We start from the raw sequence: 144,179 nt of genomic DNA, 5'->3' as shown, positions 1-144,179 counted from the left end.
GGTACCAAAGAGGCTAGCAAAATATGGATGGTGGAAGTGCCAACAATCGAATACGTGCATTAGTCCGAAGAACTCATACACTTATTATCGGTAACTCTCTATCTAGTTAGGAGATTCACAAAGAGACAAGTACCCCGAGGAGGAGTGTTTGGGGGTTTGGTTATCCTTGCGCATCCTCGACCCATGGTAACGTGAGGGTACTCTATATATTCCAACCCCTCCAGAGATTAGCGATCTGTCTAGCAGCTAGAGTTCTCAACTAATTTTTTAGTTTTTGTAAAAAACACGGATTTCCCAAAATACGAAACCTATCACTAATAGGCTCAACCTCTTCGCACCAATAGTCCAAACATTACTCAAATCAATACCTGAAAACTATTGCAAGTTACTACTATACTTAAATAGCAACCTTAATTACCTACTCATGCAAGACACACAACTCAGTGCAGCAAGCCAACTCTCTAAACAAGATAAGCAGGATAACTCAAGAGAGTTTGAAAAGCAAGCTAAATAAAATCTCTGAAAAAGATAAAGCATGAAAACTAAGAGCTAAGCATGACAGCAGCTGCGAAAAGATAAAAAACACACACAAAGATGAGCATGTATAGCTATGTTGTGTTCTAGAGTTGAATGGAGCATGTTTCTCTCCCAAACAAGGAAGGCTAGGTTACGACTTGTTATGAACAGCAAGTAAAACTAAAACAAACTAAAAAGTAAAGAGCGGGACGCTCCAAGCATAACACATAACCTATGAAGTGATAAAAATATAGCATGGAGATGGAATAACTGATTATTGATGATAGAGAAGGGGATGCACGGGGGCATCCCCAAGCTTATACGCTTGAGTCTCCTTGAATATTTATTGGGGTTGCATGGGGGCATCCCCAAGCTTGAGCGCTTGAGACTCTTGGAATCTTCTTTCATCATCTTCCATCGCATACTTGAACACTCCCTTCATACGAAACTCATCATAAGCTGATTAGAGTGGTTAGTGCCCGTGATAAAATAATTCATTACCTACTGGAAATAAATATTTTCATGAAAAGCTATTGTTTCTCATGATTGACAAAAGTTTTTTTCAAAGGAAAATCAAGCTTAAGAGTTGCAAAATGATGAAAACGCAAAACGTGGCAGAATCTGTGAAAAACATAACATCAGGTAGTAAATAATTTTTTCAGGGAACTTCTGTAACTCAAATAAAAAAACTCAGAACAGATGCTAGAAAGAAAATTATATATAGCATACTGTATAAAATATTCAGATCAAAAATATGATCTGGTGATTTGTGGCGATGTTTTTCGTCAAACAGACAAAATCTGTTTTTGGACAGCATTTTACAACTTTTGAACTTTCTTGCAATCGGAGGCTAAAACTTGGCACAAACCTTAAAAATAAATATACAATAATGTTGAGACAGTACTAACACACATCAAGACCACTAAAAAATGGAAAGTAAAAACTGAAAGTAAAGATAACAAGGGTTGTCTCCCTAGAGGTCTTTCTTTATAGCCATAAAGATAGGCTTAAGATTTTAATGATGCTCTCGTGGGAATAAGAGTTGTAGAACAAAAGAGAGCATCAAGAAGCAAATACCAAACATATTTAAGTCTAACATGCTCCCTATGCATTGGAATATTGCAATAGAATACTTCATTGAATCACAAAGCAATAAGCATAGGAAGGCAAAACAAGTGCAGCTTCAAAACCTTCAACATAAAGAGAGGGGACATAATATTATCGAAATATCTATAAGCATATGTTCCCTTCTCATAATAATTTTAGTGGGATAATGAATAAACTCAACAATATAAGTATCACATAAAGCATTGTTACGATGATCCACATGCAACAAGGTACTCTTACTCTCCATATAAGCATAATCTTTGGGGAGCCCATGGTTAGGACATTTTAGCATTAAAGCTTTCAGTCTCCCCAAGCTTGAGATATGCTCTCTCCGTCACAAGGATAGAAATTATAAAAATAATTCCTATTCTCATGGACTTCATGAAGAGGATAAAACTTGGAGCAAAAGAGAGGCATAAGATCTTGACAAATTAGCAAATGAGAGTTATAAAGAAGCCTATACCAATCCAAAGCCTTATCTTTTAATGATAGAGAGAATAGATTTCTCATAACAAAATCCATCGATATACATGCAAGCTTAAATAAGGAGCATAGTTGTGAAAGATATAGAAAGTGTTCGCCCGGATGTCTATCTCCTGCATATCGAATAGCCAAGACACAATCAATAATATCGGTTGGTATTTCAAAGGGCGCAATTTCCGTAGGTGGGGGAGGCTTCTCCACCACTACAGCGGTGGGGAGGTTCCCCACAAGCAACAAACCAAGAGCAGAGTTTTCCATCAGCCTAACTAGTGAAAATAAAAACAAGAAATTAAAAGATTTAATTGCAAGAGCTAAAGATATACCTTCAAGCACACACCTCCCCGGCAAAGGCGCCAGGAATAGCTTGATTTCTACGCACGCTTCTATTCTTCTAGACTATGTTGGGCCTCCAAGCGTAGAGGTTTGTAGGACACCAGCAATTTCCCTCAAGTGGATGACCTAAGGTTTATCAAACTCAGGGAAGTAGAGGTTGAAGATGGTCTCTCTCAAGTAACCCTGCAAATAAGCTACACGTAGTCTCTTGTGTCCCCAACACACCTAATACAATTGTCAGTTGTATAGGTGCACTAGTTCGGCGAAGAGATGTTAAAAGGCAAGTAATATGGATGGTAAAACAAGGTATTGTAAATCCAAAATAAAAATGGCATCAAGGTACCAAGTGACAAAAGTGAGCATAAACGGTGTAACAATGGTGATAAACAAGGCCTAGTCTTCATACTTTCACTAGTGGCAACCCCCAACAACATTAACATACTCTAATCACATGATATTCCCACTAAAACATGCAATGGAGACATACTCGGAGGTCATTCCTTTGTGATCAAGAGAGCACAAGAATTATGTAGGGCTACAAAAGCACACCTTAGAGTTCGTAGTTCTCATCTATGGATTTCCCAATGTCACCGCGGCCATCCAAAGAGAGGACCACAATCACCAAAACATATCTCAAGGATAGTCAAAGACAAGCATGAATGGACTCTCAATCTTCAATCAATTCACAAAAGAGGAAATCACTCATGAAAATATACTTCTAATCCATGTCCAATAGACCGCTGTCACCATGGTCTTGGGGATTATACTACAAAAGATCAAGTAAGTACAACGATCCAATACATAGAAGAAGGGGACACATCATGAGATCACCCTAGATTAACATAGCCTATGATCACAATCAAGATCACATCATGGGAAAAAGAATTAAACACATAGCTACTGTAGAAGACCTCAACCCCGAGGAGGAACTACACCCGCTTCATGGAGGGAGGAAGCATCGTCGATGGAGATGAATCTCGGGGAAATTCCCCGTCCCGACAGGGTGCCGACACATGAATTCTGGTCCCCCGAAACTTGTTGGCGATGGCGGTGGAGATCGGAATTGTTTCTAGAGAAAAGGGTTCCAGAATTAGGGTTTCCTCCACGGGGGGTAAATATAGGCCAAAGGAGGGCGCCAGAGGGCGTGGGCCCCACCCAGCCGACCTGTGGGCGCGACCAGGGGCCAGGCTGCGCAGGGAGGCCGCCTGGGCGACGCCTGGCTCCCCTCTGGCCCACCTTTAGTGCTCTGGAAGCTCCCATCATGCTGATTTTTATATATTTTTCTCGGGATTTTTGGGGCTATGGAAATTTGGGTAAAAGTCCCTGCAAAAAAGACATCAACAGACAGAAACTGGCACTAGGTGCATTGAGTTAGTAGGTTAGTCAAAATATGTGTAAAAAGGTATTAAAGTGTAGCAAAACATATAACAATGTCACCCAAAATATCATTGAACGAACATAAATTATAGATACGTTTGGGACGTATCACTCAGTGTTGGTGCACTAAAGACCGGGGTCCCTAGTGCCCCAGACTTGTGCACGGGCGCGAAGAGCCCGTGCCAACAGAGCATGGCAGGACCTAGACAAGATACAACCCCCAAGAATATCAAGGCCTCGGCAAGCCTGCCTTGCCGGGAAGATAACCAAGGCCACGCCCATTTGGTGGGAGTGATGAACTCACCAAGTACAAGACCTCGGCAAGCCTCCCTTGCCGGGATGATGACCGAAGCCCCCGGCAAGCTCCTTGTGGGGACGAAGACCCAAGGCCCCGGCAAGCTCCCTTGCTGGGATGACGGGCTAGGCACTGGAGGGCAACCGCCCTTGCCACAGTGCCACCGCACCCAAGTTCCAGCGCATTCCGCATGCGCCAGCGCAGCGTCCAGGTGTCGAAACACCTGGATACATGTCTTCACCAGCACATCGCTGACAAGGACAAAATGTGCATTTAATGCACCTAACAACGGTAGATGGATAAGCACCGCTCTAGGTTCACTATAACTCCTGGTGAACCTACCGCCAAGCACTGTAGGTGACCCCTATGCCTATAAAAGGAGGCCCTTAGCTCATTCATAAGGGGTTAGATTCTTTGGACATTGGCTCATACGATGATCATCAATAGTCACTGTAAGAGTCAACAACAAAAACGCTTAATACAACCAGACAAACAGGACATAGGGTTTTACGCATAAGCGGCCCGAACCTAGGTAAAAAGGCTTGTCAGGTGCTCATCGTTAGCTCTCTTGACATCACCTCTCCCCGCCCTATGATCACAAGGGTTTCACGTTGATTCCCATAGGTGTCGACCTCGCACCACTGACATCTTTGGCGCACCAGGTAGGGGGTGCGGAGTTGTGCGTGAATCAGAGCAAGCTTAGCAAAAGATTCTTGGAAGTTTGGGCGCCACGCCGCGTTCCCCTGGAAACGGGGTACCCGGCGGACACTCTGTTCTGCTAAGGCTTCCCAAGGCCTGCACGAGCGGGTTGCTACGCAAGCGCGGGGCAGGGAGGCGGAGGCTACAAAGGCGGCGCCGTCAGACCGATGCGTCGCTTGGGGCCAACGCGCAGCTATCGATGGCGTGCCTGGGAGCTTCACAGAGGCCACGGTGCATACTCCAGCGGACGTACCTATGCGGAGCGATGCATAGTCGTTGAGGATGCTCCACTCGGTCCGGAAGCCCCGGTGTGCACTCCAGCATAAGTGTTGTGCCCCTGAGAGCGTCGTATCATGGCCCAAAATGCGCTCGGGGACTCCGCCAGCATAGCCTAGCAAGAGAGAAGTAAAGGGGTTACACCCTGGCTGGCCTTTTGTCCAAATGACAGTCGCAGACTGTCGGCAAGAAGTCTTTGCCGCAGAAAAAGCCGCTGGGAGCAGTAATTTCCTGCTTGCCGGTGACTCCGACGACCCGACTAAAAATTCAAGCGGCATGCAACCACGGCGTGAGCAGATAGGTTTTAAGTTTAAGATTCAGATCTGAAGTAGATAGATTCTCGGCTTCCCCTTTGGAAGTTTCCAATCTTTGTGTGTGGAGTTTGCGCATAGTGGGACCTTTCCAAAGATTAGTGCACCTTGTCTTTGTTTCGAACTTGTTCAAACAACCTGAACGGCCACAGAGCGCCTTCAAACTGTTGCGAACCTGATCAACAGAGCAAGCGGCTACGTAGCACCCTATTTCGTCTCAAGCTGCGCTTGGCGATTTCTATGGTTGCACTGAATGCGGCAAGGAGCCTTGCCGGTAGTTGCCGGCAAGCTCCCACATTATGCAAAGGCGAATCATACAAAGAATAGAACCAGAAAATGGGAAAACAGTATTTTCATTCATTTGTTTGGAATATTCTCAAACATATTACATGGATGATATGATCTACTCTAACCTAAGGCTTTTGTCTTTGGCGAGGAACTACGCTCACCGGAGCGAAGTTCAAAAACACAAAAAGCGGGCCGACCCACTTCGCAACCCAGGTTGGCCCCTCCTGGACCAGCATTGCACAGTGAAGAGCAGCGCTAGAGGAGATGAAGGGGTCAGAGCCAATGGTCACACCGCCTCGAAGGCGAGGCGTCGATGCGGGCTCCGGCAAGGAGGGGGAGAGGCGTGAGTGGGCGTCGGCGACAGGGCCAGCAGTCAGTCAGAGCTTGGGGAATCGTACTCCGACTTGACCCATCGGGCTCCCAACCTGCTAAGAACGCCACTTCTGCCAACGTCCCCCTCGTCGCCGTGGCTCGAAGCGCAACACTTAATGTCGCTCGAGCCCTCTTCGTAGCAGCCGAAAAGCACACATAGGCGCCCCTAAAGCAACATGGTGGACCGCCTCAGGGGCAAGCCTCGGGGAAGGCGGAGGCGATGGAGTAGCGCTCCGCCTCCCCCGGCCTCGACCTCCACGACGACCGTGGCCCCTCGCGCTTCCTCCGCCACGGGCGCTGTGGCCGTCTTCCGCCGCGGCGCCCCCAGAAGCTGTGGCATGATCCGAACGAGATCCTCTCGCCGCCTTGGCGGCCGACGGTGGCCGACCCCTCCCCCTAACCATGGTTAGGGGCGAGCGCCACCTGCAGACAAAAGAAGATTCTAAAGACTAAGGTTGGGGAGTTGGTGGATTCAGGAGGAGTTGGGTGAGAAAAACCCCTCGCAAACCCTCCCAATTTATAGGACGGGGTGCGGGGCCTAGCCTACCTTGCTTAGAAGCCACCACACCTCTCGCCCAATCGCTCGAGCTCACGGGCGAACAGAGAACCACCCTACTGCACCAATGCATGCACGGGCGGGCCCAGCCACTACTGTGCCTTTTGAGGCCACGTCTGCCACCTATTCATCCATAACTATGCACGCCACGCGCGTGGCAGAGGCGTTTCAGGAGGCGGAAGGGCCACTCCGCGCATGACCTCCCACTTCGCGCATCTGATGCGCGACGTGGGGAAAAGCAACCGCGAGCAAGATCCAGCCATGAAGACCCATGCACCTCTTTGGGCTTGGCCTAACAACGCTTCGCATGCGTGTGTGGCCCAGGCTCGGGGGCTCCTGCCGGTGCACGGGCGTGAAGAGCCCCTGCCGGCAGGGCATGGTAGAACCCAGACAAGATACAACGCTGAACATTATCAAGGCCTTGGCAAGCCTACCTTGTCGGGAAGATGACCAAGGCCACGCCCATTTGGTGGGTGTGATGAACTCACCAAGTACAAGACCTCGGCAAGCCTCCCTTACGAGGATGAGAACCGAAGCCCCCGGCATGCTCCCATGCTGGGACGAAGACCCAAGGCCCCGACAACGGAGGCTAGGCACTAGAGGGCAACCGCCCTTGCCACAGTGCCACCACCCCCCAAGTTCCAACGCATTCCGCATGCGCCAGCGCAGTGCCCAGGTGTCGAAACACCTGGATATGTGTCTTCACCAGCAGATCGCTGACAAGGACAAGATGTGCATTTAATGCACCTGACAACGGTAGATGGATAAGCACAGCTCTAGGTTCACTGTAACTCCTCGTGAACCTACCACCGAGAACTGTAGGTGCCCCCTTTGCCTATAAAAGGAGGCCCTTAGCTCATTCATAAGGGGTTAGACTCTTTGGACATTGGCTAATAAGACGATCATCAACAATCACTGTAACAATCAACTACAAAAACACTTAATATAACCAGACAAGCAGGAAGTAGGGTTTTACGCGTACGCGGCCCGAACCTGGCTAAAAAAGCTTGCCGGGTGCTGATCGTTAGCTCTGCTCTTGACGTCACCTCTCCCCGCTCTACATTCACAAGTGTTTCACGTTGATTCCCATAGGTGTCGACCTCGCACCACCAACACTCACTGAGAGGGAGAGAGAGCGAGGAGCGTGGGTGCTGCGTGGCCGCGTTCTTCTGGTTGGATCTGGCATGAGCGGGCACGCTTCGCTCTCGTCAAGAAAGAGGGGGAGGAGGGGCCCTGAGGCTGCCCTGATGCAGGTGGGGTGTCAGGGACGTGGAGAGGCATCGAGGGGAGGCTTGAACCAGCCGGGGCTAGAAACCTTTGTCTCGGGTGCGCCCTGTAGCACGCCGAGAGCATAGTTTTGGCATGCCACAACATCCCGGCATGCTCTGGGGTGCTTTGGCCGTGTCTGCTGTGTCGGGGGTGGGTTAGATGATCCCTAGCCGTTTGAGAGCTGAGAGACTCACTATGGGTCAAAGGGAGTGATTAAAGATATGATGTCAGACTTGAGCCACGATCTAAAATGGGGATTTTGGCTCTTTTGCTTGGAACCTGAGAGGGGCCACTCGTCTGCAGTTGAGGAGTGGTGCTGGCTTCTTAGACTATGAGTTTGGAGGAAAGTGTATGGGTGTAGAGTGAGTTAAGAGCTGATTTACCAAGATGGCAAAAGGTGTTCGACATATGTTTGGGGTAGCTACACTTTACCACTGGTGATGAACGTTAACATGATTGGGTTTGATGCAAAAATAGCATGCTCCACCAAATTTCAGCTCCATTGGACATGTTTGGCAATGCTAACTTGAAATCGCCCCCAAATGGGCAGTACTGGCCCTTCAAAAGGGAATGTGGGTAAATCAATTCCCACAAATCCAATTTTTTGCAGGAACTCCTCCATTGGAGTGCTCAGCACTCCTGCATAGTTTCAAGCCATTTGTACAAACTTTTCTATGTAGAGTTGGTTCAACTTGATTCTGTACACATAGTGTTTTGGGATTATTTGGTGAACCAAATCACCATGGAGTGAGGTGAAACTTGGCATGAACACCAAATATAACTTGGGAAGCATTCTGGAATTTTCGAAGAAATAATTGGTCAAAAGGTCAAAATAGTCAGAATAGGTTTTCAAGGCTTTGCTCAATTATTTTGAACATACATCGGGGTTGAAAATCTATGTATGGAAAATATATGTTCTGTGAGTATCTCCAAATTTTCCCAGATTTTTCTAAGGCAGCAAAGTAATTTTTCATAGAGAAATATCATTTCTGGCCTCAGAAAAGGACATGCAAATAAAATAGGAAAATATTTTATAAAATAATTATTTTATGATTTTGGAGAGTAAAAATAGTGCTAGAACGAGAATACAATCTTCGGGTGAAGGCATTCCCTTGAAATCAGGGACCTGTGGTGCAAACCCAAAGCAAGGTTTTGGAATAGTAAAAAATGAGGAAAAAGGATCGTTTTGAAAATATCATGTTATAAAATATGGTTTTCGGATCCACTCATTCAAGCATACATACAAACAATAGCATTCATGGCACTCATAGCACTTGCTTAAAAAGTTTTAATAAACTCAGATTTCGAAAAGGCTATAGTTGAAGTGAGGTAAAACAGGGTGGGACACGTCGGTGGCCTCGTCGGGCCGCGTTTAGCAGTAGCACTTTTTGCATATCAAGTGCTACTACTACGTCCATTATCATTAGAGCGTGGCAGAGCCAGCGCTACTACTAAGTGGCAACAACGGGTGATATTTTCCAGCGCTACTACCAAGCTCTTACCTATAAGGTTTTTCCTACTAGTGCATGTTTAAACAACATTTAATATTGTCGTGTACCTAAACTGGAGTGAACTAAATTAATAGTATGTGGAGTTTCGCCAATATGCAACTCGTTGCATATTGAGCTTCACTAATGTGTAGTGTTTGATTGTTGTGAATTGCCATTCCATGCCTTGCATCGTTAAAATGGACATGCATCACACTAGGTTGTGCATCATATCGTGTGTGTGCCGTGCTGAATATTGCATGTTGATTCTTGTTTCTGGTTTGCTTCTGCTCGATAGAGTTCCACAATCATGTCGGAATGTGAGGATCCGTTTGACTACATCAGTTCGTCTTCTTCACGGATTTGTTCTTCTTCCAAGTGGGATCTCAGGCAAGATGACCATTTCCCTAGATACCATTACTATCAATGTCATGCTAGTTGTCTTGTTTCTTTCGTTATGTCTCGCTGCCTACCACCTGCTAAATGTCAGCCTCTTAACATTGCCATGAAAACCTTCAACCTTTCTACAACCTAGCAAACCATTCATTGACTATGTTACCGTTTGCTTAACCATTGGATAAGTTGCTAGTTGTAGGTGTACTTGCTTCCATGTGACAACATGGGTTCCTTGTTATATCACCATATTAATGCTATTTAAGTTAATGCACCTATATACTTGGTAAAATGTAGAAGGCTCGACCTTTCTAGCCTGGTGTTTTGTTCTATTTTTGTCGCCCTAGTTTCGGCTACCGGTGTTATATTCCATAATTTAGCACTCCTAACATGCTCGGGGTTGGTATGGGGACCCCTTGATAATTCGTTTTAGTTTAAAACCGGTCTAGCAAGGCTCAACTTTGGTACTACATTTTCCTAATAACTAATAAAAATCATAGGGACCCGCTCACACCCGCGGATAATTAATCCACCCCCGGTCCAGTGCTCCTCATGAGTGTTGGTCCAAAAATGGCAGACTACGGGGCCACCACGGGGCAACTCGAGGTTTTGTTTTACTCATAGTGTGACTGGTAGAACAATTGCTCCCTAGGGTGGTTTTGATAATTGATCACAACATATGCATCATTGGACTACTGTGTTTTCCAAGTACATTTCAAAAAAGTTCAAAAGATGCTATGTCTTAAGGTTTTTGTGGAGATGCCCCTTGATGCAAGAAAGGAATAATATTGGCTCAAGCTTCAAGCTAGAAGACTCTTCATTTTATATTTGTGAGAAATCACTTTTGAGTCCATAGGAAATCCAATACTATTAAAAGGGGGTGAGGTAGTAAAATGAACTGATTACTCAAATGCTCAAAGTTTGCTACAAAAATACCAAGTCATTTTCCCACATATCCACTCTGTCAAGTTCCACATTCACAAATTCGGTATCACCAAAATTTCCACTTCGGACCCACCGAGTTTGAACCTCAGACAGAACCGCAGCCATTCCCACCAAATCGGTGCAACCGAAACTGCATCGGTGCTACCGAGTTTGGGTGACCAACATTGTGTTGCCAAGATACACAAAATCAGAATTTCCGAGTTTGAGTATCGCCACCAAGTTTGGCCATCTGACCACTAGTCACGTTTTTGGTGCCACTGAGTTGTATATATCGGTCTCACCGAGATTCAAAAGTTCTCACCTTTAGTACTAGTCGGTACCACCGAGTTTCCAACTTTGGTGTCACCGAGTTTGCTCTTTTGTGTGTAATGGTAGGATTTTGGCTGCTGCCTATATATACCCCTTCACCCACCTCTCATTCGCGGGAGAAGCACTCAAAACACACACTTCTTTTCCAGATCTATTTTCTGAGAGATAACCACCTATTCATGTGTTGAAACTAAGATATTTCAATCCAATCATTTGAAACTTGATCTCTAGCCTCCCCAAACTGCTTTCCACCAAATCAACCTTTCCTACCCATGCATATTCTATGAGAGAGTGATTTGTGTTGAGGAGACTATCTTTAGAAGCACAAGAGCAAGGAGTTCATTGATCTACCCCATAAATTACCTTTTGGAGGGTGGTGCCTCCTAGATTGGTTAGGTGTCACTTGGGAGCCTCCTACTTCGTGTTGTGGAATTGAACCAAGATGTTTGTAAGGGCAAGGAGATCGCCTACTTCGTGAATATCTACCATGAGTAAGGCTAGTCCTAGGAGAGTATGCCATCGAGTGAGGGAAATTATCATCGTAGAGGTCCTTACTTCGATGGCACTAATTTTCCTAGTTGGAAGCATAAAATGAAAATGCATATACTTGGCTTTGATCCTCACGTTTGGGTTGTTATTCGTGTTCGTCTGCAAGGTAACTTCTTTGGAGAAGGACATGAACCAAATCGTGATGCGAAAGCCGATGAACTGAAGATGTTGCAACTTAATGCTCAAGCCTGCGATATCATCTTCAACTGCCTTTGCCCCAAAGAATTCAACAAAATCAGTCGTCTTGAGAATGCAAAAGAAATTTGGGATAGTTTGGTTGATATGCACGAAGGTACTGATTCTGTGAGAGAATCTAAGTTGGATGTGCTTCAAAGTAAGCTTAACAAGTTCAAGATGAAGGATGGTGAAGGAGTCGCTAAAATTTACTCTAGGCTAGCTCTCATAACCAATGAGATTGCCGGCTTAGGAAGCGAAGAGATGACCGGCAAATTCATCATCAAAAAGATACTTAGAGCACTTGATGGCAAGTATGACACAGTGTGCACATTGATCCAAATGATGCCAAATTACAAAGATCTCAAGCCAATTGAAGTCATTGGTAGGATTGTTGCTCATGAGATGTCACTCAAGGATAAAGATGAGTTGCACAACAATTCAAGCGTGGTTATAAAGTTTCATGTGATGCTCCTGCTGTTTCAAAAGACAATCTTATCACTGATGAAGAGATAAGCCTCATGGTCAGAAAATTCAACAAGTTCTACAAGAGCAGAGGAAAAGATAGAAGCTCAAGTTCAAGACATGATGAGAAGCGTTTGTCCAGTCGTGACCGAAACTGCTACAATTGTGGGAAGCCTGGACACTACTCAAAAGAGTGCTCGGCTCCCTACAAAATAAGATAAGAGTCACCTCGAAGACGAAGCTCAAGAGATGAGTCACCACGTACAGAGAGAAGTAGTAGAGAAGATCACTATGAACGAAGACACTCATGGAGAGGCAAGGAATCGGAGAAGAAGGAGAAATACACCAAGAGCAGTTCAAGAAGAAGACATCAAGCTCATGTTGGTGAATGGGTCTTGGGCTCTGAGTCTGATCAACACTCTGAGAGAAGCTATCACTCCAACTCCGACTATAGTAAAGATGAAGGTGTTGCCGAGATTGCGCTTGTTTCCACCAACTCCTACGACTTATTTGATTGACCAAATGAGGGAGTCGGAAACTGCTTCATGGCTAAAGGCCCCAAGGTATCACATCCTGAGTATATTGATTTCAATAGTGATGAGGATGACTTGTTAGGAGAAGATGACTTTCTTCTAGATAAAACTAGTGAATGCACTGAAAATGAACTTGCTATTTATCATGCTAGTCAAGAGAAATCGAATGAGGATGATAAGAAAGAAATTTAACGACTAACTCAAGAATTAAAAAAAACTCTTAAGTTAGCTCATGAGACTACTCTAGAAGATCATAGAGATATTGAAAGAACCCTTGAGAAGCTATGCTTCGAGAAGCTCAACTTGGAGCAAGGGCATGAGTTCTTAAAATCAATCAATGATGATCTTTGGAAGAAGAGTTCTTCTTATCTAGCCAAACGATTACACTTGTCTAACTTTGTTCCATAAGTTAAACCTAGGAACACTAGTAACAATGGCAAGAAGGTTTCTTCATGTAGTAACAACAATGCTAAAGCTAAATCCAATAATGTTGTTGCTAGTAACTCTATTTATTCCACTAACGATTCTATTAGACAAGTTACACTTGCGCAAGAAAATGATCTATTGAAAGGGATTATAGAGAGAGGTGTCTTCAAGAGTCTTGCCAAAAGTAAGCAATTTGAGGAAATTGTGCGTAAGCAAGGAGGACATCGGAAGAAACAAGGTGTTAGCTACTTTAATGTCAATGGAGATATTTGGGAAGAAGGTCCATATCCCACTCCCAAGTTTGTTCCCCGAGAAGAGAAGTGTGATTCCACTCCTTCCGAACGGACGAGCTCACAAGATGTCCTTCTATACCACAAGACCAACAAGGCAAGGGAAGGCTTCAATATGACATTGACCTATTTGAAGAACAACCCCAGTCCAAGGTAAAGTGGATTCCCAAGGATACTACTAGCTCTACTTCAACAAGTGCTACCACAACTCCAAGGAATCCCATCAATTTGGTGTGGATTTCCAAGAGGAAGAACTAGAAGTTCTTGAGAGGTGACTTTGCCAATCAAATTCACTCTTATTCATTTTGGCAAGAACTATATGCAATCAACCTCAACCATATGCATTAGTTCAAGGAGTCACACATTCCCTCAAAGGTAAGCAAGGAAAAAGGTAATTAATGCATCTTTGGACATTATCCCATGTGTGCTTCACTCCATGTCCATAGATATTCTTGCATATGTTCCGTTTGCTTTGGGACTAACCCATGTAGGTGAAAGGAGTATGAAAACAACAATGGTTGCTCCCAACTCAAGATGATCTTCATCAACATTGAGCATCCACCACTACTTCACCTACTTGAAGTCTTCTACGACAAAACCCAAGGTTAGTTGGTCCCTGTTAGTGGGGATATCATATCAAGGGGGAGCTTTACTCTAAGACTTGAGGATACAAATGTCCTAAGGATGTGAACACATTAATGCTTATGTAAAAGTGGTAATCCCACTTATGCTTAACGATGAGTATGACCTATGATCAAGTATTCTTACTTGGCTCCTATGTGAATATACTCATATATAGATGACCTTGTCATAACCCAAGTGCTTGATAGCTACTAGGATGTTTGTGCATGTTCACCATGTTTTATTCATCATTCTTATTGAGTGAGCATGTTGGTCTGCATGTGTTTGAGCATTTGAGGATATTCAATTGTTGTTATTTGGCTTTTGATTTATCTTTTTCCAATTGGATGGACAAGAATGCCTAGGACCATTCTCTAGCTATCTATGCTATCTCATCTCAAGTTCTATTCATGCTTCATCACACAACTTGAACAAGCACTCGTCGATCCCTCCATGTGAAGGTGGTCTCGGTGTTCCATATCATCAAAGGCTGCCTTCCAAAACCTCTTTGAAAAACTCGGTGTGACCAATTCCACAAACTCGGAGCCACCGATTTTTCAAAGTTGATCAGGTTTTCGTATCTCGGTACCACCGAAATCCGCAAATCGGTTACACCGAGTTTCCCTCTCTACTGACAGTTGAGGAACTCGGTGACACTGATTTTGCCATCTCTGTGACACCGACAACGCACGTGTATATATATCCGCGGACCGAATTATTTGACTTCACTTCGTCAAAACCATTCATTCACCAAACCCTCGCTGCCCCCAAGACCCCAGGTCATCGCCTTTGTCTCCCCGAGCGCCGCCGCCACTGGGATTTGCCAACATCGATGTAATCTAATCCACCGTCATCACCGTAGCCGAACCGCCACCGAGCTAGGGTATGGTTCGATCTCCTTTGCGTTTCCCCGTCTGATTCTCACGCACTGGAAGCTTTATTATTCATACCACCGTGTGCAAACCTCCTATCCACCAAATGAATCCTTAGATTAGTAGAAGTAGGAAATTTTGGATCTGATCTGCCGCAGTATGCAACTCGGTAAGACCGAGTTTGTAAAATCGGTTCCACCAATTCTTGTTTTAGGGTTCCTGAGAAGCAACTCGGTGAGACCGAGCAACTCTTTTCGGTGCCACCGAAAATGACTGCCAAGTTTCTGTTAAGCAAGTAAGATTTTGCGATGACTCAAAAGATGCCAACTTGGTGCAACCGATTTACATCCTGCAGTAGATCATACCCTAAGTTTCAGACTTCAAATTTTCAAAAATATATGAATTTTCTGATGCTCACCCATTCTGTCTTTCCTATATCCACTTCACAGGTTCTGTTGTTTGCTACTGAGCGTGTGTGTTAGTATGTCAGGTTCAGATGATAGTCCGAATGACTTCAAAAAGCAGAGTGTTGAGATGGACTCAGGCACTAGTCCAGAGAAGACTTCTTAAGACCCAAGTTCTCTCAACTCCCATGGCTTTCCCAAGGCAGCCACCAGGCATAGGAAGAAGCTAGTTTCTGATGAACACGACTCAGATTTCATGCCAGACGAAACTTCAGCTCCTTCAAAGGCTCCAAGGAAAGTTGTCAGGAAAGTAACCGCTACCCGTGGCTAATCTGAGAGCACATGAATATGCGAGGAAGATCACAACACTTTCCAAGGATGCACCTGCCAAGAAGGCTGGTGTGAAGAGGCCCATGAAGAGAAGTGTACATCTTATTGGGAGAAAGACTTCAATGTATGAAGACCCAGAAGATGCTGAGAAAGAAGTGCTTGAGGAGATCTAGTTCCTCCCAAGAAGAAGTAATTTATGGCTGATGCAATGAAGTCTGCTCCTAAGCCTGTTGCTAAAGCAAAGAAGGCTCCAGCTTCCAGGAAGACCACCAAAGACATACCTGCAGCTGCCAAGAGCAAAGGTCCTGCATCCAATGTGCATGCTGCACATGAAGAAGAAGATGAGAATGCACCAATTCTCAGGAAGCTCAGACCAACCCTTCCAATTAACAATGTTGCTCATCCAATAGGAGAAGATATGAAGAAGAGGAAGGATGCCGAACTAAGAAAGTGGAGAGCTAATGATCCATATGCTATCAGAAGACAAATTGTTGTTGATCCAAGGTTTCACACCAAGGAAGAACAAGATTTTTATGAGACTGTCTTGTATGACAAGAGTCCTGCTATGAGTGATACGAGGTATGTCGACTGGGCATATATCAAGGAAAATGAGAATTTCTTTCCCCATGTCCAAGAGAACTTCATGCTACTTGACATAGAAGAGTTTGTTGACAAAGATAACCCCATGGAATGACGAGATGATCATGCAATTCTATGCAACTATTCATTTCTATGATGACTCTTTAGTTTGGATGACTCATGGTCACATGTATGAAGCCACAATTGCTGAATGGGCTGCTATCATTGGTGCCCCCATGCAGGAAGAATCAGATGTAGATGTGTATGCAGAAGCTAAGAAGAATCAAAAATCCATGGCCAATATGTAAAAGACCATTCCACATTAGTACTTGGCCAATCACAAGTTTGGTTCAGTGTATTTTCTTCAAGCTGACATTCCCATGACGAACACTATACTGCGATACACCCTCATGCCTAAGTCAGGTGATGAGAAGATGATCAGAGGATATTCTATCAACCTGCTGCACCTGCTAGACACACATACCAGATTTAGAGTGATGGATTTGATAGTTGAGACTATGCGGAGAACTCCTGTGGATCAGAAGAGATCATGTGGATATGCTCCTTACATTCAGATGCTCATCAATGCCAAGCTAGGAAAGCATGCGTATCTACTTGATCGTCCCCATCTACCTCTTCAGCCTGGATTTGAAGATAATGAGGTTGTGATGGATGACAATGATCCCAACTCAGCTGCAGCAAGAATGGCAGCAGAGGCTGAAGGTGCTAGAAATAGGCCACCTCCAGTTTCACAGCTCAGAACTCAAGTTGAGAAAATGGCATTTCTAGTGAGCACTGTCCAAGGCATGGAGAAGAACATCCAAGAGATAATGCAAACTCAGAAGAGTCTTGAGAGAGTTGTGGAGACAAAATTCCACAACATGGATGTGAAGGTAATTGAGTTGACCACTATTGTCACACAACTTCAACATGAAGTTGACTCTCTGGACATTCCACGCTAAGAAGATGAAGATGAAGATGATGATGATGAGGATGAGTCTCCTCCTCCCACTACTACTAGGTTCAGCACCAAGCCTCGGTCAACTGTTGTTCCAGCTCAGGAGATAGGTCAGACATCTTCAGCACAAGCTTCAACATCTTCAGCACCATCTCCAGCTCAAGCACCTCTAGTAACAACTCCTCCAGCTCCTAGGACATCAGCAGATGACTTTGCAGAAGATTTTCAATCGACTCCATCTTCAACTGCCCACAGAGACGAGTAGTTCTATTCTTTTGAACTTTTTGGTATCTTGTTGCCAAAGGGGGAGAAATGTATAGATCATAGACTTTGTGTGATAGAGGGCGTTTGACTTTATTTGCTCTCCTTTGGTTTTAAAAACTTTGATTGTTGGATGACTTTATCCTGTATGTGTGATTGATCATACACTTTATCCAGTGTGATACGATGATATCATCTCTTAGTTATCCTTGTGGTGATCACTCACTTATCTTGTTGGTGTCATGTGCACTGCTATTACTTTTACGCACCACTAAGATGTATGTGACATGGAAGAGTAACCCATGATCCTAGTCGATTGTGCATTTGCATTCAAACGCAAATTTTAAATAATGCACAAATTTAGGAGGAGCTGTTGCTTTTCACATAGTTCTCAAAGCGTCGATGCTAATCATTGACTATATCTTTTGTCGAAGCTTTGATCTATATGTTGTCATCAATTACCAAAAAGGGGGAGATTGAAAGCACAATTTCTCCCTAGGGTAGTTTTGATAATTGATCACAACATATGCATCATTGGACTAATGTGTTTTCCAAGTACATTTCAGAAAAGTTCAAAAGATGCCATGGCTTAAGGTTTTTGTGGAGATGCCCCTTGATGCAAGAAAGGAATAATATTGGCTCAAGCTTCAAGCTAGAAGACTCTTCATTTTTATTTGTGAGAAATCACTTTTGAGTCCATAGGAAAGCCAATACTATTAAAAGGGGGTGAGGTAGTAAAATGAACTGATTGCTCAAATGTTCAAAGTTAGCCACCAAAACAATCAATCATTTTTCCCACATATCCACTCTGCCAAGTTCCACATTCACAAATTCGGTGTCACCAAAATTTCACTTTGGACCCACCGGGTTTGAACCTCACACAAAACCCCAGCCACCCCCACCAAATCGGCGCAACCGAAACTGCATTGGTGCTACCGAGTTTGGGTGACCAACATTCTGTTGCAACATACAAAAAATTGGAATTTTCGAGTTTGACTATCGGTGCCATCGAGTTTGGCCATCTGACCGTTAGTCACCTTTTCTGTGCCACCGAGTTATATATATTGGTCTCACCGAGATTCAAAAGTTCACACCTTTAGTACTAGTCGGTACCACCGAGTTTCCAACTTTGGTGTCACCTAGTTTGCTCTTTTCTGTGTAACGGTTGGATTTTGGTTGTTTCCTATATATACCCCTTCACCCACCTCTCATTCATCGGAGAAGCACTCAGAACACACACTTCATTTCCAGATCCATTTTCTGAGAAAGAACCACCTACTCATGTGTTGAGACCAAGATATTCCAATCCAATCATTTGAAACTTGATCTCTAGCCTCCCCAAACTGCTTTCCACCAAATCAACCTCTCCTACCCATGCATATTATATGAGAGAGTATGTTGAGGAGACTATCTTTAGAAACAAAAGAGCAAGGAGTTCATTCATCTACCCCATCTATTACCTTTTGGAGGGTGGTGCCTTCTAGATTGGTTAGGTGTCGCTTGGGAGCCTCCTACTTCGTGTTGTAGAGTTGAACCAAGATGTTTGTAAGGGTAAGGAGATCCCCTACGCCGTGAAGATCTACCATGAGTAAGGCTAGTCCTCTATGGACGGAAGCCGTGGTGGGATAGACAAGGCCACTTCTTTGTGGACCCTCCGTAGGTGGAGCCCTCCGTGGACTCTCGCATCCGTTACCCTTTGTGGGTTGAAGTCTCCACTAACATGGACGTACGATAGCGCCACCTATTGAAACCATGCCAAAAATAGTCGTGTCAACCTGATGCATTTCATCTCCCTACCTTACTCCTCTACATTACACTTGCATGTTTGACTTTACGCTACTATACTATTAGAAATGCATGTGTATGGTGTACTTGACTTGTTATAACTGTCGTAGCTGCCTCTCAAGTAAAATTGGGAAAGGCAAAAAAATTATCTTGTCAAGTAGTCTAATCACCTCCCTCTAGACATACTTCCGATCCTAGAGTGACCCATCCGGTCATGTCCTAAGAACGAGATACGCGGCTCCTATCGGGTTCTTCGACACGTAAGGCGGCCTTGCTTGACTTGTTTTACCTTTTATGAAATATCTTGTGCATCGAGATTCCGGTGATGCTTTGGGCTATCTCAGAGTTGAGGATATCTACTAAAGAATCCGAGGAGGTCACGAGTTTCGAGATCGAGGCTTTCTATGCGGCTTGTGGTAATTTGTGATGGATTAGTTGGAGCACCCCTGCAGGGTTAAATCTTTCGGAAAGCCGTGCCCGCGGTTATGTGGAAAACTTGGAAACTTTTTTTAACATCCGGTTCTAGATAACTTGAAGTAAACTTAACTAAAACTTGCAAAATATGTGTGCAACTATGACGATCTCTTCTCGTGAGTTCTGTATCCGGAAGAGGACTCGATGGGATTATGTCTGACGTAAGTAGGTGTTCAGGATCATTCATTTGATCATCATTAGTTCACGTTCATTGTGCGTATTACATCCCCCTTTAATCTTATACTCACTACAAGAAAAAGGCCTATAGCTTATATGGACATTAATGGGGCACCATGCATGTGGTGCGCCATTAATGTCCATATTACTAATGGCGCACCTTGTGTCTGGTGCGCCATTACTATCTTTGTCCTGGCCCCACACCCTTTGCTACAATTATCAGTGGCGTACCATGGAGAGTGAGCCATTACTAGTTTTAACTAGTAATGGCGCACCACATCCACGGTGCGCCACTACTAACATTTTTTTTCAGTTTTTTTAACTACTAATGGCGCATTCTTACCAGGTGCGCCATTGGTAACCCTGGTTACTAATGGCACATTCTTTCTAGGTGCGCAATTGGTAACCTGGAGGAGTAGATATTTTTGACAGCCCACTTCACACTCACTTTCCCCCCACTTCATTCTCTCCACCACTTCACACTCACTAGTCTCGGCTGCCTACTCCTCCTCACCTCATCTGCACCATATATTCACCCAAATTAAGTGGTTAAATTTCCTTTTTTTGATATGTAAGTAAGGGGAAAGCTTTCTTTATGTTCTAGATCTACTTTTTCTCCCTCCAGCACGTGTACACACTTTTTATGGCCTAGATCTACGTATGTTTGTGGTGTTGCATATGTTTGTGTTTGTAGGTACCGGTATTTGAAATGTGATAGTTGCCAATATTTTGCCGGAATGTTAGTTCATTTCCGTTTTGGCAAGAATTTGGCACTATGCATTCTTTTTTGTCTTATTTTTAGGTAAATTCATGCCAAACTTTTTTTTGGTTCTAACATACCGTTTTGCTCTACCCCGCACGCGACCATGGTCCACACGATGACTGAAGGCATCGTGAATAGGTTTTTGAGCTCTGCGAAGGCCGAGATGCTTCAAAAGAACAAGATGGAGATAAGATGTCCGTGTCGAAGATGCAAGCTGAAGAGCCTTATGGACCCGGATTCCTGACAGGTGCGGGACCACCTGCTCGTGCGTGGTTTCATGGATGGCTATCGATGGCAAGGTGATGAAGATGATTATGAAGTCGTCCATGGGGGCCGGGCAAGAAAAAAGGAAGGGCTGCAAGACAATAGCGGCGAGGGCGGGCGAGAACATGAAGAATCTCCAGGACATGATCACGAAGTAGATGCAGGACACAGTCATCATGTAGAAGATGCCGGACATGATGATGAGGAAGATCAAGACAAAGGGCATGATCATGAAGATGAAGATGCCGGAGCAGACGATGATGGACCATCAATGGGCTGGCTACATGACCCTCATATTCAAGAGCTGCTTCTCAAGCAGACGGGTAACGCAAGAGCTGCCGCCCGAGAGAAAGCCAAGCTGGATCAAATGGAGATAGACGCGGTTACTCCTTTGTATGAAGGATGCAGGCCCGAGGATACCCGCCTGAAAGTAACGCTCATGGCTCTAGAGATGAAGGTAAAACACAAAATGACCAACACATGCTTCGACGAGAACATGTCATTCTGGCACGAACGTCTTCCCATGGGGAAGAACTGCCCGAACAGTTTCAAGGAGGTGAAGAAAATCGTGTGTCCTCTGGATTTACCGCACGTGAAATATCATGTGTGCATGAACGATTGCATCATTTATCTGGACAAGCACGCGGAGTCTAACATATGTCCGGTGTGCGGCGTCACTCGATACAAGAAGAGGAAGAAAGCTCCTCGAAAAGTGGTGTGGTACTTTCCGATCACTCCTCGTCTGCAGCGGTATTTCGCGGACCCTAAGCAAGCAGAGCTCCTGCGTTGGCACGCTGATAGGGAGGATAAGAAGCGAGAAGATGACGGAAATGATCAGGAGATAAATAAAAAAGACAAGATGCTGAGTCACCCTAAGGATGCGAGCGAGTGGCAAGCGTTGAACTTCGAACAACCAGAATTTGGGGACGATCCAACGAACATCATGCTGGGCGCGAGAACCGATGGACTCTGCCCATTTGGCAGCCAAAGAAGCACACATAGCACCTGGCCTGTGTTTATGTGGATGTACAACCTTCCCCCCGGATGTGCATGAAGAGGAAGTACATTCACATGACTATGCTAATTGAAGGGTCGAAACAACCAGGGAACGACATCAATCTGTATATGGGGCTGCTGAAAGAGGAGCTAGACATGCTGTGGAAAACGCCAGCCAATACGTGGGACGCCGCAGCGAAAAAATATTTCCCTATGAGAGCCGCAGTGCTCACGACGGTGCACGACTATCTCGGTTACGGATATGTCGCAGGTAGGTGGTCCACGGATTTTGTGCATGCGTCAGGTGCATGGATGACACGACGTATTGATGACCCACAAGTATAGGGGATCAATCGTAGTCCTTTCGATAAGTAAGAGTGTCAAACCCAACGAGGAGAAGAAGGCTCTCATAAACGGTTTTCAGCAAGGTAATAACTTCAAGCACTGAAAGTAGTGGTAACAAGTGATGGTGTAGTGAGGTGAAACGTAGCAAGGGAAAAGTAACAAGTAACAAGTAGTAGCAACGGTGCAGCAAAGTGGCCCAATCCCTTTTGTAGCAAGGGACAAGCCTGAGCAAAGTCTTATAAGAGGAAAAACGCTCCCGAGGACACACGGGAATTTCTGTCATGCTAGTTTCATCATGTTCATATGATTCACGTTTGTTACTTTGATAATTTGGTATGTGGGTGGACCGGCGCTTGGGTACTCCCTTACTTGGACAAGCATCCCACTTATGATTAACTATTCTCGCAAGCATCCGCAACTATGAAAGAAGAATTAAGACAACGTCTAACCATAGCATTAAACTAGTGGATCCAAATCAGCCCCTTACGAAGCAACGCATAGATTGGGGTTTAAGCATCTGTCACTCTAGTAACCCATCATCTACTTACTACTCCCCAATGCCTTCCTCTAGGCCCAAATATGGTGAAGTGTTATGTAGTCGACGTTCACATAACACCACTAGAGGAGAAACAACACATCATATCAAAATACCGAACGAATACCAAATTCACATGACTATTATTAGCATGACTTATCCCATGTCCTCAGGAACAAAAGTAACTACTCACAAAGCATAATCATAATCATGATCAGAGGTGTAATGAGTAGCATCAAGGATCTGAACATAAACTCTTCCACCAAGTAATCCTACTAGCATCAACTGCAAAGAGTAATCAACACTACTAGCTACCTTACAAGTACCAATCGGAGTCGCGAGACGGAGATTGGTTACAAGAGATGAACTAGGGTTTGGAGAGGAGATGGTGCTGATGAAGATGACTCCCCTCCGACGAGAGGAGTGTTGGTGATGACGAAGGCGACGATTTCCCCCTCGAGAGGGAAGTTTCCCCGGCAGGATCGTCCTGCCGGAGCCCTAGATTGGTTCTGCTCAAGTTCCGCCTCGTCGCGGCGGCGAATCCACGAAAAAGCTCCACCCTGATTTTTTCTCGGACGAAACCCTTCATATAGCAAAAGAGGGGGGCCACTGGGCCACCAGGGTGCCCACAAGCCCTGTTGCCGTGGCCAGGGGGGTAGGCCGCGACAACCAGGCTTGTGGGCCCCTGGCTGCTCCCCTTTGACACTTCTTTCGCCCAGTATTTTTTATATATTCCCAAAAAATCGACGTTGATTTTTAGGGCATTTGGAGGACTCAGACTTGCTCCTTTTCCAGTCCAGAATTCCAGCTGCCGGTGTTGTCCCTCTTCAAATAAACCTTGCAAAATAAGAGAGAAAAGGCATAAGTATGGTTCCACAAAGTATAATAAGAGTCCATAAAGCGATAAATATCAACACGAAAGCATGATGCAAAAATGGACGTATCAACTCCCCCAAGCTTAGACCTCACTTGTCCTCAAGCGAAAACCAAGACCCAAAACATGTCCACATGTTTAGGGATGAAGGTGTTGATAAAACATAATACGGACATGAGGGCATCATGATCACACAAGGAACAACAATACATCATAGAGATTCTTATGGGGAAGTAACAATTCCTTCACAAAGCAAAGTATGAAGCAAAAAAAAACCTTACCGAGAAGTAGCCAACAACAATCCATAGTCATTGAAGCAATTTGCAATTTATCATAACATCACAAAGAGTCAAATAAGAGCTTGTAAGGCAAATCGACATACTCAATCATCTCTTTTGTTTTCCACAATTGTTACAACTCACGTGGTACTCATGGTATCAAAGTTTCAGTTGGACACAGGGAAAGATAGGGGCTTATAATTTTGCCTCCCAACCATTGACCTCAAGGGTAAAGTCAACAATAATAAAGCATAAGTACTCAGCTCCAAGTTGATATATGAATATAGATCTTTCCCAAGCATATGACGTTCACCAAGAAAAAGGCTAAATAAGGAATTGGTGAAGATCACCATGATAGGCCCTTCGCAGAGGGAAGCAGAGGTTGTCATGCGCTTTTGAGGTTTGGATGCATGTCCTCTTAGTGCGGAGGAACGTCACTTTATATTGCCTCCTGTGATAAAGAACTTTATTATGCAGTCTGTCGCTTTTATGTCTTCCTCATCACAGGTTCGTACAAAGCTTATTTTCCACACACTAATAGATCATACATATTAAAGAGAAACTTTTATTGCTTGCACCGATGACAACTTACTTGAGGGATCTTATTCAATCCATAGGTAGGTATGGTGGACACTCATGGCAAAACTGGGTTGAAGGTTTATGGATGCACAAGTAGTATCTCTACTTGGTGCGGGGGTTTAGGCTAATATGAGGTGGAAGCAATCGTCACATGCTAAGGGATCTCTAATCATATAACATTGCTTGGAACCAAGCAAACACAATTCATTATGTTGCCTTCCTTGTCCAACATCTACTTCTAAGCATGTAATAGTTTGGTGAGTGCTCATAATTATAGAAGGTGTCTAAGATGATATATTTATATGTGAACCTCTCTTTCCTTATTACTTCTTATGGATTGCAACAATTACTGAGGTCTATGTTGGTCTACTCTCAACAAGTTTCAATCATCATACTTGTTATAAGTGAAGCTATCACTTTCCATAAGATCATCTCATTATCTTTCATGCTATCGTTCTTTTCATACTTTTGATCACGGCACAAAACAAAGCCCTTTACTAAGATACTCTTTATTATATAGCTCGCAAGCTCGAATACATCGGGGGAGACACAAGGAAAAAGAGTCAAACTAAAACACTAAAGACTTATTCCACTAAGACAAGAAATAAAAACTAAAAAGGAAAGAACTAAAACAAAGGTAAAAGCAAAAGATATAAAGGTGATACGATACCAGGGCAACTCCCCCAAGCTTGGCATCAGCCAAGGAAGTTTCCCATACCAATGCTTAGTTGTCTTCCTTTGGTGGTGATGGTGGTGGAGTTGTTGAAGCAGTCTTGAGCTTGTCTAATTTCCACTTGAGCATAAAGTTCTGCTCCCTCAGATCATCATTTTCCTCCTCGAGCTTCAACACTCTATGGCAAAGTTCCTGCTTACTCTCCTGCAAGAAACGAGAAGGGATAAACTAGGTCTTAGGCTTCTTCCTTTGGTCAGGGAGGCTTGACTTCTTGAACTCCACATGAGTGCGTCCATGTTGAGGTAGAGGAGCCTCCTCTTCGTCGGAACTTGTTTGTTCCTTCCCCTTGGGCTCATAGTCCTCTTCCTCGTCAGTGGTCCAGCCATATGGTTCCAAGTCCCCATAGACCTTGGGGTTACCAAGGTAATCAGCCACATAGCTCTCCCCCTCTGAATCTTGAGAAGACATCTTGACCTAGATCTGCGGCGGAAAACAGGCTTGAAACGAAAACAGAGGAAAACTGCGCGATACGGAGGTCAAAACCCTCGGGCGTATATATAATGATTTTTTCTGGACTAGAAGGAGTGCTCCACAAGAAAACGGAGTCCGGGGGGGCACACGAGGTGCCCACAAGCCCTGTTGCCGCGGCCAGGGGGGAGGCCGCGACAACCAAGCTTGTGGCCGCCTCTTGCGCTCTCCGGACTGCTTTTATTTTTCTAATTTTCCATAAATTCCAAACGGAGAAAGTTTCCTATTGCAAAAGTTACTGAGTCCAATTACTTACCGAAACACATACCTCTTCGTTTTCAGGGTCTGAAAAGAGGCTGATAAACATCCCTTATGTACTCCTCTGGAGTTATGATATTGATGATATTGGCCTCAACATTTATGGGAGTACCAGAGATATAATGCTTGATTCTTTGCCCATTTACCACTCTAGGAAAATTACCTTCCGTGTTATTGATTTTCATGGCACCAGAACGATATACTTCCTCGACAACGTAGGGACCTTCCCATTTAGAGAGAAGCTTGCCCGCGAAGAATCTTAAACGAGAATTGTATAGCAGGACATAATCACCTTCATTGAACTCTCGTTTTTGTATTCTTTTATCGTGCCATCTGTTAACCTTTTCCTTGAACAACTTGGCATTCTCATATGCATGGGCCCTCCATTCATCTAATGAGCTGATATCAAACAACCGCTTCTCACCGACAAGTTTGAAATCGAAGTTGAGCTCTTTGATTGCCCAATAAGCTTTGTGTTCCAGCCCAAGAGGTAAATGACAGGCCCTACCGTAAACCATTTTATATGGCGACATGCCCATGGGATTCTTATAAGCAGTTCTATAAGCCCATAGTGCATCGTCAAGTTTGCTAGACCAATTCTTTCGAGATCTATTGACGGTCTTTTGTAAGATCAATTTGATCTCCCTATTACTCAACTCCACTTGACCACTAGACTGAGGATGATAAGGAGATGCAACTCGATGGTTGACATCATGCTTAGCGAGCATCTTGCGGAAAACACCATGAATGAAGTGTGAACCGCCATCAGTCATCAGATATCTGGGGACTCCAAATCTTGGGAAAATGACTTCTTTAAGAATCTTAATAGAGGTGTGGTGATCAGCATTTCTAGTGGGGATAGCTTCTACCCACTTAGTGACACAATCGACAACAACTAAGATGTGAGTATACCCATTGGAACTCGGGAAAGGTCCCATATAATCAAAGCCCCATACATCAAATGGTTCAATGACAAGTGAATAGTTCATAGGCATTTCCTGACGCTTACTGATATTCCCTATTCTTTGGCATTCGTCACACGACAAGACAAACTTACGGGCATCCTTGAAGAGAGTGGGCCAATAGAAACCTGATTGCAATACCTTATGAGCAGTTCTGTCTCCAGCATGGTGTCCTCCGTAGGCTTCGAAATGACACTTCTGCAAGATCTGTACCTGTTCATGTTCAGGCACACAACGTCTAATAACACCATCTACTCCTTCCTTATAAAGGTGAGGATCATCCCAAAAGTAGTGTCTCAAATCAAAGAAAAATTTCTTCTTTTGCTGGTAGGTGAAACTGGGTGGTATGTATTTGGCTATGATATAGTTTGCGTAATCAACATACCACGGTGCACTATGTGAAGTGCGGATGACACTCAATTGCTCATCAGGAAAGCTGTCATCAATAGGTCGTGGGTCATCAAGGACATTCTATAGCCTAGAAAAGTTATCTGCTACAGGGTTATCAGCACCCTTTCAGTGAACAACGTGCAAATCAAATTCCTGTAGCAGGAGAACCCATCTGATTAGCCTAGGCTTAGCATCCTTCTTCTCCATAAGGTACTTAATAGAAGCACGATCAGAGTGAATAGTGACTTTGGAGTCAACTATATAAGATCTGAAATTTTCACATGCAAACACGACTGCTAAAAACTCCTTCTCCGTAGTGGCATAGTTTCTTTGGGCACTGTGTAGAGTTTTACTAGCGTAGTGAATGACATTCAACTTCTTGTCAACTCTTTGTCCTAGAACAGCACCAACAACATAATCACTAGCATTGCACATGATTTCAAAGGGCAAGTTCCAATCAGGTTGTTGAACAATAGGCGCGGTTATCAAGGCTTTCTTAAGTATTTCGAAAGCTTCCTCACAATCCTCATCGAAAACAAAAGGAACATCCTTCTGCAAGAGGTTGGTAAGAGGCCTAGAAATCTTAGAGAAGTCTTTAATGAACCTTCTATAGAAACCAGCATGACCTAGGAAACTTCGTATACCTCTGATATCTGTGGGGCAAGTCATTTTCTCAATTGCATCTACCTTAGCCTTATCAACTTCAATGCCTTTCTCAGAGATTTTGTGTCCTAAGTCGATGCCTTCATTAACCATGAAGTGGCACTTCTCCCAGTTCAAGACGAGGTTGGTATCTTTGCATCTCTATAAGACTCGATCAAGGTTGCCGAGGCAATCGTCAAAGGAAGAACCGTAAATGGAGAAATCAGCCATGAAAACCTCAACAATCTTTTCACAAAAGTCAGAGAATATAGCCATCATACATCTTTGAAAGGTGGCAGGTGCATTGCACAAGCCAAAAGGCATACGTCTATAAGCAAACATACCAAAGGGGCATGTGAAAGTGGTTTTCTCCTGATCAGATTGTGCAACAGGTATCTGCGAGAAACCTGAATAACCGTCTAGAAAGCAGAAGTGTGTGTGTTTAGATAGCCTTTCTAGCATCTGGTCGATAAACGGCAAAGGGTAATGGTCTTTCCTAGTTGCCTTGTTCAGTTTCCAGAAGTCTATCACCATCCTATAGCTAGTAATAATCCTCTGTGGGATTAGTTCATTCTTATCATTAGGAACAACGGTGATGCCTCCCTTCTTAGGTACACAATGTACTGGACTTACCCAATCACTATGAACAACAGGATAAATGATTCCTGCTTCCAGAAGCTTTAATATTTCTTTTCTCACAACCTCTTTCATCCTCGGATTTAATCTCCATTGATTATCAGCAACTGGCTTAGAATCAGGATCCTTTTTAATCTTGTGCTGACATAGAGTGGGACTAATACCCTTAAGATCATCAAGAGTATATCCAATAGAAGCACGGTGCTTCCTCAAAGTTTTTAATAACTTCTTATCTTCGTGATTTGAGAGGTGGGCACTAGTAATAACCGGATATATCTCCTTCTCATCAAGGTAGGCATACTTAAGAGTATCTGGTAACTATTTTAGCTCAAACACAGGATCACCCTTTGGTGGGGGAGGATCCCCAAGCAGTTCAACAGGCAAATTATTCTTGAGAATAGGATATTGTTCTAAAACAATTTTATCTATCTCATCTCTTTCATCCATATGCATATCATTTTCATGCTCAAGCAGATATTGCTCTAAAGGATCCGTAGGAGGTACGGCAATAGAGGCAAGAGCAATGATTTCATCCCTACCAGATGACTCTTTTTCATGGGGTTGTCTTCCAAACTTGGAGAAGTTAAATTCATGAGACACACCCTCAAAACTAACAGTGACAGTCTGTTTAATGCAATCAATGTGAGCATTGACAGTGTTGAGAAAGGGTCTACCAAATATGATGGGACAAAAGCTATCTTGTGCAGTAGCAAGGATGAGGAAATCAGTAGGATACTTCGTCTTACCGCACTGGACTTCTACGTCTCTCACAATTCCCAGAGGGCAGATAGTGTGTCTATTAGCTAGCGTAATAGTGACATCAATGGGTTCTAACTCAGCAGGTGCAATCTCATCTTTCATTTCATCATATAGGGACTGGCGTATTGCACTAACACTAGCACCCATATCACATAAAACCATGATAACAGTGATCTCCTATCTTGACAGAAACAACGGGCAGACCAACTACATGTCCGTATTTCTCTTTCGCATGAGGTATAGCAATTCTAGCGGAGTCCTCACAGAATTTGATAACATGCCCGTCTATGTCTTCGGCTAAGAGATCTTAGATAATAGCAGCACTAGGTTCAACTCTAATTTCCTCAGGGGGTGCAAGTGGTATAATGTCACCCCTACATATCACAGTTGGAGCTTTAGAATAATCCTTTTTCCTAGCAGGGTAAGGTGGTTTCTCAGTGTAGGCACAAGGAACAATAGGATCACTAAAGGCAATGACTTTCTCTTCAACTAGATTGGGTTTAACTATGTTGACTTCTACAGGAGGATGATACTTAAACCACTTCTCTTTGGGAAGATCAACATGAGCAGCAAGAGATTCACATAGAGAAGCTACTATCTCAGAGTCAAGTCCATATTTAGCGCTAAAATCTCTAGAAGTGTTTGTTTCAACAAAAGATTTAACACAATCAAACTGGAAATTCATACCTGACTCCTTACCTTCTTCAAGCTCCCAATCTTCAGAGTTACATTTGATTCTTTCCAATAAATTCCACTTGTGGTCAATATCCTTCTTCATAAAAGAACCAGTACAAGAAGTGTCAAGCATGGTACGATCTTCATGAGAAAGCCGAGCATAAACGTTTTGAGTGATAATTTCTCTCGAGAGCTCATGATTGGGGCATAAATATAGCATTGATTTAAGCCTCCCCCACCCTTGATCTATGCTTTCCCTGTCACGAGGACAAAAGTTATAAATATAATTCCGATCACGATGTACTAAATGCATAGGATAAAACTTTTGATGAAATTCCAATTTCAACCGATTGTAGTCCCATGATCCAGTATCATCACATAGCCTATACCATGTCAACGCCTTATCCTTTAAAGATAAAGGAAAGACTTTCTTCTTTACCTCATCCTTGGGCAAACCTGCAAGCTTAAATAAACCACAAACTTCATCTACATAGATTACATGCAAGTCTGGATGTGAAGATCCATCTCCTGTAAAAGGATTAGCCAGTAGTTTCTCAAGCATACCCGAAGGAATTTCATAAAAGATATTTTCTGTAGGTACCTCACGTTGAGGAACAACTCCTCGTGCTTCCTTTCGTGGTGAAGATACCCCGAAAAAATTCCTCAAAGGAACAATTTCCATAGTGACAAGTGACTATAAATTTCAGCATAGTATATAAATGTTTCCTTACCAAATTCCACTTACCAAAGGCGCTTCACTCCCCGGCAACGGCGCCAGAGAAGAGTCTTGATGACCCACAAGTTAGGGGATCAATCGTAGTCCTTTCGATAAGTAAGAGTGTCGAACCCAACAAGGAGAAGAAGGCTCTGATAAACGGTTTTCAGCAAGGTAATAACTCTAAGCACTGAAAGTAGCGGTAACAAGTGATGGTGTAGTGAGGTGAAACGTAGCAAGCGAAAAGTAACAAGTAACAAGTAGTAGCAACGGTGCAGCAAAGTGGCCCAATCCCTTTTGTAGCAAGGGTCAAGCCTGAGCAAAGTCTTATAAGAGGAAAAACGCTCCCGAGGACACACGAGAATTTCTGTCATGCTAGTTTCATCATGTTCATATGATTCACGTTCGTTACTTTGATAGTTTGGTATGTGGGTGGACCGGTGGTTGGGTACTGACCTTACTTGGACAAGCATCCCACTTATGACTAACCCCTCTCGCAAGCATCCACAACTACGAAAGAAGAATTAAGACAACGTCTAACCATAGCATTAAACTAGTGGATCCAAATCAGCCCCTTACGAAGCAACGCATAGACTGGGGTTTAAGCTTCTGTCACTCTAGCAACCCATCATCTACTTACTACTCCCCAATGCCTTCCTCTAGGCCCAAATATGGTGAAGTGTTATGTAGTCGACATTCACATAACACCACTAGAGGAAAAACAACACACAACATATCAAAATACCGAACGAATACCAAATTCACATGACTATTATTAGCATGACTTATCCCATGTCCTCAGGAACAAAAGTAACTACTCACAAAGCATAATCATAATCATGATCAGAGGTGTAATGAGTAGCATCAAGGATCTGAACATAAACTCTTCCACCAAGTAATCCAACTAGCATCAACTACAAAGAGTAATCAACACTACTAGCAACCTTACAAGTATCAATCGGAGTCGCGAGATGGAGATTGGTTACAAGAGATGAACTAGGGTTTGGAGAGGATATGGTGCTGATGAAGATGTTGATGGAGATGACTCCCCTCCGACGAGAGGAGTGTTGGTGATGACGAAGGCAACGATTTCCCCCTCCGGGAGGGAAGTTACCCCAGCAGGATCATCCTGCCGAAGCCCTAGATTGGTTCTGCTCAAGTTCCGTCTCGTGGCGGCGGCGAATCCACGAAAAAGCTGCACCCTGATTTTTCTCGGACGAAACCCTTCATATAGCAAAAGAGGGGGGCCGGTGGGCCACCAGGGTGCCCACAAGCCCTGTTGTCGCGACCAGGGCGTAGGCCGCGACAACCAGGCTTGTGGGCCCCTGGCTGCTCCCCTCTGACACTTTTTTCGCCCAGTATTTTTTTATATATTCCCAAAAAAATCCATGTTGATTTTCAGGGCATTTGGAGTTGCGTAGAATAGAGGACTCAGACTTGCTCCTTTTCCAGTCCAGAATTCCAGCTGCCGGTATTCTCCCTCTTCAAATAAACCTTGCAAAATAAGAGAGAAAATGCATAAGTACGGTTCCACAAAGTATAATAAGAGTCCATAAAGCGATAAGTATCAACATGAAAGCATGATGCAAAATGGACGTATCACGTATCGCCAGCTAGATAGAGAACTCGGGTATTCGAAAACCGTGTTCATGGGACATCGAAGGTGGCTTCGCGACGATGACGCATGGAGAAAATGCAAGGATCTGTTTGATGGTGAAACCGAACCCCGAAGACCCCCATGTACGAGGAGCGGCAAGGAAATAAACGAGCTGTTGAAAAATTGGAAAGAGTGCCCACCGCCGGGAAAGAAGCGAAAGGCGCCAGAGCCGCTTCTGAAGGTATGGAAAACGAGGTCTGTTTTCTGGGACTTGCCGTATTGGAAGATCCTCCGTGTGCCTCATAGCCTTGTTGTCATGCATATCTCGAGGAACATGTGCTAGAGTCTGCTTGGTACCCTTCTCAACATGCCAGAGAGGACCAAAGATGGGCCGAAAGCAAGGGCAGACTTGCAATCTATGGGCATCAGGGAGGAGCTTCACGCAAAACGCCCTAATGATGATGATGACGATGATGATGATGAGGCGAAGGACATGGAAAGTCGTCGCAAAGGCAAAAAGGCCAAGAAGATTGAATATGACTGCCCCCCCCCCCCCCCCCCCCCCCGCGTGCTTCACTCTAAGTCAGAAGGAGATCGATCAGTTTTTCACCTGCCTCGTAGGAGTAAAACTTCCTTATGGTTACGCGGGGAAGATAAGCAGATAACTAGACTCAGCGAAGCAGAAGTTCAGCGGGATGAAGTCTCACGACTGTCACGTGCTGATGATGTAGATACTTCCAGTTGCAATCCGTGGGATCATGGACGCGCACGTCCGTGAAATGCTATTTGGCCTATGCAACTTTTTCGACGTCATCTCTCGGAAGTCGGTTGGCGTGAGGCAACTCAGGAGGCTACATGAAGAGATCGTGGTGATACTATGCGAGCTGGAGATGTACTTCCCGCCCGCATTCTTCGACGTTATGGTGCATCTGCTGGTCCATATCGTGGAAGATATCATCCAACTCGGGCCGACGTTCCTGCACAGCATGATGCCGTTCGAAAGGATGAATGGTGTCATCAAAGGATACGTTCACAACAAGGCACGTCCAGATGGAAGCATATCCCAAGGCTTTCTGACCGAAGAGTGCATCTCCTTCTGCATGAATTATCTAGGAATCGAGAACCCCGTTGGTCTTCCCGTCAACAGGCACCTCGGCAGGCTTGCTACATGGGGTTACCGCGAGGGTCACCGCGAAATGCATGTCGACTTCAAGGGTCCACTCACCGACTTTGAAAGAGCAAACCTAGTCGCGCTACAACACATAGACATGGTCGATGCTTGGGTGGTAGAGCACAAAACCTTTAATGAGAAGACGTACAATGACCGAGGCCAATAGAGGATGGACGAAGATATAATCAAAGAGCACAACTCATATTTCACGCGTTGGTTCAAGGACAAGCTTCTGTCGTACCCTTTACACGAGGATTCTTCCACGGAAGAAAAACTCATATTCGCCTTGTCATAAGGCGCCGAGCACAACCTGATGACCTATGAGACGTACGATATCAACGAGTACACATTCTACACCGAGGAAAAGGACATGAAGAATGATTATCAGAACTCCGGGGTAACGATGTAATCCTACACCGGTAACGACAAGGACAGATATTACGGAAGGATCGAGGAGATCTGGGAGCTGAGCTACGCTGGAGAGAAGGTTCCGATCTTCCGTGTCAGATGGGCCAAGAGCGTCCTAAAATAAGACCGGTATTTCACCACCATGGTTATACATGAAGCCAAATCGAAGACCGCGGGCGCAAAAGTCACCGCAAAAAATGAGCCATCGGTACTGGCTTGCCAAGTGGACCAATGCTTCTTCATTACCGACCCGTCAAAGCCCAGTCGTGTTGTCGTGAGGAGAGGCAAAAGGAACATAATCGGAATGGATGGAGTCACCAACGAGCAAGACTTCCACAAGTACGGCGACCCGAAGACGGAAGATGACGACGACGATGAAGTAGCACACAACACAAGAAGAAGCAGGACCACCCTACCTAAAGGACGTCCGTTCAAGAGAAGAATTCAAGGGCTTCCGGGGCTAAATTATTCAACCGCAAGAAAGAAGGGCAAGAAGATCATTGTGAAAAGATAGCTAATTAAGATCGAATCACGACGTGTCGGTCGCGTGTGTGTGTCAGTGGCAAGCTCAATCTTTGATGACTGTTATTTCACGTCAGTTGATTTCAACCATGTCATGTAATTCTAAATCTTTGCACAATGTGATATTACCTCATAACATGATTTTTTGTAAGTGTCTCTCTCCGTGAGCTTTATGGATGGGTTAGGTGTAAAACATGCTTTCCTCGGGCTACTCATAAAACACATTAGCTCGTTTGGCTAAACAAGTGGAAATGAGTGATTTGCTATTTTCATAGTTCTTAGTAAGAAAATAGATGAAGTAAATACAAAGTATACTAGATAGGCGGCGAAACTATTACATGCATGCAACTAAAAATAAAAAAAAGTTAGTAATGGCGCACGAGGGGATGGTGCGCCATTGCTATCACCTTAGTTATGGCGCACCACTAGAAGGTGCGCCATTGCTATCACCTTACTTATGGCGCACCACTAGAAGGTGCGCCATTGCTATCCCTCCCCACTTATGGCACACCACTGATAGGCCACTTATGGCGCACCCCTAAATGGTGCGCCATTGCAAACCCTCCCCCGTACTATCCCCTTCTTCCCCCCCCCACTCGCCTCTCCCCCGCATATCCACTCCAACCACAACCCTCCCTCCCTCCCATCTCCCCTCGTCAGCCACCGCCGCGGCCCCCTCGTCACTTCCTCAGGCCCCAGGCCCCGGCCACTGCCGCGGGCCCCCTCGTCAGCCACGGCCGCCGCCCTCCAAGCCTCTACTCCACCACCAGTCTCCCGCCCATCCCAGACTCCCCGCGGACCCGCGCGCGCTCCCCGGCCATCCGTTGCACCGCCCGCATCGTCGCACTCCCGCCGTCACCCCTCGGTTACCTCCGGAGCCCCGTTGCGCCTGGTCGTTGTGCCGACCTGCCGCTGCTAACTCCCGTGCCCGCGGCCCACTGCTCGATCTCCTCGACCTGCATCTGCTAATCAACACCGATCCGTGCTCCTCCATCCGTAACCCGGTAAGAAACTAGATCAATGTCCTATGTCCTAATGAATAGAAGATGTTCAGCAGTGGAATTGCACTTCAGATGGGATTCTGTGTCTCGGTCGTACAAGTTTGAGTTGATGCTTAGGCACTGATTTAGGTTGACCAACGCTGCAATTATGAGCTTGTATCTGTGATGTCCGATCACTTTGGTAATACTCGCTATCAAAATATTTTTGTTACTTAGATGATAGCTCTCAGTGGTCCAAGACTCATAGCTTTATTTATCATCTGCGTAGGCGCTCCTGGCATCTATTACGATTTATTTCAACACACACAAAATTACAATCGTGTCTTGATTTTAATGCCGTTCGATTCACTCAGTATCACTTTGAAGCAAATTCTGGCAATCGTCAATGTACTGTTGTTGGTGGTGCTGAAAGTACGTTGTTCTTTCAACCAATTAATTTCTTAGCATTACCAACAACTGCCATTCCTGTAAGGAAATCTATTACTGAATACAAATTGTCATATCCTTTTGGCTATTTAGTTCTTTCATGACTTTGTGTCTCTCCAGCACATTTCAACATATGAGTGGTACACAATTTATAGCTCTATATCATCTACGTAGGTGTTATGTGCACCTCTACTCTTCAAGTGGCACACAGAGTACAGTCGTGACTTTTGAGTCCTATTTTCTACCACATGCAACATGCCCTCGATCATGGTTCTCCATAGGTGTATTTGGTTAGCTTATTTCTTGGTGAAATAATGATATTACTTGGACAATGAGCTTATCTGAAATCTGAAACACATTTACTTACTTACTTACTTACTTACGACGGAGAATGAATTATTACTTGGACAATGAATTTTTTATGTTGATCAGTGATTTATGGCTTGGTTGTCTGATGTCCGATCTAGTCCTTCACCGTTAGTTGAACAAGTCTTTACCATTTGGCTTCTTGGGGTTGATCTTTCTCAAAGTGGCCCAGTCATGGAGGCAGAGTGATTACTTTGTTTTACCGAATCAAAATGTTCATTAGTTCTGACCTTATATTTGTGCTCCGAGTGCCTCTCAGCTTTGTCATCTTGAGACTGTCTTTCTCAAAGTCTAGTGCACATAGAGCTAACTGTTTATGCTTCTAAAGTCTCAATTTTTTGTTTATCTGAGAACTTCTATGCTCATTGCCTTTTGATTGTAGTGGTTATGTTAAATTTATTTCTGAAGTATTTAAATCTTCCAACTTACTATTTTTTGGCATCCTTCTTGTGCAGTAAGGTTGTAATGACTCCTATTTGTTACCCCTTGCTCCTGAAACGTAGATTAATTTCCGTTTCGGTTGAGAACTGGGCACTCCTAGGTCAAGAAAATTAGCAAAGGTCATGCCCAATTTTCTTGACCTAGAAGGTGCCCGATTCTCAAACGAAACAAAATCCTTATCCTTTCTTGAAAACAGAGCTTATTCATTTTTAATTCTTATGTTTATTTTTTATGTGAGTGAAATGGGTCCAAAATGATCTATTCAAATGTTAGATTACATGACATTATCAATACTACCACACTATTGGATTGGTGTTATCTTGTTATACTAGCACATTATTTTTGTTTTCTTTTTCTTCACTAAAAGGGCCCTAAAAATGAAACACTAACTATTACTACTTTTTGGTATGGATACGTTGGAACTTCTGCGTCTCACATTTTGTGATCCTATGGAGTAAAAGAAAAGTAAAATTGGATACGGTGGAATTATAGTTGGTGATAATTCAACCCCATGCAATAACTCTAGTAGCCTTTTTTTCCTATTTAGAGCGAACATGTCCAACAACGACGAGGCCGGCGGTTCGGGCAAGCCATGCTGGGAGCTGTCCCAGGAGCTGGAGGAAGAACCTCACCGCTATGAGGACACCGCGGAAGACACCGATCACGACTACACAACCCCTAGTGGCGTCGGGGATGCCACCACTGATGATGGCAGTGAATGCACAAATGGCACCCAACCAAAGAAGCAATGGAAGGACCGGCGCCCAAACGTGCTTGGCACCGTCAGGGAGGAATTTATTGAAGTGTCCTCTACTGGGTATCCAATGGCGCCCAAAGAATTAGTCGGTGGGTACGCAGGACAACTCGGGTGCATTCTCCGGAGCACCGTCTCGATCAACACCGAGAACCTAAGGCATCAAGGCCAAGCGAATTTGGGCAACCTCCTCTTCACGAAGCTGCACGAATGATACAAGTTCCCCAGTAACGTCGCAAACACATGCCTCGCAAGAAATAAAGTGAACAGTGCCGCCCTCACGAAGATGAGCACGGCCCCGGCTTCTTGGAGAGCCTCGGTGAAGACAAGGATTATAAGAGGTGATAGTTATGAGAAAATCAAGCTGACTACCAGGGGTTCAAGATCAAGTGCGAGAGCAACGCATCCGCGGAATCAAGTCAGTGGGGGAAAGATATGCGGGACTTGAACCTAGGGGTCCACAAACTCGGTCCCGATAGTTACAGAGTGGCGGAACCTAAATGGGACAAGGAGGACGCGGAGCGTGCCGAGCAAGGCCTACCGCCCCTCTTCGATAAATAGCCTGAAAAGCAGACCAGGAACTATGTCAGGGCCCGGTACAAGGTGGACCCGGTAACAAAGGAGCTTACCACGGATCTGAAGGTGAAGGAGCTTGAGCGTGTTTTGGTAAGGAATACACCCCCGCGTAATTTGCTCCATATGGTTGCATTCTAATTAATGAAGCCAAATTTCTAAATGGTTCACGTTCCTTCCACAGGAAAGTGAAAGCAGTAGCGCGAGGTCTCCGAGCTCCCTGTTTGCCCCTTGGGACAACACTTTAAATAGGGCATTGAACGTAATGAAACACAAGGATAAGCTCAGTAAGCCGTCGTTAGCTGGTCGTGTGGCCAGAGAAGGCTTGTCCACGAAATGGTCGGAATACTATAAGGCTCGGCGAAAGGACAAAAAGACCATCTCAGAAAGCGAGGAGCGTGAGGTTGAAGAACTCAAGGCACAAGTGGCGCGGATTTCGGAGATAGTCCAAGAGCAAGTGCGAGACCAACTTGGAGCGACGATCACCGCCATTATGCCTTCCTTGCATGAGGGGCTGCGGGGGTGGATTGCGAGCGGCCAACAGGGCCGCCCCCGACTCCCAGCTTCATGGGCAGCAACTCGCACAACGTGCCGGCATCGGTGTCTCCGGCGGAGGTGGCATTGCAGGTGCCTCCAGCGTCGGCGCCGGTATTGGAGGTTAATGCACCCGTGTGTGGGAATAATATGTCGGCCGGCACCTCGGCATCAAGCGGCCCCTCCGTCACATGTACGCCCGCCGTTGGCGGTGCCTCGACATTAGCCGAGCTCGACGCCATCACGGTAACTATAAGCCTTGGCCGATGACTTCAAATCCTTGCCTTTTTGACTGGGCATCCTTGACGCCCTACATGTTTTCGCAGGGCACCGCCAACGTTCCATGCATTCTCCTGCACTTCGTGGACGGCGAGTTGATCGATGTCGCCAAGGTCAAAATCGTTGAACCGGGCAACCGCCTGTTCCGAGATAATACGATGGCACCCACCGTGTATAGGGTTCAACTGGTTCGGGTGCTGCGGGGCTGCGATGATTTGTTACCTCCGTATCGACCCGCTAGGGCCGACGAAGATGATGTGATGACCCTCAGCGCCTGCTTAAACTGGTCCATGCTTTGGCCGAAGAGCTAGATTCGTTTGGGGGCGGGGGACACCACCCCACAGACAACACCGCCAGTCGTGCCGGCGCCAAGCCTTGGCAAGACCGTCGCAACGCTACCGCCGTCAGCTGATCCGGACTTGCATATGGCACAGGATCCAGACGACGACGACGATACAATTTCCAACATCGATAAATACATCAACGAACATGGGTACGGTGACGATGACGACTTGTTCGGGCCTCCTTCTCAAGAACCAAACCCTGCAAAAGACGATGGCGATCTAGCTGGTACCGCGCAGAAACCCAATTTCAACAAGCGTCGGCTGTTCAGTTCTCAGGAGACGCCTGCAGCTCCCGCCTTCACCGAGACTCAAATAGCCGAGGTGCGAAATATTATCATCCCCAACACACTCAAGAAGGTGATCTCTGAGCAAAACTCGATCCCATTACAGCAGAAGAAGCAGAAGGGACGGAAAAGAAAAACTAACAAGGGTGCGAGCCAACCAGCACCGAGTACGATCCGGGCTCAGGACGAGCCACCAATATCTAAGGATATTGAGAGGAGGGTGCATGTGATGGGTAGGCCGATGCTACTGACTAATATGCTCAATGCTGCAACCAGTGCTATGCAGAGTTTGCATGACGCTGTTCTTTATATGGAGAAGCGGAGTCTCTCCGAGAATGATGGGGCATACCCGGTTTTTGTGGCCAAGGTGCCAGAGGGCAAGGGCTTTGTCGATAGCAACATCGGGCGTATGATCGTCCTACGGTTTGATGACATCTTCGCTATGCTTAACCTTTATCCGCTGCACTACACCTTCATTCGGCTGTTTTCGCTTAGTATGGAGATGCGGATCATTAGAGACCAGACCCCAGACATCGTGATAGTCGACCCCTTCTACATGCGTGCCAAGCTCTTGGACGGAGCTGGGGACCGGCAAGTCGCGAGTTCATACCTCGAAGGCATCATTCTGGCGAACGCAGATAAGGATAACTTCCTCGTGCCTTAGTTTTCTGCGTAAGTCATCCCCTCATCGCCCCGTAACATATGATTTCTTAGATTTCGATCGTTCTTTTTTTTTCTAACATTCCGTGTTTTGTGCAGTGACACGCATTGCTCACTCATCCTCTTAAGCCCGAAATATTCCATGCCCACGTATTTGGACTCGGACCGTCAGTCGAAGAAAGACTACACAAATATCAAGAAGGTTCTTGATGATGTCCTCCCCGGCTACGCCAAATCTGGAGGCACCTTCAGGAGGCCAATTCTTAGGTATGGAAAGCACGTGTTCACCCACGTAACGACGTTCCCCTACGTCAAGCAGCCGCCTGGCAGTCACAAGGATGCCTACTACGCCCTCCATCACATGCGGGCGATCGTACAGGACCAGCATCACCGTATGCTACCAAATGAGCTCAAATATTGGGACGCACGCTTGTCGGCAATCCAGGATGAGGACATCAGACAAGAATTCTTTCGCATCTAGTCGGAGTTGGCGGAAATGATGTATCAAGATGGCCTTGCTAGATCGGGGCAGTTCTACCTAAACTGTCCACCGTCCAACAGTGATATTGACACAACGCTACAAATGCAAGCTGACAACGACCGCACATTCATGACCATCATGATAGACGACGGCTTCATCCACGCTCCGGTCCCTGAGTCGAGTCGAAAGTACTGATGCTATGTTGTAATTAAACTTTAATGAACTTGTATGTCTCTTTAATTTGGACAGTCGTTGAACTTATATGTGTAGTCGATGCTATTTATTAGTAGGACCATGAATCGTGCTATTAATGTGTTGCTTTTATCTTCCGATCCTTTTGTTGCATACTTATATATTGCTTATATATTATCTGTGAATTGCTTTTGTTTGTCTAATGCATAGAGATGCCGTCGTATGTCGTGTACAAGGGTGAGGTTCCCGGAGTCTACGGCGACTGGGAGGAGTGTCGGAGACAGGTTCACCGTTTCAGCGGTAACAGTTACAAAGGGTACACCACTAGGGCGGAGGCGGAAGCTAGATACGCACACTATCTAGCGGGAGAGAGGAGGGAGCGGAGGAGGAACCGGATGAAGGTCAGTTTCATCGAGATGATGCTCATCGTGACCTTAACCCTCTTCTATGTGATGGTAGTTTAGATATCGACTTGTAATGTGAAGACAAACTCGCTACTCGCGGTCTCGAGACTTGTAATATTCTAAATTTGTTCGGTATTTTGAATTCGAAGACTAATCTTCTATTGTATTCGATAAATCTGCTGTTTATATATATGTTGTGCTGTTTATATTATGTGCTATAATGTATATTTTAACCTGTACAAATATCATAAAAGAAAAAAAATCCTAATATTCATAGTAGCGGCGCACCAAGTTGCTGGTGCGCCATTAGTATTTGGGATAGTAATGGCGCACCAGGTGGTGCGCCATTAGTGTCTTGGATAGTAATGGCGCACCAGGTGGTGCGCCACTGTTATGTATATTAACAGTGGCGCACCAGGGGTGCGCCATTACTATTTATTAGTAGTGGCGTGATAATAATGGCGCACCTATAGTGTGCCATTAATAGATAAAGTAGGTGCACCACTAATAGCCCTTTTTCTAGTAGTGACTCGTAAGTTAGCCGCCTCATATAAATTCTTAGTCGCTTATTGCAGCCTCATCACTTAACCATACCTCACCCATTAAGCTTTGCTAGTCTTGATACCTTTGGAAATTAGATTGCTGAGTCCCTGTGGCTCACAGATTACTACAACAATAGTTGCAAGTACAGGTAAGGCAATACTTTGACGTGAGCGCGATGATTGTTCTGTTTGGAGTTTCTTCTTCTTCTTCATCATCGATCTAGGGTGGGTTCCAGGCCGGCAGCCTGGGATAGCAAGGATGAACGTCGTTCTTTTATCATTTTTTTTCGTCCGTAGTCGGGCCCTGCTCTTCTACATGATCATTGAATATGTTAATGTATTGTTGTGAACTTGTTGTAGCTTGTGGCGAGTGTAAGCCAATTGCATATCCTCATCTCCTCTATACACGTACTTGTTATGATATCTATTCTTGCGAAACGACGAGATGCGCTTCTATTTCTGTCAAGGCCCTCGTGTCAAAATAAGGATAGGATCGCATCTTGGGTGTTACAAGTTGGTATCAGAGAAGTACCAAACTAGGAGCCCCCTTGATTGATCGAACTTGGCCGAGTCGTGTCTAGTGAAAAACTACGTTGAGTCTAGTTATATATCGGAGAGTAGGATTCTTTTTCTCCTCTTCTATGCTCTGGTGAGGAATCTTGCCGTAATAATTTTAATTCTACTCCTCTTCTCACTCAATTTTTTTTAGGATCATGCGAGTATGTTGGAATCTATATGATGTCGAATGTGATGGAGTTCTGTCTTGGTGCCTCCTGTCTGACGTGATTTCTTACGGGGAGTTGAGCTCCAGGGGATTCTTGTGCACATCGTTATCATTCAGATTTCTTAGTATCTTAGGACGGAGGATGTTCTAAATTGCTTCAATACTAGTAGTGGCGAGAGGATTCCGACATCCCCAGTACTGGTGGAGAGCGCCCGGATGTACTACCATACTTGGTATCATTCTGATTACGAGGGTGTGAAATGGATGAGTTTCTGAGATCTCTTGTTATGTGTTGACGGATGTGATACACTCGATGGATAGTGTTATTGCTAGGAGTTGAGTGATGGATTTTTACTCCTTGTATACGTGGACCCGATTGCATGACCAGAAAGTTCGGAAGTTCTTAGGTGGGAATTCAAGTAGTTACCTATAGGACAATTTTCCAACAGATGCATGATGTGAGGTTGGGGTCCGACATATAGTGGATTTGTTTGTTCACGGTCGTCTTACAATGGTTCTCGTTGTGTCTTAAAGAGTCTTTGTAGCTTGCTATGACTCGGGGACGCTTCATATGTCATGTGCGCTGCCTTGTACATGATAGCTACTGTAGGATAGAGCCCGTGCAAACCTTACCATGAAACTATCAGACGAAATCGCTATCTTGAATTTGTTCTCACTTGTTTCGTAAGTCGTGTCCTTTGTTTTGTTAGAGTATGGTAATTTGACTTGATTTAACGTCAAGTGGTGAATTCATATCCTTCCAAGAGGTGTTCTCATATTTTATGGGAATGCTGATTCTTTTGCTCAATCAAGTTGTCTTATCAATTCATTTCAACCGGTGTGCTTCTCTTCAAGTCAATCCTATCATTTTCAATATTTGGAAGATCATTCTCTCATTTGTTTCTCGACCTTGTCTCATGTGTCCCAAGTTGTATTTGTTTTCCCGCCCTACCACCCCTTTTTCTTCATGGTTTAATTATCATCCAAGTGTATTTCATTTAATTATTGCTTCTGCTATCTTTTTGTTTTCTCTTTTATCCAATGATTCATTGTGAAGATTCTCAGGAGTTCTGAGTTCATCATTTTTCATTCTTGTTCTCTTTTTCGATGAATTCAATTCAACCTATCTGTGTTCATCATATCATTTTAATCCTTTAAATTATTTCCCATGTTGAAAATTATTATCAAGTCTTTCTTGTTTTTCATCCCTCTCTATTCTATCCGAGGTTTCGAAGATATATATCAGAAGTTCCCTATTTTCAGTCCTTTCAATTATTTCGAGGTTCCCAACCTCATCAAGTTTTCAGTTATACCGGTACAATATCTCTCTTTGTGAGCAATCTTTTCAACGGTTCTCTTTTGAGTGGGCCCATAACCCACAAGTTTTCCGAGGATCTTTCCTAGATCTTTTTGTTTTTCTTGAAATCTCTAATTCTTTTTAAATATGACGTAAGAATGGATTCCATCAGTCATATTGCTTCCTCAAGGTCAATCTGAATTATGTGATCATTGGCTCAACTTTTCATATTCTTATTCCGGAGTGTCTTAGTTATTCTTGGTGGTGTTCTACTCATCATTTTCAACTTGGAATAACAAAGGAGTTTTTCTCTCAAATCTTGTCCATTCTTTTGAAGATTGTCATCTCAGCTTGTGCTATCTTCTCAATTGTTGTCAATCATGAGTAATTCTTTCCATATATATCTGGTGCACTTCAGTGTTGTGTTCATTTCTCGATCCTCCGAAGGCCATCATTTCAGAAGATTTCTTCGTTGTCAGCTTTCAGCTTTCAATCTCAAATTCTTCTCATTTATTGTCTCCTCGTTCGTCTCTCAATTATTCCGGTGCCTTGTTCAAGTTTTCTGTCGGGTGGATCATGATGTCTTCATTGTCATATATAACCATTCATTATTGTTATCCGCCTTCATTCTAAATTCTTAATGGTGTTTCTTTCAAGACTTCTTCTGTTTGTGCTCCTTCTCTCTCTCTCCAATCTTTTTCAAGAAGAATAAGTGCTATGCTAAATCTGTTGCTTGTCATCAATTTAACTTGATGAAGGATAAGCATAACATAATTCTTATTCATGTTTCCTCAAGGTGATTTCAATTCTTGTTCCGAAGTGGCTCATGATGTCAAATATTGATTCTAATTTGCTTATCTTTTCCTTTCCGGAGTTCCAAGTATTTTCTCAAGTTTCTCTTCGCGAAGTTCCATCTAAATCTTTGCAAGGCCATAATATTATTCTCTCATCCTTCATTTATTTTCATCATTCTTTTGTTCCGTAGGTTCTTCATGGTGGTTTGTTTAGGATATAATTTATTGTCAAGGTGTTCTTCAAGATTCTTGTTGGAGAACCTCAAGTATTCCTTCTCTTGCATTTCGAAGTGCAATTATTCCTCCTTCATACTTTGAGGTGGTGTTATACCATTCTTGATTTATGAGGAGTCTCAAAGTGAATCTATTTCAAGAATGAGGTATTTAAACCCACCAATTCTTCGATCATGAGATATTTTCAACCCATGGTTTCTACATTAAGCTATCTTGGTTTAGATTTCACCTAAAGCTTTCTCCTATGGTTTATTGCTCTCATGCTGCTTGTCGTGATCCAAGTTCTCAATGTATCCTCTTGGTGTAAGAAGTTGTGCATATCTTGTTGCTCCCAATCAATCCTTGTTTCTGTTAGTGCCTAGTTGTCACCTCATTATTTGAAATGGTTTCCATAAGCCCACAACAAGCCTGTTCTTTTCGTTGTGGGTTTTCCAACAACTCAGTTCAATTCTTCTTGTGAGGATGTCATCAATTCAATTGTGGTAGTACTTGTCATTTTGTTCTTCATTATTTCTTCCCAATGATCTAGATTCTATTATCTTGTTCCAGAGTTGTTGTGATGTTGCTCTCTTTTATCCATTATCTAGGTTTGTCAAGTTTGTGTTCTTTCCTTTCTTATTAATTTAACTGTAGTGTGTGTATTCTTTCATGTTCCTTCCTTGCTTAAAAGTTTAGTTGGTTTGTTGTGAATCTTGTCAAGATCTTTCCATCTTATTGAATTTTGCCTAAATTTCCTACCGAAGTGTTGCCGAAATATGTTTGAATTCTTGATTGTTCTTCATGTCATTCTTCAACCCCTTTGTAACTTTCAAGTTTTCTTGGTCTCACTCGTTTGTCAAAGAAGCAACTAAGCTTTACCGTTTGCTCTTTCTCTTCCTGTTCCCCTTTTCATTCTTAGATCTCGGGGCGAGATCTCTTGTTAGTGTAGGAGAGTTGTAACAGCCCGAGACCGACACTCCAGAAGATTCCCTTTTATTCCATTGCTGCCTGTGATTTATTTGTTTGTTGCATTCATCACCGCATCATGCGCATCATCCGCAGTGCATCGACACTCCATTCCTGTCAGTTTTCAAAAATTGCATCTGTCATTAGTTGCCGGTTTTCTCCCGTTTTGTCGTCGAACATTTCGATACCAACCACACACGTACACGCCCACGACATCATTAAAATCTTGTTTTCAAAAGTGTGTATAAACCTTTCTCATATTGGGTTGAAACTTGGCATGCGGTCTGATTGTAGTGTAGGTAGGTCACGTGCCAGATTCCGTCGCAATCGGAGGTCGTTTGAGACCCGAACCGTTAAACCTATAGCGGTACCATAGCTGGTCATTTCGTCGGACGTTTTCTGTTTAAAAAACTGTGTTGCAGGGTTCCCACTTTCCCTCTCATCTCCGCCTAGCCTCTCTGCACAGTGCACCGACATGCCCGCAACCTAGTCCGAAAACTTCCCGAGACCCAAACCGGGTGGTCATGACCGTTCGGTCGGGATCAACCCCATAATACCCTAAATCATCATTGGTTTTTCAATAGGACCCCTAACCTATTTTTACAGCGACTGTTCGATTTAGATCAGAGGGCCAATAGACCGCATTTCGAAAATAGTGGCTATTTATATATGAAACCAGTCCAATCCTACCCATGTGTAAATCTGGACCATTGGATCCCCATCCAATGACCCCAAATCACCCAAAGTTCCGACCTACCAGACATGTCCTCGGTCAAACCGAACACGTTCGCGCGACCACAGCCTCCCACACAGCCTCTCACCATCGTTCTCCACCTCCTTTTCTCCACCCTCCAATCCATCCTTTCCTAATCTATTTGCATCCAACCTCCTCCTGTGTTCTTCCCCGGGATATTCTCCGACCCAATCCCGCAGCTGTGTCCTGATGACGAGATGATGTATATACTTCTCGCTCCTCGTTGGTTACCCCAAGTGGAAGGTTGAGATGTAGTCAGCAGCGAGTTTTCCCTTACATGGAGACTCTAAGGTTTATCGAACCAAGAGGACTCCTCGGAACAACAAGTAGGTGTCTCCCACCCTAGCGCTAGCAGAAGACATGGACCTGCACACACATAAATAATTTTTCTCCCAATGAGTACATAGAGGTTGTCAATCTCTCCGGCCTTGTAGTTTGCAAAGGATCAAAACACAAGCGGGAATAGTAATAGTGATTGCAATGGAAAAGTAAATGAAAACAGTAAATGATGGAGGTGTAAGCAATGTTGGTGATACGGACCGGAGTCACATGATGTTCACTATTGATGTCTCTCTCCCAAAATACGATAAACAACTATGCATGGGTAAACAAATTACAGTTGGGCAATTGACAGAATTATCAACGCACCTCAATGCTAATCATGCTACTTGATAGTTAGAGGTTCAATAGTAATGGGCAGTACGCCAAGACAAGTAGACCGTTTATTCATCAGCATCTACTCACTAATCATCCACCTTGAGATATCTATCCAGAACATCTCGCTGGTATTAAGTTGCGATCCCCACCCAAAGTGTAAACTCAAAGCAATGGACAACTGCATTAACAATGTATGCATAAGGTAAACTATCCTTGCAACCGTGGTCACAAGCACCGTTGTTTTATCCCTGGTGGCAACAGCACATCCCCTAGTCTCATGTTTCTATCACTCAAGCTAGACATCAGGTGGCATGAACCCACAATCATGCATACCGCTCCCTCTTGGAGTTGCAATCTACTACTCGGCCAAAGCAATACAAAGCAACGGAGAACATGCATGAATCACTAAAGAACATAATAAAAAGGGATAATCAAATATATAACTCATAAAAATCTGAACATAATCCCATAATCCATCGGATCCCATCAAAACGAGCATAGTAATAGCATGAAAATTACATAGGTGTCTTGATCATGTAGCGCAACTCACAAGGACTAATCATGGAAGCACAAGAGTGGAGAGAAGACATCACATAACTACTGGTCATAGACTCATGGTCCATGGAGGACTACTCACGGCATGTCCGGGAAGCGTCCATGGCGATGGAGAACTCCCGGAGGTCAATCCTCCCTCCGTCAGGGTGTCGGGAAGAGGTCTCTTGAAGATCCCGATCTCGGAGGCGCTGTGGCGGTGGAACGATGGAGAAATTCTCGATTCTGGATGTCGTAGAGGGTTTTCCTCGACCAGGGGTAAATATAGGCAAAAGGAGGGCACCAGTGGGCGTGGGCCCCACCCAGGCGGCCTCTTGGCACGTCCTAGGGGTGGGTCGTGCCCACAGGTCGCCTGGGTGGCCCCTGGGACCCCTCTGGCCCCTTTCGTGCTTCGTGAAGCTTCTGGTGCGCTGATTTTTATATATTTTTCTCGGGATTTTTGGGACTCCGGAAAATCCGGTAAAAGCCCCTACAAAAAAGACATCAGCAGACAGAAACTAGCACTTGGTGCACTGAGTTAGTAGGGTAGTCCAAATATGTGTAAAAAGATATAAAAGTGTAGCAAAACATATAACAATGTCACCCAAAAGATCATGGAACAAGCAGAAATTATAGATACGTTTGGGACGTATCATGTCCCAATTGAGAGCAGAAGCTCGATCTGCTCCTCCTCCCATGCTTGGTCCCGAGAGGATCCTCTACTCACTCTCGTGTCTCTCTTTTGCGTTCATTCACACGAGCCAACCACCGGACGAACATCGAGCCTCCATGACCCGATGCTCGTGCTGCATCATTGTTTGGCGCTTGGAACGGATGGATCCATGCTTCCCCTTGCAGAAGTGTTGCTGCTGCCAGCCACCTCCCCGAGCACCTCGTTCCAGCAGGCGCCTTCAGGAATCTCCTCCCTCTCGTCCCCGAGCACCTCACCTCCATCTCTCTGGCTTGCCACGCCCGCGAGCCCGTGCCCGAGGAACTCCATCATTTTCCTGTGTCTTCCAACGCTCCAGTGCTGTCCAACCCGCCACAAGGCCGCGACCTCGACTTGCTGCGTCGCCATGCCCCATGGCCAGACCTCCACCATTAGGCCCAACCTGACCTCAAATTTTCTCTCCTGCAGGTGCCCGAGGCCCCAGCTCCTCCTGCTCGATCTTCTGCTTCGGGGCAGCAAGCCATCCCCGCACCGCGAGGAGCTGCTCCAGGCCAGAGCCTCTCTCGTCTCCATCTCCTTCCTGCTTTCCTTCCTCCTCTAATATGTGCTCTTTGTTTCGTTTCTGCCTATCAGGTTCAGATCGGGAGCCTCCCGCCCATGGTGCTCCAGCATGGCCCCCAGGCTCGTTCATGAGCAGACCTGACGCGATGAACGGGCCTCGCTTGGATGCAGCAGTGCTAAGGACCGGAGTCGCCATTCTGTGCCGTCCCAAGTCCCATGCCCCGCTTGGCTGTCTTCATGGACAAACATAGCTCCACCTCCCTGCCTCAAATCTGAGATCCCCACCTCCACAAAATGGGTCCGCTACCTTCGGATATGGCGGATCCCCCGCTTCCCGGTCGCGCCACCCGACGACATCGCCTCCACCTTCCAGTTCGTCACCGGTGAGGAGCACAGCGCCATGGCGAAAGCCTTTTATTTTGCCCAGATTCATTCTGGAATATGCATAAATTCTAGTCGTGACGCTATGTTAATTCACAAATGGCTTGTTAGTTGAACTGGTTACCGCTGCGTGTTATAAACCGAGGGGTTTGGGGTTCGAATCCCACGAGCCCTTATATTGTTTTGCTCTATTTGCATTCAGTTTCAATTTTATTCAGTTAGCATGAGGGTATCTTCATCTTCTGCGAAACCCAGTTTAAAACTATAGTTCTATCATAGCTCAACTGGTTGCGAGAGTGACACTCGCCTAGGAGGTTCTGGGTTCGAGTCCTAGCTACCTCAATATTTTTTTTTTGCATGCATTTGGCATCCGTGTCATATGATCTTGTGTTGCTCGTGTCTTTTAAACTGTAACTCCGTTAGAGATGTTCTATATGTGTAACCGACTCGAATGACGCATAGAATAACGTGAACCTCTTTATTCTGCTATTTAACAAACATTGAAACATGTTAGTTCAGATCTGGAAATATTTCTTAATTAACGTATAGGGTCATTTTGGAGGTTCTATAAGTTGTTTCCGACCTCATTTAAAATGCCTAGATAGGTAGTTTATTTGTGCTTCACCTTGTGCTATGTTTAAGCATTAATATTGCCGTGTACCTAAACGAGAGTGAACTAAATAATTCGTATGTGGGGTTTCGCCAATATGCAACTCTTTGCATATTGAGCTTCACTTAATGTGTAGTTTTTGATTGTTGTGAATTACCATGCCATGCCTTGCATAATTGAAATGGACATGCATCATATTAGGTTGTGCATCATATCGTGCGTGCGCCGTGGTGAATATTGCGTGTTGATTCTTGTTTCCGGTTTGCCTCTTCTCGATAGAGTTCCGCAAGTGTGTCAGAATGTGAGGATCCGTTCTACCATGTCGGTTCGTCTGCTTCACGGATTCGTTCTTCTTCCAAGCGGGATCTCATGCAAGATGACCATTTCCCTAAATACCATTACTATCAATGCCATGCTAGTTTTCTCGTTTCTATCGTTATGTCTCGTTGACTACCACCTGCTAAATGTCAACCTCTCAACATTGTCATGAAAATATTCAACCTTTCTATAACCTAGCAAAGCACTAATTGGCTATGTTACCGCTTGCATAACTATTGGATAGCGTTGCTAGTTGCAGGAGTAGTTGCTTCCATGTGACAACATGCGTTCCATGTTAATTTATTCTTATTATATCCAGCATTTTTAACAATAATCAGGATATATATATATATATTTACATAAATAAATTTCTTTCCGTACTCATAACCATATTAAAATAACTTTCATCCATAGTGCATACATATTATGCAAGTTGCATCCGTACCAAACCATATATTACACCAGTTTCATCCACATGCATACAAAGTTTCATATATATCCATATACTACAAAAGTTTCAATACAAGCTTCCGTGAAGCCATGGTACAAGAAATCATCTTCAAGCATTCCATCAATATAATCCAAGCTTCCCGTGAAGTGAATGTAATCTGCAAAATGACAAATAAGAAAGTTAGAAGAATAATACTAGATGAAGAAGTATAAATAGGTTATTTCGGAGAGAAATTACCTAAGTATAGGCCAGTTAATAGCTAAATTAGGTGGAATAGGTCATCTTGGAGCTACATAGCCTTATTATGTCATTTAGGAGAGAACTTAGCTAACTATAGGTCATTCTAGAGCTAACTTGAATAAAAATATGTCATTTTGTAGCCAACTATGATTATTAATCAATTTTGACCTTATTATGTCATTTTGGAGCTAAATTAGTCATTTTAATGAGCTAACCAAGGTTCTTATGATGTTTTTACCTAGCTATGCCAATTACGTCATTTTGGAGGATAATTACCTAAGTATGTCTTTGTTGGGGAAAATAACCTACGTAGAAGAAGAAAGAGAAGAAGCAAGAAGAGAAGCAGAAGGAGAAGAAAAAGAACAAGAAGAAGGAGGAGGAGGAGAAGGAGGAGGAATAGGTCATCTTGCAGCTACGTAAGCCTTATTATGTCATTTAGGAGAGAACTTAGCTAACTATAGGTCATTTTTTATTAAATAGGTCATTTTGGAGCTAACTAAGCTAATTATGTCATTTTGTAGGATAATTAGCCAATTTAGTCTTTCTTGGATGAGTCTAAGCTACGTTGAAGAAGAGAAAGAGAAGAAGAAGTAAAAGAAGGAGGAGGAGGAGGACAAGGAGAAGGAAGAGGAGAAGAAGAAGAAAAGAAGAAGGAGAAGGAGAAGGAGGAAGGAGGAGAAGGAGGAGCTCCTTCTCCTTCTTGCAGCTACGTAAGCATTATTATGTCATTTAGGAGAGAACTTAGCTAACTATAGATAATTTTTTATTAAATAGGTCATTTTGGAGCTAACTAAGCTAGTTATGTCATTTTGTAGGATAATTAGCCAATTTAGTCTTTCTTGGATGAGTCTAAGCTACGTAGAAGAAGAGAAAGAGGGGAAGAAGTAAAAGAAGGAGGAGGAGGAGGAGGACAAGGAGAAGGAAGAGGAGAAGACGAAGAAAAGAAGAAGGAGAAGGAGAAGGAGGGAGAAGGAGGAGAAGGAGGAGCTCCTTCTCCTTCTTGCAGCTACGTAAGCCTTATTATGTCATTTAGGAGAGAACTTAGCTAACTATAGGTCATTTTTTATTAAATAGGTCAGTTTGGAGCTAACTAAGCTAATTATGTCATTTTGTAGGATAATTAGCCAATTTAGTCTTTCTTGGATGAGTCTAAGCTACGTAGAAGAAGAGAAAGAGAAGAAGAAGTAAAAGAAGGAGGAGGAGGAGGAGGACAAGGTGAAGGAAGAGGAGAAGAAGAAGAAAAGAAGAAGGAGAAGGAGAAGGAGGAAGAAGGAGGAGCTCCTTCTCCTTCTTCTCCTCCTTCTTCTCCTTCTTCTTATCCTCCTCCTTCTCTTATTCTTCTTCTTCTCTTCTTCTTCTTCTTCCTTCCTTTCATTTTTCCTCTTTCTTCTCCTCTTGTCCCCTTTTTCGGGCTGAATTAGCTAAGAATTCCTTTTTGGAGCTAATTATGTCATTTTGAGGATAATTAGCTAAGTATAGGTCATGTTTTATTAAATAGACCATTTTGGAGCTAACTAAGCTAATTATGTGTGATAGCCTGGCTTATTAGGGATGATAGACTACTCATATCAATACACCCGGGATCAACTTTCCAGTCGGTCACCCATCCTAGAACTACTCCAAGCCAAGCACGCTTAACCGTGGAGTTTTGTTCGAATGGGCTCCCAGAAATGAAGGAATTCCTTATTGATATGAGTAGTCTATCATTCCTAATAAGCCAGGCTATCACATACACCACCACTTAGAGGAACCGACGTCCTCGCCGGGCCACAGGAGCGTCCCCTCTTGGTACAAACGTCTATGCATCCAGTCCAGTACATGTACCATGTCGTGTGCCACGACGGGTCAGAAACGTCATGAACAACATGACTTCACACCTGTCCGCAAACATCCGTGTAACCACGAGGGTCGGCTCTGATACCAAACTTGTAACGCCCCGGACACACCCGCCGGCGGTCGTTACTCCTAGCGGGATCTAGACTAGCCACACATATCAATACTAGTCTTTTCTCTGCACTTTGTCCTCACTCATGCGCACCCGGGATCAACTTCCCGGTCGGTCACCCATCCTAGAACTACTCCAAGCCAAGCACGCTTAACCTGCGAGTTTTGTTCGAACGGGCTCCGGAAAAAGAAGGAATTCCTTATTGATATGAGTAGTCTATCATCCCTAATAAGCGAGGCTATCACATATCCGTGTAACCGCGAGGGTCGGCTCTAATACCAAACTTGTAACGCTCCGGACACATCCGCCGGCGGGTGTGTCCGGGGCGTTACATTATGTCATTTAGGTGGAACCCTAGCTAACTATAGGTCGTTTCGGAGCTAACTTGGGTAAAATAGGTCATTCCGGAGCAAACTATGCTTATTAAGCCATTTTGGATCTAGCTAGGCTAATTATAGGCCATTTAATACCTAAGTTAGGGGGAATAGGTCATCTTGCAGCTATGTAAGCCTTATTATGTCATTTAGGAGAGAACTTAGCTAACTATAGGTCATTTTTTATTAAATAGGTCATTTTGGAGCTAAGTAAGCTAATTATATCATTTTGTAGGATACTTAGCTAATTTAGTCTTTCTTGGATGAGTCTAAGCTACGTAGAAGAAGAGAAAGAGAAGAAGAAGTAAAATAAGGAGGAGGAGGAGGAGAAGGAGAAGGAAGAGGAGAAGAAGAAGAAAAGAAGAAGGAGAAGGAGAAGGAGGAAGGAGGAGGAAGAAGAAGGAGAACGAGGAGCTCCTTCTCCTTCTTCTCCTCCTTATCCTCCTCCTTCTCTTCTTCTTCTTCTCTTTTTGATCTTCTTCCTTCCTTTCATTTTTCTTCTTTCTTCTCCTCTTGTCCCCTTTTTTGGGCTAAATTAGCTAAGAAGGCCTTTTTGGAGCTAATTATGTCATTTCGAGGATAATTAGCTAAGTATAGGTCAAGTTTTATTAAATAGACCATTTTAGAGCTAACTAAGCTAATTATGTCATTTAGGTGGAACCCTAGCTAACTATAGGAGTTTCGGAGCTAACTTGGGTAAAATAGGTCTTTCCGGAGCAAACTATGCTTATTAAGCCATTTTGGATCTAGCTAGGCAAATTATAGACCATTTAATACCTAAGTTAGGGGGAATAGGTCATCTTCCAGCTACGTAAGCCTTATTATGTCATTTAGGAGAGAACTTAGCTAACTCTAGGTCATTTTTTATTAAATAGGGCATTTTGGAGCTAACTAAGCTAATTATGTCATTTTGTAGGATAATTAGCCAATTTAGTCTTTCTTGGATGAGTCTAAGCTACGTAGAAGAAGAGAAAGAGAAGAAGAAGTAAAAGAAGGAGGAGGAGGAGGAGGAGGAGGAGAAGGAGAAGGAAGAGGAGAAGAAGAAGAAAAGAAGAAGGAGCAGGAGAAGGAGAAGGAGGAAGAAGGAGGAAGAAGAAGGAGAAGGAGGAGCTCCTTCTCCTTCTTCTCCTCCTTCTTCTCCTTCTTATCCTCCTCCTTCTCTGCTTCTTCTTCTTCTCTTCTTCTTCTTCTTCCTTCCTTTCATTCTTCCTCTTTCTTCCCCTCTTGTCCCCTTCTTCGGGCTAAATTAGCTAAGAATGCCTTTTTAGAGCTAATTATGTCATTTTGAGGATAATTAGCTAAGTATAGGTCATGTTTTATTAAATACACCATTTTGGAGCTAACTAAGCTAATTATGTCATTTAGGTGGAACCCTAGCTAACTATACCTCGTTTCGGAGCTAAATTGGGTAAAATAGGTCATTCTAGAACGAACTATGCTTATTAAGCCATTTTGGATCTAGCTATGCTAATTATAGGCCATTTAATACCTAAGTTAGGGGGAATATGTCATCTTGCAGCTATGTAAGCCTTATTATGTCATTTTGGAGAGAACTTAGCTAACTATAGGTCATTTTTTATTAAATAGGTCGTTTTGGAGCTAAGTAAGCTAATTATGTATTTTGTAGGATAATTAGCCAATTTAGTCTTTCTTGGATGAGTCTGCGCTACGTAGAAGAAGATAAAGAGAAGAAGAAGTAAAAAAAGGAGGAGGAGGAGGAGGAGGAGGAGGAGAAGGAAGAGGAGAAGAAGAAGAAAAGAAGAAGGAGAAGGAGAAGGAGGAAGAAGGAGGAAGAAGAAGGAGAAGGAGCAGCTCCTTCTCCTTCTCCTCCTCCTTCTTCTCCTTCTTCTTATCCTCCTCCTTTTCTTCTTGTTCTTCTCTTCTTCTTCTTCTTCCTTCCTTTCATTTTTCCTCTTTCTTCTCCTCTTGTCCCCTTCTTGGGGCTAAATTAGCTAAGAATGCCTTTTTGGAGCTAATTATGTCATTTCGAGGATAATTAGCCAAGTATAGGTCATGTTTTTATTAAATAGACCATTTTGGAGATAACTAAGCTAATTAGGTCATTTAGGTGGAACCCTAGCTAACTATAGGTCGTTTGGGAGCTAACTTGGGTAAAATACGTCATTCCGGAGCAAACTACGATTATTAAGCCATTTTGGATCTAGCTAGGCTAATTATAGGCCATTTAATACCTAAGTTAGGGGGAATAGGTCATCTTGCAGCTACGTAAGCCTTATTATGTCATTTAGGAGAGAACTTAGCTAACTATAGGTCATTTTTTATTAAATATGTCATTTTGGAGCTAACTAAGCTAATTATGTCATTTTGTAGGATAATTAGCCAATTTAGTCTTTCTTGGATGAGTCTAAAGCTACGTAGAAGAATAGAAAGAGAAGAAGAAGTAAATGAAGGAGGAGGAGGAGGAGTAGGAGGAGGAGGAGAAGGAGAAGGAAGAGGAGAAGTAGAAGAAAAGAAGAAGGAGAAGGAGAAGGAGAAGGAGAAGGAGGAAGAAGGAGAAGGAGAAGGAGAAGGAGAAGGAGGAAGAAGGAGGAAGAAGAAGGATAAGGAGGAGCTCCTTCTCCTTCTTATCCTCTTTCTTCTCCTTCTCTTCTTCTTCTTCTCTTCTTCTTCTTCCTTCCTTCCTTTCATTCTTCCTCTTTCTTCTCCTCTTGTCTCCTTCTTCGGGCTAAATTAGCTAATAATGCCTTTTTGGAGCTAATTATGTCATTTCGAGGATAATTAGCTAAGTATAGGTCATGTTTTATTAAATACACCATTTTGGAGCTAACTAAGCTAATTATGTCATTTCGGTGGAACCCTAGCTAATTATAGGTCGTTTCGGAGCTAACTTGGGTAAAATTGGTCATTCTGGAGCGAACTATGCTTATTAAGCCATTTTGGATCTAGCTAGGCTAATTATAGGCTATTTAATACCTAAGTTAGGGGGAATAGATCATCTTCCAGCTACGTAAGCCTTATTATGTCATTTAGGAGAGAGCTTAGCTAACTATAGGTCATTTTTTATTAAATAGGTCATTTTGGAGCTAACTAAGCTAATTATGTCATTTTGTAGGATAATTAGCCAATTTAGTCTTTCTTGGATGAGTCTAAGCTAGGTAGAAGAAGAGAAAGAGAAGAAGAAGTAAAAGAAGGAGGAGGAGGAGGAGGAGGAGGAGGAGGAGAAGGAGAAGGAGAAGGAAGAGGAGAAGAAGAAGAAAAGAAGAAGGAGAAGGAGAAGGAGGAAGAAGGAGGAGGAAGAAGGAGAAGGAGGAGCTCCTTCTCCTTCTTCTTCTCCTTCTTCTCCTTCTTCTTATCCTCCTCCTTCTCTTCTTCTTCTTCTTCCTTCCTTTCATTTTTCCTCTTTCTTCTCCTCTTGTCCCCTTCTTCGGGCTAAATTAGCTAAGAATGCCTTTTTGGAGCTAATTATGTCATTTCGAGGATAATTAGCTAAGTATAGGTCATGTTTTATTAAATAGACCATTTTGGAGCTAACTAAGCTAATTATGTCATTTAGGTGGAACCCTAGCTAACTATAGGTCGTTTCGGATCTAACTTGGGTAAAATAGGTCATTCCGGAGCAAACTATGCTTATAAAGCCATTTTGGATATAGCTAGGCTAATTATAGGCCTTTTAATACCTAAGTTAGGGGGAAGAGGTCATCTTGCAGCTATGTAAGCCTTATTATGTCATTTAGGAGAGAACTTAGCTAACTATAGGTCATTTTTTAATTAAATAGGTCATTTTGGAGCTAACTAAGCTAATTATGTCATTTTGTAGGATAATTAGCCAATTTAGTCTTTCTTGGATGAGTCTAACCTACGTAGAAGAAGAGAAAGAAAAGAAGAAGTAAAAGAAGGAGGAGGGGGAGAAGGAGAAGGAAGAGGAGAAGAAGAGGAAAAGAAGAAGGAGAAGGAGAAGGAGGAAGAAGGAAGAAGAAGAAGGAGAAGGAGCAGCTCCTTCTCCTTCTCCTCCTCCTTCTTCTCCTTCCTCTTATCCTCCTCCTTCTCTTCTTCTTCTTCTCTTCTTCTTCTTCTTCCTTCCTTTCATTTTTCCTCTTTCTTCTCGTCTTGTCCCCTTCTTTGGAATAAATTAGCTAAGAATGCCTTTTTGGAGCTAATTATGTTATTTCGAGGATAATTAGCTAAGTATAGGTCATGTTTTATTAAATAGACCATTTTGGAGCTAACTAAGCTAATTATGTCATTTAGGTGGAACCCTAGCTAACTATAGGTCGTTTCGGAGCTAACTTGGGTTAAATACGTCATTCCGGAGCAAACTATGCTTATTAAGCCATTTTGGATCTAGCTAGGCTAATTATAGGCCATTTAATACCTAAGTTAGGGGGAATAGGTCATCTTGCAGCTACGTAAGCCTTATTATGTCATTTAGGAGAGAACTTAGCTAACTATAGGTCATTTTTTTTATTAAATAGGTCATTTTGGAGCTAACTAAGCTAATTATGTCATTTTGTAGGATAATTATCCAATTTAGTCTTTCTTGGATGAGTCTAAAGCTACGTAGAACAAGAGGAAGAGAAGAAGAAGTAAAAGAAGCAGGAGGACGAGGAGGAGGAGGAGGAGGAGGAGAAGGAGAAGGAAGAGGAGAAGAAGAAGAAAAGAAGAAGGAGAAGGAGAAGGAGGAAGAAGAAGGAGAAGGAGGAGCTCCTTCTCCTTCTTCTCTTCCTTCTTCTCCTTCTTATCCTTCTCCTTCTCTTCTTCTTCTTCTTCTCTTCTTCTTCTTCTTCCTTCCTTTCATTCTTCCTCTTTCTTCTCCTCTTGTCCCCTTCTTTGGGCTAAATTAGCTAAGAATGCCTTTTTGGAGCTAATTATGTCATTTCGAGGATAATTAGCTAAGTATAGGTCATGTTTTATTAAATACACCATTTTGGAGCTAACTAAGCTAATTATGTCATTTAGGTGGAACCCTAGCTAACTATAGGTCGTTTCGGAGCTAACTTGGGAAAAATAGGTCATTCTGGAGCGAACTATGCTTATTAAGCCATTTTGGATCTAGCTAGGCTAATTATAGGCCATTTAATACCTAAGTTAGGGGGAATAGGTCATCTTCCCGCTCCGTAAGCCTTATTATGTCATTTACGAGAGAACTTAGCTAACTATAGGTCATTTTTTATTAAATAGGTCATTTTGGAGCTAACTAAGCTAATTATGTCATTTTGTAGGATAATTAGCCAATTTAGTCTTTCTTCGATGAGTCTAAGCTATGTAGAAGAAGAGAAAGAGAAGAAGAAGTAAAAGAAGGAGGAGGAGGAGGAGGAGAAGGAGAAGGAGAAGGAAGAGGAGAAGAACAAGAAAAGAAGAAGAAGAAGGAGAAGGAGGAAGAAGGAGGAAGAAGAAGGAGAAGGAGCAGCTCCTTCTCCTTCTCCTCCTCCTGCTTCTCCTTCTTCTTATCCTCCTCCTTTTCTTCTTGTTCTTCTCTTCTTCTTCTTCTTCCTTCCTTTCAGTTTTCCTCTTTCTTCTCCTCTTGTCCCCTTCTTGGGGCTAAATTAGCTAAGAATGCCTTTTTGGAGCTAATTATGTCATTTCGAGGATAATTAGCTAAGTATAGGTCATGTTTTATTAAATAGGCCATTTTGGAGGTAACTAAGCTAATTAGGTCATTTAGGTGGAACCCTAGCTAACTGTAGGTCGTTTGGGAGCTAACTGGGGTAAAATACGTCATTCCGGAGCAAACTATGATCATTAAGCCATTTTGGATCTAGCTAGGCTAATTATAGGCCATTTAATACCTAAGTTAGGGGAATAGGTCATCTTGCAGCTACGTAATCCTTATTATGTCATTTAGGAGAGAACTTAGCTAACTATAGGTCATTTTTTATTAAATATGTCATTTTGGAGCTAACTAAGCTAATTATGTCATTTTGTAGGATAATTAGCCAATTTAGTATTTCTTGGATGAGTCTAAAGCTACGTAGAAGAAGAGAAAGAGAAGAAGAAGTAAATGAAGGAGGAGGAGGAGGAGTAGGAGGAGGAGGAGAAGGAGAAGGAAGAGGAGAAGAAGAAGAAAAGGAGAAGGAGAAGGAGAAGGAGAAGGAGAAGGAGGAAGAAGGAGAAAGAAGAAGGATAAGGAGGAGCTCCTTCTCCTTCTTATCCTCCTTCTTCTCCTTCTCTTCTTCTTCTTCTCTTCTTCGTCTTCCTTCCTTCCTTTCATTCTTCCTCTTTCTTCTCCTCTTGTCCCCTTCTTCGGGCTAAATTAGCTAATAATGCCTTTTTGGAGCTAATTATGTCATTTCGAGGATAATTAGCTAATTATAGGTCATGTTTTATTAAATACACCATTTTGGAGCAAACTAAGCTAATTATGTCATTTCGGTGGAACCCTAGCTAATTATAGGTCGTTTAGGAGCTAACTTGGGTAAACTTGGTCATTCTGGAGCGAACTATGCTTATTAAGCCATTTTGGATCTAGCTAGGCTAATTATAGGCTATTTAATACCTAAGTTACGGGGAATAGATCATCTTCCAGCTACGTAAGCCTTATTATGTCATTTAGGAGAGAACTTAGCTAACTATAGGTCATTTTTTATTAAATAGGTCATTTTGGAGCTAACTAAGCTAATTATGTCATTTTTTAGGATAATTAGCCAATTTAGTCTTTCTTGGATGAGTCTAACCTATGTAGAAGAAGAGAAAGAGAAGAAGAAGTAAAAGAAGGAGGAGGAGGAGGAGGAGAAGGAGAAGGAAGAGGAGAAGAAGAAGAAAAGAAGAAGGAGAAGGAGTAGGAGGAAGAAGGAGGAAGAAGAAGGAGAAGGAGGAGCTCCTTCTCCTTCTTCTTCTCCTTCTTCTCCTTCTTCTTATCCTCCTCCTTCTCTTCTTCTTCTTCTTCCTTCCTTTCATTTTTCCTCTTTCTTCTCCTCTTGTCCCCTTCTTCGGGCTAAATTAGCTAAGAATGCCTTTTTGGAGCTAATTATGTCATTTCGAGGATAATTAGCTAAGTATAGGTCATGTTTTATTAAATAGACCATTTTGGAGCTAACTAAGCTAATTATGTCATTTAGGTGGAACCCTAGCTAACTATAGGTCGTTTCGGATCTAACTTGGGTAAAATAGGTCATTCCGGAGCAAACTATGCTTATAAAGCCATTTTGGATATAGCTAGGCTAATTATAGGCCATTTAATACCTAAGTTAGGGGGAAGAGGTCATCTTGCAGCTATGTAAGCCTTATTATGTCATTTAGGAGAGAACTTAGCTAACTCTAGGTCATTGTTTTATTAAATAGGTCATTTTGGAGCTAACTAAGCTAATTATGTCATTTTGTAGGATAATTAGCCAATTTAGTCTTTCTTGGATGAGTCTAACCTACGTAGAAGAAGAGAAAGAGAAGAAGAAGTAAAAGAAGGAGGAGGAGGAGAAGGAGAAGGAAGAGGAGAAGAAGAAGAAAAGAAGAAGGAGAAGGAGAAGGAGGAAGAAGGAGGAAGAAGAAGGAGAAGGAGCAGCTCCTTCTCCTTATCCTCCTCCTTCTTCTCCTTCCTCTTATCCTCCTCCTTCTCTTCTTCTTCTTCTCTTCTTCTTCTTCTTCCTTCCTTTCATTTTTCCTCTTTCTTCTCCTCTTGTCCCCTTCTTTGGGCTAAATTAGCTAAGAATGCCTTTTTGGAGCTAATTATGTTATTTCGAGGATAATTAGCTAAGTATAGGTCATGTTTTATTAAATAGACCATTTTGGAGCTAACTAAGCTAATTATGTCATTTAGGTGGAACCCTAGCTAACTGTAGGTCGTTTCGGAGCTAACTTGGGTTAAATAAGTCATTCCGGAGCAAACTATGCTTATTAAGCCATTTTGGATCTAGCTAGGCTAATTATAGGCCATTTAATACCTAAGTTAGGGGGAATAGGTCATCTTGCAGCTACGTAAGCCTTATTATGTCATTTAGGAGAGAACTTAGCTAACTATAGGTCATCTTTTATTAAATAGGTCATTTTGGAGCTAACTAAGCTAATTATGTCATTTTGTAGGATAATTATCCAATTTAGTCTTTCTTGGATGAGTCTAAATCTACGTAGAACAAGAGAAAGAGAAGAAGAAGTAAAAGAAGCAGGAGGAGGAGGAGGAGGAGGAGGAGGAGAAGGAGAAGGAAGAGGAGAAGAAATAAGAAAAGAAGAAGGAGAAGGAGAAGGAGGAAGAAGAAGGAGAAGGAGGAGCTCCTTCTCCTTCTTCTCTTCCTTCTTCTCCTTCTTATCCTTCTGCTTCTCTTCTTCTTCTTCTTCTCTTCTTCTTCTTCTTCCTTCCTTTCATTCTTCCTCTTTCTTCTCCTCTTGTCCCCTTCTTTGGGCTAAATTAGCTAAGAATGCCTTTTTGGAGCTAATTATGTCATTTCGAGGATAATTAGCTAAGTATAGGTCATGTTTTATTAAATACATCATTTTGGAGCTAACTAAGCTAATTATGTCATTTAGGTGGAACCCTAGCTAACTATAGGTCGTTTCGGAGCTAACTTGGGAAAAATAGGTCATTCTGGAGCGAACTATGCTTATTAAGCCTTTTTGGATCTAGCTAGGCTAATTATAGGCCATTTAATACCTAAGTTAGGGCGAATAGGTCATCTTCCAGCTCCATAAGCCTTATTATGTCATTTAGGAGAGAATTAGCTAACTATAGGTCATTTTTTATTAAATAGGTCATTTTCGAGCTAACTAAGCTAATTATGTCATTTTGTAGGATAATTAGCCAATTTAGTCTTTCTTGGATGAGTCTAACCTATGTAGAAGAAGAGAAAGAGAAGAAGAAGTAAAAGAAGGAGGAGGAGGAGGAGGAGGAGAAGGAGAAGGAAGAGGAGAAGAAGAAGAAAAGAAGAAGGAGAAGGAGTAGGAGGAAGAAGGAGGAAGAAGAAGGAGAAGGAGGAGCTCCTTCTCCTTCTTCTTCTCCTTCTTCTCCTTCTTCTTATCCTCCTCCTTCTCTTCTTCTTCTTCTTCCTTCCTTTCATTTTTCCTCTTTCTTCTCCTCTTGTCCCCTTCTTCGGGCTAAATTAGCTAAGAATGCCTTTTTGGAGCTAATTATGTCATTTCGAGGATAATTAGCTAAGTATAGGTCATGTTTTATTAAATAGACCATTTTGGAGCTAACTAAGCTAATTATGTCATTTAGGTGGAACCCTAGCTAACTATAGGTCGTTTCGGATCTAACTTGGGTAAAATAGGTCATTCCGGAGCAAACTATGCTTATAAAGCCATTTTGGATATAGCTAGGCTAATTATAGGCCATTTAATACCTAAGTTAGGGGGAAGAGGTCATCTTGCAGCTATGTAAGCCTTATTATGTCATTTAGGAGAGAACTTAGCTAACTCTAGGTCATTGTTTTATTAAATAGGTCATTTTGGAGCTAACTAAGCTAATTATGTCATTTTGTAGGATAATTAGCCAATTTAGTCTTTCTTGGATGAGTCTAACCTACGTAGAAGAAGAGAAAGAGAAGAAGAAGTAAAAGAAGGAGGAGGAGGAGAAGGAGAAGGAAGAGGAGAAGAAGAAGAAAAGAAGAAGGAGAAGGAGAAGGAGGAAGAAGGAGGAAGAAGAAGGAAAGGAGCAGCTCCTTCTCCTTATCCTCCTCCTTCTTCTCCTTCCTCTTATCCTCCTCCTTCTCTTCTTCTTCTTCTCTTCTTCTTCTTCTTCCTTCCTTTCATTTTTCCTCTTTCTTCTCCTCTTGTCCCCTTCTTTGGGCTAAATTAGCTAAGAATGCCTTTTTGGAGCTAATTATGTTATTTCGAGGATAATTAGCTAAGTATAGGTCATGTTTTATTAAATAGACCATTTTGGAGCTAACTAACCTAATTATGTCATTTAGGTGGAACCCTAGCTAACTGTAGGTCGTTTTGGAGCTAACTTGGGTTAAATAAGTCATTCCGGAGCAAACTATGCTTATTAAGCCATTTTGGATCTAGCTAGGCTAATTATAGGCCATTTAATACCTAAGTTAGGGGGAATAGGTCATCTTGCAGCTACGTAAGCCTTATTATGTCATTTAGGAGAGAACTTAGCTAACTATAGGTCATCTTTTATTAAATAGGTCATTTTGGAGCTAACTAAGCTAATTATGTCATTTTGTAGGATAATTATCCAATTTAGTCTTTCTTGGATGAGTCTAAATCTACGTAGAACAAGAGAAAGAGAAGAAGAAGTAAAAGAAGCAGGAGGAGGAGGAGGAGGAGGAGGAGGAGGAGGAGAAGGAGAAGGAAGAGGAGAAGAAGAAGAAAAGAAGAAGGAGAAGGAGAAGGAGGAAGAAGAAGGAGAAGGAGGTGCTCCTTCTCCTTCTTCTCTTCCTTCTTCTCCTTCTTATCCTTCTCCTTCTCTTCTTCTTCTTCTTCTCTTCTTCTTCTTCTTCCTTCCTTTCATTCTTCCTCTTTCTTCTCCTCTTGTCCCCTTCTTTGGGCTAAATTAGCTAAGAATGCCTTTTTGGAGCTAATTATGTCATTTCGAGGATAATTAGCTAAGTATAGGTCATGTTTTATTAAATACATCATTTTGGAGCTAACTAAGCTAATTATGTCATTTAGGTGGAACCCTAGCTAACTATAGGTCGTTTCGGAGCTAACTTGGGTAAAACAGGTCATTCCGGAGCAAACTATGCTTATTAAACCATTTTGGATCTAGCTAGGCTAATTATAGGCCATTTAATACCTAAGTTAGGGGGAATAGGTCATCTTGCAGCTACGTAAGCCTTATTATGTCATTTAGGAGAGAACTTAGCTAACTATAGGTCATTTTTTTATTAAATAGGTCATTTTGGAGCTAACTAAGCTAATTAAGTCATTTTGTAGGTTAATTAGCCAATTTAGTCTGTCTAGGATGAGTCTAAGCTACGTAGAAGAAGAGAAAGAGAAGAAGAAGTAAAAGAAGGAGGAGGAGGAGCAGGAGGAGGAGAAGGAGAAGGAAGAGGAGAAGAAGAAGAAAAGAAGAAGGAGAAGGAGGAGCTCCTTCTCCTTCTTCTCCTCCTTCTCCTTCTTCTTATCCTCCTCCTTCTCTTCTTCTTCTTCTCTTCTTCTTCTTCTTCCTTCCTTTCATTTTTCCTCTTTCTTCTCCTCTTGTCCCCTTCTTCGGGCTAAATTAGCTAAGAATGCCTTTTTGAGCTAATTATGTCATTTCGAGGATAATTAGCTAAGTATAGGTCATGTTTTATTGAATACACCATTTTGGAGCTAACTAAGCTAATTATGTCATTTAGGTGGAACCCTAGCTAACTATAGGTCGTTTCGGAGCTAACTTGGGTAAAATAGGTCATTCTGGAGCGAACTATGCTTATTAAGCCATTTTGGATCTAGCTAGGCTAATTATTGGCCATTTATTACCTAAGTTGGGGGGAATAGGTCATCTTCCAGCTATGTAAGCCTTATTATGGTATTTAGGAGAGAACTTAGCTAACTATAGGTCATTTTTTATTAAATAGGTCATTTTGGAGCTAACTAAGCTAATTATGTCATTTTGTAGGATAATTAGCCAATTTAGTCTTTCTTGGATGAGTCTAAGCTCCGTAGAAGAAGAAAAAGGGAAGAAAAAGTAAAGGAAGGAGGAGGAGGAGGAGAAGGAGAAGGAAGAGGAGAAGAAGAAGGAAATAAGAAGGAGAAGGAGAAGGATGAAGAAGGAGGAAGAAGAAGGAGAAGGAGGAGCTCCTTCTCCTTCTTCTCCTCCTTCTTCTCCTTCTTCTTATCCTCCTCCTTCTCTTCTTCTTCTTCTTCCTTCCTTTCATTTTTCCTCTTTCTTCTCCTCTTGTCCCCTTCTTCGGGCTAAATTAGCTAAGGATGCCTTTTTGGAGCTAATTATGTCATTTCGAGGATAATTAGCTAAGTATAGGCCATGTTTTATTAAATAGACCATTTTGGAGCTAACTAAGCTAATTATGTCATTTAGGTGGAACCCTAGCTAACTATAGGTCGTTTCGGAGCTAACTTGGGTAAAATAGGTCAATCCGGAGCAATCTATGCTTATTATGTCATTTAGATGGAAGTCTAGATATTTTTTATTAAAACACTAGAAATAACATACCATTATCGTCATCACGGCGGTGAAGCACGGTGGCTCTGGCTTGTTTCACCTGGAGAAGGCTGCCCTGGAGAATGCTCCACTATAGAAGGGTCGTGCAATGCGTTTCGGGAGATATTCTGCACCAAACATCGTTTGCAATGTGTCGTTAGCATGAGGACACTCTTAAGATCACTGCACTGAAATGAAACTCGCCGTCCCCGCCACGTTAATGACTGACATCGACGGAGGGACTTGGCCGCTCTTCTCGCACATAGACTGTACATTTGGTTTCGACAAGTCAAACTTTTTATTTATTAATGAAACGAACATTCAAATGCAAGATTTGAAATAACATGAAGAAGAAACTTACCACGAAGAGCTCGTATATGGCCCTGTTAGACGCATCATTACGTTCCCTCTCCGCCTCCTCCAATGCAGTCGTCCTCTCCTCCAGTTCCCTAATCTCCTTATCCTTCACCGCCATAGCCGCCTGCATTGCCTCTCTCTCTTTCTGAATAGCAGCCTGCAACAGAACTCATTCTTAGCAATGTAATCATATTGGTTCCAACGCACAACATAATGCGGGAAGATAGTTGAGTCCATTAAACTAACCTCGATGGCGAGCTCGACTGGCCATGGACGACGTGTTATCTCCGGACAAGAGCTCGTTTGGCGTTCCTTTATCTACCGGAGAGTGCTAGGACAATGTATAAGGCCGTCTCCAATGGCGATCGAGCCATGGGGCCTCCCGTTGCCAGCTATCATCACCAACTCTGGATCAATAGGCCCCTCGCTCGGGTTAAAGTCCTCCCCTTTCCTCGCCTTCCCGTGATCTTTGTACTTCACGAGATTGTGGTGGGAGGAGATGTTGGTGAAGTTTTCTGGATGCTCGAGGTCAGACTCAGAGAATGCCTTGACCTTCTTGTACGAGGCAGTATGGGCCATCGCATATAGGTCGTACATCTATGGCACCTCTGTCTTATTGTGACACGCCTAAAAGAGAGAGAGAGAGAGGAAAATTGTATTAGTGAAGGGCTCAAGATAGCATTAAGAATGAATTGCATGAGGCATGAAGCAAACCACATACCCAGTTCCCGCCAAATTGGATTAAGTTGACGCTCCCTTGATGGTGTGGACACCAACCATTTTGCCACTCCTCTCCTTGGGGTTGTTGGGTCTGGCCTCCCACGTTTCAGAGCACCACTGATCCACCAAGGCCTCCCAACAATCCATCTTATCCACACACCATCTCGGGGGCACCTAAGTTAATAAAGAGAAATTTGAGCGCGTAAGAACCAAATCAAGGAAACTAACTACAAAGCCTTAATAATATGTAATTACCTTCATGTAATGCTCCTTCTCCATCTTAGCATCACAACACTTCGCCTTGTCAATCCTAATAAGCCGCGTGGCATAGTAGTCTCGAACAGCCTGCACCCGAGGCTCGTGCCGAAAGTTTTGAAGTAGGCGGCGACATTCGGTTTCGATAACCTTTGCCGCATCCTCCTCGTATCCCTCCTCACACCTATAGTAGGTCTACAAACGAGACAACACCGATTAGTACAATAAATAGCTATGGTCGATTTATAATTGTGTGAAGGAGAAATTACCCAAAACTTTCGGATCACCATGTGTGCCCTCGTCTCGCACAGAACACCGTCGATCTCCACCTCCGGCGGGGCTGGGGCACCCAAGTAGTGCTCCCAGGTCATTCCTACCTCTCGCTCCCGACCGGGCAACATAACAAACCCTGGGAAGTTTTTACGGCAAAGCACATCAAGGACGTTGTTGGGCTTGCGGACACCCTTGGCAACAATCCAACCCCTACAGAATGACAAATTAAAGCCAAAACATTAGATATTTGAGAAAACGCGAAGGCAAAAGGTTAAATAAGAGTAAATTAACTTAATTGTCCCCATTTGGCCTAATCGACCACCTCTGCTCGGGGGTCGCCGACACAAGCGGGAGCCCCGAACTACCACGCTGGTAGACGGTAGCCCCCCCACCCAGCTCCTCGTCGCTACCAGCATGGCCACTTAGCTCAGCCCAGGTATCCCACTGGGTCTCTTGGGACGTACCCTCATCCTTGCTTTGCTCCGGAGTCGCCTGGAATGAAGCCTCTAGGACACGAGTCTCGTGGGTGAAGGCTCGTCGACCAGAGGCTCGTCGACCCGAGGCTCGTGAATCGGAGACCGTGTAGCTAGCACCTCAGACGAATCCAGCCTAGAAGTCCTGTGCTCAGGTGAATCAGCTTGGGGTGGTGGCGGAGACCGTGTAGCCTCCACCTCAGAAGGCGTGGCAGCCACCACCCTACCTCTCCCGCGGCCACGTGTACCTTCAGTACAACATAAATACCAACATGAGTAATAAAATGTATATAAATACCAATATGCATACAACATGAGTACAACATAAATACCAACATGAATACAACGTGTACCTTTAGTACCTCTCGGCTTCGCTGGGGGTCAACCTCCTCTCACGGGGGGCGCTCCTTGTAGAGTACAGAGCAACGCTCTCCGAAGAGGCGAGCCAGGAATGGAAGTACCCATCCCATCACCCGCCGACGAAGAAGGAGCCGCGGAGTGCTTTCGACCCTTTCCCACCATCTTTCAACACCTGTCATGACAAAGAGTAAATGAAATTAGTACAACATAAATACCAACATGAGTAATAAAATGTATATAATTTAAGTGTACATCGTCATAAATACCAACATGACTAATAAAAATTGAATACTTAACATGAACTCAAAATTTATATATAGTATAATAGTTGAATACCTGACATGAACTAATAACAATCATGCTCGTCTATATATGCTTCGGGGTCAATAAATGCATCATGATCATCACTATCATCAATAAATGCGTCATCATCATCACTATCACGAAGAACATGTGGAAGGCCACCATTATGTAATCGGTCAAGAAGTGACAGGTCATCCGCAGCAGTAACCTCTTCTTCTTCCAGCTCTTCCTGTTCGGGCTGAGGGGTTAAGACGGACTCACTGTCGCTGTCGACTTCAATGTTCTGGGGTGAAGTAGAGCGGTTCTTGAAACGTTTCTTGGACATACATGTTTGTTGGAAGAATTCTCCTTCATATGTGTCTGGGTTAATGTGAGGTTAGTAATCCTCTTCATTGAGGGTAGGTTGTCTAAAATGTGGTGGCACTTCATAAACGACATCCCAACCTTTGAGATTTGGATCAGTTTGGCAGGCCCACGGTAGATAGAAAACTTGTGTCGCTTGTTGAGCCGTAATATAGACATCGGGCACATCTAAGTGGGTGTTTTGGTTGATTTCGACTAGTCCTATATTTTCATGAGTCCTTCTAGTCTCCCTCGGCTCAAACCAATAACATTTCAAGACTACGATGGTCGGTGGGTTTTCACCATAGAATAGAAGTACATAAATTGCTTCAACTCTTCCATAATACTCAGTGTCTCCTTCGCCGATAGCAGAGACAGAACAATTTGTAGTCTTTAGGTCGGGCATAGATAGCTCTTTGCCAAAGGTACGAAAGTGATACCCGTTGATGTTGTATTTGTCGAATGAACGGACCTTATAGTCAAAACCATTAGCGTCTTGTCTCAACTCGGCGTCCATAGACTCTGCATCAGCCTACAAGTTTAATACGAAAGAATGGATGCATTAGCCGCAAATTAGACCAAGAAATCAAATGGGCCCTTAATGGTAATTAATTACCCTTTGTTTGAACCAAGAGATGAATCCGGGATAGTCGCCTCCATGCTTTGCGAGAAGCTCATACTCTTCGACGGAATCCTTTTCGATGACCGCTCTATCCAAGAATTCAGCGACGTGTCGACTATATCAAATATCCGGGAATAAGAGTAGTTCAAAGAAATTAGAAGTTGCGGAACAATAAATTATCGAGAACTTTCTCGATGTACGACCGCACTTCTGTTAGGTTGGTGAAGATATACAAAGAAATGGTCCGCCATTCTTCGACATCCAACGATTTCCCTTTCGAAGCATCGTATGGTGCGAGCTTACCTTTGAATAGGCTGAGGTTGGATCGAACTTTTTTTGGATCGCCATCATTGTATAGAGGCTTCGGGTTATGCAGATGATGATTTTTGGCTTCGTACTGTGCTGTCACGAAGTTTTCCGCCTCCTCAGTAATGAATGCCTCGGCCATCGATGCTTCAATTCTACGTTTATTTTTACACTTAGCTCGAAGCGTCTTCTGCATCCTCTCAGTTGAGTAGCACCATCGATTTTGAACGGGGCCCCCATTCTTTCCTCGGTCGGGAGATGCAAAATCAAATGTTGCATTGAATTAAAGAAGCCCGGTGGAAAGATCTTTTCTAATTTGCAGATCAACTCCGGTGCCAACTCTTCTATTTAATCTAGCACGCCAGGCGATAGTTCTTTCGCACAAAGAGAACGGAAGAAATAGCTCAGCTCTGCTAGTACTAGCCATCCTCAGGGATAAAGCCACGCAACATCACCGGCATTACCCGCTCAATCCATATGTTCCAATCATGACTCTTGAGCCCAAATATTTTCAATTTCTCAAGACTCGCTCCCCTCTTTAGATTCGCAGCATACCCATGGGGGAACATCAACCGCATTTTCACCCACAATAGCATTTCCCTCATAGCTGGCCTTTCAAGATTGAACCATGCCTTTGGCTTCGCTATGCTTTGCTTTCCTTTTCGTTGTCGCAAGTTTTGCAACGGTCTATCACATAGAGCCTCCAGGTCGATTCTAGCCTTAGGATTATCTTTTGACTTCCCCTCTATGCCGAACAATGTACCAAAAATGGCCTCCGCAATATTCGTTTCAGTGTGCATCACGTCGATGTTGTGTGGGCAAAGGAGGTCTTTGAAGTAAGGCAGATCCCATAAGCATGACTTGTGAGTCCAGGCGCGTTCCGTATTATACCCTTTGAAGTATCCTGGACGCAAAGGATCAGGCTCGAGAGCGTTTAACTGATCAAGGGTCTGTTGGCCTGTCAACGCAGCTGGTGTAGTGTTTTTGACAACTCTACCTTTGATGAAATGCTTCTTGTCTTTTATGAACTTATGGTTAGGATCCAGGAATTGTCTATGCATGTCGAAGAAAGAATACTTGCGACCAGCCTGCAGCCAACGGAACTAAAGAGCTGCCTTGCATGTGGTGCACGGGAACCTTCCATGCACACACCAGCCAGTGGTGTCGGGCGTCGGGGGTCGGGAGTCGGGGGTCGGGGTCGGGGGTCGGGGGTCAATGGTGTCGGGCGTTGGGAGTTGGGGGTCGGGGGTCAGTGGTGTCGGGCGTCGGGGGTCGGGAGTCGGGTGTCAGTGGCATCGGGGGTCGGGGGTCGAGGTTCAGGGGTTGGTGGCATCAGGCGTTGAGGGTTGGTGGCGTCGGGCGTCGGGGGTCGGGAGTCGGGTTTCGGGGGTCGGCGGTCAGTGGTGTCGGGTGTCGGGGGTCGGGAGTCGGGTGTAAGTGGTGTCGGGGGTCGGGGGTCGAGGGTCGGGGGTTGGTGGCGTCGGGCCTCGGGGGTCGTGGACGGGGGGTCAGGGGTCGGGGTCCTTTTCTTTCTTCTTCTCCTCTCTCCTCTTTTTCTTCTTCTTCTTCTTCTTCTTCTTCTTCTTATTTCTCCTCCTCTTCTTCTTCTTCTTCTTCTTCTTCTTCTTCTTCTTTTCTCTCTTCTTCTTCTTCTTCTTCTTCTTCTTCTTCTTCATTATCCTCCTCCTCCTCCTCCTCTGCTAACAGTAACCTAATTAACACTAAACTAATTGTAACCTAATTAACTTGAACTAACAATAACCTAATTAACATTAAACTAATAGTAACCTAATTAACCTAAACTAACATTAACCTAATTAACATTGAAAGTAACCTAAACTAACAGATGCAATGAAATGACAAAAAATAAAAAAATGAAAGAAAATGAACTCACCAGGGAGGAGGTGTGGTGGTGGGGGAGGAGGGTCGCGGGGAGGGGTCGCCGCAGGGAGGGTTGTGGCCGCGGGGAGGGGGTGGCCGCAGGGAGGGGTCGCCGCGGGGAGGGGTGTGGCTGCGAGGAGGGGGTGGCCGCTGGGAGGGGCCGGGGTGGCCGCGGGGAGGGTGTGGCCGCGGGGAGGGGAGCGCCGCGGGGAGGGGGTCGCCCGTGGGAGCGAGGCGGGGCAGCGGCGGGGGCGAGTGACAGTGAGCGCGAGGGGGAGAGAGAGACAGTGTGGGAGGGAGAGAGAGAGACAGTGAGCGCGAGGGGGAGAAGACGACCGTTACACGGTCGGCCCCTTTGCCGTCCGGCCCCCGACGGCAAAGGGCCCAAGGGCAGACGACAAAGGCCGACACATGGAAAAGTTAGCCTTCCGTCGGACACGGCATGCATGGGACCCACCCGTGCTCTTTTCCGTCTGCCCTTGGTCCCTTTGCCGTCCGCTGGCAGACGGCAAAGGGCCGACACATGGCAAATAGTATTTTTGCCATCAGTCAGCCCTTTGCCATCTGCCTTGTGTCAACTGATGGCAAAGAGGTTCTTTGCCATCAGCCAGCAGACGGCAAAGACATGGCTGACGACAAAGAACTGGATTCCAGTAGTGCTATTTAAATTAATGCACCTATATACTTGGTAAAAGCTGGAAGGCTTGGACTTTTAAGCATGGTGTTTTGTTCCATCTTTGCGGCCCTAGTTTCAGCTACCGGTGTTATATTCCATAATTGAGCACTCCTAAAATTCTCGGGGTTGTTATTAGGACCCCTTGATAATTACTTTTAGTTTAAAACTGGTCTCGCAAGGCCCAACTTTGGTACCACATTTTCTTAATAACTAATAAAAAGCATAGGGACCTGCTGGCACCCGCGGATAATTAATGAACCCCCGGGGCAATGAACCTCATGAGTCTTCATCCAAAAAGGGCAGACCGTGGGGCCACCACGGGGAAACTCGAGGTTTGGTTTTACTCGTTGTGTGACCCATCCGGTCATGTCGTGAGAATGAGATACGCGGCTCCTATCGGGTTTGTCGACACGTCGAGCGGCCTTGCTGGACTTGTTTTGCCTTTTACAAAATATCTTGTGCATCGGGATTCCGGTGATGCTTTGGGCTATCTCCGAGTTGAGGTTTTCCACTAAGGAATCCGAGGAGGTCACGAGTTTCATGATCGAGGCTTTCTATGCATCTTGTGGTAATTTGTGATGGAATAGGTTGAGCACCCCTGTAGGGTTAAATATTTTGGAAATCCGTGCCCGTGGTTATGTGGCAAACTTGGAAACTTTGTTTAACATCCGGTTCTAGATAACTTGAAATAAACTTAATTAAAACTAGCCAACTGTGTGCGTAAACGTGATTGTCTCTTCTCGTGAGTTTTGCATCCGTAAGAGTACATGGTGGGGTTATGTTTGACGTAAGTAGGTGTTCAGGATCATTCATTTGATCATTATTAGTTCATGTCCATTATGCGTAGTACACCCCCTTTAATCTTATACTCGTAAGTAAGCCGCCTCAAATAAATGCTTAGACGCTTCTGCAACCTCACCACTTAACCATACCTCAAGCATTAAGCTTTGCTAGTCTTGATACCTTCGAAAATGAGATTGTTGAGTCCGTGTGGCTCACAGATTACTACAACAACAATTGCAGGTACAGGTAAATTAATACTTTTACGTGAGCGATGATTGTTATCTGGAGTTTCTTCTTCTTCTTCCTCGATCTAGGATGTGCCGGCCTGGAATAACAAGGATGGGTGTCATTCTTTTATCGTTTGTTTTTGTTTGTAGTCGGACCATACTCTTTTACATTATGATTGAATATGTTAATGCATTTTTGTGAACTTGTTGTAGCTTGTGGCGAGTGTAAGCGAATTCCGTATTCTCATCTCTTCTGTACATGTACTTTTAACGATATCCATTTTTGCGAAACAACGAGATGCGCTTCTATCCGTGTTGAGGCCCTCGTGTCAAATAAGGATAGGATCACATCTTGGGCATTACACCTGCTCTTTCCTCTCCGGATGACACGTGTTACCCACGTACGAAGCGGTGGAGATAGTGGAGATCATGGTTATCCTATCGTGAGTAGTGGGTGAAATTAGAGCGGTGACGGCAGCAAAATTTAAGTTTGAAAATTTTGAGGATTTTTGTAGCAAAGTCTTCAGCTGACAAAGACTCAGTGAGGACTTTAAACAAGTGTCAATTAGGACACATATGAAAAATTGAGAATAGTTTGGGTTGAGCTTAGCATAGAGGGGAGTCGGGTCCGATCACATTCACTTAGATTAAAATCCAACGTGAAAACTTAGCAATAAGTGAATGTTGTTGAGGACATTGAAAGCTCATATATAGTCAATGAAGAAAATCAAAAAAAATTGGAAGACATGAAAATTTGAAGACTTCGAAAATTTGAAGACTTTGAAAAATTTCAATTTTGAAGAATTTCAAATTGTGGTGGTGGCGTGACCCACCGTATAAGGATGATGATTTCAGGCACCGCGTACAGTTGCCGTAGGGCCCCGATAATCAAATTCTTCATTAGTTTCTTCACACTTAGAGTGTTATGCTTAATTGATTGAAGAAAAATGCTACTTCATGTGTTGTGCATCTAAGTCATCAATTTTCCATATGTGTTATTATGTGTGCATTTTTACAGAATATTCGAATATTCTATGATATTTAGCTCACACCGCAACTTGCAAAATCTTTTCTCATCCAAGGGCTCAGTGAAGATATCTGCTAGCTGGTCTTCAGTCTACACATGGTCGATGATGATGTTGCCCTTGAGTACAGATCACGAAGAAAATGATGACAAATCTGGATGTGCTTGGTCTTTGAGTGTTGTACTTGTTTATAGGCAATCTCGATTGCACTGTCATTGTTGCGGTAGAGGGGCACATTCTTCATGTTGATGTCGTAGTCCTTGAGGGTTTGCTTCATCCACAACAATTGAGCACACCAAGATCCAGCATCAATGTATTCAACTAAGGCAGTGGAGAGTTATACGCAGTTCTGCTTCTTTGAGGACCAGGATACTAAGGATCGTCCGAGGAAATGACATGCTCCTGATGTTGACTTGCGATCCAGATGGTCACCAGCATTATCAGAATCAGAAAATCTAACGAGGTGAAGATTTGAGCCCTTGGGGAACCATAATCCAAGCATTGGTGTGCGAGCTAGATATCGAAGAATATGTTTCACAACCTTATGGTGCGATTCCTTCGGTATTGCTTGGAAATGTGCACACATGCAAACACTAAGCACAATGTGTGGCCTAGATGCACATAGGTACAATAAAAGAGCCAATCATAGAGCAATATACCTGATGATCCAAATCTATACCATTTTCGTCGGAGGAGAGGTGACAGTTGGTAGGCATGGGTATTTTGACGCCTTTGCATTCATTAATCTCGAATTTCTTCAGCACATCCTTGAGGTATTTCTCTTGAGAGATGAAGATGCCATTGCGTTGTTGAGGAATTTGAAGACCTAGGAAGAATTTCAGCTCCCCCATCATAGACATTTGATATTCTTCACCCATCATGTAGGCAAATTCATGAGTGTAACGTTTGTCAGTACAACCGTAGATAATATCGTCCACATATATTTGGCATACAAACAGTTCATTATCATAGGATTTTTGAAAAGAGTGGGATCGAGTGAACTGGGTTTGAAGCCTTTCTTCACAAGGAATTCCTTCAATGTATCATACCACGCCCGAGGGGCTTGCTTGAGGCCATGGAGTGCCTTTTTGAGTGTGAAGACTTTGTCAGGGTGCTTTGGGTCTACAAAACCTTGGGTCTAAGCAACATATACTTCTTCCTCAAGCTTACCATTGAGGAATGAACTTTTCACATCCATTTGATATCGTGTAATATTGTGATGGTTAGCATAAGCGATCAATATACGAATAGCTTCAAGTCTAGCAAGAGGTGCAAAAGTTTCATCAAAGTCAATTCCTTCCACCTGTGTGTAGCCTTTGGCTACAAGTCGTGCCTTGTTCCTCACAACCTGACCATCCTCATCTTTCTTGTTTCGGTAGATCCACTTGGTGCCGATGATATTGTGCTTACGAGGATCAGGTCTTTTGACGAGTTCCCAGATGTCATTTAGCTTGAACTGAAGAAGTTCATCTTGCATGCCTTGAATCCACTCAAGTTCCATGAAGGCTTCATCAACTTTTGAGGGTTCTGTGATGGACACAAAGGAGAAATGCCTACAAAATTTAACTAAATGTGAAGCTTTTGAGCGAGTCAGGGGACCTGGTGCATTGATGTCATCAAGGATTTTGTCAATTTCCACTTCATTTGCAATCCTCGGATGTGTTGGTTGAAGACTTTGGTTGGGCTGAGGAATTTGATGTGGAGCATTTTCCTGAAGTGCACCCACTTGAATTTCCTCATTGTTGGGGACGACTTCTTCAACAAGAGGTTGTTCCTCGGTAGGTATGATATCTTCAGTAGCCTTAAGCTTAATTGGTTCATCACGAGTCAATGTATCTGGCACAAGAGGCAGTTGCTCTCTTTGCGAGCCATTAGTTTCATCGAACCGCACATCTATAGTTTCAACAACCTTGCTGTGATAGGTGTTGAAGAGTCTGTAGGTGTATGAGTCCTTTATGTAACCGAGCATAAAACCCTCATGCGCTTTAGTTGCAAATTTTGAGCTATGGTGAGGATCTCTAATCCAGCATCTTGCACCGAAGACTTTGAAATAACTTACATTGGGTTTCTTGTTAGTGAGGAGTTCATATGAAGTTTTCTTGAGGAATATGTGAAGATATAACCTATTGATTATGTGGCAAGCAGTGTTAATTGCCTCAGGCCAAAAGCGATGAGGAGTCTAATATTCTTCAAGTATAGTCCATGCCATTTCAACCAGAGTCATGTTTTTGTGCTCAATGATGCCATTCTGTTAAGGAGTATAAGGGGCATACAATTCATGAGTAATACCAAGTTCATCAAGATAATCATCAAGGCCAGTATTCTTGAGTTATGTCCCATTGTCACTCCTGATGTGTTTGATCTTGACGCCAAAGTTCGTCGAGTCCCTTGAGGAAAATTGTTTAAAGACTTCCTGCACTTCAGTTTTATACAGAATGATATGCACCCAAGTATAATGAGAATAATCATCAACAATGACAAAGGCATATAGAGATGCTCCGTTGGTTAGAGTAGCCTAATGAGTAGGTCAAAAGAGATCCATGTGAAGCAATTCAAACGGACAAGTAGTAGTCATGATAGTCTTCGAGGGGTGTTTGGATCTGGTCATCTTTCTAGACTCACAAGCCCCAGAGAGATGGTCCTTGAGGAATTAGACAGTCTCAATGCCAATGACATGTTTATTATTCTCTAGTGTGTGCAAATTTCTCATGCCTGCATGACCAAGTCGTCGATGCCATAGACAGCCTTCCGAGGTTTTTGCTAGTAGACACATTGCTGGTTGAGGACCAGTAGAGAAGTCAACAATATACAAGTCTCCTCTCCAAAATCCTTCAAAAACTTTGGATTTGTCAGATTCCATGATGACTACACATCTATATTTTCCAAAGATGACAATCATATCAAGATCACAAAGCATTGAGATTGAGATAAGGTTAAACCCAAGAGATTTGACAAGCATGACTTTGTCCATGTGTCGATCCTTAGAGATAGCCACTTTACCAACTCCCAATACCTAGCTTTTACCTTTGTTAGCGTAGGTGATATGCTTCAGTGGTGATGGAGTCAGTGGGCTATTCATCAATAAGCTTTTATCACTAGTCATGTGATTTGTACATCCACTGTCAAGAACCCACTCTGTGTTCTTGGGTTGATCATCATGCAGATGAATTAGTACTGCTTACCATCTCATATGCTTCAGTTTGAAGAATATGATGTCAATTTCATCAGTCTTGAATTTCATCACAAAAATAAATTTGAGGACATAATGAGGAGGTGCGAAACGATAAATCATTTCATCATGCTTTAGCTTGCGTCCTATCAAGCAATTTCCTCAAGTCTCCACCAAAATTTTCACATGATGACTTTCATGTGGAGACCTGGCCTACAGAAGTGATTAGTTTGATTTCTTCACCACCCAGATCTTAAGGGATGGCAAAGAGTTCATCATCCTGCGAGCACCATATGAGAATGGAGGCATTGAAGCTAATGCACTTCTTTTCATAGTAGGGGTTAGAGTACTCAAATGAATAGGCACACCAATTCTTTGAGGACTTGTGAACATAGTGATTTGTGGACTAGTGCACATATTCATGCCTCTTGTAGTTTCCCTGCATATCAGAAGCATTAGTGCAAGTATGAGCATAGTTTTGACCATTTGAGGAATTTGCTCCTCGTGAATACTTTGGTCCACCCTAGGAATTTGATTCGGGGTTCCTTTTCTTCACTGGTGGTGTCATGAGGACATTCATGTGAAGACTTTCCAAGCTGCTTTTGGGAACCATGATTTTCCCCAGGGGTGGTCAATTCCTACAGTTAGTTCCAACATATCAAACAAATACTTCACCAGCTTGATTTTTGAACAATTTATAGTTGGAGTCAAATGACTCATCTGAGGAATAAGACATATCATATGCAAGTCCTATTAGAGTGGATGGATCAATGGGAGGTCCTTTTGCGGCAATCCATGAGGTTTTGGGGTACTTCTTAGGTTTCCAATATGACCTATCAATATCGAGTTTCCTCTCAAAGGAAATGCCCTCTTTCCTCGGGTCCCTATTCAAAATTTGCTTTTTGAGTACATCGCAAAGGGTTTGATGCCCTTTGAGACTTTTGTATATGCCTATCACATACAATTCCTTCAATCCTGTATTTTCGTCAGTAGAATTTGTGGTTTCCTCAAGTGAATAATTTGATACCATAGGAAAATTTGAAGATTCTTTAGCGATAGAAGCATTTGAGGTTTCAGGTCAAGAATTAGCAGTTTCACGTTTGATGCATTTCAGACATGGTGGAATGAATTCCTCCTAAGTGGTACTGATCCACTGAGCAAGTAGTGAATCATTTTCCATTCGAATATGATCACACGACATTTTCAACTTCTCAAGATCTAGCTTGCTTTGAAGAAATTCATAGGAAATCTTCTCATGATCAGCCAAGAGTGTACCATAACATTCTTGAAGACTATCAAATCTAGACTAAAGACTTTGAGCATCTTTAGTGAGGATTTTGAGTACGATTCATTTCATTATTCAACAGATCATCGGTTTTGTCTAACAGTTTCTGAAGCTTTTCAATACCACTTTGTTGCTTTGTGGCAATGTTGGCAATTTTATGTTAACTAGGTTTTTGATAATCATCTGGTTCACAGTTACTAGAATCAGAAGAGGGTGTCTGGCTTGGTACCTTTGAACCTTTTGCCATGAAGCAATAGGTGGGAGCGAAGTCATCATCACAGTCATCATAGTGACTTGCTGAAGAATGTGGTAGCGAGTGCCAGACTTGCCACACCAAACTCTGACTCCACTTCTGAACCTTCCTCTTCCTCACATTCCTCAGATTCTTCTTCAGAATCCAATTCCTTTCCAATGAGTGCCCGAGCCTTTCTGAAACTCTTCTTCTTGTGCAATGAGGACTTTGAAGATGAAGACTTTGAGGATTTCTTCTTTTTCTTCGAGTCATCAGAACTTTCATCCTTGTACTTCTTCTTCCTTGATTCCTTCACCCAGCGAGGTCAATCAACAATGTAGTGACCAGATTTCTTGCATTTATGGCAGATTCTTTTTTGTAGTCCTGAGGTGAAGATTCTGATTTCCTCACATCTCGTCTTGAAGACTATCCGAACTGGCCACACTTTGTGAACTTCTGGAATTTTCTCACGAGCATAGGAAGTTACTGACCAAGTTCTTTAGGATCACCAAGACAGCAGTCAGATTTTTCTTCTTCAGTTGAGGAAACGGCCTTTGCCTTCAGCGCACGAGGTCTTGAGTAGCTTGGTCCATAAAGGTCTGTCTTCTCTTCATGTTGGCATTCACGAGTATTGAGTCTCTCAAGTATATTAGTAGGATCAATCATCTTGTAGTCTCTTCGTTCTTGGATCATCGGAACTAGTGTGTCTAATGATGGATCAAGAGATCGGAGAAGTTTCTTCACGACTTCATGGTCTGTGATGTGTGTGGCTCCAAGAGCCTTAAGCTCATTGGAGATGCCAGTAAGGTGATGAAAGGTATCTTGGTAGCTCTCATTATTCAGTCTCTTGAAGTGGTTGAAGAGACTGCATAGAACTTCAACTCGAGAGTCACGCTGTGTGGACACTCCCGCATTGGCTTTGGACAACCTCTCCTAGATAAGCGTCGCAGAGCCCAAAGCACTCACTCTGCCATACTGACCTTTGTTCAGATGGCCACAGATGATATTCTTCGCCTGCGAGTCGAGTTGCCTGAATTTCTTCACATCAGCGGCAGTGATAGTTTATGTGACAGACGGAACACCATTTTCCACAATGTATCTAAGATTGCTTGAAGATGCATTTGCATCTTGTTCTTCGAGTAGAGGAAATCCTTTCCTTCAAAGGTAGGACAACCTGCAGTAACCTTGATCATACCTGCGGTCAACATAACTAAATCTCCAGGCGGTTAAACCAAAATCATATAAAACAAGGGAGTACCTTGCTCTGATACCAATTGAAAGTGCGTTTTATCGATTAGAGGGGGTGAATAGGCGATTTTTACAAAGTCATCACTGAGCAAATTCCTAGTGAGGAAAGTCCTCAGTCATGAACTCAGTGTAGCGGAAATAGTACTAAGACAAATATGTAAAAGCGACTATAGCAAAGTACTTAGAGTGAATTGATAGGTTCGGTTTGCATAGGTCACGTATACAGGATGAGCCGGTGAAGAATAACTCAGGTGAAGAATTTGAGGTGCGGAATTAGGAGAAAGTCTTGAGTGAAATTCTTCAAACAGTACAGTTGAAAGTCTTCTACATGCAATTGAGGAAATGAGAAGAGTTCAAGAAATACAACCAGTAGCAATATGAAGATAGTGGTTGATGACCCAGTTCCAACTGTTGTCACAGTTGTACGTCTGGTTTGGAGCGGCTTGGTATTGAAACCAAAAGACACACAGTCCCGGGACACACAGTCCCTACCGTATTCTCCTTGAGCTAAGGACACATAGTCCTTGCCCAACGCTCGTGGTAAGACTTCAGGGCAGACTTCCAAACCCTAACAAAACTCGGTCACCCGGCTATCCACAATTGAATGCTGGATGCTCTCGATCATGATGCCTAACCGTCTGGAGGATGCAGAGTCCTCAAAGGTAACAAGCATTGGTCCCACATAGGAACAATCTCTTCAGTGATGCTCAATCACTTTGGGTTTTGGGTTTTGTTTGGGTGTTTGGGGTTTTTCCTCACTTGATGATTTCCGCTCAAAGTGTTGGGGAACGTTGCATGGGAAACAAAAAATTTCCTACGCACACGAAGACCTATCATGGTGATGTCCAGCTATGAGAGGAGATTTGGATCTACGTACCCTTGTAGATCGCACATCAGGAAGCGTTAAGAAACGCGGTTGATGTAGTGGAACATCTTCACATCCCTCGATCAGCCCCACGAACCGTCCCACAAACCGTCCTGCGATCCGTCCCACGATCCGTTCTGATATAGTGCCGAATGGACGGCACCTCCGTGTTCAGCACACGTACAACTCGATGATGATCTCGGCCTTCTTGATCCAGCAAGCAAGACGGAGAAATAAATGAGTTCTCCGGCAGTGTGACGGCGCTCCGGTGGTGGTGACGATCTACTCCTGCAGGGCTTCGCCCGAGCTCCGCAGAAATATGATCTAGAGGAAGAACTATGGTGTCTAGATCTGAGTTGCACGTGGAAAAAGTTGTCTCAAATCAGCCCTAAATGACCACTATATATAGGAGTGAGGGGGAGGAGGCTTTCCTTGAGGGCCAATCCCTCAAGGGTGCGCCGGCTAGGGGGGAGGAGGAGTCCTACACCAATCCTAGTCCAACTAGGATTGGAAAGTGGAGTCCTTCCCTTGCTTCCCACCTTTCTTTTTTTCTTTCTTTTCTTTGGTTTTTTATCCTTGGCGCATATGCCCTCTTGGGCTATTCCACCAGCCCACTAAGGGCTGGTGCGCCACCCCTAGGGCCTTTGGGCTTCCCCCAGGAGGGTTGCCCCCCTCCCGGTGAACTTCCGGAACCCATTCGTCACTCCCGGTACATTCCTGGTAATGCCCAAAAATCTTCCGGTAACCAAATGAAGTCATACTATATATCAATCTTCGTCTTCGGACCATTCCGGAAACCCTCGTGTCGTCTGTGATCTCATCCGGGACTCGAAACAACATTCGGTAACCACACATATAACTCAACTATACTTAAACATCATCGAACCTTAAGTGTGCAGACCCTGCGGGTTCGAGAACTATGTAGACATGCCCCGAGGTATTCCTCGGTCAATATCCAATAGCGGGACCTGGATGCCCATATTGGATCCTACATATTCTCCGAAGATCTTTATCGGTTGAACCTCAGTGTCAACGATTCATATAATCCCGTATGTCATTCCCTTTGTCCTTCGGTATGTTACTTGCCTGAGATTCGAGCATCGGTATCCGCATACCTATTTCAATCTCGTTACGGGAAAGTCACTTTACTCGTTCCATAATACAAGATCCCGTGACTTACACTTAGTCACATTGCTTCAAAGGCTTGTGTGTGATGTTGTATTACCGAGTGGGCCCCTAGATACCTCTCCGTCACACGGAGTGACAAATCCCAGTCTTGATCCATACTAACTCAACAGACACCTTTGGAGATACCTGTAGAGTACCTTTATAGTCACCCAGTCACGTTGTGAGGTTTGATACACACAAGGTATTCCTCCGGTGCTAGTGAGTTATATGATCTCATGGTCATAGGAATAAATACTTGACACGCAGAAAACAATAGCAATAAAATGACACAATCAATATGCTACGTATATAATTTGGGTCTTGTCCATCACATGATTCTCCTAATGATGTGATCCTGTTATCAAGTGACAATACTTGCCTATGGCCAGGAAACCTTGACCATCTTTGATCAAGGAACTAGTCAACTAGAGGCTCACTAGGGACAGTCCGTTGTCTATGTATCCACACATGTATTTGAGTTTCCAATCAATACAATTCTAGGATGGATAATAAACGATTATTATGAACAAGGAAATATAATAATAACTAATTTATTATTGCCTCTAGGTCATATTTCCAATAATCTCCCACTTGCACTAGAGTCAATAATCTAGTTCACATCACCATGTGATTTTAACGAATCTGTCAGGGGGATAACCCCGGGGTAGGCGCAACGAGCGTGCTCCTTTACCTTTCAGCCCAAAAGGAATGAGCAAACCAATTCTACAAGGCCCAAGTCCCCTGGTAGGCGAGGAAGCACCTGCCGGCTCGGGGGGCGAGGCGGGCAATTCTCTGGCCGGCCAGGAAGCACCCGCCGGCTAGTGGCGAGACGGCTACCTCCCCCTGGCCGTCTAGGCCAAGCCAAACAGCTAGGGACGAGGCGGCCGTGCCCAGGCCGGCTAGTCGAGTAGGCTAGCCGGCTCGGGATCTCAAGTCACGTCAAATTAAAGGTGGCTACGCGTCAGCAAAGGTACATGATTGGAATGCACGGCGGGTACCAGCGTCAGCGGCCACGCCGCTGACCTCCCCCGGCTCTGATCCATCACCCTGCATAGTGTCGGCCCGTCAAACTCCCACTCCCTTACTGCACTCGGCGTGGGAACAGTGGAGGCGGCCGTACTGCCTGCCCATGATGAATCTCGCATGATGACGCTGGACATACCATACATGTCATGCGTCAACCTTACGCGAGAGCCTCATTGGCTAGCTGGCGGGTTCCATAGCCAGATGGGACCTCGCAGCCGGCGGGCCCCTCAAGCGACAAGACAAGACCCCCGTATGCCCCCTGGCCAGCCGGGTCCCACTCTTATACCCGTTGTCCATATTGTAGGCTGGTGGGTTCGTCTATAAAACCCCCCGGCCCCCTCCATGCAGAGGGTCGTTCAACTTATCACACACATCAACCCCATAGGAAAGGGAGAGATGAGCCAACTGCTCCTTCCTCCTACGCAATACAGCTCCAGGGAGCACTTTGTAGTCCCATTCATACATCATACACTCCGGCAGGACTAGGTGTATTATCTCTACGGAGAGCCCTTAACCTGGGTACATCGTACATTCCATGCTTGTACCAACCTTGCCCCCAGCGCCCTTCGGTGCCACTTCGAATCCTACCATCTTTAGTCTACCCATGGCTTATGTTGTGAGTATTCACCAACATCTGGCGCCCACCGTGGGGCCGATCGCGACATCGGCTAGCTTTACGCGCTGGGCGGGGCCCCGCACCTACGCCACCGGATGCATCGCGTCCAGACCGATCTGCATGACCGTGGAGCATGCCTTCAATGAGGCAACACCGATGATGACCGATGTCCCTGTCCGCCATGCGGATTCGGATGGGGAGTCCGATGACGAGGCGCCTCCCAGCATCTTCGTTGCAGCTATGGAAAACCTCAGCGTTCTCTTTAGCGGCCTGCGCCTCAATGATTGTCCTCACTACTTTGGCGAGGACTTCGATATCGAGGCATTGTGCGCCAGCTTCAGTAGGCTCTCTATCGCTGAAACGCCTACACACGACGTGTACCCAAGCAATGTACTCATCTTCGAGGGTCCTTCGCCGTCTGTGGGGTTCTTCACCCCGTACCATGTCGCCACCGTCTCCAACGTCGTGGAGGTGATGGTCGTCGGCGCTGGCACCATCACGGCTCATGGCATGGTGTCAGCATACGCTGGTGAGCCTGTTGTTGCCACCGCTGACACTCTTCAGGCTGCGCTTACCGGCTTGAAGAGGCCCATCACTGCCTCCACAAACCCTAATGACACGCGGGCCTCGCTGGAGGAGGATCGCAGACAGATCTTGGAGGAGGGCATCGCCATTGCTTAGACGAAATGCCGGATGGAGGCCACGCAGCGCGAGTATAACTCCGCATACGGACTCACTCCGGTTTCCGAGGCCCCTAGTCGGCTTGGCTTGGTCCGCGGCCGCGGCCGGGTCATCACTGAGATTCTAGGAGGCAAGCAGCCCATCTACGAGACTCCTGCAGCCAACATGCGAGCGGCCTAGGCGGCCATGGCAGAAATGCCAAGTTTGGAGGGCGAGGAGCGCGCCTTCCACGAGAAGCGGGTCAAGGATCTCCTTGATGCCGCCAATGAGCAGCAGACACGGCTTGACCCCGGTCAAGCCCAATCGAAGTCTCCGGGACCCAACCCCGTAGTACGTCGCAACCCCAGCGGTCATCATCACCCTGAAGGATCTTCTTCGCATCGCACTTCCGACTGGAAGGGCGAGGGCAGCCACGACAGGCGCTCCCAGCGCCACAGCGAGCATACTTCGAGCCGGCGCCGTGGAGATGATGAGAGCGACTCGGTGTATGAGGTTCCTCATTCGGGGAGGACCCATGCCACCGGTTCGCAAGGTGCCCTTCTGATTGCGGCATGGATCGGTGCTGGCATTCCCCAGGGCGACCATGACGCCTGCAGGCGTCTCAATGCCCTCGCACAGTCAACTCTTCTGGAGGAGGACGGTCCCATCGGTCCAGCCTGCTTCGGCCCCCGGATCCAAGGGGATCCGTTTCCCCGAGGCTTCACCCTCCCTCGGGATACTCCCAAGTACAATGGCACCGCCAAGCCAGAGGACTGGCTGATCGACTACACTACCGCCGTTGGCATTGCCAGGGGAAACAAGCGAGTAGCAGTCCGCTACGTGCCACTCATGCTGGCTCGCTTGGCTCGGACATGGCTTAAGAGCCTTCCAGCCGGCAGCGTCAACTCATAGGTTGACTTTGAGGAGGCGTTCATCCGCAACTTCACTGGCAACTACAAACGCCCTGGCCGGCCTCGCGAGCTGGCCATGTCCGTCCAAAGGCCTGACGAACCCCTTCGCGACTATGTCACGCGCTAGACAGAGCTCTGCAACTCCTGCGAGGGAGTGCGTGAGGTACAAGCCATCCAGTACTTCATCGACGGCTGCCGAGACTGCACTCTTCTCAAGCACAAGCTCATGTGCTCCGAGCCCACCTCTCTGGCGGTGCTCATGGCCAAGGCGGATAAGTACGCCACGGCCGACTCCGCGATGCGGGTCAAGGTGACCGCCTCCGACAAGGCTGTCCCCACGCCGGCTACTCCTAAGCCGGCTGGAGACAATCGAGGTGGCGAGAACAACAACATGCGCAAGGCGGATCAACTAGATTCGCGCTCCAGCATCAAGTTGGTAGCCAATGTGGAGGGTGAGGCGCCGGCTACTCAGGCCGGCTGCCAACGAAGGCGGCCCAACAAAGGCAACTGGCAGCCCAAGCAGACCTTCGAGTAGATGTTTGACGCGCCCTGCAAAATGCATTTTGGGGCATAGCCCTCTACCCACACCCTTCGACAGTGCAGCTTTGCACAATGGTTGTCACAAGGGGAGGGCTTGCCGGCTGCCCCAGGTGCACAGGTTGCGCCTCAAGCCCCGTCTCCCGGTCCCGCTCCGGCTCCACCACCGCCGCCTCGCGACGACGGCCGCCTCCACGACGACTACTCCCACCAAGACGGATCATTTGTCGTACTCACCAGTGAAGGCGACGACAAGCATAGCCTGTGCCAACGACGACGTGAGGAGCCCCGGTCCCCCCGGTTCCCCAATACATGAACTGGTCTGAAAAGCCCATCACATGGAGCCGGGTCGACCATCCAGCGGTGATTCCCAACCTGGGCTCATACGCGCTCGTCCTCGACCCTACCTTCGCCTCCCACAGGATCACCTGCCGGTTCTCCCGAGTGTTGGTCGATGGCGGCAGCAGCATCAACATCCTCTACCTCGACACCCTCCTCAAGCTCGGACTCAAGGAGACGGAAGTCTTACCGACCAACACCGTCTTCCACGGCATCGTGCCGGGACAGTCCTGCTCGCCGATCGGCAAAATCCAGCTGGACGTCCTCTTCAGCGACAAGGCTCACTTCTGCCGCGAGTCTATGTGGTTCGAGGTGGTGGACCTCAGCAGCCCGTATCACGCGCTGCTGGGTAGACTGGCTGTGGCCAAGTTGATGGCTATCCCCCACTACGCCTACCTGAAGATGAAGATGCCGGGTCCAAAGGGCATCATCACCATTGCTGACGACTACAAGTAGTCGCTCGAGTGTGCACAGGACAGCAGCCGCCTGGTGATTGCTGAGGAGAGGAGGCAGATTGACCGGCTCATGGCTCAGTCTACCGAGCAGCCGACGATCCCTTCTCCTCCATCCCAGTCGGCCGGCGAAGGCTCCTTCAAGACGGTAAAGAAACCAAGCAGGTGCCACTCGACCCTGCAAACCCCAAGCAGTGCGTCACCATCGGGGCTGGCCTCAGCCCCAAATAGGAAGGCGAGCTCGTCGACTTCCTCCATGAGAATCGGGACATCTTTGCATGGTCCCCCAAAGACATGCCGGGTGTTCCATGGAAGTACGCCGATCACAAACTTCACGTGCGACCAGATGCAAAGCCGGTGAAACAACCTTTGTGCCACTTCGCCGAGGGGAAGCGCCACACAATTGGAGAAGAGATTACCTGGCTCCTTGCAGCCGGCTTCATCATGGAGGTTTCCACCCGAACTGGTGAGCCAATCCAGTCCTGGTGCTGAAGAAAAACAACACCTGGCGAATGTGTATCGACTACACAAGCCTGAAAAAGGCATGCCCGAAAGACCCTTTCGTGTTGCCTCAGATAGATCAAGTGATCGACTCCACTGTCAGCTACGAAATGATGTCGTTTCTGGATGCTAATTCAGGCTAACATCAGATCAAGGTGGATCCAGCTGATCGCCTGAAGACCTTCTTCATCATGCCCTTCGGGGCCTACTTATACACCACCATGACGTTCGGTGTGAAGAATGATAGTGCGACATTCCAACGATGCATGCAGATTGGCAGGAACATCGACGTCTATGTGCATGACATCGTCGTCAAGACCAAGCAGCACTTCAGCCTCCTCGACGACTTGCGGGAGACGTTCGCCAACCTGCGCGAGTACAAAGATCTGGCTCAATCTGGAGAAGTGCGTCTTTGGGGTTCCAGACTGCAAGCTATTGGGGTTCTTTGTGTCCGCTCGTAGCATCGAGGCGAACCCCGAGAAGATTAGCACCATCGAGCGGATGGTGAAGCCAGCTCGAATCCTAGGCGTCCAAAAATTCGCCGGCTGCCTGGCGTCCCTTAGCCGGTTCGTCAGCCGGCTCGGCGAGAAGGCCCTTCCACTCTACCAGCTCATGAAGAAGACGACGAAGTTCGAGTATAACGACCAGGCGGACGAAGCCTTCTATGACCTCAAGCGGGTCATCTCGAGCCTGCCAATCTTGGTAGCGCCAGCTAAAAGGGAACCCATTCTCATATACATTGCAGCGACCACTCGCGTGGTTAGTGTAGTGTTGGTAGTTGATCGCAAGGAGGAGGGCAAGGTATTGTTACTGCAACGCCCTATCTAGTACCTCAACGAGGTCTTGTCCGCCTCCAAGAAAAACACCCCCACTACCAAAATATGTGTTATGGTGTATATCTTGCCGCAAAGAAGTTGAAGCAATACTTCCAAGAGCATGCCATCACTGTGGTGAGCACTGCTCCACTTTCAGAAATCATGGGCAACGATGATGCGACTGACAGGATTGCCAAGTGATCCATCTCCATGGCTGACCACGACATCCGCTATGAGCCTTGCACTACCATCAAGTCTCAGGTTGTGGCCAACTTCCTTGTCGACTAGGCTAAAACCCAGTTTGAGCCGCCACCTCCAGACTCCACTCATTGGCGGATGCACTTCGACGGCTCAAAGATGCAATCTGGTCTGGGAGCCGGCATTGTCTTGACATCTCTGAAAGAAGACCAGCTCAAGTACGCTCTCCAGATCCACTTCGCTGCCTCCAACAACATCGCCGAGTACGAAGCACTCGCTCACGGCCTCCGTCTCGCCAAGGAGATCGGCATCCGGTGGCTCCTCTGCTTCGGCGACTCAAACCTCGTGGTGCAGCAAGTTTCTAGCAAATGGGACGCCAGGGACGCCAACTAGGCAAGCTACCGCTTCCGCATCCAACAGCTCAGCGGCCCTTTCGAGGGTTGCGAGTTTCACCATGTTCCCAGGGCGGACAACGAGGCGGCTGATACATTGGCCAAGATTGGCTCCACGAGACAGGACATCCCAGCCGGCATCTCCCTCGAGAAGCTGCACATGCCGTCTATCAGGCCATCTCCAGAGTCGGCATCAATTTCGTGCCGGCTGATTCCTTGGTGCAAGCGCCGTCGGCTGCGCCAGCTGCACCGGATACAGCTCCTGTGCCGGATGCACTGGTTCTGCCGACTCCAATTGCGGCACCGACAACAACCACTTTGCCGGCTACGATTACTTCGCTGGCTATAACAACAAATCCGGCTCTGCCAGGCCTCGAATCCTGTCGTCTCGACACCCAGTGGGTGGATGTCATGGAGGTAGACGGCGAGCCGGCTGCCACGATGGCATCAGAGACAGAGTGTCTCGAGCTCACGGCTGCTTCATCAAGCGCGGGGGCTGTAGAAGCCCCCGACACTCAGGTCGAGACGGAACCAGCCCTTGTGTCGGCTCCATGATGGGCTCAACCCATCCTGGCCTTCCTTCTTTGCGGTGACCTTTCTCAAGAGGAGGCGGAGGCGAGGTAGATGCAGCGTCGATCTGCAACCTACGCCATCATCAATCGCGAGCTGATTCGGCGTAGCGTGGCTGGCGTGTTCCAGCACTGCGTTGAATCAGAAAAGGGACATGAGATCCTCACAGACATTCACTAGGGGGAGTGCGGGCATCATGCCGCCTCAAGAACCCAGGTGGCCAAGGCATTCCGCCATGGATTCTATTGGCCCACGGCCCTCGAGGAGGCCGTGGACATGGTCAACAAATGCGAGGGCTGCCAACGCTTTGGCGCGTAGAGCCACATGCCTCCTTCGACCCTCAAAACCATCCCTTTGTCATGGCCTTTCGCCGTTTGGGGGTTGACCATGGTGGGGCCGTTCAAGACGGCTCGCTGTGGCATGACCCACCTCTTGGTGGCCATCGATAAATTCACCAAATGGATCGAGGCTAGACCCATCAAGAAGCTTGACGGCCACACGGCTGTCAGGTTCATCACGGACATCTCTCTCCGATACGGCGTCCCGCACAGCATCATCACCGACAACGGCACCAACTTCGCCAAGGGTGCTTTGGCGCTCTACTGCCCCAAGGTAGGCATACGGCTCGACTTGGCTTCAATCACTACTGAAATTCAGAAATTTGCCGTCTGCCATGGCAGACGAAAAAGGGGGGAACCACGGACGGCAAAGGCTTTGCCGTCGGTCAACAGGCAGCAAAGTAGACGGTAAAAAAAAATCCGGTGAAGAGGTTCTTTGCCGTCTGCTTTTTTAAAGCGGACGGCAAAGAATCTTTGCCATGAGGGGGCAGACGGGAAATTAAATGGGACGGCACATACCGCAACGGCCCCGTTAAGTGTTAACGGCAGGCCTCCTCTCTTTGTCGTCTGCCATCCCCCCCTTTGCCATGTGGGGGCTGACGGCAAAGGGGGGAACCAGCCCCCTCTCTCTCCCCTCTTTGCCGTTTGCCATCCCCCCTTTGCCATGTGGGGGCAGACGGCAAAAAGAGGGGAGAGAGAGGGGGCTGATTCCCCCCTTTGCCATGTGGGGGCTAACGGCAAACGGGGGAACCAGCCCCCTGTCTCTCCCCTCTTTGTCGTCTGCCATCCCCCCTTTGCCATGTGGGGGCAGACGGCAAAGAGGGGAGAGAGAGGGTTGATTCCCCCCTTTGCCATGTAGTGGCGGACGGCAAAGGAGGGCACCAGCCCCTTTTTAATTTATTTTTTATTATATCCAGCAATTTTAACAATAATCAGTATATATATATATATCTGACATAAATAAATTTCTTTCCGTACTCATAACCATATTATAATAACTCTCATCCATAGTGCATACATATTATGCAAGTTGCATCCATAGCAAACCATATATTACACCAGTTTCATCCACATGCATACAAAGTTTCATATATATCCATATACTACAAGTTTCAATACAAGCCATGGTACAAGAAATCATCTTCAAGCATTCCATCAATATAATCCAAGCTTCCCGTGAAGTGAATGTAATCTGCAAAATGACAAATAAGAAAGTTAGAAGAATAATACTAGATGAAGAAGTGTATATAGGTTATTTCGGAGAGAAATTAGCTAAGTATAGGCCATTTAGGAGCTAACTACGCTAATTATGTCATTTAGGTGGAACCCTAGCTAACTGTATGTCCTTTCGGAGCTAACTTGGGTAAAATAGGTCATTCCGGAGCGAACTATGCCTATTAAGCCATTTTGGATCTAGCTAGGCTAATCAGAAGCCATTTAATACCTAACTTAGGGGGGGGGGAATAGGTCATCTTGCAGCTACGTAAGCCTTATTATGTCATTTAGGAGAGAACATAGCTAACTATAGGTCATTTTTTATTAAATAGGTCATTTTGGAGCTAACTAAGCTAATTATGTCATTTCGTAGGATAATTAGCCAATTTAGCCTTTCTTGGATGAGTCTAAGCTACGTAGAAGAAGAGAAAGAGAAGAAGAAGTAAAATACGGAGGAGGAGGAGGAGGAGGAGGAGAAGGAGAAGGAAGAGGAGAAGAAGACGAAAAGAAGAAGGAGAAGGAGAAGGAGGAAGAAGGAGGAAGAAGAAGGAGAAGGAGGAGCTGCTTCTCCTTCTTCTCCTCCTTCTTCTCCTCCTTCTTCTCCTTCTTCTTATCCTCCTCCTTCTCCTTCTTCTTCTTCTTCTCTTCTTCTTCTTCTTCCTTCCTTCCTTTCATTTTTCCTCTTTCTTCTCCTCTTGGCCCCTTCTTCGGGCTAAATTGGCTAAGAATGCCTTTTTGGAGCTAATTATTTCATTTCGAGGATAATTAGCTAAGTATAGGTCATGTTTTATTAAATAGACCATTTAGGAGCTAACTAAGCTAATTATGTCATTTAGGTGGAACCCTAGCTAACTATAGGTCGTTTCGGAGCTAACTTGGGTAAAATAGGTCATTCCGGAGCAAACTATGCTTATTAAGCCATTTTGGATCTAACTAGGCTAATTATATGCCATTTAATACCTAAGTTAGGGGGAATAGGTCATCTTGGAGCTACATAAGCCTTAGTATGTCATTTATGAGAGAACTTAGCGAACTATAGGTCATTTTTTATTAAATAAGTCATTTTGGAGCTAACTAAGCTAATTATGTCATTTCGTAGGATAGTTAGCAAATATAGCCTTTCTTGGATGAGTCTAAGCTACGTAGAAGAAGAGAAAGAGAAGAAGAAGTAAAAGTAGTAGGAGGAGGAGGAGAAGGAGAAGGAAGAGTAGAAGTAGAAGAAAAGAAGAAGGAGAATGAGAAGGAGGAAAGGAGGAAGAAGAAGGAGAAGGAGGAAAGGTGGAAGAAGAAGGAGAAGGAGGAGCTCCTTCTTCTCCTTCTTCTTATCCTCTTCCTTCTCTTCTTCTTCTTCTTCCTTCCTTGAATTTTTCCTCTTTCTTCTCCTCTTGTCCCCTTCTTCGGGCTAAATTAGCTAAGAATGCCTTTTTGGAGCTAATTATGTCAGTTCGAGGATAATTAGCTAAGTCTAGGTCATGTTTTATTAAATAGACAATTTAGGAGCTAACTAAGCTAATTATGTCATTTAGGTGGAACCCAAGCTAACTATAGGTCGTTTCGGAACTAACTTGGGTAAAATAGGTCATTCTGGAGCAATCTATGCTTATTAAGCCATTTTGGATCTAGCTAGGCTAATTATAGGCCATTTAATACCTAAGTTAGGGGGAATAAGTCATCTTGCAGCTTCGTAAGCCTTATCATGTCATATAGGAGAGAACTTAGCTAACTATAGGTCATTTTTTATTAAATAGGTCATTTTGGAGCTACTAAGCTAATTATGTCATTTCGTAGGATAATTAGCCAATTTAGCCTTTCTTGGATGAGTCTAAGCTACGTAGAAGAAGAGAAAGAGAATAAGAAGTAAAATAAGGAGGAGGAGGAGGAGGAGAAGAAGGAAAAGGAGATCAAGAAGAAAAGAAGAAGGAGAAGGAGAAGGAGGAAGAAGGAGGAGGAAGAAGGAGAAGGAGGAGCTCCTTCTCCTTCTTCTCCATCTTCTTATCCTCCTCCTTCTCCTTATTTTTCTTCTCTTCTTGTTCTTCTTCCTTCCTTTCATTTTTCCTCTTTCTTCTCCTCTTGTCCCCTTCTTCGGGCTAAATTGGCTAAGAATGCCTTTTTGGAGCTAATTATGTCATTTCGAGGATAATTAGCTAAGTATAGGTCATGTTTTATTAAATAGACCATCTAGGAGCTAACTAAGCTAATTATGTCATTTAGGTGGAACCCTAGCTAACTATAGGTCATTTCGGAGCTAACTTGGGTAATATAGGTCATTCCGGAGCAAACTATGCTTATTAAGCCATTTTGGATCTAGCTAGGCTAATTATAGGCCATTTAATACCTAAGTTAGGGGGAATAGGTCATCTTGCAGCTAAGTAAGCCTTATTATGTCATTTAGGAGAGAACTTAGCTAACTATAGGTCATTTTTTATTAAATAGGTCATTTTGGAGCTAACTAAGCTAATTATGTCATTTCGTAGGATAATTAGCCAATTTAGCCTTTCTTGGATGAGTCTAAGTTACGTAGGAGAAGAGAAAGAGAAGAAGAAGTAAAAGAAGGAGGAGGAGGAGGAGGAGAAGGAGAAGGAAGAGGAGAAGAAGAAGAAAAGAAGAAGGAGACGGAGAAGGAGGAAGAAGGAGGAAGAAGAAGGAGAAGGAGGAGCTCCTTCTCCTTCTTCTCCTCCTTCTTCTCCTTCTTCTTATCCTCCTCCTTCTCCTTCTTCTTCTTCTCTTCTTCTTCTTCTTCCTTCCTTTCATTTTTCCTCTTTCTTCTCCTCTTGTCCCCTTCTTCGGGCTAAATTGGCTAAGAAAGCCTTTTTGGAGCTAATTATGTCATTTCAAGGATAATTAGCTAAGTATAGGTCATGTTTTATTAAATAGACCATTTAGGAGCTAACTAAGCTAATTATGTGATTTAGGTGGAACCCTAGCTAACTATAGATCGTTTCGGAGCTAACTTGGGTAAAATAGGTCTTCGAGAGCAAACCATGCTTATTAAGCCACTTTGGATCTAGCTAGGCTAATTATAGGCCATTTAATACCTAAGTTAGGGGGAATAGGTCATCTTGCAGCTACGTAAGCCTTGTTATGTCATTTATGAGAGAACTTAGCTAACTATAGGTCCTTTTTTATTAAATAGGTCATTTTGGAGCTAACTAAGCTAATTATGTCATTTCATAGGATAATTAGCCAATTTAGCCTTTCTTGGATGAGTCTAAGCTACGTAGAAGAAGAGAAACAGAAGAAGAAGTAGAATAAGGAGGAGGAGGAGGAGGAGAAGGAGAAGGAAGAGGAGAAGAAGAAGAAAAGAAGAAGGAGAAGGAGAAGGAGGAAGAAGGAGGAAGAAGAAGGAGAAGAAGGAGCTCCTTCTCCTTCTTCTCCTCCTCCTTCTCCTTCTTCTTATCCTCCTCCTTCTCCTTCTTCTTCTTCTTCTCTTCTTCTTCTTCTTCCTTCCTTTCATTTTTCCTCTTTCTTCTCCTCTTGTCCCCTTCTTCGGGCTAAATTGGCTAAGAATGCCTTTTTGGAGCTAATTATGTCATTTCGAGGATAATTAGCTAAGTATAGGTCATGTTTTATTAAATAGACCATTTAGGATCTAACTAAGCTAATTATGTCATTTAGATGGAACCCTAGCTAACTATAGGTCGTTTCAGAGCTAACTTGGGTAAAATAGGTCATTCCGGAGCAAACTATGCTTATTAAGCCATTTTGGATCTAGCTAGGCTAATTATAGGCCATTTAATACCAAAGTTAGGGGGAATAGGTCATCTTGCAGCTACGTAAGCCTTATTATGTCATTTAGGAGAGAATTAGCGAACTATATGTCATTTTTTATTAAATAGGTCATCTTGCAGCTACGTAAGCCTTATTCTGTCATTTATGTGAGAACTTAGCTAACTATAGGTCATTTTTTATTAAATAGGTCATTTTGGAGCTAACTAAGCGAATTATGTCATTTCGTAGGATAATTAGCCAATTTAGCCATTCTTGGATGAGTCTAAGCTACGTAGAAGAAGAGAAAGAGAAGAAGAAGTAAAATAAGGAGGAGGAGGAGGAGGAGGAGGAGAAGGAGAAGGAAGAGGAGAAGAAGAAGAAGAAAATAAGGAGAAGGCGGAAGATGGAGGAAGAAGAAGGAGAAGGAGGAGCTCCTTCTCCTTCTTCTCCTTCTTCTTATCCTCCTCCTTCTCATTCTTCTTCTTCTCTTCTTCTTCTTCTTCCTTCCTTTCATTTTTGCTCTTTCTTCTCCTCTTGTCCCCTTCTTCGGGCTAAATTGTCTAAGAATGCCTTTTTGGAGCTAATTAAGTCATTTCGAGGATAATTAGCTAAGTATAGGTCATGTTTTATTAAATAGACCATTTAGGAGCTAACTAAGCTAAGTATGTCATTTAGGTGGAACCCTAGCTAACGATAGGTCATTTCGGAGCTAACTTGGGTAAAATAGGTCATTCCGGAGCAAACTACGCTTATTAAGCCATTTTGGATTTAGCTAGGCTAATTATAGGCCATTTGATACCTAAGTTAGGGGGAATAGGTCATCTTGCAGCTACGTAAGCCTTATTATGTCATTTATGAGAGAACTTAGCTAACTATAGATCATTTTTTATTAAATAGGTCCTTTTGGAGCTAACTAAGATAATTTTGTCATTTTGTAGGATAATTAGCCAATTTAGCCTTTCTTGGATGAGTCTAAGCTACGTAGGAAGAAGAAGTAAAAGAAGGAGGAGGAGGAGGACGAGGAGGAGAAGGAGAAGGAAGAGGAGAAGAATAAGAAAAGAAGAAGGAGAAGGAGAAGGAGGAAGAAGGAGGAAGAAGAAGGACAAGGAGGAGCTCCTTCTCCTTCTTCTCCTCCTTCTTCTCCTTCTTCTTATCCTCGTCCTTCTCCTTGTTCTTCTTCTCTTCTTCTTCTTCTTCTTCCTTCCTTTCATTTTTCCTCTGTCTTCTCCTCTGGTCCCCTTCTTCGGGCTAAATTGGCTAAGAATGCCTTTTTGGAGCTAATTATGTCATTTCGAGGATAATTAGCTAAGTATAGGTCATGTTTGATTAAATAGACCATTTAGGAGCTAACTAAGCTAATTATGTCATTTAGGTGGAACCCTAGCTAACTATAGGTCGTTTCGGAGCTAACTTGGGTAAAATAGGTCATTCCGGAGCAAATTATGCTTATTAAGCCATTTTGGATCAAGCTAGGCTAATTATAGGCCATTTAATACCTAAGTTAGGGGGAATAGGTCATCTTGCAACTACGTAAGCCTTATTATGTCATTTACGAGAGAACTTAGCGAACTCTATGCCATTTTTTATTAAATAGGTCATTTTGGAGCTAACTAAGCTAATTATGTCATTTCGTAGGATAATTAGCCAATTTAGCCTTTCTTGGATGAGTCTAAGCTACGTAGAAGAAGAGAAAGACAAGAAAAAGTAAAAGAAGGAGGAGGAGGAGGAGAGGGAGAATGAAGAGGAGAAGAAGAAGAAAAGAAGAAGGAGAAGGAGAAGGAGGAGGAGGAGAAGGAGAAGGAAGAGGAGAAGAAGAAGGAAGAGGAGGAGGAGGAGAAGGAGAAGGAAGAGGAGAATAAGAAAAGAAGAAGGAGAAGAAGGAGGAAGAAGGAGGAACAAGGAGAAGGAGGAGCTCCTTCTCCTTCTTCTCCTGCATCTTCTCCTTCGTCTTATCCTCCTCCTTCTCCTACTTCTTCTTCTCTTCTTCTTCTTCTTCTTCCTTCCTTTCATTTTTCCTCTTTCTTCTCCTCTTGTCCCCTGCTTCGGGCTAAATTTGCTAAGAATGCCTTTTTGGAGCTAATTATTTCATTTTGAGGATAATTAGCTAAGTATAGGTCATGTTTTATTAAATAGATCATTTAGAATCTAACTAAGCTAATTATGTCATTTAGGTGGAACCCTAGCTAACTATAGGTCGTTTTGGAGCTAACTTGGGTAAAATAGGTCATTCCGGAGCAAACTATGCTTGTTAAGCCATTTTGGATCTAGCTAGTCTAATTATACGCCATTTAATACGTAAGTTAGGGGGAATAGGTCATCTTGCAGCTACGTAAGCCTTATTATGTCACTTAGGAGAGAACTTAGCTAACTATAGGTCATTTTTTATTAAATAGGTCATTTTGGAGCTAACTAAGCTAATTATGTCATTTCGTAGGATAATTAGCGAGTATAGCCATTTTGGAGCTAACTATGCTAATTATCTCATTTAGATGGAAGTCTAGCTATTTTTTATTAAAACACCAGAAATAACATTACCATTATCGTCATCACAGCGGTGAAGCACGGTGGCTCTAGCTTGTTTCACGTGGAGAAGGCTCGACTGTACAAGGGTCGCGCGATGCGTTTCGGGAGATATTCTTCACCAAACATCTTTTGGAATGTGTAGTTAGCATGAGGACACTCTTAAGATCACTCCACTGAAATGAAACTCACCGTCCCCGCCATGTTAATGACTGGCATCGACGGAGGGACTTGGCCGCTCTTCTCGCACATAGACTGTACATTTGGTTTCGACAAGTCAAACTTTTTATTTATTAATGGAACGGACATTCAAATGCAAGATTTGAAATAACATGAAGAAGAAACTTACCACGAAGAGCTCGTATATGGCCCTGTTAGACGCATCATTCCGTACCCTCTCCGCCTCCACCAATGCAGTCGTCCTCTCCTCCAGCTCCCTAATTTCCTTATCCTTCTCCGCCATAGGCGCCTACATTGCCTCTCTCTCTTTCTGAATAGCAGCCTGCAACACAACTCATTGTTAGCAATGTAATCATATTGGTTCCAACGCACAACATAATGCGGAAAGATAGTTGAGTCCATTAAACTAACCTGGATGGCGAGCTCGACTGGCCGTGGACGACGTGTTATCTCCGGACAAGAGCTCGTTTGGCGTGCCTTTATCTGCCGGAGAGTGCTAGGACAACGTATAAGGCCGTCTCCAATGGCGATCGAGCCATGGGGCCTCCCGTTGCCAGCTATCATCACCAGCTCTGGATCAATAGGCCCCTCGCTCGGGTTAAAGTCCTCCCCTTTCCTCTCCTTCCCGTGATCTCTGTACTTCACTAGTTTGTGGTGGGAGGAGATGTTGGTGAAGTTTTTTGGATGCTCGAGGTCAGACTCAGAGAATGCCTTGACCTTCTTGTACGAGGCAGTATGGGCCATCGCATACAGGTCGTACATCTGTGGCACCTCCGTCTTATTGTGACGCGCATAAAAGAGAGAGAGAGGAAAATTGTAGTAGTAAAGGGCTCAAGATATCATTAAGAATGAATTGCATGAGGCATGAAGCAAACCACATACCGAGTTCTCGCCAAACTGGATTAAGTTGACGCTCCCTTGATGGTGTGGCACGCCAACCATTTTGCCACACCTCTCCTTGGCGTTGTTGTGGCTGGCCTCCCACGTTTCGGAGCACCACTGATCTACCAAGGCCTCCCAACAATCCATCTTATCCACACACCATTTAGGGGGCACCTAAGTTAATAAAGAGAAATTTGAGTGCATAAGAACCAAATCAAGGAAACTAACTACAAAACCTTAATAATATGTAATTACCTTCATGTAATGCTCCTTCTCCATCTTAGCATCACGGCACTTCGCCTTGTCAATCCTAATACGCCGCGTGGCATAGTAGTCTCGAACAGCCGGCACCCGAGCCTCGTGTCGAAAGTTTTGAAGTAGGCGGCGACATTCGGTTTCGATAACCTTTGTCGCGTCCTCCTCATATCCCTCCTCACACCTGTAGTACGTCTGCAAACGATACAACACCGATTAGTACAATAAATATCTATGGTTGATTTATAATTGTGTGAAGGAGAAATTACCAAGAACTTTCGGATCACCATGTCCGCCCTCGTGTCGCACAAAACACCGTCGATCTCCACCTCCGGCGGGGATGGGGCACCTAAGTAGTGCTCCCAGGTCATTCCTACCTCTCGCTCCCGACCGGGCAACGTAACAAACCCTGGGAAGTTTTTACGGCAAAGCACACCAAGGATGCTGTTGGGTTTCCGAACACCCTTGGCAACAATCCAACGCCTATAGTATGACAAATTAAAGCCAAAACATTAGACATCTGAGAAAATGAGAAGGCAAAAGGTTAAATAAGATTAAATTAACTTACTTGTCCCCATTTGGCCTAATCGACCACCTCTGCTCAGGGGTCACTGGCACGAGCGGGAGCCCCGAACTACCACGCTAGTAGACGCCCCTCACCCAGCTCCTCGTCGCTACCAGCATTGCCACTTGGCTAAGCCCAGGTATCCCACTGGGTCTCTTGGCTAAGTACAACATAAATACCAACGTGAGTAATAAAATGTATATAATTTAAGTGTATCATCGTCATAAATACCAACATGACTAATAAAAATTGAATACCTAACATGAACTCAAAATTTATATATAGTATAATAGTTGAATACCTGAGATGAACTAATAACAATCGTGCTCGTCTATATATGCTTCGGGGTCAATAAATGCATCATGATCATCACTATCATCAATAAATGCATCATCATCATCACTATCACGAAGAACATGTGGAAGGCCATCATTATGTAATCGGTCAAGTAGTGACAGGTCATCCGCAGCAGTAACCTCTTCTTCTTCCAACTTTTCCTGTTCCGACTCAGGGGTTAAGACAGATTCACTGTCATTGTCTACTTCAATGTTCTGGGGTGAAGTAGAGCGGTTCTTCAAACGTTTCTTGGACATACGTGTTTCTTGGAAGAATTCTCCTTCATATGTGTCTGGGGTAATGTGAGGTTCGTAATCCTCTTCATTGAGGGTAGGTGGTCTAAAATGTGGTGGCACTTCATAAACGACATCCCAACCTTTGAGATCTGGATTAGTTTGGCAGGCCCATGGTAGATAGAAAACTTCTGTCGCCTGTTGAGCCATAATATAGACATCAGGAACATCTAAGTGGGTGCTTTGGTTGATTTCGACTAGTCCTATATGTTCATGAGTCCTTCTAGTCTCCCTTGGCTCAAACCAATAACATTTGAAGACTACGACGGTCGGTGGGTTTTCACCATAGAATAGAAGTTCATAAATTTCTTCAACTCTTCCATAATACTCGGTGTCTCCTTCGCCGATAGCAGAGACAGAACTATTTGTAGTCTTCGACGGAATCCTTTTCGATGACCGCTCCATCCGAGGATTCGGCGACGTATCGACTATATCAAATATCCAGGAATAAGAGTAGTTCATAGCAATTAGAAGTTGCGGAACAATAAATTACCGAGAACTTACTCGATGTACGGCCGCACTTCTGTTAGGTTGGTGAAGATATACAAAGAAAGGGTCTGCCATTCTTCGACATCCAACGATTTCCCTTTCGAAGCACCGGATGGTGCGAGCTTACCTTTGAATAGGCTGAGGTTGGATTGAACTTTTTTGGATCGCCATCATTGTACATAGGCTTTGGGTTATGCAAATAATGATTTTTGGCTTCGTAGTGTGTTGTCATGAAGTTTGCCGCCTCCTGAGTAATGAATGCCTCGGCCATCGATGCTTCAATTCTACGTTCATTTTTACACTTAGCTCGAAGCATCTTCTGCATCCTCTCAGTTGAGTAGCACCATCGACTTTGAACGGGCCCCCATTCTTGCCTCGGTCGGGAGATGCAAAATCAAATGTTGCATTGGATTAAATAAGCCCGGTGGAAAGATCTTTTCTAATTTGCACATCATCTCCGGCGCCAACTCTTCCATTTCATCTAGCACGCCAGGCCGTAGTTCTTTCGCACAAAGAGAACGGAAGAAATAGCTTAGCTCTGCCAGTACTAGCCATTCATCCTCAGGGATAAAGCCACGCAACATCACCGGCATTACCCAAATATTTTTAATTTCTCAAGACCCGCTCCCCTCTTTAGATTCGCAGCATACCCATTGGGGAACATCAACCGCATTTTCACCCACAATAGCATTTCCATCATAGCTGGCCTTTCAAGATTGAACCATGCCTTTGGCTTCGCTATGCTTTGATTTCCTTTCCGTTGTCGCAAATTTTGCAACGGTCTATCACATAGAGCCTCCAGGTCGATTCTAGCCTTAGGATTATCTTTTGACTTCCCCTCTATGCCGAACAATGTACCAAAAATGGCCTCCGCAATATTCTTTTCGGTGTGCATCACGTCAATGTTGTGTGGCAAAGGAGGTCTTTGAAGTAAGGCAGATCCCATAAGCATGACTTGTGAGTCCAGGCGTGTTCCGTATTATACCCTTTGAAGTATCCTGGACGCAAAGGATCAGGCTCGAGAGCGTTTAACTGATCAAGGGTCTGTTGGCCTATCAACGCAGCTGGTGCAGTGTTTTTGACAACTCTACCTTTGATGAAATTATTCTTGTCTTTTCAGAACTTATGGTCAGGATCCAGGAATTGTCTATGCATGTCGAAGCAAGAATACTTGCAACCAGCCTGCAGCCAACGGAACTGAAGAGCTGCCTTGCATGTGGTGCACAGGAACCTTCCATGCACACACCAGCCAGCGAATAGCGCAAACGCCGGATAATCATGCGTCGAGTATATGAACCACAAATGCATTTTGAAATTTGTTTTGGTAGCCGCGTCGTAGGTCTTGATCCCATTATCCCAGGCTTCTTGCAACTCGTCCTTAAGCGGCTGCATGTACACATTCATATTCTTCCCCGGATAGTTGGGCCCTGGAATTATCAACGTCAGGAAAATGTTCTTTCTTTTCATAATCTCTCCGGGTGGCAAATTTAGTGCAATGACAAATACAGGCCAACAACTGTATTGTGCTGCCGTCATACCATCATACGCATTGAACCCATCCGTGCTGATGGCAACTCTAGGTTGCCTTGGATCTTCCGATTTATCCTTATGTAATGCATCGAAGTGCCTCCACGCAAAACCATCTGAAGAGTGTACCAGCATCTTGTTCCCATTCGCATCTAGTTCGGTTCTTTTGCCCAATTTGTGCCATGTCATCTGTCTGGCCGTCTCTTCGACCATGAAAACACGTTGAAGTCTTGGTACGATTGGCAGATACCGCAGAACACTAATGGGGATTTTGGTCTAATTCTTCTCACCCATGTCGTTGTCTACCACAATATACCTGGAAGAATTGCAAATGGGGCAATAGTTCAAGGCCGCATACTCAAGCCTAAATAAGGCACATCCATTCTCACAGGCATGTATCTTCTCATAGGGCATCTTAAGTACATGGAGGATTTTCTCTGACTGGTACAGGTTTGCAGGCAGTACATGGCCTTTGGGTAGAAAGCGTCCAAATATCGTCGTCATCGCGTCGTAGCATTCTCTGCCTAGGTTGAATTGAGCCTTCAGAGCCATTACTTGTGCGATGGCATCCATCTGACAAAGCTCAGTCTGCTCCTGGAGAGGACGTTGTGAAGACTCCAACAATTCATAGAAGGCCTTTGCAGATTCCTCCATCTCATCGTCCAAATCCCGAGCATCATCGAAGTCTTGCACCATGTCTTCAATCCCTGTACCATGCTCGTCGGTGCAACGACGAATCACCTTAGCTCTGGCATGTTGGTCAGACTCACCATGAAAAGTCCACACCGTATAATTAGGCGTAAAACCCCACTTCTGCAGGTGTTTACCCATTTCAAACTCTGTCTGCTTTTCCAGTTGTCGCAGTTGGGACAGGGACACCATGTTTTTTGCTGGCCATTTGCAAATGCGGCTCTCACAAACCCCCTGGTTTTTTTAACCATTCATGGGTCATGTCTTTCTGACTAGGGTGACCAGTGTACATCCACGCACGATCACTCATGTTGCGTAGCTACCTATGGGGGCACAAGAAATAAATATATAATTCATCATCTATATTCATACGCTAATCAAGTTTGTCAGTTTTATTACGTCCATGCAACCTACACGCTAATCGGTAAAGATAAGTCCTAATCCCACCCGAGTATGTGTAGATTGGGTTCGTTTTCCCATGCTCTGCTCCAGATGCAACGCAGAATTTCGGCACCACCTCCTCGTTGTTCTCATGATACACGTCTTGGCAATAAGCAGAGAGGATGTGTACCCGCAGAACAATAGGGGAGGCACTGACGAAATTCCGCATCGGATCCGGAGCACAGCATATGGGAAAACAAACCCAATCTACACATACTCGGGTTGTCCATGGATAATGTTGGACAATTCGAAAGGATGGCGGTTATAAATATGCAAAGAAATGCATATTTATAGATGTCGCCCTTTCGAACGGGAGACGCATACTAGTCATGCATACTCATGATTGAAGAAACCTATAGCTAGCAAGTTTCATCGGCACGTAGACCGGGACAGAGCAAATTAAGGGGGTAGGAGGAGAAGTCATTTGTGCTCACCAACAAACGCAAGGGCGGAGCTCGTCCAACGCACGTGGATGTCATCGAACAACTGCACATTGAAATTCACACGATCAACACAAATACGATGTTTTTATAATTAACATAATCGGAAAATATGTGACCTAACTCATAATTTACAAAACTATGACCCCATCGGTTTGTGGAAGGCTGAAAAGCACCTTCTCGTTCAACCGGAGGCAGAAGAGTTGTCGGGGGTCGGGGGTTAGTGGCGTCGGGACTCAGTGCCGTCGAGGGTCGGTGGTGTCGAGTGTCGGTGGCGTCGGGGTTCGGGGGTTAGTGGCGTCGGTGGTCGGGGGTCAATGTCGTCGGGGGTCCAGGGTCAGTGGCGTCAGGGGTCGGTGGTAGGGGGTCAGTGTCGTCGGGGGTCCAGGGTCAGTGGCGTCAGGGGTCGGTGGTCGTGGGACTTTTTGGTCAACAAGAGGCCCAAGAGGTGTCGGAGGTCGGGGGTTGGGGGTCAGTGGCGTCGGGGGCGGCGTTTTCTGCCAGGGTGTCGTCAGGATGTCGTGTCGGGGTTTCGGGCATCATATCAGGGTGTCGAGGTGTCAGGGTGTCATTTTCATCTTCTTCATCTTCTTTTTTTCCTCCTCTTCCTTTTCTTCTTCTTCTTCTTCCTTCCTTCCTTCCTTTTCTTCTTCTTCTTCTTCTTCTTCTTCTTCCTTCTTTTTCATTTCCATCTTCTTCTTCTTATTCTTCTTCTTCTTCCTTCTTTTCCTTTTTCGTCTTCTTTATTCTTCTCCTCTCTCCTCTTTTTCTTCTTCTTCTTTTTATCCTCCTCCTCCTCGTCCTGCTCCTCCTCTTCTTCTTATTCTTCTTCCCTTATCTACTTATTCTTCTTTTATTCTTCATCTTTTTTCTACTTATTTCAATTATGACTATGTAGAATCTAAACCTATCACTAAACCTATCGCTAAACCTATATAGCACTAAACAGCAAAAAAAAATATAACAAAAACAGAATCTACCAATCATTAACTAAAAAAGAATCTACCACTAATTAACAAAATAGAATCTACGTCTAAACTAACAAATAACAAATAACCTAGCACTAATTAACTAAACCTAGGACTAAATCTACTATTTAACTAAAACAACTAACTAAACTACCACTAAATCAAATAACTAAATCTAATTAAATAAAAAAACTCACCTATGGGCGGTGGGCAGCTAGGAAGGAGGGGGCGGGAGGGGAGGCGGCCGGCTGCTGGGAGGGGAGGTGGCCAGCGGGCGGGAGGGGAGGCGGCCGACAAGCGGGAGGGGAGGCGGACGACGGGCGGGGAGGAGGGCGCGGGGAGGAGGGCGTGTGGAGGAGGGGGCGGGAGGGGAGGCGGCCGGCGGGCGAGAGGGGAGGCGGTCTGCGAGGGGAGGGGAGGCGGCCGGCAGGCGGGAGCAGAGGCGGCCGGCGGATGGGGAGGAGGGGTGCCGCGGGCGGGCGCGAGGAGGAGGCCGCGGGGAGGAGGGGGCGGGAGGGGAGGCGGCCGATGGGCGGGGAGGAGGGGTGCCACAGGAGGGGAGGAGTGGGCGGGGGAGGAGGCGACCGGCGGGAGGGGAGGCAGCCGGCGGGCGGGGGACGAACGACTCAGAGAACTGTCGGAGCGGAGGAGACTGGCCAGTGAGAGTGAGAGGGAGAGGGAGACGGCCGTTAGGGGGGGGCTCTCTTTGCCGTCCGCCCCCGATGGCAAAGAGCAGGAGATACGGGGGACGGGGTGGGGAGACGGCCGTTAGGGGGGTGCTCGCTTTGCCATCCACCCCCCCAACGGCAAAGAGAAGGAGGGCAGACAACAAAGGGAGCGCCCGTTATGGGGTGGGAGGGGGTGTGCGGTGGACTCTTTGCCGTCTGCCCTCCTTCTCTTTGCCGTCCGCCAGCAGATGACAAAGACAAGACTTATGGCAAAGAGTATCTTTGCCATCCGTCTGCTCTTTGCTATCAGTTTTCTGGTGACTGACGGAAAATAGGGTCTTTGCCCTCCGCTGGGTGACGGCAAAGAAGGGGCTTACGGCAAATAACTGAATTCCAGTAGTGAAGGGCACACCCACAGTCCAACGGCCAGGTGGAGAGGGCCAACAGCCTAATCCTGTCCGGCATCAAGCCAAGACTGGTGGCACCGCTTCTCAGGTCAGCCGGCTGCTGGATCGAAGAGTTGCCAGCAGTACTGTGGAGTCTCCGCACCACGCCCAACCGGTCAACCGACTTCACCCTATTCTTTCTCGTATACGGGTCCGAGGCTATCATCCCTATGGATGTCGAGTTCGACTCGCCTCGGGTCACCCTGTACACAGAAACGAAGGTGAAGGAGGCAAGAGAAGACGTCGTCGACCTCCTTGAGGAGGCACGTGACCTAGCCTTGAGCCGGACGGCAATTTATCAACAAAATATGAGGTACTACCACAGCAAGAAGATCAAGCCTCTCTCCTTCAGAGAGGGAGACTTGGTGCTGAGAAGAATCCAGCGCACGGCCGGCCAGCACAAGCTCTCATCCCCATGGGAGGGACCCTTCATCATCAGTAGAGCATTGCACAACAATGCATACTACATGATCGATGCCCAGAAGCCAAGGAAGCGCAAGAGGGACGACTCCGGCCAGGAGACGGAACGTCCATGGAACGCGGTGTTGCTTTGCCCGTTTTATTGCTAGAAGGCAAGTAGAAAACAAGGAAAGAGCATGCACATATGTATCTTTCTCCCTCTTCAAGGATTTCTAATAAATGCAATGAAAAGAGCATGCACATATGCTTCTTTTTACATTCATATCTAGAGTTTTCACTCACTCTGTGAGTCCCTTGACCGGCTCTAATAGGCTCGGGGGCTTGCTAGCCGCCCGAACGACTTCCTTATGTTGTAGAAAAACACATAGTGTACATCGGATCGATCCGTGGTCGTCTCGTAACAGCTACAAACCGGCTCCCGGCTGTCCGGCTAGCGAGGCGACGCCAGGTAAGGCCAGATACATGAAAAGTTTGACTATAAAAAGGTTTCCGGCTCGCGTTGGTTTGATCTTTTAACGATCCCATTCTAGACGGCCTCTGCTGGTTTGTGTTTGAGTCTTTAAGTCTTGATGGCTTCGAAAAATCTAAGTCCTATATTCCCAAAGAAAGAAGCCTCGACCCAGTCACAGACCGGCTCCCGGCTGTCGGGCTAGCGGTGTGGATGCTAGAGGGAGTAGAGGGGTTGGAGAAAAAGATATCAAGGAGGAATCAAAAGACGAAGATATAAAACATCACGCATGGCATTAGGAATATAATGCATAATTCATACCTTCAAAAGCATTGGCCCACGACCGAAGTTCATTACACACCCCCAAGTGGGTGGAACTGTTTGACTGACAATTCATTACACACAACCAAAAAAGAACAAGACCGGCTAAGGGGCGGCGGCCTCGTCTGTCGCCCCGACTGCGGCTCTTGAAGTGGTGGCTTCACCATCGCCGGCTGCTCCCGAGGCGGTGGCGTCGTCTCCGCCGTGAGGGCTTTCGGCTCCGTCCTTTGCAGAGTCGGCATCAGCCTCGCCGCTGGAGGCGGCGTCTTCCACCTCACGGGCTGCCTCGTCGGAGCTGTCGTCGGCACCGTAGGGCTGAAGGCCGTGCAGATCCTCAGGGATCACATTGTTGTCTTCGCCTCGCTCCAAGTTGAGCTCATCCCAGGCGGCGTACGAGGCGATGTCGCTGGCCCTCACATGCAGCTCCTCCTCCACGGCCTGCAGCTCCCCCTCCGAGCCGTCGCGCTGAGCGACGAGCTTGCCCAAGTCCAGGTTTCAGTACCAGGACTTGGCCAAGTCCAGGTTTCAGTACCAGCACGTGCGGCCGAAGCGCGCCAGACGTCAAGGCGATCATCGCCAGCCGCCAGCCAGCGGGAGAGCCGGCTCATCGACGCCGGCTCCACGGCAGAGGGCCACAGAGCCTTTATCATTGCCGAGCCTGCGACCTGGAGCCGCTCCACGGACTCACCCAGGGCACGCAGGCGGGCTCAGAGTCCTACGTCGATCTCCTCCACGCTCCAGCCCGCAGAGGTGTCTATCTCCTGCCCGGCAACACGGCGCTCCTCGCGGCTGACCTCGACAGCTCTCTCAGCCGCTTCCCATGTTTGAGGGAAGTAACCTGGGATAGGGGAAGGCGCTGCGAAGAAGAATAAGAAGAGGAGGCGGTGAAGAAGAAAATTCAAGACAAAATAAAGGACTTACGGTCAAAATGGCCGTCAGTCTCGTGGGCATTCTCCACGGCCTAGAGCTCCCGCACCTTGCTCGCTTGAGTGGCGCGGGAGACTTCTTCCTGGAGGGTCGCGGCTGTATCCAGCGCCTTGGCCTGCTACACCTCCCTCTCGATCAGGGATTCCTCCTTCTCCTTCAAGGCCGCGTCCTTGAGCTTCATCTCCTTGAGATGAACCGCCTCGAGACGATCCATGTCGGCAGTATGGGAGTTGTCCTTCTCCTGCAGGGAGGCGCGCAGCTGCTCCTGCTCGGCCTGGCGGGCCGTCTCGAGCTCCTTCTTCTCCGTCTAGAGAAGAGCCAGCTACTGCTGGAGCCGGCCGTCCGCCTCACACAAGGCGTCCCGCTCCGTGACGGCCTCGCCCAGCCGGACCTGAAGTTCGTCAACCTAGCCGTCAGCCGCTGGTTCTGAGCCCGTAGCATGTTCTATGCCTGCACCTGGGCATCATAAAGATACAACGAGCCAAGCAAAGATGAAGCAAAGTAAGATTCGGCCTGGTTAATTCATAACCAGCCCGATTCTCGGGGGCTACACCCAGTGGGTGCGCTAGCGCGCCCCCACTAAAAAAGCAAAGCAAGAGATAAGCTCTAAGAGATTCACCCCGGCCAATGTTTGGCCGGCCCGATTCTCGGGGGCTACACCCAGTGGGTGCGCTGGCGCGCCCCCACTGATTCAAGAAGAAGAAGAAAAAAAAATCAAAAACCAAGACAAAGAGGAGGCAAAGGACGAAGCACTTACCCTGGTGCGCTCCTCCAGACGCTCCAGATCACTGCCCGCCACGCGGGCTGCCTGCTCCACCTTGTACCAGCTGTTGGCAAACAGCGATACCAGCTCCGGGATGCCTTGGAGTATGGTGCCAGCGGGCAGCGTCTGGCGCTCAAGGTTGGCCGCTCGCCAAGCCTTCATAGGAGGTCTCCTGGAGCAGTCGGGCCACGATTGGAGACGACGATGGTGTCGTCTCGAGGCGTCGGTACGGCTCCCAGCTCCATCGACGTCCCATCCGGAACTGTCACCACAGTTGGAGGGGGATTGGCCCCATCCGACGCGTCCATGAGCAACTCTGGCGCATCCATGGCCACTTCCGGCGCGTCTAGGTTTAGCTCCAGCGCGTCGGCCGCCACCTCGGCCTCCGGTGACTCAGGGATCTCCTCGGGGTCCACTGATGTAGAGATGTCCGGCTCGGACGGCCAGGCCTCCTCGGCCCTCCGGGTACGCCTCGGGGCCTCCTCGCTGGCTGGCTCCTCCATGCGATTACGCGTGGAGGGGTCATGTCTAGACTTTGTACGCCTCTCCATAGGCTTCTCGGCCCGACTGGGCCGAGATCGTCCTTCAGCCATCTTCTCCGCCGCCACCTCCCAGCAGCTGACGGATTGTTCCTCAATTTCCTTCTGGGCAGCGTCAGCCACTGCCCAGCCGGGTCACTCAGCGGCGGAGGCAGTGTCTTCGTCTACATCCTCCGCCTCCCTGCCAAGCAGCACTTTTAGGAACATGTCTTCATGAAAATCAAAGCAAAAAGAATAAAAGGGAACCCTTACCCCGCGACGATGGGGACCTGCCTCCTACCGGCACCACCTCGACGCTTCTTAGTGCCGCCTCTTCGTACTCCGGCTGGAGGACTTGTCGCAACTCGCTTGGGAGCCGACCTGGAAGCTGTGGCACCCTTGCATTTCCTCTGGGCCGCCTCACCAAGACCGGCCGTCTCAACCACATGGCGGTGACCATGCGTCAGGGGTGGGCTGGTGACCTCCTCCAGCCCATCAGAGTCTTCCTCGAAGGCTGCATCAGATAAGGAGGGCGATGTCTCATCATCATCCATCCAATCAACAATGAAGGGCTTCAGGTGCTCACCATACGGCTCCGAGCCCTCCGACTCCAGCGTGTCCTCCGAACCTTCGGAGGCGGCAGAGCGCGACTCGATCATGCCCTCGTCCTCGATCTCCGAGGCATCGGACGTTACCACGTCGGGGGCAGGTGGGTTGAGTGCTTGCAGCTTCTCGAACATCTACGCAGCAGAGTTGGCGGCCGGCTAAAAAAGGAGATTGACTACAAGAAAAATAACAAGAGCAGCCTAAACGAGAGTACTTACCATCGGAGGAGGACGGGACCTGTCGTAAGGAGCCAGCCCACACACCCTGTTCCCACCATTGTCCATGTGGGCGGTGGAAATCTGGTTCACACCCCGCGCCACCGTGCTGGCTGTGAAGTTCTTGGTGGAGATCTGGAAAGGATCATACTGGCCGCCCATCTAGCAAACCAGATGGGGCCGCCTCTGCAGGGGCAAGATCCCGCAGGTAGTCATGGTGGTAAGCAGGTCGCGGCCCAGGAGGCCGGGACCCTTCATGCTGTCGAGGTAGGCACCGATTTGCACTACCTCGGGAATCGGCTTCGGATACTTCGCCTGCGAGTTCAACCTCGCCATTGGAGGCTCGATGTCGAATGGAGGCATGTTGAGGGCGTCGTGTGCGGGGCTGGCGTTCTTCACATAGAATAAACCTTTCTGCCACTTCCTGATGGATTCTTGCAGTGGCATTTGGGGGAAGCCAGACTTCGACCGATGGTGCACTAGTGCGGCTCCGCACGGCGTCATCGGGCGAGGACCGTCGAGCTTCTCCAGCTCGGCCTTCTCCATCTTCCTGGATTGCTACTTGAGGAAGAATAAGCTCTGCCAGAGGTCGAGGCGAGGCTCGATCCCCAGAAAGCCCTCGCATAGGACAACGAAGGAAGACAGGTAGAGAATTGCGTTCGGCGGTAGGTGGTGCGGCTACAGGCCGAAGAAGGTGCTCGCCGGAAGCCCGAAGCCCCTGTAGAAGTGCTCGTCGAACACGACGATCTCTCCTTCCCGTGGCTTCGGGGCGGTCTCGGCGCCCGGGATCCAAACCATCACGAGAGAGGCCGGAGGCAACATCCAGCGGTGGCGGAGCGTCTCGATGTGGTCGTCGCAAATCTCACTGCCGAGCCAAGCTCTGTGGGACGAGCTCTTCTTTGAAGAGGAGCCGCTCACCATGACTACGGGCGACGAATGCTTGGGAAGACGGGTGGCGACGGGTGGCGCGACGACGACGGAGAGGATGAAGACGAGGACAAACAAACTATTTCTTTCTGGGCTCAGGGAGGAAGAGGGCGTCGATGCGGGGCGAGAAGGGGGCGGATGGCCTCCTCGGTACCCCCGCACCCCATTTCAACCCCACGAAGGATCGTGGCGAGCGGATCCGGTGCGCGCAGAGCCCCATTAATCTCGTTTATTACGGGCGATAACGTTTCCCGAGACCCAACCGTCGCGGAGTAAATCCGCAGAGGATCCTCCGCACGGCGGGCGAGTGGGCGTTGTGGCGGGACCCAGGGCCCAATCCCGGTCTCGTCACCTGCGTAAACCATCATCACGTCTGGCCGGGCCTAGAACGTGGCGCGAGTTGCGCAGCCTATGACGAAGCCGAGGCGCCGCTTGGAAGCCAGCCGGCTTTCGAGCTGGCGTCCCCTGCCGCAGGCGGCGGCAGGAATATAACGACAAACAATCAAGCCGGGGAGGCCACCCGCTCCCAAGCGGCGGGCCTCTCCATCTTTGAGGACTACTATCGGGGGGATAACCCCGGGGTAGGCTCAACGAGCCTGCTCCTTTACCTTCAGCCCGAAAGGAATGACCAAAACAATTCTACAAGGCCAAAGTCCCCTGGCCGGCTAGAAAGCACCTGCCGGCTGGGGGGGGGGGGAGGCGGCCAATTCTCTAGTGGGCTAGGAAGCACCTGCCGGCTAGAGGTGAGACGGCTACCTCTCCCTGGCCGTCTAGGCCAAGCCATCCGGCTAGGGCTGAGGTGGCTGTGCGTAGGCCGGCTAGTCGAGCAAGCTAGCCGGCTGGGGATCTCAAGTCACATCACATTGTAGGTCCTGACGAGACCCTACGATTAAAGGTGGCTACGGTCAACAAAGGTATTGGATCGGAATACATGGCGGGTACCAACGTCGACGGCCACGCCGCTGTCCTCCCCCGGCTCTGATCCATCACCCTGCACAGTGTCAGCCCGTCAAACTCCCACTCAATTACTTCACTCGGCGTGGGAACAGTGGAGGCAGCCGTAATGCCTGCCCATGATGAATCTCGCGGGACGATGCCGGACGTACCATACGTGTCTATGTCAACCTTACGCAAGAGCCTCATTGGCTAGCCGACGGGTCCCACAGCCAGATAGAACCTCGCAGCCGGTGGGCCCCTCAAGCGACAAGATAAGACCCTCATAGGCCCCCTGGTCAGCCGGCGAGGCTGCCAGCCGGGTCCCACTCTTGTACCCTTTATCCATATTGTAGGCCGGTGGGTTCGTCTATAAAACCCCCCGGCCCCCCTCCATGCAGAGGGTCGGTCAACTTAGCACACACACCAATCACATAGGAGAGGCAGAGACGAGTTGGCTGCTCCTTCTTCATCCTCCGCACTACACCTCCAGGAGCACTTTGTAGTCCCATTCATACATCATACACTTCGGCTGGATTAGGGGTATTATCTCTACGGAGAGCCCTGAACCTGGGTACATCGTGCGTTCCATGCTTGTACTAACCTCGCCCCCAGCGCCCTCTGGTGACACTTCGGTTCCTACCATCTTTAGCCTACCCATGGCTTATGTTGTTAGTATTCACCGATAGAATCCAACACCCATATAGTTCTGTGGTTTGATCACGTCTTGCTCGTGAGAGAGGTTTTAGTCAACGGTTCAGAATCATTCAGATCCGTGTGTGCTTCACAAATCTTTATGTCATCTTATAGATGCTGCTACTACGTGCTATTCGGAAATACTCCAAATATCTACTCTACTATACGAATCCGTTTTACTACTCATAGTTATTCGGATTAGTGTCAAAGCTTGCATCGGCGTAACCCTTTATGATGAACTCTTCCACCACCTCCATAATCAAGAAAAATTCCTTAGTCCATTAGTTACTAAGGATAACTTTGACTGTTGTTCAGTGATTCAATCTTGGATCACTCTCTGTACCTCTTAATAGACTTGTGGCAAGGCACACATCACGTGCGGTACACAGCATGGCATACTTTAGAGCCTACGGCTAAGGCATAGGGGACGACCTTCGTCCTTTCTCTTCCTTATGCCGTGCTCGGGATTTTGAGTCTTACTCAAATTCACACCTTACAACACAGCCAAGAACTCCTTCTTTTCTGATCTATTTTGAACTCCTTCAAAAACTTGTCAAGGCATGCATTTCATTTGAAAGTTCTGTTTAGCATTTTGATCTATATCCATGGATCTTGATGCTCAATGTTCAAGTAGCTTTATCTAGTTCTTCCTTTGAAGACCCCCTTTCAAATAACCTTTATGCTTTACAAAAATTCTACATTACTTCGGATCAAAAATATGTCAACCACATATACTTTATCAGAAATACTATAGTGCTCCCACTCACTTCCTTGGAAATACAAGTTTCTCATAAACCTTGCACAAACCCAAATGCTTTGATCATACTATTAAAGTGTATATTCCAACTCGGAGATGCTTGCACCAGTCCATAAAAGGATCGCTGGAGCTTGCATACTTGTTAGTATCCTTCAGATCGACAAAACCTTGTGGTTGTATCACATACAACCTTTCCTCAAGGAAACCGTCGAGGAAACAATTTTTTAACATCGTATGTGCAATATTTCATAAGTAATGCAACAACTGCTAACCTAATTCCAACAGACTTTTAGCATCGCTACGAGTGAGAAAGTCTCATCATAGTCAACTCTTTGATCTTCTCGGAAACATGTTTGCGACAAGTCGAGCTTTCCTTAATAGTGACTTATCACCATCATCGTCTGTCTTCCTTTTAAAGATCCATCTTTACTTAATAGTCCTACAACCATCAAGCAGTTCTCCCAAAGTCTACACTTTGTTTTCTTACATGGATCCTCTCTCAGATTTAATGACCTCCAGCCATTTGTCGGAATACAAACCCACCATCGCTTCTCCATAGCTCGTAGGTTCATTATTGTTCAACAACATGACCTCCAAGACAGTGTTACTGTACCACTCTGTAGTAGTACGCGACCTTGTCGACCTACGATTTTTGTAGTAACTTGATCCGGAGCTCTAATGATCACCATCATCAGTTTCCACATCAATTGGTGTAGGCGCCACAGGAACATCTTCCTGTGCCCTGCTACCCACTGGTTGAAGTGACGGTTCACTAACCTCATCAAGTTCCACCACCCTCCCACTCAATTCTTTCGAGAGAAACCTTTCCTCGAGGAAGGACCCGTTTCTAGAAACAAACACTTTGCTTCCGGATCTGAGATAGGAGATGTATCCAGTTGTTTTGGATATCCTATGAAGATGCATTTATCCGCTTTGGGTTTGACTTATCAGACAGAAACTTTTTCACATAAGCATCGCAGCCCCAAACTTTCCAAACGACAGCTTAAGTTTCTCCTAACCATAGTCTATACTGTGTCATCTCAACGGAAATACGTGGTGCCTTATTTAAAGTGAATGCAGTTGTCTCTAATGCATAACCCATAAACGATAGTGGCAATTTGATAAGAGACGTCATAGTATGCACCATATCAATTAGGGCGTAGCTGTGTCGTTTAGACACACCATGATACTATGGTGTTCTAGGTGGCATGAATTGAAAAACAATTTCCACATTGTCTTAACTGCGTACCAAAACTCGTAACTCATATATTCATCTCTGTGATCATATCATAGACAGTTTATCCACTTGTCACGACGATCTTCACTCTGAAATAACTTTGAACTTTATAATATTTCAGAGTTGTGATTCATCAAGTAAATATTCCTTTATCTACTCAAATCATCAGTGAAGTAAGAATATAACAATATCCACTGCGTGCCTCAGCACTCATTGGACTGCACACATCAAAAAATGTATTACTCCCAACAAGTTACTCTCTTGTTTCATGTGGCATGATTTGCATGTATCAAGTGATTCAAAATCAAGTGAGTCCAAACGATACATCCGCACAGAGTTTCTTCATGCATTTATACCAATAGATATGGTTTGCATGTCTCAAACGTTTCAAAAATGAGTGAGTACGAAGATCCATCAGCATGGAGCTTCTTCATGCATTTTATACCATCATGACTCAAGTGGCAGTGCCACAAGTAAGTGGTATTGTCATTATTACTTTGTATCTTTTGGTACCTATATTGTGAACATGTGTAACACTACGATCGAGATTCAATAAACCATTGAAGGTAATTATTCAAGCAAATAGAATAACCATTATTCTCCTTAAATGAATAACCGTATTGCAATAAACACGATCCAGTCATGCTCATTCTCAACGCAAACACAAAATAACAATTATTTAGGTTTAACACCAATCCCGATGGTAGAGGGAGCGTGCGATGCTTGATCACATCAACCTTTGAAATACTTCCAACACTTATCGTCACCTTGCTTTTAGCTAGTCTCCATTTATTCCGTAGCTTTCATTTCGAGTTACTAATCACTTAGCATCCGAACTGGTATCCAATACCCTCGTGCTACTAGGAGTACCAATAAAGTACACATCAATATCATGTACATCAAATATACTTCTGTTGACTTCGCAAGCCTTCTTATCTACCAAGTATCTAGGGTAGCTCCGCCTCAGTGACCGTTCCCCTCATAACAGAAGCACTTAGTCTCGGTTTTGGGTTCAATCCTGGGTTTCTTCATTGGAGCAGCAACTGGTTTATCATTTCATGAAGTATCTCTTATAGCCCTTGCCCTTCTTGAAACTAGTGGTTTTCCTAACCATCAAAAATTGATGCTCCTTCTTGATTTCTACTTTCGCAGTGTAAAGCATTGTGAATCGGTCAAGGATCATCATATATATCCTTGATATGTTGTAGTTCATCACGAAGCTCTAGTAGCTTAGTGGAACTGTCTTTGGAGAACCATCACTATCTCATCTGGAAGATTAACTCCCACTTGATTCAAGCAATTGTTGTATTCAGACAATCTGAGAACATGCTCAACGATTGAGCTTTTCTCCTTTACTTTGTAGACAAAGAATCTTGTCGGAGGTCTCATACCTCTCAACAAGGGCACGAGCATGAAATCTCAATTTCATCTCTTAGAACATCTCTTATGTTCCGTGATGTTTCAAAACATCTTCGGCGCCTTGTTTCTAAGCCATTAAGTATTATGCACTGAACTACACGTAGTCATCAAAAACGTGTATGTTAGATGTTCGCAACATCCACAGATGACGCTCGAGGTGCAGCACACCGAGTGGTGCATTAAGGACAGAAGCCTTCTTCGCAGCAATGAGGACAATCCTCAGTTTTACGGACTTAGTCCGCAAAGTTGCTACTATTATCTTTCAACTAAAATTTCTCTAGGAACATATAACAATAGTAGAGCTATAGGGCAAGCTACATCATAATTCACAAATACCTTTTGACTATGTTCACAATAATTAGTTCAATTAATCATATTACTTAAGAGCTCCCACTCAAAAAGTACATCTCTCTAGTCATTTGAGTGGTACATGATCCAAATTCACTAACTCAAGTGCGATCGTCACGTGAGTTGAGAATAGTTTCAGTGGTAAGCATCCCTATGCTAATCATATCAACTATACGATTCATGCTCGACCTTTCGGTCTCATGTGTTCCGAGGCCATGTGTGTGCATGCTAGGCTCGTCAATTTAACCCGAGTGTTCCGCGTGTGCAACTGTTTTGCACCCGTTGTATGTGAACGTTGAGTCTATCACACCCGATCATCACGTGGTGTCTCGAAACGACGAATTTTTGCGACGGTGCACAGTCAAGGAGAACACAATTTCGTCTTGAAATTTTAATGAGAGATCACCTCATAATGCTACCGCCGTTCAAAGCAAAATAAGGTGCATAAAAGGATTACATCACATGCAATTCATAAGTGACATGATACGGCCATCATCATGTGCTTCTTGATCTCCATCACCAAAGCACTGGTACAATCTTCTTGTCACCGGTGCCACACCATGATCTCCATCATCGTGATCACCATCAATGTGTCGCCATCAGTTGTCATGCTACTTATGCTATTACTACTAAAGCTACATCCTAGCAATATAGTAAATGCATCTGCAAACACAAATGTTAGTTTAAAGACAACCCTATGGATCCTGCCGGTTGCCGTACCATCGACGTGCAAGTCGATATTAACTATTACAACATGATCATCTCATACATCCAATATATCACATCACGTCATTGGCCATATCATATCACAAGGATACCCTGCAAAAACAAGTTAGACGTCCTCTAATTTGTTGTTGCATGTTTTATGTGGCTGCTATGGGTATCTAGTAGATCACATCTTACTTATGCAAAAACCACAATGGAGATGTGCAAATTGCTATTTAACCTCTCCAAGGACCGCCTTGGTCAAAACCAATTCAACTAAAGTTGAAGAAATAGACACCCGTTAGTCGAGGTTGCATGTCAATCGATGAAACCAGTCTTTCGTAAGCGTACAAATAATGTCGATCCAGGCCGCTTCAGTCCAACAATATCGCTGAATCGAGAAAATACTAAGGAAGGCAACAAAGCAAACATCACCATCCACAAAACCCTTTGTGTTCTACTAAAGATAACATCTACGCATGAACCTAGCTCATGATGCCACTATTGGGGAACGTTGCATGGGAAACAAAAAATTTCCTACGCACACGAAGACCTATCATGGTGATATCCATCTACGAGAGGAGATTTGGATCTACGTACCCTTGTCGATCGCACAACAGGAAGTGTTAAGAAACGCGGTTGATGTAGTGGAACGTCTTCACGTCCCTCGATCAGCCCCACGAACCGTCCCGCGATCCGTCCCACGATCCGTTCCGATCTAGTGCCGAACGGACAGCACCTCCACGTTTAGCACACGTACAACTCGACGATGATCTCGGCCTTCTTGATCCAGCAAGCAAGACGAAGAAATAGATGAGTTGTCCGGCAGCATGACGGTGCTCCGGTGGTGGTGACGATCTACTCCTGCAGGGCTCCGCCCGAGCTCCGCAGAAATACGATCTAGAGGAAAAATTATGATGTCTAGATCTAAGTTGCATGTGGCAAAAGTTGTCTCAAGTCAGCCCTAAATCACCACTATATATAGGAGGGAGGGGGAGGGGGCTTGCCTTGAAGGCCAAGCCCTCAAGGGTGCACCGGCTAGAGATGAGGAGGAGTCCTACTCCAATCCTAGTCCAACTAGGATTGGAATGTGGAGTCCTTCCCTTCGTTCCCACCTTTCTTTTTTTCTTTCCTTTGGTTTTTTTTATCCTTGGCGCATAGGCCCTCTTGGGCTGTCCCACCAGCCCACTAAGGGCTGGTGCGCCACCCCTAGGGCCTTTGGGCTTCCCCCGGGAGGGTTGCCCCCTGATACATCTCAAACGTATCTATAATTTTTGATGGTTTCATGCTGTTATCTTTTTTGGGACTAACTTATTAATTCAGTGCCAAGTGCTAGTTCTTGTTTTTTCTGTGTTTTTGGCTCTTTTCATATCTGATTTTGGAACGGAGTCCAAACGGAATAAAAATCCCAAAATGATTCTTTTCCCGAAAGGAAGAAGATCAGGGGGCCTCTGGGCCAAGCCAGGTGGGCTCCAGGGAGCCCACAAGCTGCCACTCCGCCACCAGGGGGGAGGCGGCGGTGTCAGGGCTTGGGGCCTCCCTGGCCGCCCCCTGACCTAGATCTTTGGCCTATATATTCCCGAAAATTCAGCAAAAAATCAGGGGAGCCTCGAAAATACTTTTCCGCCGCCGCAAGCTTCCGTTTCCGCGAGATCTCATCTGGAGACCCTTCCCGGCGCCCTGCTAGAGGTGACTTTGGAGTTGGAGGGCTTCTTCATCATCATCATCGCCCCTCCAATGACTCGTGAGTAGTTCACTTCAGACCTACGGGTCGGTTTTTAGTAGCTAGATGGCTTCTTCTCTCTCTTGGATCTTCAATACAAAGTTCTCCATGATCTTCATGGAGATCTATCCGATGTAATCTTCTTCGGCGGTGTGTTTGTCGAGATCCGATGAATTGTAGATTTGTGATCAGATTGTGTATGATATATATTTGAGTCTTTGCTGATATCTTATATGCATGATTTGATATCCTTGTAAGTCTCTCCGAGTCTTGGGTTTTGTTTGGCCAACTAGGTCTATGATTCTTGCAATGGGAGAAGTGCTTGGTTTTGGGTTCTACCATGTGGTGACCTTTCCCAGTGACAGTAGGGGCAGCAAGGCACACATTAAGTAGTTGCCATCAAGGGTAACAAGATGGTCTCTAGCGTTGATATGAGATTGTCCATCTACATCATGTCATCTTGCTTAAGGAGTTACTCTGTTCTTTTGGACTTAATACACTAGATGCATGCTGGATAGCGGTCGACGTGTGGAGTAATAGTAGTAGAGGCAGAAAGTATCGGTCTACTTGTTTTGTACGTGATGCCTATAGATATAATCATTGCCATAGATATCGTCACGACTTTCTGCGGTTCTATTAATTGCTCGACAGTAATTTGTTCACCCACCGTCTACTTTCTTTTATGAGAGAAGCCACTAATAAACACTACAGCCCCCGGGTCTATTCACATCCATCGTTTACACCTCCGCTTTTACTTTGCTTTGTTACTTTGTTGCTTTCAGTTCTCACTTGGCGAACAATCTATAAGGGATTGACAACCCTTCACAGCGTTGGGAGCAAGCTTTTGTGTTTGTGCAGGATCTTGTAATACTCCTCCACTGGATTGATACCTTGTGCCTCAAACTGAGGGAAATACTTACCACCGCTGTGCTACATCACCTTTTCCGCTTCAAGGGAACACCAACACAAGGCTCCAAGGCCACGGGGGAAATCCTTTGCATATTTGCCTAGGAAGTCCCTTAAGGAGTAGCCGTAGCAGAAGGATTCCTGGTGCCGTTGCTGAGGAGTATCAAGCAACACTCCTATTTCTGGCGCCGTTGGAAGGTCCTTTGCTGCAGTAGCACCACCCTCTCGTTGAACTTCCGGAACCCATTCGTCACTCCCGATACATTCCCGGTAATGCCCGAAAACCTTCCGGTAACCAAATGAAGTCATCCTATATATCAATCTTCGTCTCCGGACCATTCCGGAAACCCTCTTTACGTCCGTGATCTCATCCGGGACTCCGAACAACATTCGTTAACCACACATATAACTCAACTATACTAGAACATCATCGAACCTTAAGTGTGCAGACCCTGTGGGTTCGAGAACTATGTAGACATGCCCCGAGGTATTCCCTGGTCAATATCCAATAGCGGGACCTGGATGCCCATATTGGATCCTACATATTCTCCGAAGATCTTTATCGGTTGAACCTCAGTGTCAAGGATTCAATCGTCGGTATCCTCATACCTATTTCAATCTCATTACCGGCAAGACTCTTTACTCGTTCCGTAATACAAGATCCCGTGACTTACAATTAGTCACATTGCTTGCAAGGCTTGTGTGTGATGTTGTATTACCGAGTGGGCCCTGAGATACCTCTCCATCACACGGAGTGACAAATCCCAGTCTTGATCCATACTAACTCAACGGACACCTTCGGAGAGACCTGTAGAGTACCTTTATAGTCACCCAGTTACGTTGTGACTTTGATACACACAAGGTATTCCTCCGGTGCCAGTGAGTTATATGATCTCATGGTCATATGAATAAATACTTGACACGGAGAAAACAATAGCAATAAAATGACACGATCAATATGCTACGTATATAATTTGGGTCTTGTCCATCACATGATTCTCCTAATGATGTGATCCCGTTATCAACTAACAACACTTGCCTATGGCCAGGAAACCTTGACCATCTTTGATCAATGAACTAGTCAACTAGAGGCTCACTAGGGACAGTGTCTTGTCTATGTATCCACACATGTATTTGAGTTTCCAATCAATACAATTCTAGCATGGATAATAAATGATTATTATGAACTTGGAAATATAATAATAACTAATTTATTATTGCCTCTAGGGCATATTTCCAACACAAAGTCCACGAGGAATTGGGTTGCTCTAAATGGCAGGTGTCAGATTCTCTCACAACAGGCAACCAGCTAGTGGTTGTAGGGGGCTGCTATTTATAGCATGGGAGCATCCCGAAATGATATGACATTATTACCCTTAATGATATGACCTTTAGGTGGATAAGATTGGGGACAGGTGGCGCGCGGCGCGGCAACGGCCGAAACTTTCAACTGTGAAAGTCCTCATGTGTCTCATGTTCCTCACTTGGAGGACCTGGCAAGTGTACGTTTGAGTTGAGCTGTTGGGGAACGTAGTAATTTCAAAAAAAATCCTACGTCAAACAAGGATCTATCTCTGGAGAAACCAGCAACGAGTAATGGGGTAGAGCATCTTCATACCTTTGATGATCGCTAAGCAGAACGATTACTAGAAGGCGGTGGATGGAGTCGTACTCTGATACGTCCATTTTGCATCATGCTTTTATGTTGATATTTATCGCTTTATGGGCTGTTATTACACTTCACGGTACAATACTTTTGCCTTTTCTCTCTTATTTTATAAGGTTTACAAGAATAGGGAGAATGCTAGCAGCTGGAATTCTGGTCTAAAAAGGTAGCAAGTTTGAGATACCTATTCTGCACAACTCCAAAAGCCGTGAAAATCAACAGGGTATTTTATTGGATTTTATGAAAAATACTGGGCGGAAGAAGTACCAGAGGGTCACCACCACGAGACCACAAGCCTTCCAGACCCGGCCTACCCCCCTGGCCGGGCCTGGGTGGCTTGTGGGCCCCCTGTTGCCCCTCCGGCGCTCATCTTTTGCTATATGAAGGGTTTCGTTCCAGAGAAAATAAAGAGGAATCTTTCAGGAGGAGCCGCCGCCGCCACGAGGTGGAACTTGAGCAGAACCAATCTAGAGGTCCCGCAGGGCTGTCCTACCGGGCAAATTTCCCTCCCGGAGGGGCGAAATCGTCGCTATCGTCATCATCAACACTCCTCTCGTCGGAGATGACTCGTCACCATCAACATCTTTATCAGCACCATCTCCTCTCCAAACCCTAGTTCATCTCTTGTAACCAATCTCCGTCTCGCGACTCCGATTGGTACTTGTAAGGTTGCTAGTAGTGTTAATTACTCTTTGTAGTTGATGCTAGTTGGATTACTTGGTGGACGATTATATGCTCAGATATTTGATGCTACTCATTACCCCTCTGGTCATGAATATGATTAAGATTTATGAGTAGTTACTTTTGTTCCTGAGGACATGGGATAAGTCATGCTATAAGTAGTCATGTGAATTTGGTATTCGTTCGATATTTTGATGTGTTGTATGTTGTTTTTCCTCTAGTGGTGTTATGTGAACGTCGACTACATAACACTTCACCATTATTTGGGCCTAGAGGAAGGCATTGGGAAGTAGTAAGTAGATGATGGGTTTCTAGAGTGACAGAAGCTTAAACCCTAGTTTATGCGTTGCTTCGTAAGGGGCTGATTTGGATCCACTAGTTTAATGCTATGGTTAGACTTTGTCTTAATTCTTCTTTCATAGTTGCGGATTCTTGCGAGAGGGGTTAATCATAAGTGGGATGCTTGTCCACGTAAGGTCAGTACCTAAGCGTCGGTCCACCCACATATCAAACTATCAAAGTAGCGAACGCGAATCATATGAACATGATGAAAACTAGCTTGACAGAATTTCCCATGTGTCCTCTGGAGCGCTTTACCACCTATAAGACTTTGTCCAGGCTTGTCCCTTGCTACAAAAGGGATTGGGCCACTTTGTTGCACCTTTGTTACTTTTTACTTGCTACTAGCTACGAATCATCTTCACACAACTACTTGTTACCGGTAATTTCTGTGCTTGCAGAGATTACATTGTTGAAAACCACTTGTCAGATCCTTCTGCTCCTCGTTGGGTTCGACACTCTTACTTATCGAAAGGACTACGATAGATCCCCTATACTTGTGGGTCATCAAGAATCTTTTCTGGCGCCGTTTCCGGGGAGTGAAGCGCCTTTGGTAAGTGGAATTTGGTAAGGAAACATTTATATAGTGTGCTGAAATTTATTGTCACTTGTCACTATGGAAACTAATCCTTTGAGGGGCTTGTTCGGGGTATCTTCACCTCGAACGGAAGCACAAAGAGTTGCTCATCAACCTGTTGCACCTATTGAAAATATTTGCTGTGAATTTCCTTCGAGTATGCTTCAGAAACTGCTGGCTAATCCTTTTACAGGAGATGGAACATCGCATCCAGACTTGCATCTAATATATGTAGATGAAGTTTGTGGTTTATTTAAGATTGCAGGTTTTCCCGAGGATGAGGTTAAGAAGAAGGTATTTCCCTTATCTTTGAGGGATAAGGCGTTGACATGGTATAGGCTATGTGATGATAGTGGATCATGGAACTACAATCGGTTGAAATTGGAATTTCATAAAAAGTTTTATCCTATGCAACTAGTACATCATGATCGGAATTATATTTATAATTTTTGGCCTCGTGACAGAGAAAGCATCGCTCAAGCTTGGGGGAGGCTTAAATCAATGTTATATTCATGCCCCAACCATGAGCTCTCGAGAGAAATTATCACTCAAAACATCTATTCTTGGCTTTCTCATGATGATCGCACCATGATTGACACTTCTTGTACCGGTTCTTTTATGAAGAGAGATATTGACTTCAGATGGAATTTATTGGAAAGAATTAAACGCAACTCTGAAGATTGGGAGCTTGATGAAGGTAAGGATTCAGGTATGAATTTCAAGTTTGATTGCGTTAAATCCTTTTTTGAAACAAATACCTTTTGTGATTTTAGCGCTAAGTCCGGACTTGACTCTGAGATAGTAGCTTCATTGTGTGAATCATTTGCTGCTCATATTGACCTCCCTAAAGAGAAGTGATTTAAATATTATCCTCCCTTAGAAGTCAATGTAGTTAAACCCAATCCAGTTGAAGAGTAAGTCATTCCTTATAATGATCCTATTGTTCCTAGTGCTTATATTGAGAAACTACCTTTCCCTGTTAGAATGAAGGATCATTCTAAAGCTTCAACTGTGATACGTCTGGGATACATTAGAGCACCTACACTCCCTGAGCAAATTAGAGTTGAACCTAGCATTTCTGTTATCCGACAATGTTGATGCCCATGATATTCACTTCTATGAAGATGGTGCTAGAATTGCTAAACCCCATGCTAGAGACAAACATAGGCCTGTTGTTGGCACGCCTGTTGTTTCTGTTAAGATAGGAGATTATTGTTCTCATGGTTTATGTTACGTGGGTGCTAGTGTTAGTGCAATACCTCAATCTTTATATGATGAAATTAAAGACGAGATTGCACCTATTGAGATGGAACCTATTGATGTCACTATTCACCTTGCCAATAGAGACACTATCTGCCCTATGGGAATTGTTAGGGATGGTGAAGTCTTGTGTGGTAAAATGAAGTATCCTGCTGATTTCCTCGTTCTTGCTACCACACAAGATAGCTTTTGTCCCAAAATATTTGGCAGACCCTTCCTCAATACCGTCGATGCTCATATTGACTGTGAGAAGCAAACTGTCACTTTTGGCTTTGAAGGTGTGTCACATGAGTTCAATTTCTCCAAGTTTGGTAGACAACCTCATGAAAAAGAGTTGCCGAGTAAGGATGAAATTATTGCCCTAGCTTCTATTGTCGTGCCTCCTACTGATCCCTTAGAGCAATACTTACTTGAGCTTGAAAATGATATGCATATGGATTAAAGGTATGAGATAGATAGAGTTGTCTTAGAACAATATCCTATCCTTAAGAATAACTTGCCTTTTGAACTGCTTGGAGATCCACCCCCACCAAAGGGTGATCCTGTGTTCGAGCTTAAACAGTTGCCTGATACTCTTAAGTATGCCTATCTCGATGAAAAAGAGACATATCCTGTCATTATTAGTGCTAGCCTCTCAGAGCATGAAGAAAAGAAATTATTGAAAACTCTGAGGAAACACCGTGCTGCTATTGGATATACTCTTGATGATCTTAAGGGAATTAGTCCCACTCTATGCCAGCACAAAATTAAAACCGATCCTGATTCCAAACCAGTTTCTGATCATCAACGGAGATTAAATCCTAAGATGAAAGAGGTGGTAAGAAAAGAAATAGTAAAGCTCCTGGAAGCAGGTATTATCTATCATGTTGCTCATAGTGATTGGGTAAGTCTGGTGCATTGCGTCCCTAAGAAGGGAGGTATCACCATTGTCCCTAATGATAAGGATGAATTGATCCCACACAGGATTATTACTGGCTATAGGATGGTGATCAATTTTAGGAAATTGAATAAAGCCACTAGGAAAGATCATTACCCTTTGCCTTTTATCAACCAAATGCTAGAAAGACTGTCTAAACACACACACTTGTGCTTTCTAGATGGTTATTCTGGTTTCTCCCAAATACCTGTTGCACAATCTGATCAGGAGAAAACCACTTGCACCTGCCCTTTCGGTACCTTTGCTTACAGACGTATGCCTTTTGGCTTATGTAACGCACCTGCCACCTTTAAAAGATGTATGATGGCTATATTCTCTGACTTTTGTGAAAAGATTGTTGAGGTTTTCCTGGATGACTTCTCTGTTTACGGGTCTTCTTTTGATGATTGCCTCAGCAACCTTGATCGATTCTTGCAGAGATGTAAAGACACCAACCTCGTCTTGAATTGGGAGAAGTGCCACTTTATGGTTAATGGAGGCATCATCTTAGTACATAAAATTTCTGAAAGAGGTATTGAAGTCGATAAGGCTAAGGTTGATGCAATCGAGACAATTTCGTGCCCCACAGATATCACAGGTATAAGAAGTTTCCTTGGTCATGTTGGTTTCTATAGAAGGTTCATGAAAGACTTCCCTAAGATTTCTAGGCCTCTTACCAATCTCTCGCAAAAGGACATTCCTTTTGTTTTTTACGATGATTGTGAGGAAGACTTTGAAATACTTAAGAACGCCTTGATAACTGCACCTATTGTTCAACCACCTGATTGGAACCTACCTTTTGAAATCATGTGTGATGCTAGTGATTATGTTGTTGGTGCTGTCCTAGGACAAAGAGTTGATAAGAAGTTGAATGTTATTCACTATGCTAGTAAAACTCTAGACAGTGCCCAAAGAAACTATGCAACTACGGAAAAGGAATTTTTAGCAGTCGTGTTTGCATGTGAAAAGTTCAGATCTTACATAGTTGATTCCAAAGTCACTATTCACACTGATCACGGTGCTATTAAGTACCTCATGGAAAAGAAAGACGCTAAACCTAGACTTAGCAGATGGGTTCTCTTGCTACAAGAATTTGATTTGCATGTTGTCGATAGGAAGGGTGTTGAGAACCCAGTAGCAGATAACTTGTCTAGGTTAGAGAATGTTCTTGATGACCCACAACCTATTGATGATAGCTTCCCTGATGGGCAATTGAATGTCATCAATACTTCACGTAGTGCACCGTGGTATGCTGATTATGCAAATTATATCGTTGCCAAATATATACCACCTAGTTTCACATACCAACAAAAGAAGAAATTCTTGTTTGATTTGAGACATTACTTTTGGGATGATCCTCACCTTTATAAGGAAGGAGTAGATGGAGTTATTAGACGTTATGTACCTGAACATGAACAGGGACAAATCCTACAGAAGTGTCACTCCGAGGCCTACGGAGGACACCATGCGGGAGATAGAACTACCCACAAGGTATTGCAGTCAGGTTTCTATTGGCCCAGTCTCTTCAAGGATGCGCGTAAGTTTGTCTTGTCTTGTGGCGAATGTCAAAGAATAGGTAATATCAGTAAACGTCAGGAAATGCCTATGAATTATTCACTTGTCATTGAACCATTTGATGTTTGGGGCTTTGATTATATGGGATCTTTTCCAAAATCCAACGGGTATACTCATATCCTAGTTGTTATTCATTACGTCACTAATTGGGTAGAAGTTATCCCAACTAGTAGTGCTGATCACAACACCTCTATCAGGATGCTTAAAGAAGTTATCTTCCCTAGATTTGGAGTCCCTGTATATCTAATGACTGACGGTGGTTCACATTTCATTCATGAGTTGTAGCAACTCATGAAATGCTTGCTAAGTATGATGTCAACCATAGAATTGCGTATCCCTATCACCCTCAGTCCAGTGGTCAAGTAGAGCTAAGTAATAGAGAGATTAAACTAATTCTGCAAAAGACTGTCAATAGGTCTAGAAAGAATTGGTCTAAGAAGCTCGATGATGCACTTTGGGCTTATAGAACTGCCTATAAGAATCCTATGGGCATGTCTCCGTACAAAATGGTTTACGGTAAAGCATGCCATTTACCTCTCGAGCTAGAGCATAAGGCTTATTGGGCAATCAAAGAGCTCAACTTTGATTTCAAACTTGTTGGTGAGAAGAGGTTATTTGATATTAGCTCGCTTGATGAATGGAGAACTCAGGCATATGAAAATGCCAAGTTGTTCAAAGAAAAGGTTAAGAGGTGGCATGATAAAAGGATACACACACGTGAGTTCAATATAGGTGATTATGTCTTGCTATATAATTCTCGTTTAAGATTTTTTGCAGGCAAGCTTCTCTCCAAGTGGGAAGTTCCATACATTGTTGAAGAAGTATATCATTCCGGTGCCATCAAGATCAACAACACGGAAGGTAATTTTCCGTGAGTGGTAAATGGGCAAAGAATCAAGCACTATATCTCAGGTACTCCCATAAATGTTGAAAGCAATATTATCAATACCATAACTCTGGAGGAGTACATAAGGGATATTTATCAGCATGTTTCAGACTCCAAAAAGGAAGAGGTATGTGATTCGGTAAGTAAACAGACTCCAAAACTTCTCTAGTAGGAATTTTTCTCCGTTTTGGAATTTATGAAAAAATAGAAAAATTAAAGTAGTCCGGAAAGTGCACGAGGAGGCGACAAGCCTGCCAGGCCCGGCCTACCCCCCTGGTCGGGCCTGGGTGGCTTGTTGGCACCTCGTGTGCCTCCCGAACTCCGTTTTCTTGCGGAGTACTCCTTTTGGTCAGGAAAAATTCATTATATATTCTCCTGAAAGGACTGACCTTCGTATCACGCAAATTTCCTCTGTTTTCGTTTCGAGTCTGTTTTCTGCCGCAGATTTAGAGCAAGATGTCGTCTCAGGAATCTGTGGGGGAGAACAATCTCCCTCAAGTCTATGGAGAAGTAAATGCTGATCTGAAAAGAATGGAGGTCATGGAGGTCATGGAGGCCAAGGAAAGGCTACCTAAAGAAACCAAGAGCAAAACTAAGGAGGAGAATCTGGCGTGGGACGAAGGGCAATCTGTGTTCAACAAGGAAGAAGTTGAATAAGTGGATTTTCTTCAACCCTACCTCCACCTACTGTCTCCATCCTTGATTGAAGTCTTAAGGTTTTGTGAAACAACTCGTGTTCGCAATACTTTTCTCACTCGTGAAGTTGTTTTGCTGGAGAAACATATCACGGAGATCCAAGGTATAAATCAAAGATTGATGGCCCTCTTGGAATCAAAGGACAAAACAACTCCACCACCATCACCTCCAAAGGAAGACAACTAAGCATGGGTATGGGCAATCCCCTTGTCTTGTGCCAAGCTTGGGGGAATTGCCCCGGTATCATATCACCATCACATCTTTTTCCTTTACCTTTGTTTTAGTTTGTTCCTTTTCATTTTTATCTTTCTCTAGTAGAGTAAAGTTCTTAGTGTTTTAGGCTTGAGTTTTGCTTTGTGTCACCCCCGATGTATTCGAGTTCGTGAGTCATATAATAAAGAGTGTCTTAGTTAAGGGTCTTGCCTCATGCCATGATCGAGAGAATGAGAACCTCAAAAGCGCATGACAACCTCTGCTTCCCTCTGCGAAGGGCCTTTCTTGTACCTTTACCTTTTGCCCTTGAAAGAGTCATGGTGATCTACACCAATTCCTCATTCCGCCTTTATCTTGGCTAACGTCATATGCTAGGGAAAGATCTATATTCGTATGTCAACTTGGAAGTAAGTATTGGTGAATTATTATTGTTGACATTACCCTTGAGGTAAATGGTTGGGAGGCGAAACTATAAGCCCCTATCTTTCTGTGTGTCCTAGTGAAACTTTGATCTCATGAGTACCACATGAGTTGTAGCAATTTTAGAGAATGAAAAGATGATTGAGTATGTGGATTTGCTTTACAAGCTCTTATTTGACTCTTTTCGATGTTATGATAAATTGCAATTGCTTCAATGACTAAAGGCTATCGGTTCTTAATTCTCGGTAAGGTTCTTGATCCATACTTTACTCTGTGAAGGAATTATCACTCTAGCATGAGGGATTATATGTTGGTATTGCTGTTCTGATTATGGTCATGATCCCTGCATGTCCGTATCTTGTTTTGTCGAAACCTCTCTCTCTAAACATGTGGGCATATTTATGGATATCGGCTTTCGCTTGAGGACAAGCGAGGTCTAAGCTTGGGGGAGTTGATACGTCCATTTTGCATCATGCTTTTATGTTGATATTTATCGCTTTATGGGTTGTTATTACACTTCACGGTACAATACTTGTGCCTTTTCTCTCTTATTTCATAAGGTTTACATGAAGAGGGAGAATGCCGGCAGCTGGAATTCTGGTCTGAAAAGGGACCAAGTTTTAGATACCTATTCTCCGCAACTCCAAAAGCCGTGAAAATCAACGGGGAATTATTTTGGATTTTATGAAAAATATTGGGCGGAAGAAGTAACAGAGGGGCGCCACCAGGAGGCCACAAGCCTGCCAGGCCCGGCCTACCCCCTAGCCGGGCCTGGGTGTCTTGTGAGCCCCCTGTTGCCCCTCCAGCGCTCATCTTTTGCTATATGAAGGGTTTCGTTCCGGAAAAAATAAAGAGGAAGCTTTCGGGTGGAGCTGCCGCTGCCACGAGGCGGAACATGAGCAGAACCAATCTAGAGCTCTGGCAGGGCTTTCCTGCTGGGAAATTTCCCTCCCGGAGGGGGAAACCGTCGCCATCGTCATCACCAACACTCCTCTCATCGGAGGGGACTCGTCACCATCAACATCTTCATCCACACCATCTCCTCTCCAAACCCTAGTTCATCTCTTGTAACCAATCTCCGTCTCGCAACTCCGATTGGTTCATGTAAGGTTGCTAGTAGTGTTAATTACTCTTTGTAGTTGATGCTAGTTGGATTACTTGGTGGACGATTATATGTTCTGATCTTTGATGCTACTCATTACCTCTCTGGTCATGAATATGATTAAGATTTGTGAGTAGTTACTTTTGTTCCTGAGGACATGGGATAAGTCATGCTATAAGTAGTCATCTGAATTTGGTATCCGTTCGATATTTTGATGTGTTGTATGTTGTTTTTCCTCTAGTGGTGTTATGTGAACGTGGACTACATAACACTTCACCATTATTTGGGCCTAGAGGAAGGCATTGGGAAGTAGTAAGTAGCTGATGGGTTGCTAGAGTGACAGAAGCTTAAACCCTAGTTTATGCATTGCTTCGTAAGGGGCTGATTTGAATCCACTAGTTTAATGCTATGGTTAGACTTTGTCTTAATTCTTCTTTCATAGTTGCGGATGCTTGCGAGAGGGGTTAATCATAAGTGGGATGCTTGTCCAAGTAAGGGTAGTACCCAAGCGTCGGTCCACCCACATATCAAACTATCAAAGTAGGGAACCCAAATCATATGAACATGATGAAAACTAGCTTGACAGAATTTCCCATGTGTCCTCGGGAGCGCTTTACCTCCTATAAGACTTTGTCCAGGCTTGTCCCTTGCTACAAAAGGGATTCGGCCACTTTGCTGCACCTTTTTTACTTGTAACTTGCTACTCGCTATGAATCATCTTCACACAACTACTTGTTACCGATAATTTCAGTGCTTGCAGAGATTATCTTGCTGAAAACCACTTGTCAGATCTTTTTGCTCCTCGTTGGGTTCGACACTCTTGCTTATCGGAAGGACTACGATAGATCCCCTATACTTGTGGGTCATCATACTCGCAGCGATTTAGATCGCGGTCGGTTCCGATCTATGTGCCGAATCACGGCACCTCCGCCTTCAACACACGTACATCCCGGTGACGTCTCCCATGCCTTGATCCAGCAAGGAGGAGGGAGAGGTTGAGGGAGAGCTCCGGCCGCGCGATGGAGCGGTGGCGGTGGAGCTAAGAGGTATTCCGGCGGAGCTTCTTCAAGCTGCGCGAAAGAGGAGGAAGAACTGGGCTTCCTGGAGAGGGAGGAAACGATTTTTGTGTTTTTTCCAAAGGCCAAACCCTCCACTATATATAGGGGGAGAGGGAGGGGTGCCCTCTTTAGGGTTCCCACACCCAAGGGGTGCGGCAATCCCCATCTAGAGCTGGTGGTGGCGGCCAGGAAGGGAGGAGGGGGTGTGGCGCACCTTAGATGGGCCTTGGGCCCATGTGCTTTAGGGTTTCCCCCCTTTCCCTCTCTACCTGCGCCTTGGGCCTTGGTGGGAGGCGCACCAACGCACTCTGTGTTGGTTCTTTTCCACCTTTTGGCCCATGTTACCCTTTGGGGCTGGTGGCCCTCCCGTTGGACCCCCGGAACCCTTCCGGTGGTCCCGGTACGTTACCGGTGACGCCCGAAACATTTCCGGTGTCGAAAACCCCTCATCCTATATATCAATCTTCACCTCCGAACCATTTCGGATCTCCTCGTGACGTCCGGGACTCCGAACAACCTTCGGTAACCTCGTACACTATTCCCATATAACCCTAGCGTCATCGAACCTTAAGTGTGTAAACCCTATGGGTTCGGGAAGCATGCAGACATGACCGAGACAATCTCCTGTCAATAACCAACAACGGGGTCTGGATATTCATGTTGGTTCCCACATGTTCCACGATGATCTCATCGGATGAACCATGATGTCAACGATTCAATTAATCTTGTATGCGGTTCCCTTTGTCTATTGGTATGATACTTACCCGAGATTCGATCGTCGGTATCCCCATACCTTGTTCAATCTCGTTACTGGGAAGTCTCTTTACTCGTATCGTAGCACATCATCCTGTGGCTAACTCCTCAGTCACATTGAGCTCATTATCATGATGTTCTACCGAGTGGGCCCACAGATACCTCTCCGTTCACACGGAGTGACAAATCTCGGTCTCGATTCGTACCAACCAAACAGACACTTTCAGAGATACCCGTAGTGCACCTTTATAGTCACCTAGTTACGTTGTGCCGTTTCATACACCCAAATCACTCCTACGGTATCCAGGAGTTGCACAACCTCACGGTCAAAGGAAATGATACTTGACATTAGAAAAGCTTTAGCAGACGAACAACACGATCTAGTGCTATGCTTAGGATTGGGTCTTGTCCATCACATCATTCCCCAATGATCTGATCCTGTTATCAATGACATCCAATGTCCATCATCAGGGAACCATGATCATCTATTGATGAACGAGCTAGCCAACTAGAGGCTCACTAGGGACACATTGTGATATATATATTCACACATGTATTATGGTTTCCGGTTAATACACTTATAGCATGAATAATAGAAAATTATCACGAAGTGCAAATATAATAATAACCACTTTATTATTGTCTCTCGGGCATATTTCCATCAGTCTCCCACTTGCACTAGAGTCAATAATCTAGTTCACATCACTATGTGATTTCTATGAATCCAACACCCATACAGTTATGGGGTTCGATCATGTCTTGCTTGTGAGAGAGGTTTATTAGTCAACGGGTCTAAACCTTTCAGATAGGTGTGTCGTGTTTTTGTCACGGCAGATGTCCTCGTGAAAGGACTTAGTACTGGAGCCATCGCACCTTGGTGGCGACTCAAAGGGGTTGAGCAGGAGAGACACGGCAATTTACCCAGGTTCGGCCCCTCGTGAGGAGGTAAAGACCTACGTCCTGCTTTAAGTTGTATTGATGTAGTTTCGATTACAAGGAGGGCGTAACTCGCCAAACCTAGCACTCGATGATTTCTGACCTACCTCTTCTTCCCTGGGACTCGCCTTTATATACAGGTCGAACCCCTAGGGTTTACAAGGGTACTTTCCTTCCTACAAATCATGACCTCTGCGGTCTCTAAGTCGCCATCCTCTAAATCTTGGAGACCTTCCGGAAATTATAAACCGCCATACAACATTTGGTCTTCCCAGGCCAAGGCCCAAACCACGCTCAGGTGAATCGCCTGATTTGGTGACCCGGCCCAACTAGGGTGGGTTATTAACAGGTCATATCCCCAACATTAGGCCCCATATTGACTTGAACTCCTTTCACGCCAATATTCCTGCTGAGTTAAAGGCGATTCATTCTTCATTATTCTCTATACGTCAGAAACTTTAACCCGCCATCTGGCGCTGAAAATCTTTAAATCGCCAAACCATTTCTCATCGACATCTTCTTATCCGTTGAATTTCGGGAAGACTGACATAATCCCAACGGATCCTTTGGTATCGTTATCCCAAAATTTTCGGAGCGCCATTATAGCGAATCTTTTTATCCTCCGGCGGTTCCCCCTCACGATGCCTCGATTCCAGCGCCCGCCCTGTTAAATAGGTGGGGGGGACAGGACTGGCGCTTCCCACCTACCAGTCTCATCAATCTCCTCCCCATTATCACAGCGAGGAAACCTTACCGCCTTCCGAGGGCTCCACCGCCGACCGCAGTTCCTGTCGTCGCCCGAAAGCTTCGGCGCCGCCCATAGATCTTCGCCGCCGTCAAGCTTCGTACCGCTGCCGATCTGCTCGCCGCCATCAACCACCGCGTCACCGTCGACCACCTCACCGTTTGCCAAGCACTCCGTCGCCGCCGAAGATCTCTGCGCTCGACAAGACTTTCGTGCTCCTCCAACAGCCTCCGTCGCCGTCGACCACTTCCGACCGAAATCATCAGGTTAGGTCACCGCTCACTTAAGAACAGATCCCATCCCTGTTCGAAGTTTCAACACCGCCATGTTCTTGATGACCTTCGTGAATATATGTTACATGTCCTTGATTGATTAATGCAAAGGTCGATGAGATAGCCAATGTTTTTAATACCTTCATTTATCTGCCCTTGACTCGCGTGTTTAGAACAATATTTCGTCAAACGAACGATATCACCTTATCCTGGTAGTAAATTGCTGCATCCAGTCATTTTTCTCATTTTTTTCGACTGTCCAGTAGATCCATAGTTTACCTGCTCATTGCGTAAAGTTGTTTGTAGTCTTCACACTTCACCGTTTCGAACAAATATCTCCGACACCTTTAGAACATAACTCTTGTGAATAGCCAAACTTCGTAAGTCGCCATAGCAACCCAACCCCGATCTTTATATGGCGGGTCAAGCTTTTCCCTTAGTCCGTGAACAAATTACTTGGCGAATCAAATGAACTTATTTCACTCCTTACGGTAGATGTTCAAGGCATGTAAATTCACCCATACTTTACTCCTTTGTAGCATGGGCACCGTATTCAAAAGTGACTGGCTCCCTACCAAAGTCGAAGACACCATACTAGCAGATTATGTGAAAACGGGCAACCTGGACCCTCAGAATGTTATCAGTTGGCGTACCGGGTTCGGAGAAGATCTTCCTAACCCCAAAGAAGGGGAGATAGTCGTTTTCGTTGAACACCTTGAGCGAGGTTTTAAGCCGCCCGGATCAAAGTTTCTTAGAGACTTCATGGCTTTCATGAACGTCCGCCTCCAGGATCTGGGACCTAACTCGATAAGTAACCTATGCTAGTTCCAAGTGTTCTGTGAGGCTTATCTGCGGATGGAACCCTCAGTTCCCTTATTCTAGTACTTTTTCCACTTAAATCGCCAGACGGAATTTCACAATGGTCCTAGCCTGGAACTTGGCGGTGTAAATGTTCAGCGCCGCAGGGATAGCCCGTTTCCCTCACTCGCCATGCCAAGCCATCCCAAAGGCTGGGGTGAGTCTTGGTTCTACTTTCAAGAGACCTCACCTGCAGGAGAAAACAAGCTTCTGGGCTATAGGAAAGACCGCCTTCCAACAAACTTCAAACTTCTGGACAAGCTCACCGAAGAGGATGAATCAGATTTTATCCCAGTATTGTCCGAGTTAAGATCTTTGATGAACAACGGCCTTACTGGGGTCGACTTGATTCGCTGCTGGGTCGAATGGCGGATCCTTCCTTTGAGTCGCCGGGACGGGCTAATGTGCGAGTTTTATGGCTCCTTAGATCATCCTCAATGTTATTTCCATACGGCCTTAACGGAAAAGGATATTGTCACCATCATCAAGAAGCTGACCGGCGAGCCTGCGGGAAAATGTGGCCAAATCGGCCTCAAACCCTTCTGCAAAATTAATCCGGCGCCCAAGGTAAGCGATTTTAACCCGCCCTTTGTCTCTATTTCTTATGTTTCGTTCAAGTTGTGGCCTTTTATAACATATACCTTTCCAGAAAGGTGATAAATTTTGGTCCAAGAAACCCAAAAGGCCAGCCATGAAGCAAGCTAAGCCGCCCCCAAAGAAAACCAAGGGCAAGGGCAAAGCTGCTGTGGCTGAGACATCCGAAGCCGATGAATCTCAAGTCGGCGACGCACCTTCAGAGGTAAAAACCTGTCCTCTTTTCACTCGCCATCCTCTATTGTTAACTTTGTATTTATGCCTCTGCCTCTCTTGAATAGAATGAAGACAACGAAAGCCAGGAGGATTCTGTAGAGGTAATTTCTGTTTCCTCCGATTCATTTCCTTCTCCACCTAAGCCGGCCAGGCGAATTTGTGGGAAAGTTCCCTTCTCACATCCAAATGCTTGTTTGGACCCCAATTTTCTATTGAATAAAGAACAACATACCTCAAATCGGAAGACCCGAAGTCACTCCGGTGATCTGGTGTCCGGCTTACCAGCAAAGAACAAGAGGAAACCAAACGAGGTACCCATGAACAGTACTTCCTCATGTTTCTTTGGATCGCATCCATAATCCGCCTATATCTTTGACGTATAGTTCTTGTAGAATTCTCCTCCTACATCTGGCGACTCAGCAATGTCAACACTTCCGCCAATGATTCGAGTCCCTTGGTAAGTCCTTTGACAATTTTACTTTGAATCTAAGGATAATGAATTACCAGTTTTTTAATGCGTCGTTCACCTTGTTTAGGGCACAGGCGAAGAAGAGGAAGACCAGCGGGTCAACTCCTATCATAATTTCAGAGCCCATCAAAGAGTCAGCGCCAATCCAAGATGACCCGGATCAAGGTGAGCCTGAGGATCAAATGGATCTTCCTAGCTCGCCCAAGGACACAACGGATGCCCCTAAGCCGCCAAGTCCATTGACCACAGCAGAAGACTCGGATGCTGTGGTTATCACTCGCACCAGCTTCTCTAAACCGGCCACAACGGTTTTATCAAAGCATGCACCATCATCCTCTCAAAACATTCCGGAATTTGGACTCTCCAAGGCTAAGCTTTCTGAGTATGAACATCTGGAATTCCAAGAACTCTGCTCTGGTTTTGTGAGTCGCCTGAAGGCGAGTTATGATATGGAGAAAAGCCTGCTCCGGATGCTAAAAAATAAAAATGAGGTAAGCTTTGTTATATATTATATTACTCCCATTAACCCCCAAGGGTCGGGTCATCAGTAAAAAGATGAGCCGGGTCTTGATAAATTAGAAAAAACTTTCGACCAGTAACCCCCAAGGGCCGGGTCATCAGTAACAAGATGAGTCGGGTCTTGATAAATTAGAAAAAAAATTCGACCAATAACCCCTAAGGGCCGGGTCATCAGTAAAAAGATGAGCTGGGTCTTGATAAATTAGAAAAACTTTCGACCAGTAACCCCCAAGGGCCGGGTCATCAGTAAAAAGATGAGCCGGGTCTTGATAAATTAGAAAAACCTTTCGACCAGTAACCCCCAAGGGTCGGGTCATCAGTAAAAAGATGAGCCGGGTCTTGATATTGTATAATTTTATCTGAAAAAATTAAACATTAGCCCCCAAGTGTGAGGGATATTGCTTGCAATAGTTCTGGACTTGCCCCTTATCATGTACTTTCAACAGGAAACTCTTACTCAGACTGAATCGGCGCTTGGCGATTTAAAGAAAAACTTATCTGATCAGCAAGATGCCTGAACTAAGTCGGAGGAGAAGTATCAATTGGTCCTGGCTGAGATGGAAAAACTCAAAGCCGATTTAAAAAAAGCTCAAGCTGACCAAGATGCTGCAACAAAAAGAGGAGAGAAGGCTGAATCCAGGTTGGCTACTGTGCAACAAGAATTGTCCGGCTTGAAGCGTCATATCTCAAACATGGCGCAAGCCGTCTTTGGTAAAATACTCAAACTTTTGATATCTTTTTTTACCAATAATTCTTATTGTGAGTCGCTGATTATCATGACCCCTTACACAGGTCCGAGAGCCGCCAACCTTCAGGATGATTGCGTGCTGATGTTGAAGGCGATTTATACGCTGACAGAACAACTGTATACCGGCAGTGTATTAACTGTTAAAGCTGTGATGGGTGCCAAGGAGCCTATAACTTCCATAAAGAAGATGTTTGGCTGCCTATCTACGCTTCCCCCTCAGATTGGCGAGTTGACTCGGTCAGCCGCCCGGAAGGGGGTACTGACCACCTTAAGTCGCTGCTTGGCGTATGCTCCAGAGATCAACCCGGAAGAGGTAGCGGCAGGCTTTCCTCAACTCAAAGATGACGGGTCAGAATTCGTCGAAGAGGACTATCAACGTGTCGTCAAGGACTACCGGCTGGCGGCGACTCAACTTGCTGCAAGTCTGGACTTATCAAAGTATCACGCTGCTTATGACAGCAAGAACAAGAAGGTCAACCCGCCAACTTTTGTGACGACCAGCTTAACTCCACGGCGACCCAAGAACCCTTTTGACTTAGACACAGATCTTGCATAAATCCTGACCAATGAAGATGACTTCGCGGCTCTGGCCAAATGTAACAGGGTACTGGGCGACTTGCAAATTGAGGTCGGCCAAAGCTCACAGCAAAATGATCCAAGGGCACCAGCAGAATAAACTTCATCGATTTGGCCTGAGAGCCATGTAATAGGTCTTTTTCATGAATCGGTACTGCTTTCGTGATACTTTCGGAAGAATCTTTATATCGCCCTTAAAGCGATTTGAAATATTGGATCCGCCATTTGAAAATCCTTTATAATGCTTAATCCGCCATGGATGAAGTGATTTTGATCATCAACCTGTTTTAAGCATGAAAAAACATATGTGAACCAAATAAATGACAACAAATATTTTCAAGATGAATCAGGAAAAAAAGGTTTGGAAAACTTCGTGGCAATGCCATGAAGGAAAATAAAAATAGCAAATTTCGTCGGCTCATAAGGTCGCGATAGGATGGGCCGAGTCAGAAAGCTCAAGCACACACCCTAAATGACGGTTTTGTCGGCTCATAAGGTTGCGACAGGACGGGGCGAGTCAGAAAGCTCAAGCACGCACCCTAAGATGATGATTTCGTCGGCTCATAAGGTCGCGACAGGATGGGGCAAGTCAGAAAGCTCAAGCACGCACCCTAAGTGACGGTTTCGTCGGCTCATAAGGTCGCGACAGGATGGGGCGAGTCAGAAAGCTCAAGCACGCACCGTAAGATGATGGTTTCGTCGGCTCATAAGGTCGCGACAGGATGGGGCGAGTCAGAAAACTCAAGCACGCATCCTAAGATGGTTTCGTCGGCTCATAAGGTCGCGACAGGATGGGGTGAGTCAGAAAGCTCAAGCACGCACCCTAAGATGGTTTCGTCGGCTCATAAGGTCGCGACAGGATGGGGCGAGTCAGAAAGCTCAAGCACGCACCCTAAGTGACGGTTTCGTCGGCTCATAAGGTCGCCGCAGGATGGGGCGAGTCAGAAAGCTCAAGCACGCACCCTAAGATGATCGTTTCGTCAGCTCATAAGGTCGCGACAGGATGGGGCGAGTCAGAAAGCTCAAGCGCGCACCCTAAGATGATAGTTTCGTCGGCTCATAAGGTCGCGACAGGATGGGGCGAGTCAGAAAGCTCAAGCGCGCACCCTAAGATGGTTTCGTCAGCTCATAAGGTCGCGACAGGATGGGGCGAGTCAGAAATCTCAAACACGCACCCTAAGTGACGGTTTCGTCGGCTCATAAGGTCGCGACAGGATGGGGTGAGTCAGAAAGCTCAAGCGCCACCCTAAGATGATAGTTCTGTCGGCTCATAAGGTCGCAACAGGATGACAAAATTGATGAAGAAACCCCCAAGTCGGGAAGCATTTTAATTTTATTACTTCATAACGAAACTGAAAAACTTACAAAATGCACAGCTTAAGAGCTCAAGTGTAATAAGGCCGCAAGTGGGCAATATTCTAAGGGCGAGTTGACTCAACCTCCGTGGTTGGCCGGTTAGGCCGAAGATCCACCAGATAATAAGAGCCGTTGCGAAGATTCTTGCTGACGACGAACGGTCCTTCCCATGGTGATGACAACTTCTGCATGCCAGCACGATCTTGTATCAACCGAAGAACTAATTCGCCTTCCTGAAAGGTCCGGCTCTTAACCCGGCGGTTGTGATAACGCCGTAGATCCTGTTGATAGATGGCCGAACGGGCCGCAGCTAGGACACGTGCTTCTTCTAAGGCGTCCAAGGAATCTTGACGCGCCAGCTCATTGTCTTGCTCCACATATGCGGCGACTCTAGGCGAATCATGCCTTATGTCAGTAGGAAGAACGGCTTCTGCTCCGTAGACCAAAAAGAAAGGGGTAAAACACGTGGACCGGTTCGGGGTGGTCCGGATACTCCACTGTACCGAAGGCAATTCTTCGACCCAACATGCTTGGGTTTTCTCCAGGGGAACCATGAGTCAGGGCTTAATTCCTCGTAAGACCTCCTGATTCGCCCGTTCCGCCTGCCCATTAGATTGTGGGTGAGCGACCGTAGAAACATCAAGCCGGATATGCTCTCGACGGCAAAACTCCTGCATCGCCCCTTGGGACAGGTTAGTACCATTATGAGTAATGATACTATGTGGATATCCAAACCGGAAGATCAGCTTCTTCAAGAACTTGACCGCTGTCTCCGCATCGCAACTTCCAACAGGCTCCGCCTCAACCCACATGGTGAACATATCAACCGCCACCAGCAAATGGGTTTTCTTATTGGATGACATTTTAAAGGGGCCGACCATGTCTGACCCTCATACCTCAAAAGGCCAAGTGATGGGAATCATTCTTAATTCTTGAGCCGGAACATGAGCCTGTCGTCCATAATGCTGGCATCGCTCGCACCGACGAACTATATCCTCTGCATCTGCATGAGCCGTCAGCCAGAAGAAACCATGATGGAAAGCTTTTGACACCAAAGAGCGTGACCCGACATGATGCCCACAGTCTCCGGAATGAATGTCATTTAAGATTATGCATCCTTCTTCAGGGGAAACGCATCGTTGAAAGACTCCAGAGGCGCTTCGTTTATATAACTCGCCTTTGATGATCACCATGGATTTTCTACGCCGAACGATCTGACGGGCCGAAACTTCGTCTGTTGGTAACTCGCCCCGGGCGAGATAAGCCAGATAAGGAAGAACCCAATCCGGCGTGACGTGGAGGGCTGCCACAAGCTGAGACTCAGGATCCGGTATTGCCAACTCCTCTTCCGATGGTAAAATCACAGATGGTTTATGCAAAATGTCCAGAAATACATTGGGAGGAACTGGCTTTCGCTGGGAACCAAGTCGTCACAGGGCATCAGCAGCCTCGTTGAGGCGCCGATCAATGTGGTCCACCTGATAACCATGAAAATGACCCGCCACGTCAGACACAGCTCTTCTGTAAGCCGCCATTATGGGGTCCCGAGAATCCCAGGTACCCGAAACTTGCTGCGCCACCAAATCAGAGTCGCCAAAACACCTGACTCGCGTTAGATTCATCTCTTTGGCGAGTCGCAAGCCGTGAAGCAAAGCTTCGTATTCTACAACATTGTTAGTGCATGGAAACACGAGTCGGAGAACATAATAGAATTTATCTCCTTGAGGGGACACCAATACCACACCAGCCCCCGAGCCTTCCAGCTGTCTAGATCCATCAAAATAAATAGTCCAGTAAGTGAGATCAGGCCTGTCTTCCGGAGCCTGCAACTCCGTCCAGTCATTGACGAAATCAACTAAAGCCTAAGACTTGATGGCTGTGCGGGGGGTGTACTGCACGTGATGCGGCCCAAGTTCAATCGCCCACTTGGCTATCCGCCCTGTTGCCTCCCGATTCTAGATGATGTCCCCAAGGGGAGCAGAGCTAACCACTGTGATAGGGTGTTCTTGGAAATAATGCTTAAGTTTCCGACTCGCCATAAACACCCCATAGACTAACTTCTGCCAGTGTGGGTAACGTTGCTTGGAAAGGGTTAGCACCTCGCTGATAAAATATACCGGGCGTTGCACTGGGTACTCCTTCCCTTCCTCCTTTCTTTCAACACCCACTGCCACACTTACTGCTTTTGAATTTGCCGCAATATACAGAAGCATGGGCTCCTTTTCAACCGGGGCGGCCAGGACCGGCGGGTTAATCAATTGCCGTTTCAAAGCTTCGAGTGCCTCGTCTGCCTCGTTTGTCCAAACGAACCGGTCAGATTTCTTTAGTAACTGATAAAGAGGAATCACCTTTTCACCCAGGCGACTTACAAAGCGACTCAGAGCCGCAATGCGACCCGCCAGTCGTTGAACTTGATTAACGTTTGCCGGCTTTCCAAGGGATGTAACTGCTTCGATTTTGTCCGGGTTAGCTTAAATGCCACGCTCCGACACCAGGAAGCCCAACAATTTCCCTGTAGGAACACCAAAAACACTTGGTGGGATTCAGCTTCATCTGATATACCTGCAAATTATCGAAAGTTTCTTTGAGATCCTCCAGTAGCGTCTCCCTCTGGCGGGTTTTGATCACAATATCGTCGACATAGGCGTGGACGTTGCGACCGATTTGGCTGTGAAGGCAATTCTGGATGCAGCGCCGATAAGTCGCCCCCGCACTCCTGAGCCCAAAAGGCATGGACACATAGCAAAAGGCCCCAAAGGGGGTTATAAAAGTTGTTTTCTCCTGATCCTCCACGGCCATCTTGATCGGGTGATATCCTGGGTAGGCGTCCAAAAAGCACAATCGTTCGCATCCCGCCACCGAGTCAATGATCTGGTCGATGCGGGGAAGAGCGAAGGGATCTTTCGGACAAGCCCTGTTGAGGTCGTGTAATCAATGCACATATGGAAGGTACCGTTCTTCTTGAGTACCAAAACCGGGTTAGCCAACCATTTGGGATGAAAAACTTCCACGATGAATCCGGCGGCTAAGAGACGGGCGACTTCTTCCCCGATCGCCTTGCGTCGTTCCTCATTAAACCTGCGAAGATACTGCTGAATAGGTTTTGCCTTCGGGTCAACATTAAGATGGTGCTCAGCGAATTCTCTCGGCACACCAGGCATGTCAGAGGGTTTCCATGCGAAGATGTCCCGATTCTCACGGATGAATTCGATGAGCGCGCTTTCCTATTTGGGGTCCAGACCTCTCCCGATGGTGAACTGCTTGGATGAGTCGCCGGGAACGAAATCGATTGTTTTAGTGTCATCCATTGGTTTGAACTTGCGGGGCGACTCAGCATCTGTCGTTGGCTTCTTCAGGGGTGACATGTCTGCCGGGTCAACATTGTCCAGATGTTGTTTGAGCTCCTCCACGGCGCAGGCGACTTCCGCATAAGCCGCGTCCCCTTCTTCACATTCCTTTGCAATCCTTCTATCCCCTTCGACCATGATGGGTCCCTTGGGACCGGGCATCTTGAGCTTAAGGTAAACATAGCATGGGCGAGCCATGAAGCGGGCGTAATCCGGCCGCCCAAATAACGCATGGTAGGGGCTTTTCAATTTGACCACCTCGAATATCAGTGACTCGGACCTGTAATTCTGCGCCGTTCGAAACACTACTGTGATTCTGACTCGGCCTATGGGGTAGGCCGACTTGCCCAGGACAATTCCGTGGAAAACCGTGGTTGAAGGCATCAGGTCTTTTTCCAATAGGTTCATCCTTTGGAAGGTGTCAAAGTATAAGATATTAATGCTGCTGCCACCATCCATTAGCACTTTGGACAGGGTGTAGCCCCCAACTTGGGGAGCCACAACCAACGCTAAATCGCCCGGATTGTCAACTCTTGGTGGGTGATCCTCCCTACTCCATGATATGGTCTGTTCAGACCAGTGGAGGTACCTGGGAAGGGCCGGCTCAGACACACTGTATGCCCGATGACTCACCTTCTTATCACGTCTGCAAGCGTTGGTGGTGAAAACGTGATACTGCCCATTGCTTAACTGTTTGGGATTGCTGCGGAAACCTCCTATGTCATCCTGACCCTACAGAGCCCCCTGTGGGGGTGGCTGCTGAAAGGCTCCTGGTGGGTTATATCACCGCTGATGATGTACCGGATACTAGCCGCTGCTTGGCTGCGGGCCTCCCTGAGGCCCCTGTTCGGGAAAACCGCCGAAGGGGTTCTGTCGTTGGTTGGGTGCGGCGAACTGCTCCTGGCGTTGCTCCGGGTCATTGCTTTGGCTTTTCTTGATCGCCTCCGCCCGAAACTCCCGCATCACGAAGCAGTTCTCCCAAGAGTGCGTCGCCGGACCGTCCGCCGTGGCATGGTGCGGGCAAGGGCCTTTGAGTAGCTCTTCATAGTTATGTGGCCTCTTCCCGCTAAAGCCCCTGTTTTTCTTCTGGCGTTGGTTGCCAGTGTTGGCGTTGGTGTTGGCGACTAAATCCGAGGGCTCCTCTTGCGGTCTTCGCTTGCCATTGGCTCCTTGATTGTGGCGATTACGTCCCTGGAACCGGGTATGATTTTTGGATGACTCGCCTTTCTTGGGCAAATTGGCCTTACCGTCCTCGCCAGGATCTTTGGTGTCATCCGCTTCAGCGTACCTAGTGAGAGTGTCCATCAGTTCTCCCATGTCTTGGACCTTTCGCTTGAGTCGCCCTAATTTTTGCACCAAGGGTTCATAGTGGCAATTCTGCTCAAGGATCAACACAACCTGAGCCGCCGTAATACCGTCTCACGAATGGATAATTTCCGCAACCCACCGTGACCAATGGTGGGCCGACTCATCAGGGCGGTGAACACAATGCTGCAGATCGACGATCGTCATCGGACGTTTGCAAATTCCTCGGAAGTTCTTGATGAATCACTCTTTCAACTCGGCCCAGGTCTGGATGGAGTTGGGGGGTAAGTTTTTCAACCAAGTACGTGCTGACCCCTCGAGCATCATCGTGAAGTACCTGGCGTAAACTGACTCGTTTACGTCGAGCATGTCCATGGCGATTTCATAACTCTCGACCCACGATGACGGCTCAAGGTCTGGGGTGTAGTTAGGCACCTTTCTTGGTCCCTTAAAATCTTTAGGCATCCTTTCGTTACGAAGGGAGGGGGCCAAGCATGGCACCCCCACTCACCCACCGGTCCTGACGAGAAGGGCCGGGGCGACTTGGGTGTTCGGGAGATCCCGGCCCGGCGGGTTCTGATGATCAGGCGGGTTGTCCTAAGGGACGTGTCGCGGCCCGCTGTTCACAGCGGGCCAGTCCTCTGGCCGACTCCTGGTGTAACTCGCCTAGGGGTGGAATGCAGCCTATCTAGGCTATGTGAGAACTGGGCGTTTTGAACCACCGCCGTCTTCAACATCTCAATGGCGTTCCTTGCCTCTATCTCGGCAGGGGTGTTGCCGTGAATCGGGAGAGACTCCAAATGGCGAGTTGCAGCAAGGACGTTGTCCACCGGGTTGGAAAAGTGGCCTTGAGGCGTCCGGAATCGGGGGATGCGATCCTCAGCCGTCTGAACCGGCGGGTTAGGCGGTTGACCCGGCTCTCCCCCTCGGGCGGCTACCGCCCTAGGGGTTCGTGGAGTGTCGAACAGGCGGGTCGGGTTGAGATCATGGGGCAGGCAACCTTGGTGTCTCCATTGATGGACGGCGTCGGATGCGCGCTGGTGTCTTTCGAGCCGCCAGTTGTCAGTATTTAAGCGCATCCTTTCGGCCGCAATTTGAGCCTGCCGAGTCTTGATGCTGGCGGACTCCACCTCAGCATCCCGATGAGCCTTTGCCACTACCTCTCTGAGTTTTGCCAGCTCCACGTTTATCCCTTCCTGGTTTCTGGTGTGAGGGGAGTCACCATCAGCCTTGTGATCTCCGCCGCTAATTCCACCAGGACAGCGGCCGGGCTTCTAGACGTCTCGCCGGTTCCATCGCCTCCCGTAGGGTTTTGCGAAGGCTGAGTCGCCCCTGCCATATAAATGGCGATCTGGCGGCGGGTTCGGTCAAGGACTTCGGGGTCCATGGCTAGCGACAAGCCCCCAAGACAATCCCCATGTAGAGATCGGATTGAATCTGAATCGCCCA

Source organism: Hordeum vulgare, chromosome 5H (assembly GCF_904849725.1).
Source record: "Hordeum vulgare subsp. vulgare chromosome 5H, MorexV3_pseudomolecules_assembly, whole genome shotgun sequence".
Taxonomy (NCBI): Eukaryota; Viridiplantae; Streptophyta; class Magnoliopsida; order Poales; family Poaceae; genus Hordeum; species Hordeum vulgare.
Note: the sequence above shows the minus strand (reverse complement) of the source record.